Source organism: Hemitrygon akajei, chromosome 13, assembly GCF_048418815.1.
Source record: "Hemitrygon akajei chromosome 13, sHemAka1.3, whole genome shotgun sequence".
Taxonomy (NCBI): Eukaryota; Metazoa; Chordata; class Chondrichthyes; order Myliobatiformes; family Dasyatidae; genus Hemitrygon; species Hemitrygon akajei.
Genome location: NC_133136.1, coordinates 24145637 through 24289815, shown reverse-complemented (window position 1 = coordinate 24289815; position 144179 = coordinate 24145637). Strand labels below are relative to the sequence as shown.

General features: G+C 40.7%; 3 protein-coding genes across 7 annotated transcripts; 2 read left to right on the top strand and 1 right to left on the bottom strand.

The window, feature by feature from the left end:
* Positions 1 to 25252: 25252 nt before the first annotated feature.
* On the bottom strand, positions 25253 to 87618 carry galt (galactose-1-phosphate uridylyltransferase). Of its 4 annotated transcripts, none has more exons than XM_073064249.1 (12): positions 87473 to 87618; positions 86626 to 86724; positions 74133 to 74302; positions 73088 to 73163; positions 70171 to 70219; positions 64327 to 64456; positions 62319 to 62375; positions 51723 to 51845; positions 36553 to 36685; positions 34258 to 34341; positions 28842 to 28996; positions 25253 to 25432 (listed from the first exon to the last, which is right to left on the bottom strand). In XM_073064249.1, the coding sequence occupies exons 2-12, from the start codon at positions 86666 to 86668 to the stop codon at positions 25373 to 25375; spliced, it is 1080 nt and encodes a 359-aa protein (XP_072920350.1). In that variant the 5' UTR covers positions 86669 to 86724; positions 87473 to 87618; the 3' UTR covers positions 25253 to 25372. The 4 variants fall into 4 exon arrangements, with proteins under 4 accessions (XP_072920350.1, XP_072920351.1, XP_072920352.1 ...); XM_073064250.1 differs by lacking the exon at positions 87473 to 87618 and adding an exon at positions 86834 to 86930 and having other exon boundaries at positions 86626 to 86725; XM_073064251.1 differs by lacking the exon at positions 87473 to 87618 and adding an exon at positions 75834 to 75985 and having other exon boundaries at positions 86626 to 86879.
* An 82-nt stretch (positions 87619 to 87700) lies between these two features.
* sigmar1 (sigma non-opioid intracellular receptor 1) lies at positions 87701 to 105241 on the top strand. The gene is made up of 4 exons (XM_073064252.1): positions 87701 to 87917; positions 92279 to 92479; positions 97276 to 97368; positions 99899 to 105241. The coding sequence occupies exons 1-4, from the start codon at positions 87779 to 87781 to the stop codon at positions 100126 to 100128; spliced, it is 663 nt and encodes a 220-aa protein (XP_072920353.1). The 5' UTR covers positions 87701 to 87778; the 3' UTR covers positions 100129 to 105241.
* Positions 105242 to 107265: 2024 nt separating this feature from the next.
* On the top strand, positions 107266 to 137693 carry LOC140737695 (E3 ubiquitin-protein ligase TRIM39-like). Of its 2 annotated transcripts, XM_073064247.1 has the most exons (7): positions 107266 to 107481; positions 120780 to 120875; positions 121872 to 122105; positions 124213 to 124235; positions 130354 to 130469; positions 131406 to 131549; positions 137208 to 137693. In XM_073064247.1, exons 1-7 carry the CDS (start codon positions 107305 to 107307, stop codon positions 137495 to 137497), a joined length of 1080 nt encoding a protein of 359 aa, XP_072920348.1. In that variant the 5' UTR covers positions 107266 to 107304; the 3' UTR covers positions 137498 to 137693. The 2 variants fall into 2 exon arrangements, with proteins under 2 accessions (XP_072920348.1, XP_072920347.1); XM_073064246.1 differs by lacking the exon at positions 137208 to 137693 and having other exon boundaries at positions 131406 to 132092.
* The last annotated feature ends 6486 nt before the right edge of the window (positions 137694 to 144179 follow it).

The window sequence follows — 144179 nt, the reverse complement described above, 5'->3', positions numbered from 1 at the left end:
GATTTTCAGAAGGCCTTTAACAAGGTGCCACACATGAGGCAGCTTAATGAGATAAGGACCAGATAGAAGATTGCCTGACTTGGCAGGAAGCAAAGAGTGGGAATAAAGGAACTCTTTCCTGTTGGCTACCGTTGAGCAATGGTGTTCTTCAGGGGTTGGTGTTGGGACTACTTCTTTTCACTTTATATGTCAATGATTAGGATGACGGATTTAAAGTTCTGTGGCCAGATTTGCAGATGATACATAGATAGTTGGAGGGGCAGGGTTGGGGAGCCTGCAGATAGACTTGGACAGATTGGGAGAATGGGCAAAGAAGTGACAGATATAGGGAATGTATGGTCATGCACTTTAGTAGAAGGATTAAAGACGTAGACTATTCTCCAAATGGGGAGAAAATTCAGAAATCAGAGGTGCAAAGGGACTTTGAAGTCCTTGGGCAGAATTTCCTAAAGGTCAACTTGTAGGTTTAGTTGGTGGTAAGAAAGGCAAATGCAATGTTAGCATTCATTTCAAGAGGACTAGACTATAAAAGGAGCAATGTAATGCTGAGGCTTTATAAGGCATTGTCCAGACTGCACTTGGAATATTGTGAACAGTTTTGGGCCCCTTACTAAAAAAAAAGATGTGCTGGCTTTGAAGAGGTTTCTGAGGTGGTTTAGGAGAATGACCCAGGAATTGAAGTGTTAACATCTCAGGAGAATTTGATAGTTCTGGTCCTATACTTGCTGGGATTTAGAAGATGGAGGGGAGGGATCTCATTGATATTTATTGTATATTGAAAGGTTCAAACAGGGTGGATATGGACGGGATATTTTGGGGCACTCACAGATGCAACAGCCACACCATCACAAATCACTGGCAAAATTTCTTGTCCTGTTCATCTTTTCAATGACCAGAAAACACTGTTGATGATAAAGAGTACTAAAATCTGCAAGTCCACCTCACTAGCAAGCAGAATAATGAAGGTGCTGCACAGTTACGGACAAATGCAGGGAGCAGTCCCTTGCTCTGCACCATAGTCTACCACAGCTATTCGGAGAAGTGTTCATAGGAAGCGGCGTGCGTGAATGCAGAAGCGTAGTAAGTGTGCTGGTGTTTGAGTGAGTCTTAAAGCTGTTTCCTGCAGGCCCATGCTTCTGATGACTCTAATCGCTGAGGTTCAGTCGCTAGAGTATAAATTGGATTACCTGCACCTGCATCTGAACCATCGGGAGATGAGGTACTGCTGCAAACGCATGCTGACAGAAACATGGCTCCAGGACACCATTCCAGAGTCAGCCATCCAGCTAGAAGGCCAAATCTCCTTTTGACCTGACAGAAATGCTGCTGTGTTTCTACATCAATAAGAACTGAAATGTGAACACCTTGGTAGTTGCAACCACTACTCATCACAAATTTTTTAATGGCGAAGTGAGGTCCTTCTACTGACCAAGGAAGTTCACAGCCATTGTAATTATTGCTGTTTACATCCCTCCCTGTAATCATGCAGGGGAAATGTTTAAGAAGTTCTACACCTGCAACCTCGAGCCACTAACCTCAAAGATGTCCTCATTGTTGTTGGTGACTTAAATCATGCCAACTTAAAAAGGTCCTGCAAAAGTTAAAACATATTACATAGAACATAGAAATCTCTGGCACATTACAGGCCCTTCAGCACACAATGTTGTACCAACCATATAACCTACTCCAGAAACTACCTAGTATTACCCTACCACATAGCCCTCTATTTTTCTAAGCTCCATGTACCTATCTAAAAGTCTCTTAAAAGATCCTATCGTATCTGCCTCCACCACCATTGCCGGCAGCCCATTCCACAAACCCAATACTCTCTGGGTGAAAAACTTACCCCTGACACCCCCCTGTACCTACTTCCAAGCACCTTAAAACTATGCCCCCTCATGTTAGCCATTTCAGCCCTGGGGAAAAGCCTCTGACTATCCACATGATCAATGCCTCTCATCATCTTATACACCTCTATCAGGTCACCTCTCATCTTCTGTCACTCCAAGGAGAAAAGGCCAAGTTCACTCAACCTATTCTCATAAGACACACACTCCAATCCAGGCAACATCCTTGTAAGTCTCCTCTGCACCCTTTCTATAGTATCCACATCCTTCCTGTAGTGAGGTGACTGGAACTGAACACAGTACATACTCCAAGTGGGATTTGACTAAGGGCTTATATATCTGTAATATTACCTGACGGCTCTTGAACTCAATCCCATGGTTGATGAATGCCAACTCACCAAACACATTCTTAACAACATTGTCAAACTGCACAGCAGCTTTGAGTGTCCTATGGACATGGACTTCAAGATATCTTTGATTCTCCACATTGCCAAGAGTCTTACCATTAATATTATATTCTGCCTTCAAATTTGACCTAACAAAAATGAACCACTTCACACTTACCTGGGATGAACTCCATCTGCCACTTCTCAGCCTAGTTCTGCATCCTATTGATGTCCCACTGTAACCTCTGACAGGCCTCCACACTATCCACAACACCCCCAACCTTTGTGTCATCAGCAAATTTACTAACCCATCCCTCCACTTCCTCATCCAGGTCATTTATAACCACTGGTCACTGCCCTCACTGCAGAATATGAACCATCTACAACCACCCTTTGCCTTCTGTGTGCAAGCCAGTTCTGGATCCACAAAGCAATGTCTCCTTGGATCCCATGCCTCCTTACTTTCTGAATGAGCCTTGCATAGGAGAACCTTATCAAATGCCTCACTGAAATCCATATACTCTACATCCACTGCTCTACCTTCATCAGTGTGTTTTGTTACATCCTCAAAGAATTCAATCAGGCTCATAAGGCACGACCTGCCCGTGACAAAGCTGTGTCCTTTGGTATTAGACATTACAACCCTGGGAAAAAGATACTGTCTACCAATTCTATCTGTGCCTCTTGTAGTCTTTGTGGTGAACTACATATACCTGTCTGGACACGCCCCCCTGCTGACTGCTCCTGTGGCTCCTCCCACAGACCCCTGTATAAAGGCGATTGGAGGCACTGCTCCTCCCTCAGTCTCTAGGATGTTGTGTGATGGTCTCTTGCTGCTGACAGTGCTTTCTTCCAGCTAATAAAAGCCTATCTCTCACCTCACGTCGCCGAGAGTTATTGATGGTGCATCAGTCTTACAGTATAAACCCTTGATTTTATAAACCACTTCAAGGTCATCTCTCAGCCTCCTTTAATCAAGAGAAAATAGTTCCAGCCTAACCAGTCTCTTCTTATACCTCCAATCCAAGTAACATATTGTACTTGTGAATCTTTTCTGCACTTTCTCTAGTTTAATCATGTTCTTCCCACAGTGTGGCAATCAGAACTGCACACAATAGTTTAAGTTTCACCTAGTTTGGTGGCTTAACAGCCTTCTTAATGGGCATTTCCATAGGTCAGCTTTTGTTATGAATTGTTATTTTTATAAACTCTATCGTATTTTTTATTTTCCTGTAAATGGCTGCAAGGAAATGAATCTCAAGGTAGAATATGGTGACATATATGTACTTTGATAATAAATTTACTCTGAACTTTGAATTTCTGGTGTCATTTGACTTTTGAATTTGGCATATACACGGTCTCTAGCTTGCAATTACATTCACTGAATGCTATTTGTCATAAACATTTCTCTGTTTTAATTCTTCTTTCCATCGCCATCCAGTGGGAGGTCTAGTTAGCCTACCCTTCATCTCCTCCGATGGAAATATATTTGGTCTATACCCAAACAAATCCACCTTGAAAGTCCATTATTTCTCACGTAGAGTTTTCCTGGGCAATATTTTTTCCATCCACTGTTCTCTGCGATTCTAAAAACAAATTGCTGACTGCCTTCCAATTGGATGCTCTCAGTATTGGTATTTTTGTTGCACCTTTCTATAATGACATCACAGCTAATTGCTCTTTGATTGATATTACCCAGATGTTCTTCTGCTGAGAAGCGTTTACTTTTCTTTTTCGTTCTCCAGAAAAAGACTCAGTGCTACATCATTTTTAATGGGCTAAAAATACTGTATTTCAACAAAATTGCTCTGTGTTCGCTTTGGGGGTTATTCACCCTCCCCTGCACTTTCTAATTTAAAAAATTAATTTCACTGTTCTCTTTGTTAATTGTTAACTCATCTAAAAGTTAATAGATCAGAATCCAAGCAACACACACAAAATGCTGGAGGAGCTCAGCAGGCCAGGCAGCATCTATGGAAAAGAGTAAACAGTTGATCTGAGTCTGGCCTCGTTGCGGCAGTAGAGGTGGCCGTGGACTGACATCTAGGAATGGGAATGGGGCCATGGCCTCCTGTAATGCCATGATGAGGTCACACTCAGGGTTGGAGCAGCAACACTTTCTGTTTGGATAGCATCCAACCTGGTGGCATAAACATTGATTTCTCAAACTTCCAGTAATTGCCCACCCTTAACCATTCCCATTCCCGTTTCCCTCTCTCACCTTTTCTATTTATTACCCATCACCTCCTTCTCCCAGTTTCCCTTTCTTCCATGGCCTTCTATCGTTTCCTATGAGATTTCCCTTTCTTTAGCCCTTTATCTCGTTCACCAACTGACATCCCAGCTCCTTACTTCACACCTTCTCCTCGCCCGGTTTCACCTATCACCTACCACCTCGTACTTCTTCTCTCCTCCCACCACCTTCTTGCCCTAACTTCTCATCTTTTTTCCCAGTCCTGATGAAGGGTCTCGGCCTGAAACATCGACTGTTTACTCTTTTCCATAGATGCTGCCTAGCCTGTTGAGTTCCTCCAGCATCCTGTGTGTTGGATTTCCAGCATCTGCAGATTTTCTCTTCTTTGTGCTAGATCCGAATCAGAATTAGGTTTATTATCATCGACATACAGAAACATAGAGATCTACAGCATGCTACTGGCCTTTCAGCCTACAATGTTGTGCCAACCATGTAACCCACTCGAGAAACTGCCTAGTATTTTCCTGCCGCATAGCCCTCTATTTTACTAGGCTCCCTGTATCTATCTAAGGGTCTCTTAAAAGACCCTATTATACCCTATTTCATGCACCCACCACTCTCTGTGAAAAACTTACCTCCGACATCTCCCTTGCACCTACTTCCAAGCACATTAAAATTATGCCCCCTCATGTTAGCCATTTCAGCCCTGGGAAAAAGCCTCTGGCTATCCACATGATCAGTGCCTCTCATCATCTTATACACCTCTATCAGGTCACCTCTCACTCTCCGTCGCTCCAAAGAGCAGTGGTCCCCAACCACCGGGCCGCGGACTGGCACCGGGCCGCAAAGCATGTGCTACCGGGCTGCGAGGAAACAATATGATTTGTCGATATGAAACGATATGAGTCAGCTGCACCTTTTCTCATTCCTTGTCACACCCACTGTTGAACTTGAACGCATGCAAGGTCATCTGTAGCCTAACTGCAGTGATACCTTCGCGCCAGGGATCACCGGTTGGCCTCGGGTAACCAGCCGCCTCACGTGGCCAGTGGGAAGTGCCATTGATAATGGCCTGGAGCGCGGATAGATGGGCGTCGCCTGTAAACCTGTTTAGCACACCGAATGTTCGTGGGGAACCCGGTGCTAAAATATTCGCAGCTGACTTAATTCGGGCTCAGGGTTTCATAAGTAGCAGAACAGCTACCTCACTGCGATCTACTGAAAGTCATCCCTCGAGCCAAACTTTCATCGGCCGATAGATCCTACCTACCTACAGGGGGGGGGGGGGGGGGGGCAGGCGCGTGGCCTGTCACACTCCTCGCTTGGTCACTCACTCACTCTCTCCAGACTGCGACCCCTGCAGCCCAGGCACAGGGACCTCCAGCCCTTAACTGTCCTCTCAACCTACCCACAACCAGCCACACCTGGTCAAGGCATCTGGCAGCGGGCGGGCGGTAAGCTAGAGTTTGGGCCCGGAGGCTGTCTGGTGAGGCAATGAAGCCCTCAAAACTGCTTCGGTACCTTGAGTCCAAACACCCTGCACTTAAAGACAAACCCGTTGAGTTTTTTGAGCTGAAAAAACGTGAGCAAGCAGGACAGAAGCAAGTGCTTAGAGCCACGTAAACTAAATTGCGGAATAGACTGGACATAAGGAACCTCCTTCAAGTATCGCTGTATTCCACTCGTGTTTAACACCTCCCCACCCCCCCCATCAGCCAGTTTGCAAGAATATTATCAATATTAAACCGGTCCGCGGTGCAAAAAGGTTGGTGACCCTGCCAAAGAGAAAAGGACAAGATCACTCAACCTATTCTCATAAGGCATGCTCTCCAATCCAGGCAACATCCTTGTAAGTCTCTTCTGCACTCTCTCTATAGTATCCACATTCTTCCTGTAATGAGGTGACTGGAACTGAACACAGTACTCCAAGTGGGGTCTAACTAAGGTCTTATATAGCTGTAACATTACCTCATGGCTCTTGAACTGAATCCCACAGTTGATGACGGCTATCACACCATACACCTTTTTAACATCACTGGCAACCTGTCAACCATATTCCTAAAATGTTGAGTGTTTGTCTTCAGGCTCCTGTACCTCCTCCCTGATGGTGGCAATGAGAAAAGGGCATGTCCTAGATGGTGAGGGTCGTTAATGATGGATGACACCTTCTTGATGCATTGTCTACCAAAGATAGCCTCGATGTTGGGGAGGCTATTGCCAATGATGGAGCGGGCTGACTTTACAACCCTCTGCAGCTTTTTCCAATCCTGTGCCTCCATAAGAGTCAGACTTCAGTGACATACCAAATTACTTCAAACTCCTAAATAAAGTATAGCTGCTACAAGATCCAATAGAAGTGTAAAGAAGTTTAAACTCTATAGGTCTAAAACAAGAAGAGAAATGGTCCTGCAACCACGAAAATGCATCACCCTCACACTAATTTTCTCCCCTGGACTCAGTGATTCACACCACAGGAACTGCTCATCAAATAAATGGTTTTTCATATCATATTCAAACATTAAAGGATTATTGGGCAGCGGGAGCGTCGCAATCATGTTTAACTTGTTCTACTTGGAAGGGAGGTTTGGAAAATAGACAGCAATCAACCAAGCCCCTCCCTGACCCAGGGGTGCTGAGCTCAATTGTGCTGGATCACTCAGCACCCCGGGTGAGGTTAACCAACTCAACATAGAATGAAGATTGAACCAGGGGACTTTCCTAGTTGGTATGGCCCAGATCCACCTTGGCCAGTGAACTGGCCTGCTGAACCACTCAAGGAACATGACCAAAACAAATAAAATCTCAAGTAACATTTTGGCCATTCTGATGGGTTCTCAGACTTAGAACATTAAATTGCTTTGCAGGAGAAGACTTCATGGAGACTTATTCCTGGAGAAAAGTCAACTATGTAATTAATCCTGCTGTTTTTTGCTGTTATTACAATCCTATCAAAGTTCTTTACTAGAAACTTATTTTCTTGTGCATGTTAAGTTGCTATGCTTCTTTGCTAGGAAACAGCTTTTCCTCTGACAATGCCGCCTGGAAGATGAAGTTCAGATTTTTTTTCCTGACAAACAATCGGAAAGTTCAGGGCTGAGCGTTTCCAAGTATCTGAGATGCATTCTTAGCTAGTCACCAACGTAAACTCATATGTTTATTCCCTTAAGTTAAAGTTACCAGCAATATTGAAATCAAAAGCTTTACAGTGTGTTGAAGCTTGAACTGGATGCTGCACTGTTTTAATACTTACTGGATTCGGGACAGACTTTCAGTGCTACGTTGTTGCTTTGTGACTATTTGCATTGAAAAAGCGCACCACCCTATCAAAATACATTTCTTCTTGGAGTGCTTAGCATTCACTCAGCAGACTCGATGAAAGTTAAAGAGTTGTATGAGGAGTTCACATATTTTGCATTGTTTCATCTGTTCATACTTGTAGATGTGGCAGTCAGCTTTCAGATCCTGGTAGATATTTAAGCAGACTTCACTCAAAGTAAACAGAATGCATTGAAACTGAGACCATAAGACATAGGAGTAGAATTAGGCCATTTGTCCCATTGAGTTTTCTCCGCTATTTCATCATGGCTGATCCATTTCCCTCTCAACCTCATTTTCCTGCCTCCTGCCTTCTCCCCATAACTTTTCACACCTTGAGTAATCACAAACCTATCAACCTCCACCTTAAATAACCCCATTGACTTGATGTCCACAGCCGCCTATGGCAACAAATTTCACAGATTCACCACCTTCTGGCTAAAGAAATTCCTCTTCATCTCTGCTCTAAAAGGACACCCCTCTATTCTGAGGTTGCACATCCTCTGTCCTAGACTCCTCCACCATTGAAAACATCCTTTCCGCATCCCCTCTATTTAGGCCTTTCAGATTTAATAGGTTTTAATGAGATCCTCTCTCATTCTTCTACATTTCACTGAGTACAGGCCCAGAGACATCAATTGCTCCTTATACAATAAGCCTTTCATTCCCAGAATCATTCCTGTGAATTTCCTCTGAAACATTTCCAATGTTAACACATCTTTTAAATAAGGGGCCCAAAATTCTCACAATACTCCAAGTGAGGCCTCATCAGTGCTTTATAAAGCCTCAACATTACATCCTTGGTTTTATATTCTAGTCAATAAGACCATAAGACATAGAAGCAAGATTAGGCTATTTGATCTGTCAAGTCTGCTCTACCACTCAATCATGGCTGAACTTTTTTCCCCTCCTCAGCCTTCTCCCTGTAGTCTTTGATGCTATGTCCAATCCAGAATCTACCAAGCTCTGCCTTAAATACATCCAGCGGCCTGGTCTCCGCAGGTGTGTGTGGGAGCAAGTTCCACACATTCACCATCCTCTGCCCAAAGATATTTCCCAAGTCTCTGTTTTAAATGGACGTCCCTCTATCCTGAGGCTATGCCTTCTTGTCCTTGACTCCCCCACTATGGGAAACATCATTTCCACATCAACTCTGTCTAGACTTTCCAACATGCGAAAGGTTTCAATGAGATCCCCCCCCCCCATCTTTCTAAATTCCAGCAAATACAGACCCAGAGCTATCAAATGTTCCTCATATGATAATCCTTCCATTCTCAGAATCATCCTTGTGAACCTCTTCTGAACCCTCTCCAATGGCAGCACATCTTTTCTGAGATGAGGAGCCCAAACTGTTCACAGTACTCAAGGTGAGGCCTCACCAGTGCCTTATAAAGCCTCAGCATCACATCCGTGCTTGAACTCTCAAACTTCCCATGTTTCACATCCAGTGTGTACTGTAACTGACTACAAACCATAAGCTTTCCTGATTTTAATAATATAGTGTCTTCAGTGTTAATTCAAAGTGTATCAAAGGGTGAACAATAACTGCAATGTTGTACTAATAACTAGTGTTAAAACTTGATGCAAAGGGGAGCCATTTTATCACAAACCTGATTATATTCGTTATCTGAAAATTTTTAAATAATATGAATGGTAGTTTCAGATATAAATTTATAGATTTCAAAATAGAATTGTTCTTAACCTTATTGGCATACAATCCTAGTATTGTCTACGGCCTGTGCTGAATTTACAGCAGCTCAGTTGATCACAGAATTTTCATTACAGGAAAAGAAACAGTTAGCCCATTGCAACTACATTATCTTTAAAAAAAAATATGTGCAGCTTCACTGAGCAACAGATTAGTTTAGCTGGGCATTTGATTACTAATTTAATTGGTTCTGCATAATATTGTAGGCCTGTGCTGGTTCGATGTTCTAGTCTGTGCTGACTGTTATTCCCAATGACCCACACCTGGACCATAGCTCTTCGTAACCGTCCCATTTATGTATCTACCCAAACTTCACTTAAGTGTTGCAATTGAACCAGCATCTACCATTTCTTCTGGCAACATGTTCCACATTCATACCAACCTCTGAATGAAGACATTCCCCCTCAAATCCCTCTTAAGTAATTCACATTTTACCCTAAGCTTATGGCCTCTAATTCTAGTCTCACCCAACCTGGGGGGGTGGTGGGTGGTGGGGGGGGGGGGGGGGGAAGAGCCTGCATATCTATAACCTTCATAAATTTGTATACCTCCATAAGATCTTCCCTCAGTCTTCTATGTTCTAGGGAATAAAGTCCTAACCTATTCAACCTTTCCCTATAATTCAGGTCCTGAAATCCCAGTGATATCCTTGTAAATTTTATATAAAGCATCTGCCTTTAGTCAGCAATCCCATAAATACCTCACCCACAGAGATATTTCTACAGAAATACCTTTTAAAATTATTTATTAAACCAGCTTCCACATTTCAGATCTGACAGCTCTCTATTTGAAAACATCTACTCCTATTTAGGCCTTTTACTGTGATACAATTTATCCCATCTTTCCTTTCTTGCCCTTTAAAAGTGAACATAAATCTTCCTGGAATCACCTTTCAAACTGCTTACAACAAGGCATAATATTGACAGTCTAAATTAAATCACATATAATCAATGCACGCAAAACATACAAAAAGCTTTGTAATGATGTGGTTATGCTATAAAACTACAACCAATACAAATTAGGATGCCTTCAGCTTTCTATCAAGTGAAATCTCCCAATGATTAACATCATGTCCCCTGTAAGTCTTTACATGGTGTGTGAGAGAGGTGGGCATAGCAGTTTATGTCCTGTTTTTTCTTGGCTGTCCAACTGCTACAGATAACTTACTTTAAAAATAAACCTTTTAACAACACTGTAAGAGACCATTCAGCCCATCATTCCATGCTAGCACACAAGGGAGAAATTGCATTTGTCCCACTTCCATATTTCCATGTATGGGCCACAATGTATTCTTTCTCACACATGCCCAGGGCTATGATAAATTACTTCTTCATCTTGGTTAATGACTTTATTTCTTATTGCCATTAACCAAGAAAAAGCGGTAATTTAATGCAGGCAATTAACTTACCAGGACAAATGTGAGAGGAAACCAGAGTGCCCAAACAACGTCCATAGAGTCACAGAAGGAATGTGCTCACTCCAAACAAGACAGTACTCAATGTCAGCAGCAGAAATATCTGTGTCACCCAGTATCAGCATCATCTCACTCCTGCAAAAATTCTGGGATCATAAAAACAAGTTAAGGTACTCTAAAATTTCTATAAAGGCTATATTCAAAATTATACACAACAAAGGTAAAGATTTATTTGTCATGTGTACTTTGAATGGGTGGCGGGGTGGAGATGCAAAGGAGGTGTAAAGTGCTCCTTCCCTCCACGAGACTGCAGGTCACCCTTAGACAAGCACCTGCTTAGCCTCCAATCAGGGTCACGTGAAGCCAGGGGAGCAGGTGCAGGAAGGTCGTATGAACAGCTGGTGCATATCACAAGTCCTGGTTATGTGACTACTGACGCCAGGCAGACGAACTCCAAAGAGTATTGACAATGCCTGGGTTCACCCGTCTAGTAAAGGTGCTGACCTGAAGGAGGCAATGGCAAACCACTTCCGTAGAAAAGTTGCCAAGAATCAACATGATCACCAAGATTGTCCACGTTATACGACACGGCACATAATAATGATGATGATAATGTACATTGAAACATACAGTGAAATGAGTCATTTGTGTCCAATCAAATCACAAGGTTTATGCTGGTGGCAGCCCATAAATGTTGCTATGCTTCCAGCACCAACATAGCACACTTATAACTTACCAACTCTAACCCAAATGAATTTGGAGTGTGGGAGGAAACCAGAGCACCCAGAGGAAATCGACGTGGTCATGGGGAGTACGTACAATGGCAGAAATGGAACCCTGATCTTACAGCAGGCACTGTAAAGTGTTATGTTAACTGCTGTGCTATGTACCACTCTACAAAGTTCATCAAACCACATTCTTGTTTTTCTTTTAATGAAATGTTAAAATCTGTCAGGACTCAAATATTTGTTATTGCAGTGAATTCACTAGTCACCATTCATACTTCTTTGGAAGTTGTTTCTTTCAGTTAATTCCACATTGAACCAACATTCTGCCACCAAAAGGCTCTGGTCACCCACTTCCTTCTTCTTTCAGAGATCTTACCATCTGTGGGCACTTGTCCATACAGCAAGCATTACTTCCATGGGAGTGACTTAACGTGAAGTTTTTAACAAAGTCAAAAAATTTATTAACCCTTTTAAAGACCATAAGAGATAGAGCAGAAATAGACCATTCAGCTCATCATTCTGCTCCACCATTCTATCATGGCTGATTCATTATCCCTTTCAACCCCATTCTACTGCCTCTCCCCATAATCTTTGAAACACTTACTAATGAAGAACCAACTGATCAACCTTCATTTTCAATATACCCAATGACTTGTCCTCTACAGTCATCAGTGACAATGAATTCCACAGATTCCTCATCCCCGTCTAAAGAAATTCTTCCTCATCTTTGATCTAAAGGCATCTTTGTATTTGGAGACTATGCCCCCACTATAGGAAACATCCTCTCCACATCCACTCCATCTTGGCCTTTCATTCTTTGATAGATTCTAAACTCCAGCGAGTACATGCACAGAGTCATCAAATGCTCTTCATTTATGGGATCATTTTCATGAACGTCCTCTGGACCCACTTTAATGCCAACACATTCTTTGTTAGTTAAGAGGCAAAAATACTGCTCACAATACTCCATGTGCAATCTAATCAGAGCCTTATAAAGTATCAGCATTACATCCTTGCTTTTATATTCTAGTCCTCTCGAAACGATATTAAGATAGAGTGGGTAGCCAGGGCCTCTTCCCCGGGTCACCACTGCTCAGTACAAGAGGACATGGCTTTAAGGTAAGGGGTGGGAAGTTCAAGGGGGATATTAGAAGAGGGTTTTTTACTCAGAGAGTGGTAGGTGCGTGGAATGCACTGCCTGAGTCAGTGGTGGAGGCAGATACATTAGTGAAATTTTAGAGACTACTAGACAGGTATATGGAGGAATTTAAGGTGGGGGGGGGGAATATGGGAGGCAGGGTTTAAGGGTCGGCACCACATTGTGGACCGAAGGGCCTATACTGTGCTGTACTATTCTATGTTCTATGAATGCTAACTCTGCATCTATCAGCAAAGCAGCACTTTCTCCCTCTCATTTGCACTTAATTGCCCTCCCAAAACAGCTACATCTGCTCTCTAACAAAGATTTCTTTCAGTGATGCTTTCCATTGACAATATCTCTATGATATGTTGTGAGATTTAAACAAAGTAAACTGAACATATTTTGATTAATAATAGTACCCAAAACCAAACAAAGCAATATCATCTGTACTCTTATGGAACGATAACACAATGAAAAGTACTTTCCTCAAAAATCAGTTGGTTAGTGCATGAGTTAACCATGGCTTTTTTCCCAATTTGGTCTCTTCACAATTTCCCAAGGAAAATAATCAGCTGAAAAGCAGTATTTCCCTCCTATATTAATGTTCTCCATCAAGGCGCATTAAATTCAACACTATAATATCAAGATTAACACTCACAAAGTACTGGAGGAACTCAGCAGGGGAAGCAGCATCCATAGAAATGAATAAATAGTCCATGCATTGGGCTGAGACCTTTCATCAGGACTGTACCATCAATTCAATCACTGTTATGTTTATTGTCTTTAGCAGTGCTCTTGCTGGCTTTTCTCTTTAAATAACTGTAGAGTAAAATTCATTGAAGAAACATTCAAACTGCGCCTTTAATGAATAACTTAGCAAAACTTAGGTTAATTTTTGCCTCTCGTCTTCAATCAGGGAATAAAACAAAACAAACAAGAAGGAACACTGGAACACTTTCCACCCAGCAAACACCCTTCTCTAAAAGCTCCCTTCTGGACAGTGCTATAGGGCTTTTAAAACAAAAACTTCATGCCATCTTAAAAGTCTTAAAAATTCCTTCCTCCAGCAGTTAATCTGATCAACCATCCTATTTAGACCCCCACCCCCTCTATCAATTACCCCTGTCACTGCACTGCAAACACTTTAAACCATTTTTATAATGCTGTTTACATTGTAAATATATCCTGGTATTTATGTATTTAAGAACATTTTATTCCATATCATACTTTAATCTCTTCTTTATTTTATATAATTCTTTATCATTGTTGACAGCTGTTTTTTTTTTATTACGTGGTGTGCTCCGATCAACACCCCATTGCAAATAGGCTTTTTCCACAGAATTTGGGAAAAACTAGAACTAAAGGTCATGGGTTAAGGGTAAAAGGTGAAACATTTAGGGGGAGCACAAGGAGGAACCTCTTCACTCAGAGGATGGTGAGAGTGTGGAACAAACTGCCAGTAGAAGTTTGAATGTGGGTTCAATTTCAACTTTTAAGAGAAGCTTAGATATGCATATGGATGGGAGTGGTATGGAGAACTATGTTCCAGGTGCAAGTCGATGGAACTAGGCAGAATAGTTTGGCACAGACTAGACGGGCTGAAGGGCCTCTTTCTGTGTTGCAGCACCCTATGACTCCATGACAGAAAGCAAAACACATATTTGTAACAAAATGAGAAATTCAAATACATAACTTATATTGAAATTCAAATAATAATCTAATTATCTAGGTTGGCTAGAATTTGGCCACTTTGGATTTGACTATTTCTATGCCAAATGGCTCTTTGTACATATTTAGTGTCACTTTACTTACAGAGCAAACTGTGGCCTATGCCAAAAGAATTTCAAGTATGTTTAAGATACAGGATTATTTAATGTCATTTCCAGTACACAAGTGTAAAGGAGAACAAAATAATTGTTTCTCTGGATCCAATGCAACACAATAAAAAAACACAGTAAGGTAAAGAACATAATCAATATAGATACATAGGTTGCTTATATACATAGATTGATTGTATGTCTATAAAGTGATGTTAGGTATGGGAGTGTCTGTATCTAAGGTGACAGAGAGGAAATGATAAAGTAATCGTTGTGGGAGGGTGGAGGTGTTGGTCAGCCTTACTACTTGGGGAAAGTAATTGTTTTTGAGTCTGGTGGTCCTGGTGCGGGTGCTGTGTAGCCTCCTCTCTGATGTGACTGGGACAAACAGTCCATGAGCAGGGTAACACATACAAAATGCTGGTGGAACGCAGCAGGCCAGGCAGCATCTATAGGGAGAAGCACTGTTGATGTTGCATGAGTTTCCAGCATCTGCAGATTTCCTCGTGTTTGCATGAGCAGGGTAGGTGGGATTCTTTATAATCTTGTTGGCCTTTCTCTGATACCTTTCTGTATATACAGTATGTCCTTGATGGCCGGTAGGCTGGATCCAGAGATGTGTTGGGCAGGTTTGACTACCTGTTGTAGAGCCTTCCTGTCTGCTGCAGTGCAGTTTCCGAGAGATTCTGCAGACTCTGCAAATCCAGAGTAACACACACAAAATGCTGGGGGATCTCAGCAGGTCAGGTAGCATCCATGAAACTGAACAGCCGATGTTTCAGAATGAGACCCTTCTCATTCCGAAACAGGGGAAGATGCCAGATTAAAAAGGCACATGCTAAGGGGAAGGAGCAGAGTTAGAAGGTGATAGGTGAAGAGCAAGGGGGAAATGAATTGGTTTTTTTTTGCGGAAGTTGAAATAAACATTCATGCCATCGTGTTGAGGTCACCCTGATGAAATATAAGGTGTTGCTCCTCTATCCCGAGGGTGGCCTGATCGTGGCACATAGACCGACATGTCGGAATGGGAATGAGAATCGGAATTAAAATGTTTGGCCACTGGGACGTTCTTTTTTTGGTAGATGGAGCAGAGCTGCTCGACTTTCCATGCCTTGCAGTGATGCATCATGTTAGGATGCTCTCTACTGCGCAGCTGTTGAAGGCCATATTGATGTCCATAACACAGCTCCCTTAAAAGTAGATGGTGAGCTTGGTGAGCATTGTTGAGCTTTCTTGATGTATTCTGGCACCACGAGAGGTTGTGTGGGATGTGCACCCCCAGCAGTTTCCACCGCTGTGCCATCGAGGGGTGTGAATAGTGAGAGTTCCCCTGAAGTCAATATCCATCTCCTTTGTCCTGTTGACATTGAGGAAGGATTATTTGCCTGTTCATAGTTGGGAGTTATTGAAAATTTTACTTTGATTTTAATGCATCAACGACTTGCTCAGTTTTCCTCGATTTTCACTGTATTTTTGAGGTAACTGTGCAATTTAATTCTCCCTCTGAGCCTATCAGAGAAAAACATTCAGGAAATTTTGTATCCAGTCATTGGCAATGAAGTGGTGAGAGTGTGTCAAAGTCCTGTTCTTAGATTTATGTGAAAATCCTAAGTAAGCTGGAGAAAGCACTTCTCTAAACAATACTGCGCCAAATTTCAACAAAATGCCATAATTTATAACATTGGAATCTAAGATTAGAATTTACTTTAATCTTGATTCAGAAAATCAAATTCAAATGTATCAGTTAGGAGTTGATTGATCACCTAGGAGAAGAGCCAGAGTAAATCACAGCACTTTGAAAACAGTAGCACAGATAAATCAAGTTAAGTGACATCAAACTTAGATAAATTGCAGACTGTGGGAGGAAAGAAAAGGTAAGTAAAAAAAAAAAGACTAGTTCTTGGTAAAAATATTGTCAATAAAATGCCATGCATTATAAAGATGAACTTTGTCACAGGTACATTGAAACATTAAAATACACAGTGAGATGTGTTGTTTTCATCAACAGCCAACACAGTCCAAGGATGTGCTGGGGACCGCCTGCAAGTATCACCATATTTCCAGGGCCAATGTTGCGTGCCCACTACTTACTAAATTATGTGTCTGTGGAATGTAGCAAGAAACCAGAGCACCTGGAGGAAACCCACGTGGCCATGGGGATCCGCAAGAATTGAACCCCAATCGCTGATTGCCGGCACTGTGGAGCATTGCACTAATGCTACAAAGTGTGCTGCCTTTGTATCCTCTATCCGCGCAAGAAGCAGAGAAAGCATCTTACGAGCAAACTCAAAGCTTCAACGGAACAGAAGCAATCTTCATAAGGAAAACAATCTTGGTAGCATCAATAAAAATAGAAAAGGTTTGCATGGAAAAAGAAGAAAGATTGCAGATTGGATGACTGCAAGTAAACATATATGGAGAATCAATTGAGCAGTTTCTTTTATAATTAGTAAGATCTGCAAAAGAACATTCTTGATAAATGCTTTAGTGATAAAGCAGCACTTGCAAGGCTGAGGTTAAATACAATATGATTCACTCAGCTTCAGTTCCACACTGAATTTTATTTTATACAGAATTGTCCCAAAGAGCATGCAATGCATCCAACTGTACATGGTCTCTGCATGGCTATTTAATGGCTGAGACTTAATTCAGTTATAAATTCATGGTCACAGTTTTTAATGTGTAGGACCTGCTGATGCAATAGCTTCATGCAGCAATGGAGTATTAGTTTATGGATCGATACAAATGATTCTTAGGATATTCACATTATAAGGAATTAAACAACAGCTGTGTCATCAGTGAATTTACAGATGATATTTGAGTTGTGCCTCAAATAATGTTATTTTTTTGTAAAATAATATAACAGCAAAGTATTTGAATTTCATCTTTTAACTTTCCGAAATGCTAGTGAATACTATTGGCAGAAACTGGACTACACTGCTTGGCACAACTGGTTGCTAAGGAAACAATAAGCTGAATCAAGATTCTCCAGCTGGCATTGTTGCACCATGTCTATCTTAACAGAGATTAGTTATTTAGCAATATTAATGCAGATGAATCACTTGTTTCATCATGAAATGGTGTGAACCCAGAGTGGGAGAGAGCGTTAAGGATTGAAAATATTTACATTTCTTATTTTTCCAGCCCATCAACAGCTTGCATGGTTTGATCAGATCAAGAGTAACATTGTAAAGAATGTCTGGTAAGAAGTTCCAATTGGTAAAGCTTCTAGCTTCAGATTGGCTAATAGCTAAGTTGTCAGACAACCTTTCAAGACGGGTTTAACTGATTTCCACCATAAAGTTCAAAATGAAAGTCAAAATAAATTTATTTATTGAAGTATGTATATGTCACCATATGCTACCTTGAGATTCATTTTCCTGCAGGCATTCATAGTAAAACAAAAAAAAAACAAAACACGATAGAATCAATGAAAAACGATACACAAAGACTGGCAAGCAGCCAATGTGCAAAAGACAAACTGTGAAAATATGGATGGATAGTGGGAGTCTGGATGGCTATGGTCCATGTGCAGATCAATGGGACTAGGCATCTTAAATCAGTCAGCATGGGCTAGTTGGGCCAAATGGTCTGTTTCTGTGCTGTACTGTCCTACATCTCTAAATAAATAATACTGAGAGCCTGTGTTGTAGAGTCCTTGAAAGTGAGTCCACAGATTATGGAATCAGATCTGAGGTGAGGTGAGTGAAGTTATCCACGTTGGTTAAAGAAGCTGATGGTTGAAGAGTAATAACTTCCTGAACAAGGTGGACTGGGATCATACTCAGCGTATAGCTGTCTGGAGGTGAACAAGAGTCAATATAAGAAAAATGGGGAATCTGTTAAAGATGTGATACGTACTTAAGAGCACTCCTTCTGAAATAACTGTTCTGCCAGATACTGTGGTCCAGTTTTGGAGTGTCGATTTAAAACATTATACAGGAAGTAGTTAAAACACACAAAGATATTAGAAAATGGAAAGTGAGTTAAAAGATGAGTTTCATTTATTTTGCTATTACGTAGCAAATCACTGTGATCTCCTAAGACTAGGAGATCCAATTTGAGTACAATAGCCAGAACCATTTTGTAAATCTATGTCAATACAAGTATTGCAAATGTAAAGCCATTAATGTGGGAAGATTTCTGTCTAGATTGTGACAATATATCTACTGAGATGGAACTAATTATAGGTCAATTAAGGTTTTTCTCTGATTATCTTCAATTAGTTTGCTAGTGATTATAGGGTCTATTTTGGCTTTGAAGGTGCATTGTTAATTAAATTGATTGAACTTACTTTAATTAGAATTTTGGCACAAGTTGGGGGTGGTAATGTTGGTGGTTAGACTCAATTAAATAAATTGCAACTACAGTGGCTTCCAGTCAATTGGGACACATCAGGACCAGAACATTTTGATCAAATTAAGTGGCTGCCTCAATTAGCCAAAGTTCCATAGAAATAGTTAAAAAGGAATAAAAAAGACAAATTACCATTTAACTGAGTAACAAATTATGTATTACAGAATTATGAAATACAGAACTATTTAGAATGCTACAAATACTGCAACAATACTATAAAACTGTTTATTATTCCCTAATATTTATTAAGGGAAGAATTCATCCAGTGTACACTGCCGTGTTCTTTTAATTGTAAATGAACAAAATCAGTGCAGACATCTATTGCAGATATTGGACTGATTTTATACAATGCTTCGGATGATTGCATCCTCCAGCTCTTCATTTGCATTGTACCATTCAAGATGATTGGCGATACCTTCAAATTCTTCGTAGTTCCTAACACAAACTAGTGAAATCATTTCATTTTTATTCCAGGCCATTTCTGGCATCTCCAAACCTGAATGCTTGAAAATAAATGATTGCCAATGGCCCAATTGATTGGAATCTACTGTATTTGGAAACCCAACTGCAACTGAATATATTACATCTCATATTAGCTTTATTATATATTAGAGAAAGACGTGTATTTGGCTTACTGGCTAAAAATGGTTCTCTCTCAATATTTTTACAGGGTATATGCATCACGACTGGAAGGACTGATTTTATTTTATTTAGGGGTACAGCACAGAAACAGGCCCTCTGGCCCAGCGACGTCCAACTACACCCATCTGACCAATTTACCTACTATCCCATACACCTTTGCAATGTGGGAGGTAACCCACCAGGTTACAGGAAAGTCGTAGAATCTCCTTACAAACAGTGGAAGAGATGTACCCAGGTCGCTGGCACTGTAATTAGGCTAACTGCTACGCAATTGTGCTGCCCCACAAATATTTCTCAGAAGCAGAATACTGCAGACGCACACTGAGTCAGTTAAAAAGTCTGTCTGTTTACTCTTTTGTCCCTTGAGGCCAGGAGAGCATTAAATGCAGAATCACAAAAGCTGTGAAAGAACCAATCAATTGTCCTTCTCTGCTCTTCCTCCACAGCACTCCAATTATTTTTACTTTCCATTATATATCCAATTGCTTATTGAAAGTTGGTAGTAAATCTGCTTCCACCACCCCTTCAGGCAGAGCATTTCAAAAACACAGCTCACCTAAAGTTTAACTCCTAGTTATAATTCTTATATCTGCACTGCATTTTAAGAGACAGTGGAAATAATGTTCACAGAAGCGAGTTAGGAAACACTGTAAGATCTTGTTTGAAATGCTGGGCTGATGTAAGAGTATTTAAAGTTAAAGTGTACAAAGTACAAGGACATGTTTCCAGGAACATATTATGTTGTTTTAGTAACAATATACGTCTTCATTTGAAATAAAAGAATAGCAGTTACTAGAATTCTGAAATAAAATGCTCGGAACATTGTACTCAGAAGGCCAGGCAGCGCTTATGAAGAGAGAAATCAAGCTAACATTTCTGATCACTGGCCTTTCATCAGAACATTAAGCACATAATCTAATGAAGAATTACTTACCTTAAAACATTAGGTCTGTTTCTATCTCCATGGTTACTCTGCCTCACTGTTGAGTATTTCTAGCATGTTGTTTTTGTGTTTTCATTTGATCACTTCATACACTCTGACCATTTTACCTCTAAAATTTTACCTCACTGTTCCTTCAACCTATTTCTCCCTAGAATAGAAGAAACAGCATAGCCAAAGAGAGGAAGATAAGAGACAGGTCCACAAGGGCTGCTCTTGCCCTACTACTTCATTGAAAACCTCAAAACAAGCAAAAGTCCATCTCAGTTCTTCAGTCCTACATGGAATACTACTTTACAAGACCGTGTCAGGGAAAACTTCTAGAGAATCCATAATTTCCAGTTACCTACTCCAATTTGCTAATAGAGTCATAGAGCACTATAGCACAGAAACAGGCCATTTGGCCCATCTATTCTGTGCTATTTGTTCTTCTGCTTAGTCCCATCTACCTGCACCTGAACCACAGCTACAGAGTAGTAGAGCACTTCAGCATAGAAACAGGCTTTTTGGCCCATCTAGTTTGTGCTGAGCTGTTACTCTGCCTCATCCTATCAACCCACACAGGAGCATGGGTCTCCATACCTCTCTCATCCATGTGCCAATTCAATATGTTACAATTGAACCCATATCTACCACAACACTACCATGGGCACCATGGCAGTGTAGTGGTTAGTGCAACGGTATTATAGTTTGGGATGTCAGAGAATGGAGTTCAATCGCACAGTCCTCAGTAAGAATCTGTATGCTGTCCCCATGGTATGCAAAGGTTTACTCCAGTTTCCTCCCACAGTTCAAAGACTAGCTAGTAGGTTAATTGGTCACATAAAATTGTCCCATGATTAGGCTAGGGTTAATCAGGGGTTGCAGTACACCGCTGCTTGAAGGGTTGGAAGGGCCTGTTCTGTGCTGTATCACTAATAAATAAATAAGACCATAAGATACAGCAGCAGAATTAGGCCATTCAGCCCATCAAGTATGCTCTGCCACTCCATCATGGCTGATTAATTATCCCTCTCAATCCCATACTCCTGTCTTCTCCCCATAACCTGTAACTCCCTAGCTAATCAAGAGCCTATCGACCTCCGTTTTAAATACACCCAATGACTTGGCCTGTACAGCCGTTTGTGGCAACGAATTCCCCACATTCACTACTCTCTGGCTAAAGAAATTCCACCTAATCTCTGTTCTAAAAGGATGATCCCCTACCCCGAAGCTGTGCCCTCCAGTCCAAAACTCCCTCGCTATAGGAAACAGTCTCTCCACATCCACTCTATCTAGGCCTTTCAATATTCAATTGATCTTCTAAACTCCAGCAAGTATGTGCCTACAGCCATCAAACGTTCCTTCTATGTTAACCCTATCATTCCTTGAACCAATTTCATGAAACTCCTCAGGACCCTCTCCAATGCCAACACATCCTTTCAATAGGCCCAAAACTGCTCACAATACTCCAAGTATGGTCTGACCAATACCTTACGTTACATCCTAATACCTAATCATTACATAATTGCTTTTATATTCCAATCGTCTTGAAGTGAATGCTAAAATTGTATTTGCATTCCTTACCATCGACTCAATCTTTAGGGAAACCTGCACAATTTACATCTTTCATTTTTGAATTTTCTCCCCATTTAGAAAATAGTCATAAATTAATTGGTCCTTACAGTCCAATTATTCCTTCTACCAAAGTACATAACTTCCCTGCACTATATTCTACCTGCCACTTATTTGCCCATTTCACACTCACAACATATTCTGGGTGAAAAGGAACCCCTCAGATTTTGCTTAAATATTTCATTTTTCACCCTAAACCTATGACCTAGTTCTAGTCTCACCCAGCTTGATGGGAGAAAGTACTGCAAGCATTCACTCTATCTATACCTCTCACAATTTTGTGTACCTCTATAAGATCTCCCATCATTCTCCTGTGCTCCAGTCAGTAAAATCCTTACCTAATCAATCCTTCCTCATAACCCAAGTCCTGAAAGCCTGGCAACATTTTTGCCAATTTTCACTGCACTCTTTTGAATTTATTGATATCTTTCCCATAGGCAGGTGATCAGAAATGTACACAATACCCCAAATTCAGCCTCATCAATATCTTGTAAGACGTCAGCATAACATCCCAACTCCTGTACTAAATGCCCTGATTTATGAAGGTATTGGTATTGGCTTAATATTATCACATATACCAAGATAGAGTGCAAAGTTTACTTTGCATACTGTTTATACAGATCAAATCATGACACAGTTCATGGAGCTAGGATAAGATAAGGCAATATTAATGCAGAATAAAGTATAAAAGTTACCAAATAAAGTGCAGTGCTGTGCCCAAAGCTCTCTTTGTGATCCTGTCTACCTGTGATGGAATGATGAATTTACCTCAGCCATGATAGAATGGCAGAGCAGACTCGAAGGGCTGAATGGCCTATATCTGTTTCTACGTTTTATTCGTCTTCTGATACTACTTTCAAGGAAAATCTGAATATAACTTAAATCCGGGTTTGCAATCAGAACTGCGTATCACTCATTCACTGCCTCTGCACTTGCACCAGCCCAGTAATTCTGAAAGTTTGTAAGAGATGAAGAGAGATTGAGCTTTCTTTATTTCAAAATCTTAAAAGTATTAATTCCTGGTAAGGAAAGACCATGACGACAAATTACATGCAGATACTTGGAAATAGCCAGTTGTCAATTCCTACCTCTGTTTTCCTTTTTGGACAGGAAAGAGCTAGAATGATGATCACATGTAGATATTTTTTTTTTTTTAAAATACAAATATTGATGGTGAGGATGGACTTAACTCATACTTGTTAAACTGCCAATTTGAATAAGAGGGAAGTTCTTTAACTTGGCAGCAAGCAGTACTTGTGAATGGACACGCTGTTCCTGCCCTGTGAACATAAATCCCATATTTTGCCTTTCCATTAATAAAACCACACAAAACCGCACACACCACAGCTGAATGATGCCCAATCATTGAACTTAAAATAAGCTTTTCAGATCAGTGATTTGGTCACCATAAGTAAATTTCAGGAACCCACTAACTGCAGCAAGCTTCTCTGATCCATTGCTGTATTCACTTGCATTCCAGAAGTTGACTTTCATAAATTTACCAGAACCATTTTCCCTTCACAGGCTGCTAAACTGAATCACAAATTGCCCTGTACTCTCTCAATCACATGTCGATGAAGTTGATCCATCGGACTTCTGCTGAAGTCAAACTGATAGGAGACAATGTTTTTATTCAATCATGCTTTGAACAGAGCCCATCTAGAATGGACACAACATAGAACGCAGAATAGACACATTTCTCTTTGGAGCAAAAGGGGATGAGAGATGACTCGATAGTGATAGATAGTGAAGATAAGAGGCATAGGTAGAGTGGATAGACAGAGATCTTTTCCCAGGGCTCATACAAGAGAGCATAATTTTCAGGTGATTGGAGGGAAGTATAGAGGAATTTCTTTAGCCAGAGGGTGGTGAATCCTGTGGAATTCATTGCCTCAAACGGCTGTGAAGGCCAAGCCATCAGGTACATTTGAAGCAAAGGTTGATAAGGGCTTCAATTAGTAAGGTTGTCAAAGGCTACAGGGAGAAAATAGAATGAAGATGAGAGGGATAATAAATGAGCCATGATAGACTGACATAGCAGACTTGATGGGCCAAATGACCTAATTCTGCTGTTAAGTTTTATGGTCTTATGGTATTTACTTATGCAGAGAGTGGTGGGTGTGTCTAATGCCCCGCCAGAGGTGTTGATAGAGGATACTGCATTAGGGGCAGTAAGAGTCTCCTGGATAGGGATCAGGACATAAGAAAAATGGAGCGTTATCTAGGAGGGAAAAGTTAGAGTAATGGATAAACACGAGAAAGAGAAAAGAAATATAGCCCAAGTCCCTGAGTGGCATGACGGTAGATTGACGGTAAGCTGCCCTGGTTCATCTTGCATCTTCCACTCAGCAAACGTTGCAGAGCAGCACTGAACCAGCACCCCAGAGCAGCACCGAGCAGAAACTGGAGGCGATCACCGACGAGGGGGGCCAGTACGGATCCCAGCGCACCGACACAGGCCTCTGCTCTCTCCCTCATCGCCTCCGGAGTTTTCAGCCCTGGACAACAGCAACAGGTGACCCTGTGGTAAGAGCCTAGTCCTCGCCACAACCAAGGCAACATAGGTCCCCTGCTGTTGGTCTTTCCACAGAACCAATGAACCAGACTTGCAGTATCCTACATTAACAATATCCAACAGCATCTTGCAATCATGATAAAAAAAAGTCCAAGACAATCATTCACATTGTGCAACATCTCAGCACTATGTTTTGTAACAAGTCCAGGCCACACAGAACAATGGTACACAGTAAGTCCAGCTGCACTGTCATCCAGCAACTAGCTGATGGATTAGTCATGCAGTACTTGATGTTCTTAGTATCTAGCAGTGACCTGTGATCATAAGAAAGACATACAGGATGAACAAATCCAAAGCAACTCACACAAAATGCTGGAAGAACCTAGCAGGTAAGGCAGTACCTATGGAAAGGAATAAACAGTTACTAACGTTTCAGACTGAGCCCCTTTTCCAGGACTGGAAAGGAAGGGGGAAGACAACAGAATAAAAAGGTGGGGAGAGGGGAAGAAAAATAGCTAGGATAGCGAGGAGAATAGGTAGTGTGATGGCAGGGGTCAAATGTACCTCTGTTGGACCCAGAGTGGCCACTGCGCTGCCATCTTACTGGAATACATCCATCTATGCTCAAGCAATAGCTGGGAAAATTGTGCTTTATTTTAAAGATTAACGATAAACATTTCCAAAAAGTTTAATGCCATAATCATGAGGCGCTGTGTCTTTTGAAGTTTATTTTGTTCATTCGCAAGGTCCTTTCTTTATTCTCTCCGCATCAACTTGTAATGAGCTTCTGGTAGGTTCCGCAGTCGTTCAGCAGCCTGGAGGTAAGAGGATAATTTAGTCACAGGAGCCAACAGAGGAATTAATGTAGCAATTTAATTCCAGTACGATTTCGCCCTTGACAGGAGCGTAACAAGGAAGTACAAGTTCCATTCCCTTCTCCAGCAGTAAACATCCAGGACAGATTTTGTTAGGATGGCTGATCAATATAATTATGTAACCTCTGCAAACCTACAGCCGATCTACTTAGGCAAGTAGATCACGCAGGAAAAAACAGTCGAGGCCACATGCAGCATTAGCTGTGGCAATACAACACGCATTTCAAAATGATTTTAAAGTTGGAAAAAGGCCAGCAATGTCATGAAGGATGTCACCTACCCTGCTTATGGACTAGTCGTCTCTCTCCCATCAGGGAAGAGGCTCAGCAGCTTCCACACACACCAGTATTACTAGACTCAAAAACAGTTACTACCCCCAAACCATCAGGTTGATCAACACCTCCAGCCACCAACCCACCCCACCACCACTACATACACATCACCTGGCATACATGATCGATCTATGTACAGTATGTATATGACAGTTACTTGTACGCTGTGTTTTATAAGATTGCTTTTATATTTACATTTATTGTGTATTTTTATTAAGTTCTTTATGCTTATGTTTTTTTGCTGCATCTGATCTATATTAACAATCATTTTTTCTCCTTTAAACTTGCATATTGAAGAATGACAATAAACTTGAAACTTGAGATGTTGAATTTTGAATCATACTGTGACTCTCCTTTCTGTGTCTGAAACTTTTTCTTACCCATGATGCAATTTAATTGAACAGACCTGAGTATTGCTGATCAGCCTTTTATATGAAAGTTTGTCAAGTGCCTTCTAAGAAACCATACTAACGACATCAGCTGCATTCATTTCATCAATCTTTAGTGTTACCTCATCAAATATGTTAGTCTTACACAATTTACCCCCCAAAAAATTGCTATTTTCCTTTATACTCAATTTGATCTAAATTTATCCCTCTCAACTAATTCTACCCTGTGTTTAGGCAATATTTCATACTTTATAATAGCTTGTTACATAAGAAAAATCCTCCTTTTGTTGTCCTTTACACTCGTGTACTGAAGACTGACAATAAACAATCTTGAATCTTGAAAATCCACCAGATTTTGGCATTCAGAATAGAGAAAAGCTCCATGCAGGCTCTCTACTCATTGTTGCCATCAGGAAGGAGGTCCAGGAGCCTCAGCACCCATACTACCAGGTTCAGGAACCCCTCAACCATCAGGCTCTTGAACCAGTGGGGATAACTTCACTCAATATTACTCGCCCTATCATTGAACTGCTCCCACAGCCTATGAACTCACTTTCAAGGACTCGTCATCTCATGTTCTCAATACTTATTGCTTTTAAATTATTTTTTTTCTTTTGCATTTTTACAGTACAGTCTTTTGCACACTGGTTGTCCATCCTGTTGGGTGCAGTCTTTGGTTGATTCTATTATGTTTCTTGGATTTACTGAGTATGTCTGCAAGAAAATGAACTTCAGGGTTGTATATAGTGACACATAAGTAATTAAATAATAAATTTACTTTGAATTCTGCACTTTGAAACACCCTTCCCGATGTAATATCATCTGCTAAATTTGCATCAATTTGCCTTGTGCATAAGGGTCCAGGTAGTTGATTTAGAAACTGTAATTGCCCTTTGTAGTTTAACATCTTATTTAATTAAATGCAGAAAATGAGGGAAGAACTCAGCAGGTCAGGCAGAATCTGAAGGCAAAAAGGTGTTAGCATTTCAGATGCTACCTGACCTGCTGAGTATTTCTAAAGAAACAGAGATGCTGGAATCTGAAGCCACAAACAACCTGCTGGTGGAACTCAGCAGGCTGAGCAACATCTGTTTGTGAGAAGGAACTGTGGACATGATAGGGTGAAATCCAAGATCAGTACTTCTAGAACTTTTGAAAAAATATTTCCGTTTTACTTTGGATGTTCAGCATCTACAGGTTTTTACTTTTAGATAATTGCTTCCTCTACTTCCATTAAAATTCTGATAACATTCTCCTAAAATTCCAGTTTGTGGTATTTACAATTCCAACTAACTTATTATCGTTTTTACCTCAGATTCAACTCAAATATCTGCAGCTTCATACTGGACAGAACTTTGCTAACGTTGTTTGAAGTTTAGGTACAGCAGATTATGTTACCTACTATTTGGGATTTTACTTACAAGGACATCCTTTCAGAACAGAGATGAAGAGGGGTTTCTTTATCCAGGGGTTGGTGAATCTGTGGAATTCATTGCCACAGACAGCTGTGGAGGCCAATTCATTGGGTATACTGTGGCGACCCACTTTCTGCGCAGGCGAACCGGCTCACAAATAGCCAGCGCGCAGGGGGAGACTTTGGTAATGCACCTCTGACGTCATTTCTGCCTGGAGAGGGTGGGCGCTAGGGATTAAATGCCAGTGCTGCGAAGTTTGAATAAACTAGTTTCGAAACGACTTACCGACTTGCGTGTCGTCTCTAGCTCTGTATGTAGTACATCGCTACAATACAGTATTTAAAGTACAGAGTGATAGGTTCTTGATTAGTAAGGACGTTAAGGGTTATGGGAAGAAGGCAGGAAAATGAGATTGAGGGGGATAATAAATCAGCCATAACAGACTGGCAGAGGAGCCTCAATGGGCTGATTAGCCTAATTTTGCCCCTGCGTCTTATAAAAATAAAGGACATTGGCATGGTAGAACTCTTTCACCCATACGCATGTTTCTGTTAACAAGACTACTAACATAAAGAAACCCATTTACTCCTGAGAATCAATCCCATTACTTTAAATGCGACTGAAAGAAGATGCGTGGATTTACAGTTCCTATCTGTGTTTCCAATTTATCCAGTGAGACCTTTAAAACAATCACTTCCTTTAAACTCTTTTCCTCCCTTTGAGCACTGCCCTTGTTTTTGAGCCTTTATATGCTTTTAAATTACTAGTTTTACTTTTAATTCTAGTTCTTAACTCAAAATAAAATCATGTCAGCTGACTGGGGAGTGGGTAGAGGTCAAGATTTTAATCCAGTGGTAATGGACTAACATTTTTATATAAAATGGTGAGAGACATGAAGGGAATGCTGGAAGAATGTGATGTTTCCATGGACACATGATGTTTCCATGGGCCTGCCTCCTTTTCTCTTCTTGGTTGCAGAAGGAAGAATTTCTTAAAGGATTCTTACTTGGCTGCTTTGGATCTTCCAAATGGTGTTCAAGGTGGTGTCAGGGCTAGTGATCGGGACCACTGCTTAATATTGCAAGAATTCCCAACCTTATGTTCATGGAACTCTTGCTTAATGGTATTGGTCCATGGCATAAAAAAGGTTTGGAAGCCTTGTAAGAGTTACCAATGGTTCAGTGCATATGCTTTGATGTGATATCATCCTCACCTGTTCGGGCGTGAGATCTCTTTGGGCCTGAGCAAGCATCTCATACCCAACCATGAATTTCTTAATTGTTGCAGAACGTAACAGTGGTGGGTAGTAGTGTGCGTGAAGCTGCCAGTGACGGTTGTCATTGAAAGACAGCTGCCCTGTGGGGGCTCCTGTTAAAACACAATTATTCTGTTAGAATGTAACAATGGCCAATCATATCCCGCAAAATCTGATAAGAAAGGGGTCCATGGATCCCAGGTTAGAAACCCCTGAAGTAAACACTTTAGTGTCCCACGATCATCAAGATTAGTGACATGAGGGCAAAAACTAATGTAATATTGCATTTCTTTCACCTTGTTGAAATGACTGATTTCTGGTAATGCAATGAGGTTAATTTTACAAGTTCAAGCATGCTAACAATTACGAGATAAAATGCTTCCAATAAATCAATGACTAGCTGGAGTCATAATTAAATTCTATCTGTACTTTAACTTTGCCTCATACATTCTGCTTTTGCTTAAGTTTCAGAAGATTGGCCTATGTCATTTCAACATTCTGAACATCAATTTGTAGACAGAAAGCAATTACCGTAGATGTCGGATTATAAGCCGCTACTTTTTTCCCACATTTTGAACAGCTTTGAACACTGCGGCCTTTACTACGGTGCGGCTAATGCATGATTTTTTTTCATGCCGCCAAAAACATTTTGCCTCGTAACAGTAGACCAATAAAATTGATGAGTAGTTCACAGAGGTCCAATGAAATTGTACGATAAATCAAGCGCACTTTCACAATTAAATTATTGTAAATCAGTCATTTGTACTCACCCTCATCAACATGGAAAACACTCGAAGAAAAGCATTGTGCTGCCTTTATGGCAGTTATTTAGTTTATAATATTTTCGCTTAGTAATTCATTTGTTAGTATTTTCTAAGTTAGAAGTGTTTTAACTATATTTGTTTTCTGTACTACATCCCGGGATGCTATGACGTCACACCCGGTTTCGCCGCGTCTTGTGGGAAATATACCGGTTTGCGATAAACGGGAAGGCGGGGGGCGAGTGGCGGAGCCAAAACGCTGCTTTTAAGTTAAAGGCGATCAATAACTTTTCCTGGTAGGCTGCAGTATATATATTTTTTACCAGTCGTTAGGAGATATTGGAATGTTGTTCAGTAAAAAAGTATACGCAACGTATATTTAAAAGTAGCCGCGTTACAGGCACGGTTCGAAAAAAAGCATTTGCAATATGTATTTGTTTATGTTACCATATGGATTTAATTAAAAGTTAAAAAATCCTCACGTGTAATATCTTTCTGTGTAAATATCTCATATTACAACGTGGGACACCTGCGGCCGAAAATCCGGTGCGGCCTAAAATCCGGTGCGGCTTGTACAAGTACAAAATTGATTTTATTTCTAAAATTAGAGCCAGCGGCTTTTAATCAGGTGCGCTCTGTAGTGCGAAATCTACGGTAATGAATAACTACCACAGTAAGAACCATTTAAAGGTGTACACAGGAGCACAACAACTAGCAGAGTGGGTTTCTTTTTTAAGTCAGTGAGTACTGAAGTTCTTAGTGGCAGAAGTTATTCCAACTTATGGCAGTCAGTTTGTTCTTGATCTATAATCGAAGCAATTCACCTCTCCTGGCCCTCAGTTACAAACTACACCCCAATTTAAACTTGGGATGGATAGAGAAACAGATCTGAAAGTGACTTTCAGGGTGACATCCACACTATCCTCATAGAGCACAACAGCAAAGAAACTTATCAAAGAAACAGCAAAGTTCAGCTTATCAAGTTCATGCCGAAACATTATTCTGCCTCGCCCCATCGACCTGCACCTGGACTATAGTCTTCATACCTCTCAATATCCATGGACTTAAATGTTGTCATCCAACCAGCATCCACCAGTTCCACTGGCAGTTCATTTCCCTTTCACACTGCTCTCTGAGTGAAGGAATGCCCCTTTAAGTTCCCCTTAAACATTTCATCTTACGCTCCTAACCCATGACCTCTAGTTCTAGTTTCATACAACCTCAGTGCGAAAAGTCTTAAATATTCCATCTTACGCCCCTAACCTATAAGCTTTAGTCCTAAGTTCACACAACTTCAGTGCAAAAAGCCTGCTTGCATTTACCTCCTCACAATTTTGACCAAGTCTCCCTTCATTCTTCTACTGTCCATGGAATAAAGTCCTGAACTGTTCAACCTTTCCCTATAACTCAGGTCCTCAAGTCCTGGCAACATCCTTGTAAAATTTCTCTGCACTTTTTCCAATCTTATTGTTATCTATCCTGTAGGTAGGTGACCATCTTAGCTTTCAAGCCTCATTACATCTCTGCAAACAGATCTTCATCTGAAATGGCAGGAATAATGAGGAGGGACAAGTGGCTGTCAATTGTTCTGAAGCTATTAATGGAGAGAATGAAGCATTTCTTTTTGATATAAATACACAAAGGTTGTGGACAAAGCAGTCCACTTCATCAACACCAACTACCCCATCCACACCCAAATAAAGGTAGGGCAAGGAATTCCAGGATTCATACCTAGCAATAATGAAGGATTGGCTTTTGAATGAGGATGGCACGACTTGTTGAGTACTCCAGTGCTCCGATTGCCTTTGTCATTCCTGGTGGTAGAGATCAAAGGCTTTGGAGGCGGTATCCAAAAAGCATGAGTAACTGCAGTGCTTTTTGTGGATGGTGCACACCGCCGTCGCCGTGCAGTGCTGGGGCAGGGAATGAATTTGTTTCTGGCAGGAGATGGGTGTTGATGAGGTAGACTACTTATATACTTATGGTGTGTCAATCCATGGCCTCGTTTTGTGCCAAAATTGGCAACACTCAGGTAGGAGGAGCAACATCTTATATTCCATCTGGGTAGCCGCCAACCTGATGGCATGAATATTGATTTCTCCTTCTTGTGAATAATCTCCACTCCCCACTTACTCTATTCCCCTTTCCAACCTTTCACTCCTTCTCAACTGCCTACTTCTTTCCCCACATCCCCTCCTCCTTCCCTTTCTCCTATTGTCCACTTTCTTCTTTCTTCTCCAGCCCTTGACCTTTCCCACCCACCTGGCTTCACCTATCACCTTCAAGCTAGCCTGCCCCCATCTTTTTATCCTGGCAGCTTCCCCCTTTCTTCCTAGTCCTGAAGATGGATCTCAGCCCGAAACATCAACTGTTTACTCTTTTCCATGGATGCTGCCTGACCTGCTGAGTTCCTCCAGCTTTTGTGTGTGTGTTGCTTATGATCTCCAGTTTCACTCCTCTAGTCAAGTGCAGGGTATTCTATAACCTACTGATTCTTGCCTCATAGATGATGGAAAGGCTTTGGAAGCAGTTACTTGCTCGGGATATCGGGCCTATAAGCTGCCTTTGTAGCCACTGTTTTCTCGGTTGAGATTTTTAAAATATAATTATAGAGTGGTACAGCCCTGTGTCCTTCCACATCTATGCTAATCGATGCTAATCCCATTTACCTCCATAGGGGCCACCTCAATACCCCTAGGATGTTGTTGATAGAGGACTCAACAATAGAAATGCCATTGAATATCAAGGACAGACAGTTGGAGATGCTCTAATCTCTTACATATGTTGAATGCTACTTGCCATTTCTTGGTCCATGCCCAGATATAGCCCAGATCTTGCTGCAATTGAACAATGTGCAGCCACTTCCCATCTCCTGATGGAGTGAAGCCCACTGATGAGGCAGCTCGGCCTTGGCCTCTGCCCTGAGGAACTCTGCAGAGAAATCCCACAACTGGCGTGATTGACCTTCATCAACCATTGCCAGTTTCAAAGCAGTCACTCGCCTCTCACTTCTGGAATTTGGTGGAAGAAGTCACCAAGATTATCCCTCACTCACAGGTAGGTCTGTCAGCATTTAGCCAACCTGGTCTTTAGTGATGCAAATTCATTGCATAAGTCAGACCATGTTTGGAGTGGTGTGAACAGTTTTGAGCTCCTTATCCAGGAAAGGATGTGCTGGGATGGAGAGGGTCCAGAAGGTTCACAGGAATGATCCTGGGAATGAAAGGGCTTCATATGAGGTGTGTTTAATGTCTCTGGGCCTGTACTTGCTGGAGTTTAGAAGAATAAGGGAAAGCTACTGAATAATGTGAAAAGCCTATGTATATAGTGTGGATGTTTCCTGTCGTGGGAGAGTCTAGGGCCAGAAGGTTCAGCCTCAGAATAGAAGGATGTCCCTTTAGAAAAGAAATGAGGAGGAATTTCATCAGCCAGCGGGTGGTGAATCTATGGAATTCATTACCAGAGGGACAGCCATAGAGGCCAAGGCTTTGGATATTTTAGAGCAGACGGTGATAGGTTCATCATCTGAAATGGTGTCAAGGGTTATGGGAGAAGCCATTAGAATGGGGTTAAGAGGGAAAATCTATCTGCCACGTTCAAATGGCTCGATGAGTTGAATGGTCGAATCATGTTGCTATGTCTTATGGCACATGGAAGCAAATGAGGCCCTGCTAACTTTGGACCCAGTCAGAGATGGTTTCCCTGATATACAATGACACAACACTATTTATGTAACCCATCTAGAAATGTGCCAGGATTGCTACAGAGTTAACAAACCCCATCCTGCTTGATGTAAGCATTTCGCCATTTGGCCAAAACCCAGATTTATAAACAGATGGTGGGCAACTGTACAATGCGACAAGGACTTAATTCCTATTTAACCCTTTGCATGCTCCCATTTTGTTAGGGGAAAGGTGATAAGACTGAGGATTCAATGGAAAATTGCATTCATGAAAAGAAAATTAATCTTTCAGATAAACCATAATAGTTATGGTGTAATTTAATAGTCATTGGCCAAATCAACTTTCGAATCTTATAATAAATTATAAAGAGAAATACTTATTTAAACAGTCTCTGATTGACTGTACTAATTGAAGAGAAAATTATGTTATTGGAATGAAAATCACCTTATCCATTTTCATTTCCAAATTGAAGCACTTATCCAAAATTAACTATCAGACATTGAATGGTCTTCATGTTTCACCAGCCAACAGCAGAGGAAAAGTAATTCAGGCCTAGAACTAACATCTGCAATGCATCTAAAAGTATTAAATCTAAAATAATGACTGAAAACCAACTCCAAATTGTGAATACCAGTTAAAGCTTACTTCATTAAAATCATTTTCCCCATTCTCTTCTCAATAGTTGTGTAACCTTAGATCAATACATTAAGATTCCCTTCTTATCTAATGAAAATCAGACCTATCAATTTACTTGTGAGATATTCCAGAAGATGGTCTGGCTTAGATTAGAAAACGGACATCTTTATACGTACTTGGATCACAAATTTCATTAGGTAATGTAGTACTTGAGGCACCTAACTCAGCGTAAACAGTAACATGATAGTAGTCTGCTTTCACACATTGTTCACTGCAAAATTTAGTTGACCTTACCATGCCATCCCATAGAGTAAGGAAAAGAGACCTCAAATAGATTGTCATACTTAGTCAGGAGTCTTTTCATAATAGAAGCAAGACCTAAAATGTAGAACCAAATGAAATAAATTAGTTCCAGTAATACTGGTCTTTTAGAAACCTCTGAACACATACCACACCAGCATCGAATCCAGCAACACACTGCACATTGGGTGTTCGTCAGTCTTCTTTATGTCTAGGGTTTCATTGATTTTATTGTATTTCTTTGTTCTACTGTGAATGCCCACAAGAAAATTAATTTCAAGATAGTATACGTTTAGATATACATACTTTGAGAATAATTTTACTTTTAACTTTGAACATATGAACTTTAAAATGTTCCTCATTTTAAAAAATCCCTCATTCCTCACTTCCTCTTCTACTTGAAACTTCCTTCAACACTTTAAAATCACTACATGTCCCTGAATTTAGTCACATCATTAATGACTCCCGTGACTTCACTGCCTAAGTCCCCTCTGCCATCCGATTCCTAAATGGACGTTGAACCCATGAACACTACCTCACTTTTTAAATATATATTATTTCTGTTTCTGCACGATTTTTAATCTATTCAATAACATATACTGGAATTGATTTACTTATTCATACATTTTTGCTCCTATATTGTGTATTGCATTGAACTGCTGCTGCTAAGTTAACAAATTTCACATCACATGCCGGTGATAATAAACTTGATTCTGAAGCCCTGCAGTCTGGCAATTCTGGCCGAAATCGCTTCACCTTTCTGTCATCTTTGAAACATACATCAATACCATTCTCCCTGACTTCATAATAAATCATTTGTGGAATGTTGTTAGATTTTATTTGATAATGTTCCAGTGTGCAAGTTGACACCACTTTGGTAGGCTGGATCTCGAACAGCAAGATGGAGTACAGGAAGGAGATAAAGAGCCTACTGGCATGGTGTCAAGACCACAACTTTTCCATCAATGTCAGCAAAACCTGACTTCAGAAAGCATCAAAGAGTATGCGGCTATCTATGTATCAATAGTGCTGAGTGGAGTTGTTTGAGAGCTTCACGTTCCTAGATGTAGTTATCACCATAAGCCTGGCTTGGTCCAACCACATATACACAATGACCAAGAAAGTGCCTCTTTTGCCTCGGAAAGCTAAGGAAATTTTACACGTCCCTGCTACATGCACGATAGGAAGCATCCTATCTGGATGTTCGGTATGGCAATACTCTTGGCAAGACCAAAAGAACTGCAGACTTGTGGACACAGCCCAGTCTATCATGAATACTTGCCTTCCTTCTACTGACCCACCTACACCTCCTACCTCTTGGAAAAGCAGGCAATGTAATCAAAGGCAGCCCCCCCGCCCTAACAATGGTCTCCATCATGCAGATAATACAAAAGCTTGAAAACACGTAATAAACACAAAATGCTGGAGGTCAGGCAGCAGCAATGGAGAAGTATAAACAGTCGATACTTAAAAACACCAACCATCAGGCTCAAGGACAGCTTCAATCCTGCTATTTTAATAGTCTTGAACAGACCAGACCTCCTGTACAATAAAGATGAGTGCAGTCCTTGTACCTCATTTGTCTATTAGCACTGCACTTTCTCTGTAATACTATATTGAGCATTCTGTTATTGCTTTTCCCTTTGCTCTACCTCAATATACTAATGTTTGGAATGATCGATCACTGCATCACAGTAAATGTGACAACAATGAAGCATTTATCCATTGCCAAAGTTTTGTGTTCAAAGCTCTTTTTAAATGCAAGATTTCCAGCATCTGCAGAGTCTCTTGTGTTTGTGCTTGCTAAAGCAGAAAATGAACTGTTTATAATAATCTGTGATGATACTGCAATATTTTAAATTAAGGTATTCACTTTCTTCTTGATAAATATGATATGTAGAATCGGGTTTAGTATCACTGACACGTATGGAGAAATTTATCTGTTTATGACAGCAGTAAAGTGCAATACATAAAAAACAAACTATAAATTACAACAAGAAATATATATAAAAAATCATATTAAATAAATTGTGCAAATTGAGGGCAAGGGATTCAGAACAGTATTTCATAAACTGATTTTGCTTGCTCCCCATTTTACAGAGAAGTAATGAATTGTTTGTGCTTCTATTTTCTTTACTTTTAACATCTAATTAAAGAAAGAAATTTTAGCAGACAGGAAGCCCATACATGGATGATAGCCTGCTTTAAATTCTTTCTACTCACAATTAAGCATAGTTAAAAGTTGTGGCATTTTATATGTATCACATACAATAAAAGAAGATATCTTACTCTCCCTTTCTTTATCAGACAAGTCCTGTAAACGGAGTATATGTCTTTTTGGAAGAAGTAGTGTCTGAAAAGGCCATGTTGCCCAATATGGCACGATGACCAACCACTCTTCATTTTCAACCACAATTCGTTCCTTCAAAAACAAACAAAAAAAAAATGCCATTAGAGGCATTTTACAGCATTCAAATGTTTAAGCCTTTAGTAGCTCTTCATAGCTGAACAACATTCATTAGGAATACAAAAATGGTAGAATTACTATATTAGCTGCAAAGACAACTAGGATATTTTTATGCAGCTGGAAATGGAAAGCAATTGCAAAAGACCCAGGTAGGAGATTTTAAGTAGATTCTCAACTTAAAACATTTACCGTAGCTTATGTTTCCTATAGTGGGTGAGTCTAGGACCATGGGGCACAGTCTCAGAAAACAAGGATGTCCCTTTAGAACAAAGATAAGAAGAAGTTTCTTTAGCTACAGGGTGGTGAATCCGTGGAATGTGTTGCCACCGACGGCTGTGAAGGCCAAATCATTGGGTATATTTAAAGTGAAGGTTAATAAGTTCTTGATTAGTTGGGGTGTCAAAGGTTATGGAGAGAAAGCAGGAGAGTGGGGTTGAGAGGGATAATAAATCAGCCATGATGGAATGGTGGAGCAGACTCAATGAGCTGAATGCCCTAATTCTGCTCCTATGTCTTATGGTCTTTTGGTAATTGCATCCATGTGAGTTTTCTGAGTTTCACTTCTTATTCCATTGACCTTTCTACGATCCACTTAATGGCCCAGATTTTACAGTAGTACTGATGGTAACACTAACCAGGTGTTCGCCATCCTTAATCTGTCAAGCTGATGGCAACATTGGAACTTCTGTGTTCAAGTACAGAAATGCTGAAGCTGCTCTAAGCAGTTTGTCTTTAGGATATATTTTGCTATTAAAACCAACATGGAATTCAATGAGGGACCATCAACCTGGCCTAATGGCCCAGTACTCATAGATGCAACTGAACCTAGGATACTGCACTAAGTACAAGGAGACAACCAGAGTATTTTTATACACCTGAAGATGGAAAACAACTGCAAAAGATTTAGGTAGGATACTTTAAATATATTTTTAATTTTAAAAAGCTTTCTATAGTTGATTAATTTATAAAGGCCTCTAATTTTTTTGTCAAACCTTACTTTTGAAATCTGACTTTAAAATATCTTAAATTAACAAGTCATTAACATGTTTAAATGATTTTCTTGGCTTTAAAGACATTAAAATATTTTTAAGAGTTCAAATGTTATTTAAAAGACTTATCCTGATGTTGCCGATGGGATTAGGCTTGACCACAACAAAAGTCACTTTTAAGTCTACAGAATGGAGTCACATCTACAGGCTGCTGTGGGAGAATTCCCCAATGCTTTAAAACATAGAACATTACAGCACAGTACAAGCCCTTCAGCCTGTGATGTTGTGCCCACCTTTTAAACTATTCCAAGATCAATCTAACCCTTCCCTCCCACGTAGCCCTCTATTTTCTTTTCATCATTGTGCTTAAGAGTCTCTTAAATGTCCCTAATGTATTGGCCTCTAGTAGACTGTTTCATGCACTTACAGCTCTCTGTGTAAATAACCCACCTCACATCACAGCTATTCTTTCCTGCAATCACCCTAAAATTATGTGTCCTGGTATTAACCATTGCCACCTTGGGAAAAAATGCCGACAGTCCACTTGATCTATACCTCTGATCAGCTTATACACCTCTATCAAGTCACCCTCCATCCTCCTTCGCTCCAAAGAGAAAAGCCCCAGCTTGCTCAACCATTCGTGATAAGACCGGCTCTCTAATCCAGACAGTTTACTCTGGCAGGTGAAGCAGGGAGTAGAACCTCTGCCTCACAGCCCGGGTTCAATCCAGTCTGCGTGAAATTCGTACATTCCCCCCGTGACCAAATGGTTGCTCCAGTTTCCTCCCACAGCCCAAAGATGCGCTGGCCAGTAAACTAATAGACAAATGTGAACTGCCCCAGCTATGTGGTTAAATTGCAGAATCCGGGGTGAACACAAAAAGAGTAGGATTATGATGGGATGGTTGATGGCCAGCATGGGCTCGAGGGCTGAAGGGCCTGCTCCTGTGCTCTGTCTCACTATGATTGTGATTGTTACCATGGTCAGCCCCGGGGCGCCACTGTACGTTTAATACAGCTGGATTAAACGTAGGGAGCGTGGCATCAGATTAATAGCAAGCAGTATGAAACCAAATTCCAGAGATCTCCCTGCAGCATTGAAATTAATCAGATTCAACATTGAAGTTTATTTATCATTTCTACACTACAACATAGAGTGAAATGCGTTGTTTGTGTAAACAACCAGCACAACCCTGGGGTCAGCTCGCCAGTATCCCACACATTCTGGTGCCAACACAATGCTACACAGAACACAACAAGCGACTCCCTTGTCTATTCGTCCCTCCCCACTGATCCCCCTCTTAGCACTTAACCTTGCAAGTGGAACAAGTGCTACACCTGCGCCTACGCCTCCTCCCTCACTACCATTCAGGGCCCTAAACAGTCCTTTCCGGTGAGGCGACACTTCACCCGTGTGTCTGTTGGGGTCATTTACTGTGTCCGGTGCTGCCGGTGTGGCCTCCTGTATATCAGTGAGTCCTGACGTAGATTTGGAGACCGCTTTGCCGAGCATCTACTCTCCGTCCGCCAGAACAAGCGGGATCTCCCAATGGCCAGTGGCCACCTATTTTAATTCCACTTCCCATTCCCATTCGATATGTCCATCCATGTCCTCCTCTACTGTGTGATGAGGCCATAATCAGGTTGGAGGAACAACACCTTATATTCCATTTGGGTAGCCTCCAACCTGATGGCATGAACATTGAGTTCTCAAGCTTCTGATAATGCCCCCTGCTCCCCACCCCCCTTCAACATTTCCCATCCCCTTTTCCCTCTCTCACCTTAACTCCTTGCCCACCCATCGCCTCCCTCTGGCACTCCACCCCTCCTTTTTCTTTCTTCCATGTCCTTCTGTCTCTTTCACCAATCAACTTCCCAGCTCTTTACTTCATCCCTCCCCTCCAGGAATCACCTATCACCTGGTGTTTCTCCCCTCCCCTCCCCCTCCCCTTTAAATCTACTCCTCACCTTTTTCCTCCAGTCCTGATAAAGGGTTTCGGCCTAAAACGTCGACCATACTTTTTACCATAGATTTTGCCTGGCCTCTGAGTTCCTCCAGCATTTTGTGTGCGTTGCAGGCAATTAAACAACAACAGCTAAAAGGCCCCGCTCCTCTCTCCCACCCATCACATTCACAATCATCTAACCCCAAGACAGGCCACTTTCTTCAGCCTCAAGCCTCCATCAGATGTGGGCTCTGACATGATGGAAACTTAACTAATTCAATGCTTCAGCCAATTCATTGTGACTTGGCGAACTTTGGTGAAGTAGCCCTTGTGGGAAATTCAGAGGCATCAAATGCATAAATGATATAAGCACAAACTCATTATTTGTCTACTTCTTATACTGTATATATAGCATATGTACTGTATATAAGTTAAGATGCATTCTGCATTGAGTTGGAGTTCACAGTTAAGCAGGGAGCAGTGCTGTGTATTTAATAGATCAGTAATACTTGAGTAATATTATAAATATGTTGCTTGATTAAGCATTCTTTGTTGTTTAAATAATTCATTATGGTTATATGTATAAAGTACTTGGTTTCCTTAAGGGAAAATCTTGCCTGACAAATCAGTTAGAATCCCTTGAGGAAAAAACAAGCAGGATAGCCAAGGAAGACTCGGTGGATGTTGTATACTTTGATTTTCAGAAGGCCTTTGACAAGGTGCCGCACATGAGGCTGATTAACAAGATAAAAGCCTATGGTATAACAGGAAAGATACTAACATGTATAGAGCATTGGTTGATTGGCAGGGGGCGAAGACTGGAAATAAGGGGAGTCTTCTAGTTGGTCTAGTTGGAGTTTATGAACATTGATTTTTCAGACTTCCAGTAATGCCTCTCCCCTTCACCATTTCCCATCCCCCTGCCCTTCTCTCATGTTATCTCCTTGCCCGCCCATCGCCTCCCTCTGGTTCTCCTCTCCCACTTTTTCTTCTTTCTTCCATGGCCTTCTGTCTCTTTCACCAATCAACTTCCGAGCTCTTTGCTTCATCCCTCCCCCTCCAAGTTTCACCTATCGCCTGGCATTTCTCTCTGCCCTCCCCCCACCTTTCAAATCTACTCCTCACTATACCCTCCAGTCCTGCCGAAGGGTTTTGGCCCGAAACGTCGACTGTACTTTTTTCCATAGATGCTGCCTGACCTACTGAGTTCCTCCAGCATTTTGTGCGTGTTGCTTTGTTCCTGTCTCTTATGGTCTTACAGTATCCTTTGACAAGGAGATACAAGGGACTGAAGATGCTGGAATATAGAGCAAGCAAATGGCAGAAGGAATTCAGCAGGTTAAACAGCATCTGAAGAGGCAAGGAAACAGCTGAAGTTTCAGGTTGAGTACCTGTATCAGGGCTGAGAATGTAAAGGGGCCTGAAATAATGACTGTTTATAACCCTGCACAGATACTGCCCAACGTGCTGAGCTCCTCCAGCATTTTGAGTGGGATGGGTGAGAAAGGGGCTGTCAAACACCAGGTGGATCCAGGTGAGGAGGGATTAATCTCATGTATAAACCGCTGAATTTCATTTACTGTAACGTGGTCAAAAGTATTGTGTAAATTCACAGCACATGCATGTGGAGATTCTATTAAATTGCAAGCTTCAGAGGTATCACAACAAATCTCCACCAGATACTGACCATTTACAATAGCGTATCAAAGCGGCAGTGCCTGGGTCCAAGAGCAAGGAATGATATGTTGTTTGGCCAATTTAAGCGATGGGCCAGATTGAAAAGGTCCACGTGTTGGAGCTGGAGAAGAGGGACGGGCTGGTGTTCAGCTCGCTGCTTGCTAGGTTTACTCATCTCTGCGCCGAACTTAAGACTGTGGCCTACAACTAACAGGCTCCTGGACCGACTGCAGTGATGGACTGGCTTCGTGGCTGTGGACTCACTTTCATGAACTTCAGTTCTGAATGTTATTTACTTGCCTTTTTTGTTTGCAAAATTTCTTTTTTTTTTCTGCACAATGAATATTTGACGGTCTTTCTCAATGGGTTCCATTGGGGTTCTTTGCTTTGTGGATCCCTATAAGGAGATGAATCTCAAGGTTGTATATAGTATACATACTTCAATAATAAATGTACTTTAAACTTTTTCAACTTTGAAAAGCAATGACTGCAATTTGATTTAAAAGTTTGCCAATTAAGTATGATAATAAGAAGGGAAGAAATAGTTTATCATCCTTAAAAAGACCACGAAGGATGCAAACAAGTCACATTAAGATTGTGGGACAAGGGCCTGTGCTGTGCTGTAATGTTCTATGTTCAAACAAGCATCTTATGCTCCTGCTGGTAACAAATCTGTCATCGTATGGTTGTGAACCAGTTGGCATGAAGCTCTGGTGTTTGGAGTTCAGTTCCGGCGCCATCTGTTAAGGAGTTTGAATGTTTTCCTCATGACCGCGTGGGCTTCCTCTGGGTGCACCAGCTTCCCGGAACTCCCCTCCCCCAAAGACATACAGGTAGTAGAAGTTAATTGATCATTGTAAATTGTCCCGTGATTAGGCTGGGGTTAAATAGGTGGCTTGCTAGGCAGGACAGCTTGTTGGACTGGAATGGCCTGGTCCATACTGTATCTCTAAATAGATAGATAGATGAATGAATAAATAAATAAATACATACATAAATAAATAAATAAGAAAGAAATGGTAGATGTCGGCGGTCCTCTTTCAACCAAAGCTGCTTACAATGGTTTCCGCAGTCTAAAATCAAGGGGCTCAGTAAGATAAAGAGATCAAAAGCAGAAACAGACTGTAGGCATTGATTGTCAAATATGGTATTTTCCAGCATCTTGGAGTCAAAAAGATCACAAGTTTCAACTTGTAATGGTTTTTATTATGCATTTCAATGTTCATCTGTTTAGTAGCTTCTGATCATTTAAAGACCACTATACACTTCATTGAAATGGAATAGTTTTCTGTGGGTTTCTGAGGCGGACTTTACTCTTGTCTGTGTTCATTGAGATGAGGGGTCGCAGTGCAAGCAGTCAGAATATTCACTCACGTACTTTGTGAGTGGCCAAAGTCAGAGACAAACACACTCAGATTAAGTACATCTGAACCTGAAATGTCCACAGTTCCTTTCCCCCTACCGATGCTGCTCGACTAAACTCAAGTTCCCCCAGCAGACTATTTTGTCATTACCACAGATTGGGCATTTCACATCAGAATAAGGTTTATTGTCACAGACAGATGTCACAAAATTTGTTGTTTTGCGGCAGTAGTGCAGTGTAAGTTGTAAAAACATTACTATGCTACAAAGGAAATAGATATTAAGATAGACAGATAGGTAGATTCACTCATTAACAGAACTAAATAGGATTATCGAGGTAGTGTTAATGGTTTCACGGACCATTCAGCGATTTGTGCGGTTTGTTCTGCATTTTCACAAGACAGGTGTGGCACTCTCTTTACATCACCTGTTCTCCACTGCACGCCACCACTCACAGGAGAAAATGAATTCACCACCCAAACATCCTTAAGCCCTCTGAGAAATATTTCCAAAAGAATCAAAATGAAAAGAAAAATTGCTGGAAATGCAGGTATGGTCCATCAGCATCTATCATTACCTGCACTTAACCAATCTGATTCATGTCAACGCGCATTACTGTGACTTACACACTTAATTGCTTACTGAAATATGACTGTCATGAAGCCAATTGAAACTTTTCATCACTGGGTCCCACCTACAATATCTTTCAGTTGTTGAACAATTGAACTACAGAGATTCAGTGAAACAAATAATTTTAAAGTTGCTCACAATCTGCTAACACTGAACAACAGCTAGTTTCTCACACTGCATGGTAAAACTTTAATTACGTAGAAAAATTTTGCTCAATCTTAATTGGACAATGTTCTTCTCTACAAAGCTACTGGCATGGATATTAAGTACGCATCCCTCCCACTTTACAACAAGAAACAGCACAGTTAGGATAAAATCTCACATACCAAATGCTGGAAGTATCAGCACATCAAGCAGCACCTACAGAGGGGAATAAACAATCGCCATTTTGGGCAGAGACCCTTCATCAAGCTTGGACTGTTTATTCCCTGCTGTTGCTCCAGCACTTTGTGTGTGTTTCTCAAGATTTCCAGCATCTGCAGAATCTCCTGTGTTTATGATAAAATGCACATCGTTCATGACTGGGGAGACTTGGCATCGTAGTAATTACCACAGGATCAGTAATCCAGAGACACAGAGAGTAAATTTGAATGCAATAAAAATGACCCATGAAACCATGTCGATTGTTGTAAAACCCATCTGGTTCACTAACGTCCTTTAGGGGAGGATTCCTGCCACCCTTACCTGGTCTGGCCTACGTGTGAATCCAGACCCACAGCAATGTGGTTGACTCTTAAATCCCCTCTGAAATGGCCTAGCAAGCCATTCAATTGTATCCAACTGCTAAAAAGAAAATAATAAGGAATGAACCCAGACGGACAACCCGACATCGACCTAGGCACCGGAAACAACAACTGCAAAACCGGCCTTGTCGACCCTGCAAAGTCCTTCTTACTAACATTTGGGGATTTGTGCCAAGGTTGGGAGAGATATTTCACAGACCAGTCAAAGAAACAGCCTGACATAGTTGTACTGACAGAATCGTAACTTACAGTTAACATTCCGGACTCCACCATCACTGTTCCTGGGCTGGACTGTCTCACCAGCAGGTGATGGCACAGTGGCATACAGTAGAGAGGGAGTTGCCCTGGAAACTCTCAACATCAACTCTGGACCCAGTGAAGTCTCATGGCACCAGGTTAAACAGCGGCAAGGAAATCTCCTGTTGATTACCACATACCCTCCTCCCTCAGCTGATGAATCAGTACTTCTCCATGCTGAGCAGCACTTGGAGGAGGCACTGAGGGTGGCAAGGGCACCGAATGTACTCTGGGTGGGGGACTTCAATGTCCATCACCAAGATTGGCTCAGTAGCACCACCACAGACCAAGCTGATTGGGTCCTACTGGACATAGCTACTTGACCGGGACTACAGCAGGTGGTGAGGGAATCAACAAGAGGGAAAAACACACTCAACCTCACTCTCACCAGCATTTTGTGTATATTGCTCAAGATTTCCAGTGTCTGCAAAATCTCCTGTGTTTATAGCCAATGAACACTACACCAGCCTGGCTGCCGTGGAAGCATCTGTCCATGACAGCATTGGTAGAAGTGACCACCGGACAGTACTTGTGGAGACTAAATCCCGTCTCCAGATCGAAGAAAAGTTGTGTGGCACTACCACAGTCCTAAATGGGATAGACTTTGAATATATCTAGTAGCCCAACTCTGGACATCTATGAAATGCTGTGGGCCATCAGCAGCAGCAGCATTGTACTCAACTACAACTACAATCTGTAACCTCATGGCCCAGCATATCCCCCACTCTAACGTTACCACCAGGCCAGGGGATCAACACCGGTTCAATGAAGAGTGCAGGAGGACATGCCGAGAACACCACCAGGCATACCTCAACATGAGGCATTACCTGGTGAAGCCGCAATACAGGACTACTTGCATGCCGAACACCATAAGCAGTGAGTAGCAGACAGAGCTAAGTGGGCCCACAACCGACGGATCAGATCCAAGCTCTGTAGTCCTGCCACATCCAGCCGTGAATGGTGGTGGACAATCGAACAACTCACTGGAGGAGGAGGCTCCACAAATATCCCCATCCTCAGTGATAGAGGAGCCCAGCACACCTGTGCAAAGGATGAGGCTCAGGCATTTGCAACAATCTTCAGTCAGAAGGGCCGAGTAGATGATCCGGCTCAGACTCCTTCAGAAGTCCCCAGCATCCCAGATATCAGTATGTAGCCAATCTGACTCACTCCACGTGATATCAAGAAATGGTTGAAAGCACTGGATACTGCAAAGGCTACGGGCCCAGACAAAATCCCAGCAATAATCCTGAACTAGCCAAGCTGTTCCAGTACCGCTACAACACTGGCACCTACCCGGCAATGTGGAAAATTGCCTAGGTATGTCCTGTAGACAAGAAACAGGACAAGAACAACCCAGCCAATTACCGGCCTATCAGCCTACTCGCAATCATCGGCAAAGTAATGGAAGGGGTCATCAACAGTGCTATCGTGCAGCACGTGCTCAGCAATAACCTGCTTACAGATGCCCAGTTTGGATTCTGTCAATGGATGAGTGCAGCTCCATCAACACTCAGGAAGCTTGACACCAGCCAGTACAAGGCAGCCCACTTGATTGGCACCCCTTCCACAAACATCCAATCCCTCCACCATCGACGACCAGTGTGTACTATCTACAAGGTGCACTGCAACAACACACCAAGGTTCCTGAGGCAGCACCTTCCAGACCCACGGCCACTACCATCTAGAAGGACGAGAACAGCAGATACCTGGGAACACCACCACTTGGAAATCCCCCTCCAAGTCACTTGACTTGGAAACATATTGCCCTTCCTTCATTGTCGCTGGGTAAAAATCATGAAATTCCCTCTCTAACAGCATTGTGGGTGTGCCTACACCTCAGGGACAGCAGCTCATCACCAGCTTCTCAAGGCAATGGTGCAATTAGGCATGGGCAATAAGTGCCGGCTTAGCTGGCGATGCCTGCATCCCATAAATGAAAAAAAATATTCTCATGCCTGGTGAAAAAGCAAATGAAGAAAACCTTGGATTCAATCAGTAACACAGAACATTGAAGAGTACAACACAGTACAGGCCCTTTACCTTACAATGTGGTACCAACCTTTTAACCTATTCTAAGATCAATCTAATGCTGCACTCCCACATAGCCCTCCATTGTCTTTTCAGCCACCTGCCTAAGAGTCTCTTAAATATCCCTAATATATCTCACTCTGCCACCAACCTGTCTTTCACACATCCATCCGTGAGTAAAATACCTAGCTCTGGTATCCCCCTATACTTCCCTTCAATCACTTTCAAATTGTGCCTTCCCACGTTAGCCATTTCTCCCCTAGGAAAAATGCACCAGCTATCCACTCTATCAATGCCTCTTATCATCTTACACACTTCAATCAAGTCACCTTTCATCCTCATTCACTCCAAAAAGAAAAGACATAGTTCACTCAACATTTCCTCATAAGACATGCTCTCTAATCCAAGTAGCATCCTGGTAAATCTCCTCTGCACCCTCTCGAAAGTTTCCACATCCTTCCTCATTGAGGCGACCAGAACAGAACATAATACTCCAAGTGTGGTCTAACCAGAGGTTTATAGAGCAGCAATACCTCCTTTGACTGCGAGAAGCTGAAGGCACGCATTCCATCAGTAAGCCTTTAGAGGATTTTGTTTCCAAGGGAAAAGCGTTCTTGCATTTCAGCAGCAAAGTCAAACAATGAGCAAGGTTACAAGGCACCCAATTACAGACATAATCTGTCCGTTCCACTTTGTTAGCTGTTTCTGACTGAGCACAGAACTATAATGGGTCTGCACTTTGGGAACTAAGTCTGGATTTCATATCACAGATTAAAGAGCACACCATAATTAGTGAGTAAATCAGACAGCAATTTATAGAGAGGAAGTGATACCCCATCCTAAGTTACTAGACAGTTTATATTGCTCTGACCTTGCAAAAATAAAAAGGCACCATTAATCTTGCCACAAGTTTCAACATATTGACTCTTTATTGACTCATTTATGTGTTCAGATTCAGGTTCAATTATTTATCACGTCCATGGAAATATACAGTACAGTGAAGTGTGTTGTTTGTGTTAAGATCAAACACACCTAAAGATGTGCGGTGCAGCCTGCAAGTGTCACAGCACATTTCAGCGCCAATGTAGCATGACCACAATATTCAGCAGAATGCAGAATACGACACTCAACAAAACAACAAGCCACCTTTCCTCTCTTTCACACAGCCACACACATGTTCAGTCCTCCAAGCCCAAGATGGACCTTCAGGCCTCCAGCCTGCTGCCACAGGGCTTCGACTTTCAGACATCCAATCACTCTTTGGGCTTCGATCTTCAATATTGACCACTGGACTAGCCATTGATGGAACACGGAACTCCAGGCTTGAACCCGGATTGCTGGTGCTGTAGTAGCGTTAGGCTAACCACTGCACTACCATACCAATATAAATTGTCTCAATATTTCTGAATGATGATTATCTTGGAAAAGAAGGGTGCACTAGAGAAGGCCATTTGTTAACTACACAAACAAATTGCTGGAAGAAGCAGAATCAAATTTATTGTCACTAACATACTGTATGTTGTGAATTTTGTCATTTTGCAGCAGAATCACAGTGCAAAACATAAAATATACTCTAAGTTATAAAAAGATATATATATATAAAGCTGTTCCAAAAACATTAAGTGCACATCAATCCTTCATCAGGACTGGTGAAGGGGGTCGGTCCAAAACCTAGACCGCTAGACGCTGCCTGACCTGCTGAGCTCGCCCAGCACTTTGTGCATGTTGCTCTGGATTTACAGCATCAGCAAACTCTTTTCTGTTTATGATTTGCATTCATGAACCAATACATGCATTCATAATTCAGTTTTCTTTGATAGACTGTAACCTTGCTATAAGCTCAACTTTCTACCTGAAATTCTGGAGCACATTTCTTTAAGGAAATAAAATACCCTGTTGGTGAAATGTTACTTTGCTTTTCTCCAGTCAACTGACGATATCAGGGTAAATGAGTCCTCTATATGGGAGGGCTACGATCCAGTGCGGGTCAATGGGTCCAGACAGACAGACATACTTTATTGATCCCGAGGGAAATTGGGTTTCATTACAGTCGCACCAACCAAGAATAGTGTAGAAATATAGCAATATAAAACTATAAATAATTAAATAATAAGTATATTATGCCAAGTGGAAATAAGTCCAAGACCAGCCTATTGGCTCAGGGTGTCTGACACTCCGTAAAGGAGGAGTTGTAAAGTTTGATGGCCAGAGGCAGGAATGACTTCCTATGACGCTCAGTGTTACATCTCGGTGGAATGAGTCTTTGGCTGAAAATACTCCTGTGCCTAACCAGTACATTATGGAGTGGACGGGAGACATTGTCCAAGATGGCATGCAACTTGGACAGCATCCTCTTTTCAGACAACACCGTCAGAGAGTCCAGTTCCACCCCCACAACATCACTGGCATTACGAATGAGTTTGTTGATTCTGTTGGTGTCTGCTACCCTCAGCCTGCTGCCCCAGCACACAACAGCAAACATGATAGTACTGGCCACCACAGACTCGTAGAACATCCTCAGCATCGTCCGGCAGATGTTAAAGGACCTCAGTCTCCTCAGGAAGTAGAGACGGCTCTGACCCTTCTTGTAGACAGCCTCAGTGTTCTTTGACCAGTCCAGTTTATTGTCCATTCGTATCCCCAGGTATTTGTAATCCTCCACCATGTCCACACTGACCCCTTGGATGGAAACAGGGGTCACCGGTGCCTTAGCCCTCCTCAGGTCCACCACCAGCTCCTTCGACTTTTTCACATTAAGCTGCAGATGATTCTGCTCACACCATGTGACAAAGTTTCCCACCATAGCCCTGTACTCCGCCTCATCTCCCTTGCTGATGCATCCAACAATGCAGAGTCATCAGGAAACTTCTGAAGATGGCAAGACTCTGTGCAGTAGTTGAAGTCCGAGGTGTAGATGGTGAAGAGAAAGGGAGACAGGACAGTCCCCTGTGGAGCCCCAGTGCTGCTGACCACTCTGACACACAGTGTTGCAAGCGCACGTACTGTGGTCTGCCAGTCAGGTAATCAATAATCCATGACACCAGGGAAGCATCCACCTGCATCACTGTCAGCTTCTCACCCAGCAGAGCAGGGCAGATTGTGGTAAACACACTGGAGAAGTCAAAAAACACAGAAGACAGAATAACAGTTTGGCAAGAACTAGATAGGCTGAAGAGCTTGTTTCTGTGCTGTAATGCTCCATGACTCTATACTTTGTACACTTTTCATATTGTCCATTAAAACTGGACTACTGTCATGACCAATGTGTGTTGAGCCATCCACCATGTTATCATAACAACGTTATTTCTGCTGTGAAAATTGAGCTAAATGAGTGGATCAGATGAACACATTACATCGTTGCCAGCTGGTTTAGAGAGAAAAACCATTATCCAATTAGAGAAGTAATCAGTCCATTCTAATTAGTACTTGATTCCTGACTGAGCACAGGCCAGTTTCCAACAGGCACTTTGGGTGCTAAATCTGGACTTCACATCAGTGAATAGCTAGGTTATGATGAAGTGAGAAGTTAATTAGTTTATCAATGTAGCCATAGTATAGAAGCAATTTCTTGTTATAAAAAGCAGATAGTATCTGATATTCACATACACATAACCCAAAATAAGTCAGTAACACTCAAAAGCTGACAGGCAATAAAGAAACACTGCCTCAGAATTAACTCTTTATCTGCCTGTACCATAAGACCATATGAGCAGATTGAGGACATTCGGCCCATTGAGTCTGCTCTGCCATTCAATCATGGCTGATTTATTTTCTCTCTCAGCCCAATGCTCCTGCCATCTCCCCATCAATTTTGGCACCTTTACTAATCAAGAACGTATCAACCTCCGCTTTAAATATACACAAAGGCTTGGCTTGCACAGCCATCTGTGGCAATGAATTCCACAGATTCACCACACCCTGGCTAAAGAAATTCCTCCTTACTTCTGTTCTAAAGGGATGTCCTTCTATTTTGAGGCTGTGCCCTCTGGTCCCCTCCCCCACAGTTAGAACCATCCACTCCACATCCACTCTATCCTTTCGATTCTCAGCCCAGTGCAAGACATAAAAATGACTCTAAGTTACAAAAAAGTCATGCAAAAGAATAATGAGGTTGTATTCATGCTGCTATAAACACAGGAGATTTTGCAGACACTGGAAATCTTGAGCAACATGCACAAAATGAGGGCCTGAAACATTGACTGTTCATACCCCTCCATGGATGGTGCCTGACCTGTTGAATTCCTGTAAGTGTTTATGGGCCATTGAAAAGAGCGGAAGAAGCTGTTCTTAAAATGCTGAGTGTGGGTCTTCAGGCTCCTGTACCTCCTCTGTGATGGTAATAAAAAGAAGAGGGCCCCCACCTTATTTATGTAGATACAGCTCTGTGCAAAAGTCCAAGGCACTTTAACATAACACACCCAATAATCACTAGTGCAGCCAGTTGGTTCTAGGAGTCATATAATCAGTTAAATGGAGACCATGGTGTGCAGTCAAGGTGCTTCAATACATACAACACGCTGGAGGAACTCAGCAGGACGGGCAGCATCCGTGGAAATGAACAGTCAACGTTTCGGGGAAGGGAGAGAGGAGGGAACAGAAAACACCAGAGAGACATTCTATAACGACCAAAAGACCAATTGTTTGGAATCAAGTGACCTTGCATGGTATCTCAGGGCTGGGTGTGTCTGTACCTGTGCCACCCCTTCCACCGCTCCTTCTCTGCCATCTGTCCCATACCCCCCCCTCACCCACGCAGCACTCTACCCTCACCACTCCCAACATCTTTTAATCCTGCCAGATTTACCAACTCGCTCTCTGCTCCACGTTGATAAATATAGTACTGTGCAAAATCCTTAGGAACCCTAACTATATAGCTACATATATATATATTATACAAATATCTAAGACTTTTGGACAGTATTGTAAATATAATATACTGATAATATATAGATAACTAAGCATTCAGTATTTTTGTACTTTACTGAAGGATTGCTGTACTAAGCAGAAATAGAAAGCAAAACAATCAAAAGGCCTGTTTCAGATGGTTACAGCATCTTGTGCTTTGGTCGGCACACACACATGCTGAGAAGGAACAGCTGAGGTAAATTGTGACGTGTCTGCAAACACTAATAGCCAAGTGAGCACAGTTAAATCAGAACATAATGCCCATTTTCAAGGGATGAAAGCTTGTATTTATCTGGACCCTTACTCATTCTGTGCTATCACAGGGCAAATTCCTTTGGACTTATCATGAAGAAAAAGTTAACATTTATTTCATGAACAAACATCAAATCCAAGAAAGAAATGTGAAACAGACCTTCTTTTGAGACTCTAACTTTGCATACTCCACTAGCATTGGCGCTCCATGGCTGTTGAAATAGTCTCGTTGTGTCCGATCAGCTAATCTCGGTTCATTAGGAAGAAAGCTACTAGCCCACACCTAAATGATATAAAACAAAACACCCTTGAGAATAGGACACTAATAAAGTTTAAATAAGAAACTTCATAGTAAATCTGTCAATTTCAGATACAGTTGAAGACAAAAAATGCTGGAGGAACTCAGCAAGTCAGGCAGCATCTGTGGAGAGGAATAAAGAGTCAACGTTTTGGGCTAAGACCCCAGCACACTGTATGCGTTACTCTAGATTTTCAGCATCTGCAGAACCTTGTGTTTAAAATTTTACACCACAGATCTCGGCCCAAGTGTTGGCTGTTTATTCATTACCACAGATGCTGCCTGATCGCTGAGTTGCTCCCGCATTTTGTGTGTGTTATTCTGGATTTCCAGCATCTGCAGAATCTCTTGTGTTTTATGATTAGCCACTTTGTTCTTTGCTTCTGCATTGAGCAGAAAGAGAACGAGCCAGTCAGATGCCCACTTTCCGGCTGCTGGGCCATGGAATTGCAAAATACTGCACTGCACACTGAATACCCATTTAAGTGGTTTTTAAATGTGCCGAGATCTTTTTGGCTTTGCCACTCTTTCAGGTATTGAGATTCAAACCTCAAGATCTCTTAGTTGAGAATTGTTTCTCAAGTCTCCAGTAATCCATCAACCACACGCTTTAAATCTATGCCACTAATTAGTGAGGTCCTCCACTGGCTAGAGTCAACCATGGATGTTGTGACCTTGCTAGCTACATGATATGCAAGCTGGAGAAATACAACATGGAGAGCAAGCTATTGCCCAAAGCAGCAGGCTCCCCCTTTCCACGCAGTTGATAAATCCAAAGGAAGGGTAGAGACCAATGCAGTTTGGCACCAGCGGCATAGCTGGAGCTGTCAGTCAGCTTGGAACTCAACGTTGGGCTGCCTCAGGGACTCCAGCTCCAGATTTTTCCCTCAGGTTTACTCCCAAAGCCTTCCCCATGAGTTGGTATAGCCTCAAGGCAGCAGGTGGTTTGAGATCAGAGTTTTCCTTCTCCTAGATGAGATGCCAACCACTACTGAGGAGCCACATCTCCCCTGATTATTAATCTCACTGTAAGTGAATGGGTTAGTTTATAGTGAAGAGGTTTGAAGACCAAAAATACCCAAGTAGCATAATGGAGACATCTTGACCGTAAATAAAAACTAGGCAATGAGAAAGCACCAAAAGTGTTTCCATTCGCATACTAGAGTAGACCTTGATTATGCTACATTGGGGGGGGGGGGGTCACTGTAACACAACAGCTGATAAAACACTATTACAGTGCCTGCAACCCAGGTTCAATTCTACTGCAGTCTGTAAGGGGATTGCACGTTTTCCCCAAGGCTTCCTATAGGCGCTCTGATTTCCTCTCACATTCCAAAGACGTATAGGATGGGAGGTTAATTGTTCATATGGGTATAATTGGGTCGTGCGAGCTCATTGGACCAGAAGAGTCTTTTTCTGATGGCCTGAATGTGTTCAGACTCTGGCTGGTGATGGGGAATTTACTTTGTGGATAGTCACAATCAGATTTTGGTCATTGGAGATCAATACTTTGCTGCCTCCCTCTTACCACATAGATATGCTGGCAGAGCTTGCACCACCCTCCCAATGAAGAAACTTCCCCGCAGGATCCCCTTAAATATTTCACCTTTCACTCTTAATCTATGACCTCTAGTTCGACTCTCACCAAAACTCAGTGGAAAAAGGCTGTTTGCATTTACCCTACCTATGCCCTCATGATTTTGTATGTCTCCATTAAAACTCCCCTCATTTTCTTAAGCTTCATGGATTAAAGTCCAAACCTAGTGAACCTTTCCCTAACAACTTCGGACCTCCAATCCCAGCAACATCCTTGCAAATTTTAGGCACTCTTCCAATCTTATTGATATCTTTCCTCTAGGTAGGTGAGCAGGACATTTGGTTGCCCTTCCTTGGGAAGAAGCATGACAGATTAGCCCGCATTTCCTGCCCTTTGGTAAATGAGAAGGTAACATTAAACTGTCTTTACAAATCACAATCCTTCAAAGTCAGGTACAAAACATGGTTGGGTAGGAGTTCCCAGGTTTGGACCCAGTGATGACAAAGGAAACAGATAGTGTCAATGATCATAAGCATTCAATTCCCACCACTGCCAGAGTACTAAGGAGTTTGTATATTCTCCCTGTGACCACGTGTGTTTCCTCCAGATGCTCCAGTTTTCTCACACATTCCAAAGATGTACAGTTGAGGATTAGTCAGTTGTGGCCACGATGGTGAAGGAACACTGCAGGCTGCCCCCAGCACATCCTTTGACAGTGTGGGTCACTGACGCAAAGCAACACAGTTTACTGTTTCGATGTATACGTGAGAAACCAAGCATACCTCTGTCTTTGTTAAGATCAGGATTAGCTTTGTCACATTACAAAGATAAAGATCTGTGTTCTTTATCACATGTATACCAAAACTTACAGTGAAATCTGTCATTTTTGTCAAATCAAATCAGTGAGGATTGTGCTGGGCAACCTGCAACAAACATATAATGCCCACAGCTTACTAACCTTAACCTGTGTGATTTTGAAATGGTGGAGGAAACTGGGACACCCAGAGGAAACCCATGAGGTCACGAGGAGAACGTGCAAACTCCTTACAGACAGTGGTGGGAATCGAACCCTGATCTTACACCTCGCTATTGCCCTAACTGCAATGCTACTGTGCCATTCAATTTTATAAACGGCATTGTGAAGCCTTGGAGATGATGAAAATACTTCATAGTATCAGCGAATGAGTCACTAATCCTCTGACATGTTTTGGTTCGCCCAGATGAGGTTCTAGTCAGCTGGGTAATGCACTGATTTATAAAAGCAAGTTGAAGTTTATCCTTGTTGGAGATTCTGCATTCCTTGTACTTTTATACTGCAAATGTTACTTGCCAATTATTAGTCCGTATCTGGGACTGGTTTTGTTTATTAAGGAACTGTGAACGGAATTGAACATTGTACAATCAGCAGAAGACAACCCTTACGATGGGGAAAAAATGGCTAAGCAGCTGTGGAAGGGTACATGTTGGAAGGCTCAGAGTGGACATAGAGAAGATGTTCCTACTGGGGAGAATCTAGGACCAGATGGCACAGCCTCAGAATAGAAAGAAGTCCCTCTACAACAGAGATGAAGAGGAATTTATTTAGCCAGAGGGTAGTGAATCTGTGGAATTCATTGTCACACACAGCTGTGGAGGCCAAATCATTGGGTATATTTAAAGCAGAGGTTGATAGGTTCTCGATTAGTAAGGGTGTCAAAGGTTACGGGGAGAAGGTAGGAGATTGGTGATGAGAGGGGTAATAAATCAGCCACGATGAACTGGCAGAGCAGACTCAATGGGTCAAATGGCCTAATTTTCCTCCCATGTTTTATGATCTTAAACGTTTTAAAGGTAGGGTAAGATGACAAATGATTTAAAAAAACTGAAGACTTCAATAAGTTTAGAAGATCACTTTTAAGAAATGCATTAGAAAAACAAAATCCTTTATTAAATTTATCCTTCTCGTATTTTCTTTACATATTAGATCATGGTTAGGGCCCTTTGATGAATTCAGTGTCTGCTCTGTACCATCTCTTCTAGGAAACATAACACTAACCAAAAGAAAGTTACACGTGGAACTGTTAAATTAAATTAGAGTCTTTGAAGTAAGTAATTTCCCCATCTATGATGATATCCAGGTGCTCTTGAAGTCTGTGCTGACATGAAGATATCCAGGTGGATCACACATCCATCCAAACAGGAGGGGGCCTGGGTTTTATTTGAGAAGACAGAGTGCGTGCCACTTCACATTCCAGCAACCAAGTTACCTGAGCAGAACTAGTGAATTATCACTGTTTCTTGTATGGACTGAACGTATGCATTCTTGCAGTGAATGATTGGAACTTATCGATTGAGGATTTAAAAAAAAATTTCTGTCTATGTAGGAACAAATTAAGTTTCTTGTATTAACTTTACTTCCAAGAGGACCATAGCCTTGTCACAGGGTTTGGAGGCTTGCAAGTCTCAATGACACAGAGAACTATTTTGGCTGGAATTTGGGCCTTATGCTTTGACTCTTGGTAGGATCACCCATGCCAAACAAGTCAAAGGGTAGAGGACAGACTAAGAGTGATCCACTGGTCCTCCAGGTTCAATGGCCCAGCTCAGGGCTAAAAACCCTGAATGGTCAAAAAAAAGTTATGGAAACAACAATGAAACTTCATTGCTGCCCTAAATGCAACGGTGTAACAGGCAGATGGGTGGTTGGTATTAACTTTAATGAGGCTGGCATTATGGACTACTCGACATACTAAACAGTTCTGATGCAGGGCCTTGCAGAAAGTGCTGACTGTTTATTCCGCTCCATAGATGCTGCCGGATCTGCTGAGCTCCTCCGGCATTTTTTAAGTGTAACCTAACAGAAGCCATCCGAATATCATATTAAAAATGCCTAGCTGCCTGGCAGTTTTATGGAGTACAGTCTGTATAGATAAGTCTTAATTTCTTCCAGTTAACCACTGTTAAGGCTGCTACTGTTATAGTTTGCATATGATACAGAATCCACACGTCTATTTTTTCACCCTCTTTTGCAACCTGTCAACTGAAGCAGATTTTTGCAGTTTCAGCATCCCATATAATGTGACCTTCAGCACTGTATCCTATCAGTCAAAAGACCGCTGCTCCCAACTCTGTAACACTATCCATTGTCAGTTTACCTCAGCCCATTAACTGCTGAACCCATCATTCTTGCACTTGCTAACTGGAGATTACATTACACCCATGCTCCTGTTGCCTTCCATCGCCCTCTACAGTCTATCCAAAGTAATGCATGTTCAGAGCATCACCATCCTGGAATAATTGACACCCAGTTTTACTCTCAAAACAATCTCATCTGTGTGACTCACCAAAGCCCAAAGTTTCATACTGCTGACTCATATCCAATCCTTCAGGACTAGCTGTATCTCCACAAGACCATAAGACAGAGGAACAGATTTAGGCCACTTAGCTCATCGCATCTGCTCTGCTATTTGATCGTGGCTGATATATGGATGATCCTCTGACAGGATCTTCAGCTACATCAGGCTAATTTTTCATGATTGGCTCAAGATCCATCTCCTCCATATCTCTAAATCAATAAGTATTTGTCTCTATTTAAGGTTATAGTTAAAAGCAAGGTCAATGTTGTAAAACCATTCATAATTAAAAGAGAAAATGATGGAGACAGTCAGCAAGTGAGGCAGTGTCCATGGAAAAAGATGTCAGGATTGGGAAAGAGGGAAAATAAGTTATCCTTTATTTTCTGAAAGGGCCGGGAGGACTAGCTAGAACAAAGGGATACCTCTGATAGGGTGAGACCACAAGACCAGAAATTACCTTCTACTGATCCCAAATCTATTCTTGATTTGTTAGCATTCTGCCACAGTACTTTTTATACTCTCAGAATATGCTACATGAAATGGGTTTTCTTTTTCTGAGTGTGTGTTTGTTTTTAATTCATTTGGTTCTAATTCAGTTTGCCTAATGGTGAGTGTGTTGAGCATACCATTGCCACTTGCGCTGCCACAGAACTACAAGTTCACAGGATGACCCTCCTGTGAGCACAGCTACCAAACACAGGAATTCCACATTGCAATGCACCCTGCAATTATAAATACAAGGAAGATCCAAAGAACTGCTTTTACATACAGCAGATTCTGGTTGATTGGGACACATTGGGACTAGTACATGTTGGCCCAATTAAGTGGCTGCCACAATTAGCCAAAGTTTCATGGAACTAGTTAAAAAATGTATAAAAAAAGACAAATTACTGTTTAACTCAATAACAACCTATTTTTAAATGAAATACAAAGCAAATTAGAACACTACCAATGCTACTACAGCACTATAAAACTGTATTAGCTCCCAATAGTTATCGACATTGTAATTTATCCAGTGAACGTTGCTGTGTTCTTTTGATCAACTGTAAAAGAAAACCAGTGTAGACACTCAGTCCAAGTAATAAACTGTCTTCATACAATGCTTTCAATAATTGCATCCTCCAAATCTTCATTTTCACTGTAGCATTCAAGATGATTTTCGATACTTTCAAATTCCTTGTAGTTCCTAACATGTTGAAGTAGTAAAATCAGTTAATTTTCACTCCCAGTTAATTTCTGGTATCTCTAAAACCGAATGCTTGAAGCCACAGTGAGCAAAACAGTTCTCAATTATCCCATTGCTTATTTCTTACCAACTATCAGTGACAAAAATCACTATATTTTGAACACAAACACATGCAACTGACACTATTTAAAAGCTGTTTGTTCTAAACACAGAGTAGAGCCTAATGACCACATAATTGAACATGACTGATGCTAGTTAGAAACTGTTCGGCAAGTCTTCCGTCTCAATTAAGCGGCATCGTGTCCCAAATAAATGAAGGGAATCCTGGCTATCTTCTCAATTAGTTTTTGTCTCTTTAAGAGTAGTCCAAAATAAGCAATTGCTCCAACTAAACGATGGCACAATTAACTGGAATCCGGCGTATATAGAAAGCTCATATGCTCCCTCTAGTGTGCAAATCAATTATTGCATGTAAAACACAAAAGACACACCTTTAACTTATTAAATTGGTAAATTGGTTTATTATTGTCATATGTACTGAGGTACAGACAAAAGCTTGTCTTGCACACTGTTCATACAGATCAATTTATTACACAGTGCATTTCTGTAGAACAATCACAGAGCAGAATAAAGTGTTAGTCACAGAGGAAGCGCAACGCAGGTAAACAATAAGTGCAAGGTCATAACACAGTGGATTCTGAGGCTGAGACCATTTTATCATACGAAAAAACTGTTCAGATGCTTTATAACAGTGGGGTAGAAACAGTTCTTGATCCTGCTGTTAGGTGCTTTCACGCTTTTGCATCTTCTGCCCGACGGAAAGGGGGAGAGGAGAGAATGTTTAGGGTGGGTGGGACCTTTGATTTTGCCGACTGCTTTACCAAGACAAGAAGGGTAGACACAGTCCATGAAGGGGAGGCCTCTTTCCATTATGTGCTGCAGCTCCCTGCAGTTTCTTGCAGTCTTGGGCAGAGCAGTTGCCATACAAATCTGCAACGCATCCCGATAGGATGCTTTCTATGGTGCATCGATCAAAATTAACAAGAATCGATGGGAACATGCCAGATTTCTTTAGCACCCTGAGAAAGTAGAAACATTAGCAAGCTTTCTTGGTCGTGGCATCAACATGGTTGGAACAGTACAGGCTATTGATAATGTTCACAGCTCCCTTCATGAGGGCAATGATCCGCTCTTTTGTTTTATTGATACTACGGGAGAGATTGACATCATGACACCATGCCATTAGGCTCTCTATCTCTTTGCTGTACTTCAACCTATCGTTATTTGAGATAAGGTCCACTATGCTGGGATCATAGTCCACTGTGGAGCTATCTCTGCACAAAGAAAGTGTAGAAGCCTACCAATTATCACCTGTTCTTTGCCACAATATTGATAGGATATCAAACAACTAAACTTCCAGAATAAATTGCACCACCAAATAATATTTGAAAACAGTCATTTTCCTTTAATTTGTTGCAAACTCTGTCTATTTATTTAGAGGTACAACTCAGAACAGTCCCTTCGGGTCCAGCAAACAGCATGACCCAGCAAACCATGTACTTAACCCTAGCCTAATCACAGGACACTTCTAAACGACCAATTAACATACACGTTTGGAATACGGTGGAAAATGAAGCACCAGGAGGAAGCTCACGCGTTCATGGGGAAGATCTACAGACTCTTAATAGACGGCAGTAGAATTGCACTCTGGGCTCGAGTTGCAGTAACATCATGCTAACCGCCAACTACCATGGTGCCCAGGCAAGTGATTTGAATTGAACATTGTTTTGCACAATTATTTGTTTCTGTGATGTTGAAAGAAATGCTTGGTTTCTTGTGCAAGTAACCATTCAACATCAAAATGCCCAAGTTGAAAGGCGGGGACAGGTTTACACTCCAGATCTCACTATTTACCTCATCGTGATCCTGCATTTCATTGCTTATCTACATTGCATGCCCTCTGTGGCTTTTAAACTTTATTCTCTGCATTATTATTATTTTACCTTGTTCTACCTCAACGCACTCCTGCATGAACAGTGTGCAAGACAAGCTTTTCGCTGTATCTCAGTACATATGACAATAATAAACCAATACCAATATCAATTTCAGCCCAAACTTGTTGTTTTTTTAAAAATCTACTCCAACATCTTGATCATTCAAATACTTATTTTTTTCAATTATAAAAAAAGACATTTACCTTAAAGCAGGAATTCCCAACCTTTTTCTGCCATGTTCTCCCACCATTAATTGAGGGGGTCCATGGAGCCTAGGTTGGGTATCCCCACCTTAAAGAATAGCCCATTGTTGTTTTCCAGTTCTGATTGCCTTTTTACAAGTGCGATGAAACACACCATCAGCCCTGCCAAAGAACTGGACGCCTGTCTGCCCATCAACAGTGGCTTTGTACTACCACCTGGTGTTTAACCAATGAACTACAAAAATAGTACTCGGAAAAATCCTCATACTGTAACCCAGAAATTTTTGGAGAAATAGCAATAGTTATCCGTGAAACTGATGTTTCGCTCATGTAAATGCAGTGTATATCTGCTGCTCTCTTGTGCATTTACTGCAAGTTTCCAGGGACAAATTCCTCTTTGCATTTCATAGAATCACAGAAATTAAGAAAGGGAAAAAAAACTGGTCATTAATTGCCTCTCGAAACTTTAAAAACTCAAAGTATGCTGAATCAACTCTTATCTTAAAATTTCAGCAGGCAGTATAAAATTATAATTCAAAAAATTAGCTTGCTTATATTAAGAATTCAAAAGGTTGTCTATATTTTGCACTCTGTAACAATACTGAGCTATTCCAAGTCAGGTACTGGTTAAGCACAGGGCCACAGTCTCTACGATTTCTATAATGGCCCAGTGATTAAGATGGTGCCTAGTTTAGATCAGCAAGTTCTTTTCTACTGCAAATTCCCCAAATTATTCCATCTCATCTACAACACCACATTCACTTCCAATGCCTCAGAATTATTGTCTGCATCAAATGAAATCAGTGAGGATTGTTCTGGGCAGCTCACAAGTGCCAACAGGTTTTTGGTGTCAACATAGAATGCTCACAAATTACTAACCCTAACAGTATGCCTTTGGAATGTGGGAAGAAACCAGAGCACCCGGAGGACTCCCACACTGTTATAGGGAGACCACACAAAGAGCGGCAGGAATTGAACCCTGATCTACGGCCTCCCCCTGTGGGCTCGGTCTACACTTCTCACTGCCTCAGTAAAGCAGTCAGCATAATCAAAGACCCTACCCACACCATTCTCTCTTCTCCCCTCTCCAACTGGGCAGAAAATATAAAAACCTCAAAGCACTTACCACCAGGCCAGGGGAAGTGTTTATAGCCCAAGGTGGCAGTCTACAGTGTTTAAAGACCCTTGAATGGACCTCTTAAATGATAAAATGGACTCTTGGCTCCATAATCTATCGTGTTATGACCTTTCACTTTATCACTTACCTGCACTGTACTTTTATGGTAGCCTTTACACTTTATTCTGTGTTTTGTTATTGTTTTACCTTATTCTAGCTCAATGCACTGTGTAATGCTCTGATCTGTATGAACAGTATGCAAGACAAACTTTTCACTGTATCTTGGTACACACGACAATAATAAACCAAAACCAGACCTGGTGCAGTTTTACCGTGATTGGGTACATTTGTTCCAATCCAGCAGCCGAATCCCCACACAAAAAAAAACCACATCACACACACAAAATCCCGGAGAAACTCAGCAGATCAGGCAGCATCTATGCAGAGGAATAAATATTCAGTGTTCTGGGCCAAAACCTTTAATCAGGACTGGTAGGAAGGGTAAGAAGCCAGAATGAGGTGAGAAACCACTTGCTTTTGAAAGAAAAACAGATTTCAGACAAAAGCTCTCCACACTTAAGTGGAATGGTAGACATTTTTCTTCTAATAACAGGTGGATTTTGGGTGGTGGGGTGGAGGGACGTCTTTACTAAAGGACGCGCAAGGTGCTCCTTCCTTCTTTTAGCCTGCAGGTCACTCTCGGGCAAGGTGTAGCACATGTTTAGCCCCCCCCCGCTCAGAGTCACGTGAAACCATGGGAGTAGAAGGTGGTTGGTCATATGAGCAACTGGTGCATATCACATGTCCTGGCTATGTGACCACTGATGCCAGGCTGACAATCTCTGAGGAGTATCGATAATGGCTGGGGACACCCATCTTGTAAAGACACTGGCCAGAAGGAGGTAATGGCAAACCTCTTCTGCAGAAAAAATTTACCAACAACAATCATTGTTGTTCTATGATCAGCCACGTCACATGACATGGCACATAATGGTGATGAACACGAAGATTAGAACAGTATTACCTCACTTCCTGTTTATAATAAACGGTGCATTTCCCTGTGCACCCCAAGTGCAACATTCTCACCTGACAGTGTGGATGTGGGTTCGAACATCCCATCATAGCACCTTTATTTTCAAAGATCTGAAATAAAAGAGTAAACCAAGCCTGTGAAAAACTGTGATAACAAACTGTTTACCGTTCTTTCACAAACTGCATACAAAATGAATAAAATTCTTTTTAGCTAGATTACACTTCAAATAATCCACACTCACTCGTTTCGTATTTTGCAAGGGAAGAAAACTAGCTGCTGCTAAAATAATCTGCAGACAGGCTTCAAATGTTTATGAAATGTTTCCTGCAGTCTCAATGCAAAACTCAATCACTAGCCAAGTATGTATTGAAAACTGACTGATACAATTAACTGCTTTTAAGAAGCTTTGAATTTCCCAGACCAGGTGTCATTCTAAAAGCCCTCAGCGCAGAAGGGTTTGAGATTCAATGTTTTCGTAATGATTCTATAGTCATAGAACACTCAGCACAGAAACAGGCACCTTGGAATAATTCCAGTAATGAGAGGGTTAAAGTATGACATCTCTGAGCCTGAACTCGCTGGAGTTTGGAAAAATGAGCAGGTATCTCTTTGAAACTTGTGAATATTGATACGCCTAGATAGAGTGGATGTGGAGAGGAGGTTTCCAATAGTGATGGAATCTAGAACCAGCGGGCACAGCTTTAGAACAGAGGGACATCCATTTAGAACAAAGATAAGGAGGAATTTCTTTAGCCAGAAAGTGGTGAATCTGCGGAATTCATTGACAGAGACGGCTGTGGAGGCCAAGATATTGGGTCTATTTAAAGCGGAGGTTGATAGGTTCTTGATTATTCAGGGTGTCAAAGGTAATCAGGAGAAGGCAGGAAAATGGAGTTGAATGGGATAACAAATTAGTCATGAGAATGGCAGAGCAGACCTGATGAACCAAATAGCCTAAATCTTATAGTCCAAAACAAATTGTCTGCCAATCCCAATGCAAACATAAACCACTTTCGGCAACATATTACAACACTCCCTTCAGGGATGACTGTTACACAGCATCAATACCAGGGTCACAAGACTCAGAAACTGTTTCTTTCCCCAAGCCATCAGGCTGATCAACCTGATAAACCCACCCCACCACCACTACCTACACATCACCTAATGTCACTTTATGTACATACAATCAGTCTATGAGTTTTACAGCTAGAGACTTGTACATTGTGTTTTATAGGATTGCTTTTATGTTTATAATTAAAAGAGAATATTTATTCCTCTCCATAGATGCTGCCTGACTTGTTGAGTTTTGTCAGCATTCTGTATTCTGGATTTCCAGCATCTGCAAAATCTCTTTCGAGTTTCTGGATGTATTACTGATGTTGATAATGACTCAGCTCTGCAAACATTAAACTAATTCCTTTATTTTTAAAGAATGAAAGGATTTTTAACATATCAAACTATTCCAATTGCTTCAAAGGAGCGTGATCTAACATTGGGATACAAAGGGATATTAAGATAAGTGAGAAGCAGTTAATCAAAGATGCATCTTAATGGAAATGATGGACCTATGTAAAGGATTTTCAGAGCCCGATGAAGAAGTATTGTGATTCAAAGTGCAAGTTAGGGATCAGGAAAGCACTTTATACCTACACTGTCACAGTCACTGTGTTTTCATCAACCCTGCTCCTGCCTAGAAGAGATCCCCCTTGCCAAGAGTCACTTTGCCTCTTTATTGTTCCCTAAAATCCTGCACCCAGTGTCACTTTATGTATGTACAATCAGTCTATATATACAAGCTAATCTTATGTATACATGTCTATGCTCAACAGTTGCTTGTACATTGTGTTTTATAGGATAGCTTTTATATTTATTGTGTAGTTTTAATACTTATTGTGTTTTTTTTATGCTGCATGGGATCCAGGGTAGCAATCATTTCATTCTCCTTTTCACTTGTGTACTGAGGAATGGCAGCAAGCAATCTTGAATCACAAGAGGAACATTTATAGGAATAAAGCACAACATTGCCTAGAAGACATACCAATGGTTTTCGAAGTTTATTACCTGCACCCACTGATACACTGGCCCCAGTTCCTCCATAAGCTCCGCCCATTTGTCAATCACGGTTCTAATTTCTGAAACGGACATTAGTGGCAAGGTGATGTCAGAGTGAGGATGGAAGCACATGACCTTGCTGAAAGAAAAGAAACAAAAAAAATACCATCACTGTAACGTTGGTCACTTCATTCATTTCAAACATGTATTGCGATAATTTATTAATGTAACACATGGAGAAGGTCTAGAGGAGGTTCACGACAATGATCCAGGGAATGAAAGGGTTAATGTATGAGAACTGTTTGATTTCTCTGGGCCTGTACTCACTGGGAATTAGAAGAATGAGGGAGGAACTTAATGATACCCAGCAAATATTGAAAGGTCTAGATAGAGTGGGAAAGATGTTTCTTATAATGGGGGAGTCTAGGACCAGAGGGAGCAGACTCAGAATACAAGGACATTCCCTTAGAGCAGATATGAAGAGGAAGTTCTTTACCCGAAGGGTGATGAATCTGTGGAATTCATTGTTATAGATGGCTGTGGAGGCCAAGTCATTGGGTATATTTAAGGTGGAGATTGATTCTTAAGGGTGTCAAAGGTTATGGGGAGAAGGCAGGAGAACAGGGTTCAGAAGGATAATGATTCAGCTATGATGGAGTGACAGAGTAGACTCCGTGGATCTAATTCTGATCCTATGACTGATGGTCTCACAGGTAGAGGCTGCCATCTGCAGATACAGAGGCACCTTAGAAAGCATCCCATCTGCATGCATCATGGCAACTGCCCTGCACGTAACCACAAGAAACTGCAGTAAGTTGTGGACACAGCTCAACACACCATGGACTCCAGCAACCTCTCTGGATTCTGTCTACACTTCCTGCTGCATCAGTAAGTTACTCAACACTACCAGAGACCCCGTCCACTCTGGACATTCTCTCTTCTCCCCTCTTCCACTGGGCAGAAGGTACAAGAGCCTGAAAGCGTGTACCATCAAGCTCAAGGACAACCTGTTATAAAACTATTATACAGTTCCCTAGTATGGTAAGACCTCACCATCTACATCATTATGACTTTGCGCCTTCTTGTCTAACTGCTCTGCACTTTCTCTGCAGCTGTTGTACTTTTATTCTGCATTATATTTAGTTTTTATTGAATCTTTATAATAGAAGCCCACAAGGTCATGGGCAGAACATACAAACTCCTTACAGACAGTGTCACAATGGAACCTGAGTTGCTAACATAATAAATGTATTATGCTAATGGCTATGCTACCATGTTTTTTTTTACCTTGTTCTATCTCAATGCAAGCCTGCAAGATAAGCTTTTCATTGTATCTCATTACATGTGACAATAATAAACCAATACCAATTCCATCCGTACTTCTAAATCTAAATAAGGACAGGAAATTCACACAAGCATGCATGAAATTGAAAAGGCGATTGCACAAATGAATGCTTCTAGCACAGAGATTTTCCCATCAGAATTGAATATAGAGAACTATAATTTCATAAGGATTTCACACAAGTTGCCACAAGTTTCATTGTTTCATTCTATGCATCCGAATCATTTGTTAAGTCACTAACTGTGATTCCAGCCCTAATTGCAAGAACCACCATCAAATGCTACCAAATGTTTAACATAGACGTGTAGGCTTATGGAGGGCAATGGTCCAATCAGAATCAGAATCAGGTTTATTATCACCAGCTTGTGTTGTGAAATTTGATAACTTAGCAGCTGCCGTTGAACTTGGAAATCTTGTAAATCTTGTAACAAACTTGGAAATCTTGTAAACTTTGACCAGTAAATCTTGTACGCCTTACTTTTAAGGTAGCTTATTATTTATTCTTTCTTACTTCTCTTCTAATATTTGTATAACTGTGCACTTGTACTGCTACTGTGACACTGTAGTTTCCTTTGGGATCAATAAGTATCTATCAATCAATGCAATACATGATCATATAGAAAGATGAAAAAAAGTAAATCATTTGCAGTAAGTATTTATGTATATTGAATTGATTTTAAATAGTGCAAAAACAGAAATAATATATATATTTTTAAAAAAGTGAGTAAGTGTTCATGGGTTCAATGTCCATTTAGGAATCGGATGGCAGAGGGGAAGACGCTGTTCCTGAATCACTAAGTGTGTGTTTTCAGGCTTCTCCTTCCTTCCTGATGGTAACAATGAGAAGAGGGCATGCCCTGGGTGATGGGGGTCCTTAATAATGGAGGCTGCCTTTCTGAGGCACTGCGCCTTAAAAGGATCTTGGATACTAGTACCCATGATTGATAGAGCTGACTAATTTTATGACTTACTGTAGCTTCTTTCGATCCAGTGCAGTAGTCACCCCACCTCCCCATAACAGACAGTGATGCAGCCTGTTAGAATGCTCTCCATAACACAGCTACAGAAGCATGAGTTTTTTGGTTAACAAACCAAATCTCTTCAAACTCCTAATGAAATATAGCCACCGTCTTGCCTTCTTTATAGCTTCATCAGTATGTTGGGACCAGGTGAGATCCTCAGAGATATTGACACCCTGGAACTTGAAATTGCTCACTCTCTCCACTCATAATCCCTCAATGAGGATTGGTTCGTGTTCCCTTGTCTTGCTCTTCTTGAGATACACAATCAGCTCTTTGGTCCTACTGACATTGAAAGGTTGTTGCTGCGACACCACTCAACTAGCTGGTATATCTTGCTCCTGTACACACTCTCATCTCCATCTGAGATTCTACCAACAATGGTTGTATCATCAGCAAATTTATAGATGACATTTGAGCTGTACCTAGCCACACAGTCATGGGTATAGAGAAAGTAGAACAGTTGGTAATCAATCCATGTACAATTACCAACTGACACCTCTGTTGCCAAAATGGATTCACACCTATGAACACTGTGGGACAATAATATTAATATTAGGAGGGACAAAAAATTTCTACAAGGTTAATTTTATTTGTCACGTACATCGAAATATCGAACAATACAGTGAAATGCGTCATTTTGGGTCAATGACCAGCACAGTCTGAGCATGTGCTGGGGGAAGACCGTCAGTGTTACCTACCACACTGCCAACGAATCGTGATCACAAGGAGGATGTACAAATTCCTTTCGGATAATGGCAGGAATTGAACCAGGGTCACTGGCAATGTAAAGTGTTACGCAATGTAAAGTGACCATGCTGTCCCTTGGAGATTCATGGGTCATTCACAGCAGGGGTTCCCAACCTTTATTATTTCATGGACCAATACCATTAAGCAAGGTGTCTGTGGACCCCAGGTTGGGAACCCCTGATTTAGAGTGAAGCTGACTGAATTGAGCAAAGCTGAAGACTGGTTTTGGTCTTCTGGTATGATTGGATGAACGTTGTACTTGTTGCAGTCATGAAGACCCGTATCCCAACTCCTTATTTTGTAAAACCAATGTAGCATGTCAGGGATGCAAGGGGAGTTCTCTGCAATTCCAGCGAGACTAATGAAAGCATTACATTCAACAGATAACACTTCAGGATTATGAGTCATCCTGATATTTCAATCAGATGCATTGATACAATGCATTTTGTCTTTTTTTAAAAAATGGGATGGGGTAGGAGATGGGATTATGCTGATTGAAAGATAGGGAACCAAAACAGGAAGATCATAAATATAGTGGATGCCAGTTAATTGGGCTATCAGTTAGTTGGAGCAGCCGCTTACTTGGGAGACAACTCTTAAAGTACAAAAACTAATCGAGAAAATAACTAGGGCCCCAATACCGCTTAAATGGGGCAAGAGACTAGCTGAACAGTTTCTAATTAGCGAGAGACACGTGCACTTGTGTGGCCATTGTACTCTACACTGGGCATGGAGGAAACACACTTTAAAAGCGTTGGCTGTGTGCACTTACGTTCAAAAAGCAGTGATTTTGTCACTGATAGTTGGCGATAAATAAGCTCTAAGACAATTCCTAACTGTTTCTGCTCACTGTGGTTTCTAGCATTCAGGCTTGGAGATGCAATAAACAGCCGGGAGTGAAAATAAAATAATTTCAGTACTTCAACAAGTTTAGAACTATGAAAGATTTGAAGGTATTAACAATCATCTGGATGTTACAATGAAAAAGAAGATTTGGAGGACGCAGGTGTCAATAGCATAGCACAAAGGTGTCTATTATCTGGTGTCCATTATCTGCACAAGGTGTCTGTTGTTGAATTTTGTTCTTTTATAGTAAATCAAAGGTAATGCCCTGGTTCATATTTTTTTACTGTTATGCTGTTCTATCGATAACAATCAAGAACTAATGCACAGTTTTATAGTACTGTAGTAGTATTGATAATATCCTAATTTGGTTTGCATTTCAATATATAATTTGTTACTGAGTTAAACGGTACTTTTTAAAAAAATACCTTTTCAATATTTCCATGAAACTTTGGCTAATTGGGGCAGTTGCATAATCGGCCAAAATGTACTGGTCCATATGTGTCCCAGTTAACCATATTGGGAAAGGCTGTACAGGTCACTGTAGTTCTAGAGTCATCTAGCATGCAAACAGACCTTCAACCCAGCACACCTTTGGGAAGTGGGGGGAAGTGGGAGGAAGCCGGAGCAACTGGAGGAAACCCAGGCAGTTACAGAGACAATCTGCACACTCCACACATACAGCTCTGGAGGTGAGGTTAGAACCCGAGTTGCTGGGGGTACGAGACAGCAGCTCCACTAAATGTTCCAACTGTATCACCCTCCCACACCCCCCTAAATTGTCTCTTAAAAATGTCCAAAATTAACAAAAGAGTTCTTTAAAATAATGCAGACATCGGATAAGTTAATCAGATATTACCTCATACGGGAAAAACTATAACTAATCCTGAATACATCCAAGGAAAGTGATTAAGAAGGTTTGCCATTCGGAGTGGAACTTGCTGCTATGAAAGTATAAACGCAAATAAAATGGATGCATTTAAAAGAAAAATAGCGAAATGCATGATGGAGAATAGAAGGATATGTTCATAGATAAGGTAAGAGCAGAAAGAGAGTCATGTGGAGCAACAACACAGGCTTTGGGTCAAATGGTCTCCCTTAGTATAGTTAATCCTATAAAACATAATGCAATGGGAAAGAAGCAAGTCTGAAAAGAGTATTTAATTCACGTTAGGGATATTGATTTTCATTAGAGAATAACTGATAATAATATAGTTAAATGACAAAATAGATCTGCACGTGGAATATTCTCTCAAATTTATCTGCCAGCTTTTTTCGTCCACAAGATGCATCGAAGGACCAACACCTCATATTCCATCTGGATAGCCTCCAACCTGATGTGCTTTTATTTTTTGCCTCTCCCCCCTCCCCCCCATTTTCTATTCCCCATTCTGGCATCCGTCTCACCCTTTCTCTTTCTTTTCCCCACCTACCCATCAACTCCCTCTGGTTCCACTCCTCTACCCACTCACCCTTACCTCTCATTTGTTTCACCTACAACCTGCCAGTTTGTAATCCTTCCCCTCCTCCCACCTTCTTGTCCTGGCTTCTGTACAATTTCCTTTCCAGTCCTGATGAAGGATCTCGGCCCAAAACATCGACTATTTATCCCCCTCTATAGACGTTGCCTGACTGGCTGAATTCCTCCAGCATGCTGTTGTGTTGCTGAAGATTTCCAGCATCTGTGGAATTGTATTTATGTACTGAGGGATCCTTTTTAGTTTATATCATGGTGCTATTCCATTTTTCATAATATGAAATGCGATCATCTACAGTATTATATACAAATAAAATCACTTATCACAATAAAAATACAGATTTTACTGTAAATTCAGAACAATGCAGCTTTGTAGATTCTCAATACATTCATGCTACATATATTCACAAATAAATAGTTACCAAGTTCCCTGGGCAGCTTTCGTTTGAAACAACGGATGTTCACTGACACCTGTGGGTTTAAGAGGTATAGTATTTTTAACACACAATCCAAGGGAAGCAATTTTACTAACTACTTAGATCACTTTTATAAAGGTTGCTCTGACAAAAATATACTAAGTCAAGAGTTCACATTTTCCCATTTTTTTGTTTTCTTGGTTTAAAGTCCGACCTTCCAGGGAGGGGGAAATTACAAACCCCAAAATGTGTGTTAGTTTAGTATGGTACTAGACTGTTAACCCAACTACAGAATTACGTGATAAAACAAACTGTACAGACGTGCATCTGTATCCACCAGAATAAGCTGGTTCTAAATTGAGCAGTTGTATTTAGATCCTATTGCTCAGAATGATGCTCAGTCTTATTCAAACATAATAACATCATCACTGGAGTCCCACATTTAAAACAATATATTCAAACAGTTTACAAAAAAATGTTGCTGAAAGAAAATGTTTCAAATCAATGCTGGCATTCACGCTACTGGAATCCAAGAAGTACAACTGGCCAAAACCAGTAATGCTTTGAGTAAATATTTAACACCAGTTATTGCATGTAGCACTGATTTTTATCTATTTATTTAGCGGTACAGCGCAGAACAAGCCCTTCTGACTCATTGACCACACAGCAACCCAACTAGCCTAGTCGCAGGACAATTTACAACAACCAATTAACCTACTAAGCAATACATCTCTGGATTGTGAGTGGAAACCCACATGTTCATGGGGAAGACGTACAGACTCCTCACAGATGGTGCCGGTATTGAACTCTAAGCTCCGAGGCCCCAAGCTCTAATAGCGTCATGCTAACCGCTACACTACTGTGGCACCTGGTTACAGACCAATGTTGCATTAATATTACCACCTGTCACTGAACACAAGCAATCCATTTCAGAGTATGACATTTGGCTCACTGCACTTGCTCCATCACTCAATAAGATCACAGATGTTGTTTGACCTCAGTGCTACTTGCCTGAATTGGCCCCATATCCCTCAATCTCTATTTTGGAAATATTCTTGTTACTGAACCTCTACAACACCCCTCTGTAGAGAAATTTGAAGTTTCACTACAGTCCAGGTGACAACATTTCTTCTTGTCCTGATGAAGAATCTCAGCCTGAAACATCACTGTGTACTCTTCCCCATAGATGCTGCCTGAGAGGCTGAGTTCCTCCAGAATTTCGTGTGTGTTCATTTTGTCTGGCCTAAATGGCAAAGCTCTGATTTACGGACTGTGACACCAACTCCTCATATTTGTTCATCTCCTCTATCTGTTTTTCTTATCTGTTGGATTCGTCCCCTATCCTTCTAGTTTTTCTTTCTCTTCCTTCCCACTTATCTTAACATCTCAATAACTCCATTTTTCCTTGCCTTCTGTCCCTTTAATTTGGTTTTGGTTCAGCAGTACTGACATTGCCTTGAATCAGGAAGCTGTGGAACACCTAACCTAAGCTGACACTGTGTTGCAGCAATAAACAGAACATCCAAGTTGTTACTTAATCTTCTTCGGTTAATTCATGGTCCAACTGCTCCTTCGACTAAATGTCATTGACCTTACAGTGTAATGTAAAGAACTGGAGGAAACACTAAAGATTACAGATTCACTTTACTGGTCGTGTGTCCATCAAAACATACAATGAAATGCATTGCTTGTGTCAATGATCAACACAACCAAGGACGTGCTGGGCTCAGCCCACAAGCGCTACCATTTTTCCAGCGCTGACGTAGCATGCTCACAGCTCTCTAACCTTCACCTGCATGCCTTTGGAAGATGTAGCAGGATATTAAGAAACCCAGAGGAAACCCATGTGGTCATGGGGAGATCATACAAGGTCCTTACAGACAGCTGCAGGAACTGGTGATCGCTAGTGCCATAAAGCATTTTAGTCAATACTTAAGCCATAACTAATGCTCCAGAATGAATCTGGATCACATAGAATTTGGTTGGGGAACTTTCTCCAAGAGACTACTTATTACAATCCAGAGGGTAGGAGATCACACAATTGCAAATGCTTTCTTTCTTTTCATGTCTGTTTCTTTCCCTAGAACTAAATCCAAATCTGTAGCTCTGCAAAACTGGATTCATCTATAATAGATCACGAAAGACTGAGATTGTCAAGGAAAGCAGCTGAAATAATAGTAATGGAAGAAGCTCAAATCAATATGTAGATAATCCAACAATACGAGGGGCCATGCTGGTATTGGGATTGCCACCTGACTGATCCAATGGTTGACTTGAGAAGACTGAGTTTTCTCCTACCTCCTTCACTTTGAATATCTAATTGCATTGGCATTCAGAGAACTTCTTGCAAAGGATAAAGAACAGAGCTGGCAGAGAGAGTGACCTGGATTAGAAAGTAGGATGGCAGATAAAACAGCTTTGTAGCTGCACCTGGGATGGTATGATTCCTTAGCAGCTGTCAGTCTGCAATTAGAATCAGAATCAGGTTTAATATCATGGATAAATGTCATGAAATTTGTTGTTTTGAGGTGGCAGGACAGTGCAATACATAAAAAATACTATAATTTACAATAAGAAAGATAAATATAGAATTTAACCAGTAGTGGAAAAAGAGCAAAAAGAGTGAACTAGTGTTCAGGGGTTGGTTCAATGTCAGTTCAAAAATCTGATGGCAGAGGGGAAAAAGCTGCTCCTGAAATAGTGAGTGTGTCTCTTCATGCTTCTGTACCTGCTCTCTGATGGCAGCAATGAGAAGAAAACAGTACTAAGTTTATGGTTCTATTGGGAAAGATAGCATCTACTTAACAACATAAAAGAAAGAATTCCAAACCAAAAAATACAAGGGACGTAAACTACAGCAAAGCTAATATTTGTGAATGAGAGTAGTTTATCCATGCTATTGGATTACACAAGTTCTAAGTACCTGGGTCTGGAGCATCTGGTTGAAGACTCGGGAAGTCATTGTCAAAAACGAAAGTGCTTTTATACATTGGGTTCACCTTTGGAAAATGAAACAACAAAATCTTTACACGAACCAGGACATGGTTTCATTATCAACTTTATAATGCACTCATATTTTAGAAAGAAAATGCAAAACTATCAATTGATATGATAGATATAATGGAGAGAATACAACAAAATATTTGATAATTAGTTAGTTTAATTTCTGTAGCCACTCCACGTTTTTAAGCATAATTAAATAGGAGCTAATTTTTTGGTGGTGTGTTTTCAAGCCAATTGAGCGATCTGGTGCCCTGTTGTTTCCGAGTGTTCAGTGATCAGCGTGGCCTCGATGAGGGCTCCTGCCCGATCTCACTGACTGAAGTGTCAAGGAAGACTGAAATCATTGAGGCGAGAGTGGAAAGCGAGGGGGTGTTCAACGCCATCCAACAGCCTCTTGCCTGCTGCTGCTGGAGGAAGGTGTCTGCCTGTGGGTGACAGACGGACTCTCTCCCACTCACATGCTGCTCCTGGAAGAAGGTAGCAGGTTCGAATGGTCTCTCTCTCCCCTTTGATTCTGTTGGAGGATGGTGCCAGAATCCCGGGTATTGGACAAGGTTTAATTGACATGATTTGTGGATTAGACTCTGTTGTTTTTTGTTGCTATTTTGGGTGATTTTGATGGGGTAGCCTATGGAAAATGAACAACACATCGCTAAGTTTAAGTTGAACTAGAACTGAAATGCCTGGACTCCTTTCGACGTTGTGTTTCATATTCTGTGTTTCTGCAATTTGTTTTTCTTTTTGCACTTGGAACGGGTTACGCTTTTCTTTGAATGGGTTCCATTGATTCGCGGCTGTCTGTGGGAAGTTAAGTCTCAAGGGTTGTATACTGCACATGTACTTCGATAATAAATGTACTTTTAATCTTTGAACAAAAGTACAAATTGATCTGAGATTTAGCCTAAATGACTTCCATCACACTCATTTAAAGGTCGTGCATCAGCCATTACAAATCCATGCATTACCTCTCCATTTGCCCTCGTTGCTCCAGGGCACAGAGGGTTAGTTGGATCATGACGTGCAACGTTCACCTCTGCTGGTTTCTCAACCTGCCCTTTCCATGGCCGCTTCATCCGGTGTGCGGAGACCAGGACCCACTCATCACGGAGAGGGTTGTAGCGGATATGCTGATGTTCTGGTTTCAGAATAAAAATTAAAGCAGTTGTGAGAATAGCAACAACCAAACTCATCGAAAATTAAAACCTTAACTGATAGTCAACAAAAATATAATCTGAATAGTATTATTCCCGTCTTTTTGTTGCAAGTTTCTAAACAATGTATTTAATTCTTGCTCTTGACATTTTCAACCTTTTTACCCCAACTGTTTTATCTCTTGTGCTACATGCAAGGTCAGAGGAAACCTGGAAACTCTTGACTCTCAGGAGTTATTTTTTAACTCTGCTGGACTTTTCTACTTCAGTACCTAAACTTCAGACTCCTTTTCTTTGGTTTCATTTCTAAAATTAATTTCAACTTTTCACATTTAGCTGTAGACTTTCCTACTTTAACTGTCTCCTTGTCCCTCAGATCTTCCTTTAAAGGACACCAGCTATAATAACAGCACGACTGGATCAACTTCACTGTAGCCCACTAAGTATTTCCTGGACTTACGGAATTAGAAGAAGAATGAAAATTCTGATTTGATCAATAATTACCTCATAATGATAGTTAATAATCATTGCATAATAAACAAATGTTCAAAGACACTACATTGCAACATTATCAAGCAAACTAAGACAGAAAATGCTGGAAATACTCATTAAGACAATCAAGAGAGAAACAGGTTATCGGCACGAAACTTTGAACTGTTTTCCACACCAAGGCTTTTGCTCTGAATACAGTAGATTCTGTAATTAGGCCATTAAGACATTGGAGAAAAATTAGGCCACTTGGCCCATCGAGTCTGCTCTGCCATTCCATCATGACTGATTTATTATCCCTCTCAGCCCCAGTCTCCTGCCTTATCTCCGTAACCTAGTAGTCGCCAACCCGTCCATCACTATCGACTCGTCGATTTTTGAGACTTTCCCAGTAGATCTCGAAAAAAAACCAAATACACAAATACTGTTGAGAGATTGTTTCTAGGTTGCGGGGTTTTTTTAGTTCCGTTCTTTCTGCGCAATGTGCATGTGTGCAGCTCCCCCCCCCCACCCCCCGCACTACACCGTGTACTTCAGTGGTCCCCAACCACCGGGCCGCGAGGATATGATTTGTCGATCTGAAACAATATGAGTCAGCTGCACCTTTCCTCATTGCCTGTCTGTTGAATACACACAGGTCATTACCCACACGAGGTTGTCAGTCGCCTAAATGCAGTGACACCCTCGCACCAGGGATCACTGGTTGGCCTCGCGCGGCCAGCAGGAAGTGCCGATGCTACTGGCCTGGAGCGCAGACAGATGGGTGCCACCTCTAAACCTGTTTAGCACACTGAATTTTCATGGGGAACCCAGTGATAAAATATTGGCAGAAGACCTAATTCGGGCTCAGGGTTATGTAGGTAGCAGAGCAGCTACCTCGCTGTGGTCTACTGAAACAAACTTTTGTCGGCCGATAGATCCTTCAAGGGGGGACGGGTGCGTGTCCTGTCGCACTCCACGCCCAGTCGGTCGCTCCCTCCAGAATGCAACTGCCGCGGCCCCGGCACGAGGACCTCTGGCCCTTACCTTGTCCTCGCATCCCACCGATGACCAGCCGCACCTGACCATGGCGTCTGGCGGCGGGCAGGCAAAAGGCTGGAGTTCGGGCCCGGAGGCTGTCTAATGAGGCAATGAAGCCCTCAAAACTGCTTCGGTACCTTGAGTCCAAGCACCCTGCACTTAAAGACAAACCCGTTGAGTTTTCTCAGCAGAAAAAACATGAACAAGCAGGACAGAAGCTAAGTGCAGAGAGCCACATAAACTAAATTGCAGAATAGACTGGACATAAGGAACCCCCTTCGAGTATCGCTGTATTCCGGTCGTGATTAACACCCCCCTTCCCTGTCAGGCGGTCCGCAAGAATATTGTCAAATTTAAACCAAAAAAAAGGGAGTGATCCCTGGGGTACGTACATTAATTCTACTTCCGGGTCGTGGGGTTTTACTTCCAGTCTTTTCTGCATGGTGCGCATGTGTGTGACTAACCAATTTAGGGTCGATCTTACCTTTCACTAAGGCCAAGGTATGGGATCTTGGGCTTAAAAAGATTGGTAGCCACTACCGTAACCTTTGATGCCCTGACCAATCAAGAACCTCTGCTTCAAATATACTCAGTGAGTTAGCCTCCAGAGTTATCCGTGGCATTGAATTCCACAGATTCACCACCATCTGGCTAAAGAAATCCTCCCTTCATTTCAGTTCTAAATAGACATCCCTTATTCTGAGGCTCATGCACTATAGAAACCATCTTCTCCACATCTACTCTGTCTAGGCCTTTCAGTATTGAACAGGTTTCAGTAAGATCCCTCTTCATTCTTCTAAACTCCAGAGAGTGCGCCCTTAGAGCCAGCAAATACTCCTCATATATTAATCCTTTTATTCCTGGAATCATTCCTGTGAACCTCCTCTGGACCATCTTCTGAAAAGAAGCCAATCTGGATAGGCACCTTTCTTCCCATTCCTACATTGTGATCTAATTTGTTCTATACTTCTTTTAAATACACAATTTGTTACTCAGTTAAACGTAGTTAATTTTTTAAAAACTATTTCCATGAAACTTTGGCTATCTGGGTTAAAATATACTGGTCCCAATTATCTGGAATCCAGATATTCGTGATTTCCAGCACCTGTTGTACTTTGGTTTTGGATTCTTGAACAAAATCTGACATTGAAATACTTACAGGGATATTAAAGAAGTCAGGCAAAACCTTCAGGAGGTACACAAAATTGAACACTTTTGGAAAGGAATTTCAAAGCTTAAGATAACTAAGTAACACGTTAGAATCTGAGTGCATGGTCAAATAGGGTGTCAAGATTGGGATTTGGCTTCAAACAGAGGCCATGGGGAGACTAGGTTAGCAAACCTAGTTTGTGGCTTTGGTTTTCCAAATAAAATGGATGGAAGGATTTTGGATCAAGCAAACAGCTTAGAGGTGGTGGATGGATAAAGAGAAGCTGCAGTAAACATTGAGTTCTGTTCATTTAGACTGTAAGTATTTAGCAGGCATGCACACTTTCCCTGTTATGTGCGCGTGTGCTGGAGGAAAAAGGGATGAAAAGGTGGCTGCCCTTATGTATTGAACTGATATGCTGAAAGTACAGTTATTTAAAGAAAAGGAAAATGTGTCTTTGTTGTTTGGGTATTAACAGTGGTAGTAGAGGATGGTTTCCAATTACAGGATCCCACTGGCATTCGACAAGAGCAAGCCTTATGAAAGCTGGAAAAATGAAATTGGAATATGGACCCGTGTTGCGGAACTGGAGAAGAAGAAGCAAGTCTTGGCTGGTGCATTTTCGCTTTCAGAAAAAGCACGAGAGTCCGCAATGGGAATTGCAGTGGAAAACTTGAACAAAGATGACGGTATGAATAGGCTAATATATACAGGTAACACTTTTTTTGAAGGAAGAAAAGGATCGGATGAATGAGGCATATTCAGACTTTGACAAAATATGCAGAGAATTTTTAAAATATTTCTGATTATGTTACTGATTTTGAACAAAAGTACAGTCGCAGCGTAAACACAAAATGGAACTTCCTGACGCTGTATTAGCTTTTAAATTGCTGGATACTGCATGGATAGACATAAAGGACAAAGAGATAGTGTTAACTGTATGTACAAAACCTACATTTGTATCTATGAAATTGGCACTGAAGAGGAATTTTGGAGAAATAGCTGCTAAGACAACAGTCGGAATTAGTTTGAATCAGGAAATGGCATTCTACACTGAGCAATATAGCAAGCCTAGATCCCAGAGTGACCAGGCAAGGTACTATTGCCTGGCATAAGTCTAATAAACAAATCCGGTAGGAGATCAAAATGTGCAGTGTGTCAAAAGTATTTACCACTGGTCAAGAAACTGTCCATATAGAACCGAACAAGTTAGGCTAACTGATGAAAATAACAAATCTGAAGACATAGAAGAGTGCCATATCACATTGTTTGTGAAGGAATCACTTACTAATGTAGAGACATCTGAGGCAGAAAGTTTGATGATAGAACCTCTAGGATCTGCTGTTAATGGTACAGCATGCAAATGCACGGTTTGTGGAGAAAAATTACTTCAAAGCTATGTAAGTGAACTAAACCAGAATGAAGTGCAGAAACTGGTGAACAGATACATTCAGCTATAAAACATTCAAATTTGGAGATGGAAAGATTGTACATTCCACCAAAAAGAGTGAAAATTCCCACAAAAATAGGGCAGACAGAATGTTACATTGAAACGGAGGTGGTACCAATGAATATTCCATTACTTGAGTAAAACTTCCCTAAAGAAAGCAGGAGCAGTACTGGATATGCAGAATGACCAAACAACAATGTTCCAACAGCCAGTGTCTCTCGAGCTCACCAGCTCTGGACATTACTGTGTGAACATTCTAGGTTAAAGACATTACTGAGAATCAATGTGAAAATGAAGTATTAACTGTCACACAAAACATGACCATTGATGAGAAATTCAAAGTGTTTCTCAAACTTCACAAACAGTTCAATTGCTAGACTTCAGAAACTGCTCAGGAGTTGAGGAAACAAAGCTGCAGATTATTTTTCCATTCTAACGCAGATAATTGACAGCTGTGAGACATGCCAAAAGTTTGGAAAGCCCAAGCCCATCACTGTGGTTGATCTGCTTCTACAATGAAACAGTAGCTATAGACCTACATGAACTGGAGCAATAAGCGTGGCATCTCCACATCATTGATGAGTTCACAGAGATAATATAAGTTCCTGGATAAGTGTGGGTGGCCCACCACGGAGAGTATTCAATGACAATGGTGGTCAGTCCAATTATGGTGAATTCAAAGATGTGGCAGAAAACATTAACATTGAAACAAAGACAACAGTGGCAGACAGCCTTTGGAGTAATGCACTTCTGGGGCAACACACTGAAATAACAGAAACGTAGAAAACCTACAGCACAATACAGGCCCTTCAACCTACAAAGCTGTGCCGAACATGTCCTTACCTTAGAAATTACCTAGGGTTACCCATAGCCCTCTATTTTTCTGAGCTCCATGTACCTGTCCAGGAGTCTCTTAAAAGACCCTATTATATCCGTCTCCACCACCGTCACCGGCAGCCCATTCCATGCACTCGCCACTCTCTGCGTAAAAAACTTAACCCTAACATCTCCTCTGTACCTACTTCCAAGCACCTTAAAACTGTGCCCTCTCGAGCTAGCCACTTCAGCCCTGGGGAAAAGCCTCTGACTATCCACACGATCAATGCCTCTCATCATCTTATACACCTCTGTCAGGTCACCTCTCATCCTCTGTCGCTCCAAGGAACAAAGGCCGAGTTCACTCAACCTATTCTCATAGGGCATGCTCCCCAATCCTTAAGGACTCGGACCCCAAGATCCCTCTGATCCTCCACACTGCCAAGAATCTTACCATTAATACTATATTCTGTCATCATATTTGACCTACCAAAATGAACCACCTCACACTTATCTGGTTTGAACTCCATCTGCCACTTCTCAGCCCAGTTTTGCATCCTATCAATGTCCGGCTGTAAGACAACTGTCCACACTATCCTCACTCCTGCAGCAAATACTCCCATAAAAAAAGACCAACACACTGACCGCATTCCTAATTGATTGCTGGCTTTCAGTGACTTGTGTTGTAGTATACATAGGTCCCCTGGAACATCAATATTTCTGCATCTCTCATCAGCTAGACAAGTGGAATATTTTTGTTTTATACAGCAAAGTGGGTGCCCTCACATTTTCCACATTACAGGCAGTCCCTGGGTTACGTACGAGTTCCGTTCCTGAGTCCGTCTTTAAGTCGGATTTGTATGTAAGTCGGAACAAGTACAACCGGTATTATTTAGCGTCAGTTAGTCAAACGTTTGTCTTAGTATATATTTTACCTTTCTATGCATATAAAACACTTAAACGTATGTATTCCAATAATTAAAACACTGCATTGCTAGTAATAATTGTAGCTTTCATCGGGGCAGGGCCTTTCACAGGCTCCATTATTCTCACTTTATCTATTATCCTTTAAAATTGTTCAGATCGTTGACCAACTGTAGCTTAATGCTTTCCCAATGACGTTTCACCTCTTTCCAAACGCTTTATTATTTCCACTTTATTTTCAATCACGATTGCTTCCCGTCAACGGAACAGAAACACTGCAGGCAGCGGGTCCCGACCTGCGCCGGCTCCCAAGGTCCACTGGGTCCTAAGGACCACCGCACTGAATTCCCCGGGTCCTAAACTGCACCGCACTGAGACAGGCTAAATGGGACAAGTGGGGGCTGTGCTGGGTTTGGGTATTTGATCCTCCACAATATTCCGCGTGGGAATTTAAACTGGAGGTGGCAGCGTTTTTTTTACGAGGTTGAGTTGTGAGCTCGACATCAAACCAGCACGGATGTTATGAGAGTCACTGGATCAACATCAACCCGGCACGGGAGCGGTCTGTCACCAAATCCAACTCGGGAACCTCCGTTCTCCAGCCCGGCGCTGAACTCACTGCGCCACCAGCCGACAGGAATGGGCGGGGGGGGGGGGGGTCAGGGTGAATCTTACTAAGAAAAATTTAAGCCAAATACAAAGTTAAACACTCGACACAGTGTCAATGGCAATGACTTAAAATGGCGGACAGCTCCGTGATACGACTTAAAATGGTGGACGGCGTTCTCCTTCCTCGGTTTCTATGTACAAATTGTCCGTAAGTCAGACATTCGTAACTCGGGGACCACCTGTACTTTTCATTTGTCTTCTTCTCACCACTCACTTAGCTTGTCTATAATGGTCTAGAAGCCTCCTTATGTGCTCCTCCTTAATCCACCCTAGTCTTGTATCATCAGCAAACCTGGAGGGACGACATTTGGTCACCTCAGCCAAATTATTGAGATGGACCATGAAAACCTTGCACCCCAACCTTTGACAAACAAGAGAAAATCTGCAGATTTCCAAGCAACACACATGATATGCTGGAGGAACTCAGCAGATGGGGTAACATCTATGGAAAAGAGCACAGTCGACAATTCAGGTCAGTCCTGCTGAAGGGTCTTGGCCTGAAACTTCAACTGTCCTCCTTTCCATTGATGCTGCCTGGCCTGCTGAGTTCCTCCAGCACTTTGTGTGTGTTGTCCCAAGCTTTGATCCCGGTGGCACCCTACCAACCATTGCCTGGCAATCTGAGAAAGACTCAATTCTTCTCACTCATTCTACTGTTAACGAATTCTCATCTCATGCCAGGGTATTTCTCTTAAGTCCATGCGATTTAAAGGAGACGCAAGAAACTGCAGATGCTGGGTGCAGGATTCAACCCGAAACATCAAAAATTCCATTCTCTCCTACAGCTACACCTCAGCTCTATGCAAATTCTGGCCAAGATTTACATAATTAAGCAAAAAAAAAGTGATGCATTTCATAAAGGAACCAATTCAAACAGCAAACCCAGCAACAGGAATCAGCTGGTGTGTTCATCCAGGTCAGAGCTTGTGAGCTCACTAGAAACTTGAACATTAAAAAAAAATCCAAGCTTCTACAGTTCACTCAGGTGGTCATAAAACTCTGCTGGTATCATTTGGAGAAAAATCAAACACATTATCCACAGAATCCTTGGCCAATAATTGTGATCGCTCAATCTTGACTTTTAAACACTATTATCTGGTTATTTTCCTAATGCTATTTGGATATAAATTGGCAGTTACATTTCCAGTATTACCATAGAGACAGTACTCTACTGAAATATGCTTATTGATATTATTTCTATATGCTGTATTTCCTCGGTTTTCTCGGTGCCATTTGATGATATTTTTTGCCTCGGGAGGGAAGTTGGATACTTTTCCCTGGGTGGGTTGGTTCTACGGTTTTTCTTTGTTCTGTCGCTGTGTGGAAGACAAATTTCAAGGCTGTATACTACTTATTAACTTAGATAATGCATGTACTTTGAACTTTGAACTTCAAAACTGAAAAATACTATAAGTGCAGTAAAGCCATTGAAATGGTCTGAAACAAAAAGAAAAGTACCTGCTGGAAACAAGCAGTAAAATTGAATCTTACAATCCCATTCATGTTGGCTTTTGATCATCATCCTCATTCAGTATGTGCCGTGTCATATGGCGTAGGCAATCATGGTCCCGTGACCATGACTGTACCTGGCAAATTTTCACACAAGTGGCTTGCCATTGCTTTCTTCTGGCCAGTGTCTTTACAAGACAAGTGACCCCAGCCATTATCAAAACTCTTCAGATTGTCTGCCTGGTGTCAGTGGTTGCATAATGAGGACTTGTAATATACACCAGCTACTCATATGACCATCCGTCAAGTGACCCTGATCGGGGGGCTAAACAGGTTCTGCACCTTGCTCAAGGGTGACCTGCAGGCTAGCGGAGGAAAGGAGCACCTTACACCTCCTTTGGTAGGTGTGTATCTCCACCCACCATCCCATGTTTTTCCATATAAAATGTAAGTGGATTGGCAAGGACTGATAAAATGGCAGTGAGGAGCTCGCCTCGCTCCGGGAGAGTGCAGGTGTCAAATGAAACACAGGATTGGGAGTTTCTGGGAGAGGCCAGATTCTCCCAAAAGCAGTGAAGCTGCTTATTGACAGTTCTGTTTAAAATAAAAAGGGAACCTGGTATTGCCAGCATTTATTGTCCATCCTTAAATGTCCTGAAGTAAGTGGCTCACTAGGCCTTTCCTGACTTTATCACATTGGTGAGTCTGAAGTCCTGTACCAGGTGAAGATGGCAGATTTCCTTCTCTGAAGGTCGTTGGTGAAGCAGATGCATTTTTTTTATAACACAGTAGCTCTATTTTTTTTACCAAATTCCAGGTGAAACACTGATTTTTAAATTCCACAACTGCTATAGCTGGATTTGAACTTTGTACGCCGAGATTGTTAGCTTGGATCTCTGCTCTGCGATGTTTACTCTGCTCTCCACAACCCTGAGGCTCAGGCTGTGGCCTGCCCCAGCTGCTCCGAGCTTGTGTTTGCAAGCTTCGCGACAATTTGCCCCGCTGTGTGAATAACTGAGGCTGAAGCTGTGGCCCTGATCCAGCTGCTCTGGGCTTCATGTCTACGGACTTACATTCATTCCAATTGCTGTTGCTTGCTTTTAGTGTTAGCATGATTTGCATTTTTCTCTTTCAGCACACTGAGTGATAGTTTGCCCTTTTTTAAAAAAGGGTTTTTTCCGGTTTCTTGTTTTGTGATGGCCTATAAACAGACAGATCTCAAGGTTGTAAAATTTATATATACTTTGATAATAAAAGTACTTTGAACTTTGGTAACTTAACTGCCAGGCCAACTCTAAGCATGTTGGGTCCCAACGGTCCGTTAGGCTTTGGACAAAGGAACCCTCTGAGTTATTGGATGTAATATCTCTTTCTGTCCCACAGTAGCAGTGAGATCATAATCACAAGAGAATCTGCACTGGAGGAACTTGGCAGGTTGGGCAGCATCTAAAAAGAGGAATAAACAGTCAATGCTTCGGGCTGAGGCCCTTCCTCAGGGCTGGAAAGGAAGCGGTAAGAAGCTAGGATGTGTGGGGGGAGAGGGGAATGAGTACAAGGTGGCATGTGGTAAAGTGAAGCCAGGTTATGGGAAAGATGGCTAGTTGGGGGAGGGGTAGTAAAGTGAGAAGCCGGCAGTAGAAGAATGAATCTGATAGGAGAGAGTAGACCATGGGAGAAAGGGAAGGAAGTGGGCACCAGAAGGAGGTGATAGGCTGGTGAGGAGAAGGGAAGGGTTGAGAAGGAGCTAGAAGGGGAACTGAAAAAGAGTGAAAGGGGAGGGAGCAGAAATTAAAGGAAATTAAAAAAAAATCAATCATAAACAAGAGAAAATCTGCAGATGCTGGAAATCCAATCAATACACATAAATTGCTGGAGGAACTCAGTAGGCCAGGCACCATTTACAGAAAAAAGTACAGTCAACATCTCAGCTCGAAACATCGACTATACTCCTTTCCTTAGATGCTGCCTGGCCTGCTGAGTTTCTCCAGTATTTTGTGTGAGTTGGTTTAAAAATCAATGTTCATGCCATCAGGTTGGTGGGAATTCAGATGGAAAATGAGGTACTGGCCCCTCTGTACATCAATGTTCTTTTCAGACTGGCTTCTTTCCCACTGCATTGTGTTTTATAGAATTAACTGTACTAGAGGAGACTATTTGACAGAATAGGAAGTGTTGCACCTCCAACCCAAGAATGGTCTCATCACGGCAGTAGAGCCAGTAGAGACATGTCGGAATGGGATTGAGTAGAAGTGAGTGCCAAGTTTCACGTGATAAAGTTAGAGAACAGTCTTGACTGGATAGGCAGTGATAACATCATCCATGGGCAGTGCCCTGCCACTGCGTAAAGTGGACCGTGCAAATGAGGCAGTCTCACCCAGGAGAGAACGAAGAGGCCAATGGCCAGAACAAGGACAGGGTAGAATTGAAAATACAGAAAGCTGGGAGCAGAAAGGAGGATGGCATTTAGGGGAGAAGATAGAGGGGAAAGGATGCCTGGAGAAAATGATACAGGACTGTGAAAAACAGTGTGGAAAAGAACAAGCACATAGGTTCAGAAGACTTCTGCATGTACAAATACGCACACTGTCACTCTGGTGCCAGACATATTATACCTAAAATTTGTCTATTTTTAGGCAACACACTCACAATGCTGGAGGAACTCAGCAATTCAGGCAGCATCTATGGAAAAGAATCAGTAGTGGACATCTTGGGCCAAGACCGTTCACCCAGACGGTCTTGGCCCAAAAGGGCAGTTGTTTATTCCCTTCCATAGATAATGCCTGACTTGCTCAGTTCCTCCATCATTTTGTGCGCATTGCTGACAATTTCCAGCATCTGCAGAATCTCTTGAGTGCATGTCAATTCTAAAACCACATTCTTATTTTCATGGCCCAGAGATTCCCAATTCTGTTCTTGCTTATCCACAGTCTGCAGATTTTCATTCCAGTTTCCCACTTAAGTCCTAAACACAATTACCTACAACAGTTAACTGCTAAAAAGAACTGTAAGTTCTAATAACTGAATATTCCAATGACATCACTAGAACTTTGTAGCAGAGGCTTGGCCCAACAGCAGAGGAGATGATGTAGCAGTAAGCAATAACTTTAATAATAGACCGCAAAATAACAAGGCACTAGGGACCACAAAATAAAAGAGAACAGAAACTAAACACAACAGGCAACAAGGCAATCTTTAGGCAGGGAATGTGAATCACAAACATGAGAAATTCTACAGCTGCTGGAAATCCAAGGCAACACACACAAAATGCTGGAGGAACTCAGCAGGCGAGGAAGCATGTATTGAGAGGAATAAACAGTCAATGCCTCAAGCCAAGACACTTCTTCACAACTAAAATGGAAGAAGGAAGACGCCAGAATAAAAAGATAGAAGGAAGGGAAGGAGGCTAGCTAGAAGGTGATAAATGAAGTAAAATAGGTGGGAAAGGTAAATGACTGGAGAAGAAGGAATCTTTTTTGCTGGTGGGGGAGATGCTATTTTGCTCGTGGGGGAGGGAGGGGGTCATCTTATTCTTATCTGTGATTTAGTGTTTTATTAGTTTTTCTTTTTAAATAAAAACTCAACCAGTAAAAGTTGTGTGGTAAGAGAATTAGAACTTTTTCGGACAGGAACCAACCAATAAAGTCCTAAGTTTATCTAATTCAGAGTTAACTAATGATAACAAGAATATTAACCAATAATGAACAAAGCATAGATGCACATAAAGGAAACCTCAATATCATTCTCTGATGTTCACAGAATGCATTTGCTGAATCTGTCTCGCCACCGAAATGCATTCATAAACCTCAAGTTTCTTGGTTGATTTGAATCGTCAAATCATACACGTAAAGTATTCCATCCGTCTAAGCTGCAGAGTTAATGGGAGATAAATGCGCATTTTAACATCCAAACGTAAAGCCCTGTCACTTTAAACTTTATTAACCATAGATATTTTTCATCCTTGATTCAATCTTCTTATTTAGCATGAATTTCACCTGTTTTACCTCGTACTTCTGTCCCAATCCTTACCCCGTTTCATTATGTTAAAAAAAACCTCTTTCGACCCCAAGTTTTCCTTCGCTTCAAAATTCAATGTGTACGTTTAGTAACGTGTCCAGCAAAACGTATACATTGGGATTTTGAAGGGTGGCGTACACAGTGGCCAAAGGAAGATTATGATCCAATAAACAGAAACACACTTCAGCTAGAATAGAATTAGATTAAATGGCATCTAACACAAGACAAGCAGCCACTAAATGAATCGAACAGGCAGTGATGTTTCAGCATTAATTAGACCAACTTCAACGTTTCTAGTAAAATTAGTAAATCTTTGTGTGAATTACCACTGGGATCGAAAGTCAGCTTTGCAGGGACCTGTGGCTCCATACTGGAGAGCTTCGTTCACTCCCTTCCACCAGCCAGTCCTCGGTTCCACAGCAAGGCTAAAGGCGACACACAGCTTTACTTTCACCGCTTTACTTTTAACATCTTATTTTAATTGCAGAAAACACATGTCATCATTTATAAAACAATGCGACTAAATTAATCTCCCGCTTTTGCTATTTGGATTCCGCAGTTCCAGGATTTCTGCTCGTCTTCTATTAGCCAACCATAATCAAACCCTAGGTCTTCATTGAATGTTCCTGATTTAGCTCTAATTTCATCCACTTTTCTTCGAGTTTCTTTTCTTCAGCAACGTAGGGTATAAATATCAGGAAAGTAAGCTTTTCTTTGCAGCAACATTGCAAATATTAAATTTTAAATTAATTTAAATCAACAAATGGTTGATTTACACGATAAATAAAATAAACATAACTACAGTGCGTTCTTTACTGAAAATCCCATCTAGATGCATCGTAGTATGGAAATCCACCCAGCCCAGATATTCTCCCTTTCCCCTCATCCACTGGTCAGAAGATACAAAAGCCTGAAAGCATACCTCAAGGCCAGCCTCTCCCCCACTGATTTGACCATTGAACGGTTCCCTTGTATGAAAATGAACTCTTGGCCTTACAATCTACCTCATTATGATCTCGACCTTATTGTCCACCTGCACTTCACTTTCTAAGTGTACTTTATTTACCTGTACTTTATGCATTGTTATTATCTTACTTTGTACTCCCTCAATGCGCTATTGTAACAAATTGATCTGTATGAACAGTGTGATTCTGCAATCATTTACGGTTTTACCTTGGTCCTCCTCAGCTCGTTGTATATTGATTTGATCTGTATGAACAGAATCCAGGATCTCGTACATGTGACAATAATAAACCAATTTCAAATCCGACCTACTTTCAGTCGGCCTGCAGCGGGCTTCACGAATCTGCTCGCTACGTCACAACTCTGGGCTGATTGGTGATTCCACGGCCGGTTACGCCGATAGGCGGATCGAGCTATCCGTCAAGGAGGAGGGTGGCTGGGGATTGGCGCTTGACGGCGGGCCGTTATCAGCCGCCGGGGTCGGGAGCGGCGCATCAGCGGGAAGGCGACGCAGCCATGAAGCGCGCGTTGTGCCGGGCCGCCGCCTTGGTGACGGTGCTGGGCCTCGGGATATGGGCGATCGGCGCCTGGATGGGCAGCAAGCAGCACGTGTTCGATGGGCAGGAGCTTTCGCGCCTGGCGCGGCAGTACGCAGGTGAGTGGCCGACCCGGCTGCCGCACCCGCCTGTGTCCGATGTGAGCGCGGGTACCACAGCATTGTAAAGCCGCTGGGAGCGCCCTGTCTGCTCGCATCGTTCTGTAAGAGCCGGGGCTCCCAACCTGGGGCCCATGCTTAATAGTATTGGAAAAGATTGGCAACCCTTGCTATAAAGGATTGTAAAAACTGCCGAGATGATCACTGGGGTCCCCCTCTTCCATAAGTGTTGTACAGTATACGAAGTGTCTTGTCCATTGCTGAAGATCCCTACCCACCCATCGCACAATCTCTGACCCACTACCGTCGGGAAGGAGATAAAGGGGTATCAGGACAGACTGGCTTCTTCCCTCAGGCTGTGAGACTAATGAATATCCAGCCACAACCGAGATCTCGTCACTAGGATAGCCAGCTGTTCACGATTTACCTGTGTTGTGCACTACATGCACTTTACATTTTAACACAGGAGCAAAGAGGTCCTTCTGCAGTTGTACTGGTGAGACCACACCTGGAGTATTGTGTGCAGTTTCGGTCTCAAAATTTGAGGAAGGACATTCTTGCTATTGAGGGAGTGCAGCGTAGGTTCACGAGGTTGATTCACAGGATGGCGGGACTGTCATATGTTGAAAGATTGGAGCGACTGGGCTTGTATACACTGGAATTTAGAAGGATGAGAGGGGATCTGATTGAAGCATATAAGATTATTAAGGGATTGGACACGCTAGAGGCAGGAAACATGTTCCCGATGTTTGGGGGGGGGGGGGGTCCAGAACCAGAGGCCACAGTTTAAGAATAAGGGGTAGGCCATTTAGAACGGAGTTGAGGAAAAACCTTTTCACCCAGAGAGTTGTGGATCTGTGGAATGCTCTGCCTCAGAAGGCAGTGGAGGCCAATTCTCTAGATGCTTTCAAGAAAGAGTTAAGAGCTCTTATTGCATCCTAGCCGTCTGGGTACACAAGCCTGGGCAGTACGATTATGGAGAGTAAGCTGTAACCTGTGTAGCAAGCTTCCCCCTCTCCACGTATCTGACAAATCTAAAGGAACAGCAGAGACTGATACAGTTTGGTTCCAGAGATGTTGCAGGAGTTGCCAGTTGGCATTGGACTCAATGTTGGACTGCCTTAGGGACTCCAGCTCCAGAAGCCTTCCCCATGAGTGGGTAAAAACGCAAGGCAGTGGGGGTTCAAGATCAGAGTTTTCTTTCCTCTAGGTGGGCAGCAACCATGGCTAACGAGCACCATCTGCCCGAAGCGACTGGTTTTAAGGCATTAGTCACCCACCTTTGCCTCTTACTGGAGTTTAGAAGAATGAGGGGATTATGGACACTTGTAATGTTGAAAAGTTTGGATAGAGTGGACTCCCAATTGTGGGGGAGTCTAGAAATCCCTTTAGAACGGAGGTGAGGAGGAATTTCTTTAGCCAGAGGGTGATAAATCAGTGGCATTCATTGCCACTGACATCCAAGTCTTTAGGGATATTTAAAGTGGAAATTTAAAGGTTCTTGAGTTGTAAGGGTGTGAAAAATTACAAGGAGAGGCAAGAGAATGGGGTAGGGATTGATAATGAATCAGCCATGATGGAATGGTGGAGCATACTTGATGGTTTAAATCGTACATGCACCTGATAGTTCCTCGCTCCAGGACCCAGATCCTGGCGCAGCGACTTGCTTGGGTTGCACAGGCTGATGCTGTTCTCAATCTCACCAAATCGGCTCGGCACTTGGAGTGATCCAACCTCCCACCTGGGTTAGGTGGATGGCCATTGAAACTCTTCTGCATCAGCTCCCCTCCAAACTGCTCACTCCAACTCCATCTCTGGTACCAACTCTGTCTGCAATCCTGCCTTAGACACGTTGCCCCTCAGCTTTGTGAAACACCCGCATTGTCCAGCCTTTAAATCAGCTTCACCTTCGCTTGATTCTTGTACGATTTAAGCGCCGGTCCAGATGGTCAGGAAGCGCGAGGCTATGAACTGCTCCAGCGGCTGTCATCTCTTGAGTTTTGGCCCTGCTAATATGAAGAACTGAGATTGAGGACTAGGCCTGTTGGGCCTGCTCCGGGAGTAGATCTAAGGACTCCATCTGGTTTGGAATGCTGTCATTTGTTCCAGTTGCTTTTCATCCTCGCTGTTCCTGGTTTGTAGGAAGAGAAAGTGAAATAGTGATGAAATTAATCCATAAAGCTGAGATAAAGTGTTGGTTCTGTAAGTTTGCGGTTGGGTTGTGATTGCAGAGTGAGGTGGAGAGTTAAAGTGGGAGGCGACCAGGTACTCTGGATTGAATTCAAGGTGCTCTACAAAATAATCACCCTGTTTGTGCCTGGTTTCTCCAATGCAAAGGAACCCATATTTGTGAACACTGAAGGCAGTACAACGTATTGGAAGTGCAAATTAACCCTTACTGCACTGCAAAGATTATTTGACTTACTGGAGCTTGGATAACCTCATTTCATTTCAATCAAAGTTGCCACTAAATTTTTGCTCAATTTAGTTAAAACCTGAGTTAGAGATGTGGAGGGGGCAAAGACCAGGAAACTCTGTGCTAGCTTTAGTTTAAGAAACAACAATGAAGCTACATTTCCAACAGGGAGTTGCAGACAAAAAACCTGAAATCTGCCTGAGGCAGGGTTATTGTACCTGATGACAATCAATTTTCTGATCAGTCTCGGACTTCCTATTTCTATCTGTGTTACCCAAGGTAGGTTCTTTAATCTGGTTAAGGAATGACAAAATTGGTGCCATATTATGTAGGTGGTCTACAAAACCACCTGGTGGTTTACCTGGTTCACAACAGCCTGCTGTATAAAAGCCACTCAAGTCCCTGGACAAGAATGGAGTATTTACTCTGAACCAATGTTTAGCAGTGAAGCAATAGAATAAGTGTGTAGGGCCTCCTAGCTCCTGGTTCAATTCTGACCTTAAGTGCTGTCTGTGTGGCATTAGGTTTGTGACTGCGTGGGATTTTCCTTTTTCTTCCCCCCCCCCCCCCCCCCCAATCTTCCAAAGATGGGCTGGCAACTTAATTCTCAACGGTAATTTTCCCCTTGATTGCAAAAGAAACAAAAAAAGAGAATTTATAGACGTGAAGAGAAGAGGAACAGGATTAGTGTGACTGTTCTGCCAGAGTCCATATGAACACTTAAATTTAATGTTAATGTATCCTGTGTCACAGTATATGAATTAATATAACTGAAGAATCTCGAGTGGGCAGTTAAAGATTCAGTAAGGAGTATTGTTTCAAATGCAACCTTAAAGAAAAGTTTGGATAGGTAGGTGGTTGAGGCGGATATGGAGAGCAATGGTCCAGGGTGGTGTTACGAGCCCGCAGGTTTCATTTACTGTGGACTGTTGCTTTAAGCGCCTGAGTAAGGCAGGACTATTACATCAGTCACAGGCTGTCGCAGTCTGTGCAGATTAAAATAGAGGGAGAGAGAGAGAGAGACTGGGGAAACCAGTAGCTTCAGCTTGTCGCAGCTGAGGCTTGCAACTCTCTTAAGCCCACGGGTGGGTTGATCATTGGCACATGGTGCACAACGATGTGGGACTGTCACTTCGTATAATCCATAGGAGTGAATTTTGGGATATCTTGTGGGGTCCACTTGTGTAGCCCTTGCCTGGGTATGCTGTTTGGTAACCACTGGAAGATGATATTCCTGTGACAGGTCACTTTTGCTGATAATTCGTATGTGGATTTGGAATGACATGACGGACAAGATCTATGGCGACTGTTAACTTGTTTCCAATGTGGAGCCTGTGGAATACTTTGTACTTGCCTTCTCTCTCCATTACAACGTGAATTACAATTATCTCTTTCCCATCATTATGTGGATGAGTGAACTTCCCTGCTTTACCATTTCAAGACTCTTAAGTCTTGTTCCCCCAAGCTCAGTATAGTTTAAGAGTTATATTTACACACACATATACACATAACACTGTTAACTTTTGCTTATCTTGGTTAAGTTACTATATTATACATAGATACTAATAAAGATAGTGGTTTTAACATTAAAACCAGACTCCATGTGTAATCTATTGCTATTGTTTCATTTCTAAAATGTTGCAGTTTGTTACAGTGGGGAGATGGGACTAACCAGATAAACACGTTGGCATGGACTAGGTGAACTGAAGGATCCGTTTCTGAGCTGTGGTGTTTAACAACTATAGTGTGACCATCTACTGCACATAAACACATTGCAAATAAGCAGCACATTATCACTTCTCTATCCATGTATGTATTCACTGTATAGCAATAATATGTTAAGTGATATTTTGTGAAATTGCTGTGATGTGATGAATTCCTTTACTGAATAAAATTTGCTTTGCAATAACACAATTCACAGTGATTTAAAATGGTTTTGTTTCAGGTCTCAATCATGAGCAGGCATTCACCAAGATTGTGGTTGAACTGAGAAAAATGTATCCTGGTCATATACTTCCAGATGAGGACCTGAAGTGGATCTTTGTGAATGCTGGTGGCTGGATGGGTTCCATGTGTCTCCTGCATGCATCCTTAACTGAATATGTGCTTCTTTTTGGAACAGCAGTAGACACTGGAGGACATTCGGGTATGATATACTTGCTAATTACATTATGTAAAACTTTTAAAATGTTTCCATATATAACGTCAATAGGAAATCAGTATTAGATTTATAGTTTACTCTTCCGTTGTGCATTATTTTATTAGACATAGAAATTGATATTTGTATTTAAAACAGTAAAACTAATGGGGGGTATACTTGAGCTAGAGTAAAACAATAGAAGAAATAAAGGTGTGTGCATAAACTGAGAGTGCAAAATTTACAAATATTCTATTTCTGTCGCGTTCAAATTCTACTTGGAGGAAAATAATGAATTGCCTTTAGGATGAATCATTGAAACAAGACTATTGTACTTTTGTAAATGTAAAACTTCCTTGGTCTTCTTCCTTCACCATTGCTTTCCAAATGCTGTCATTTTTCACATAATTTAGAGTTTTCCAAAGTTGGGAATCAGTCTTGGAACATTTATTTGTACCGGTTGAGCACCCCTTATCCAAAATGTTTGGGGCTGGAAGTGTTTTAGATTTTTTTGGATTTTGGAATACTATGTAATGAGAAAGCTTGGGGATGGGTCCCAAGTCCAAACATTAAGTCTATTTACATTGCATGTATATCTTGTACATATACCCTAAGGTAGTTTTTTTATAATATTTTTTTAATAGTGCATGGAACAATAACATGTACATTTGAATGATCAGAAAGGTAAGCTATCACTACCTCAGCCACCCAGGTGAACAGTCAGTAGCTTTTTGGCATCACCGTCATTAACAACTCTGGAGTTTATGAGCTATCAGTAAGCAGTTTTTGTCTTGCAGTAGTTCATCACATGTACTAATGTACTCATCATATATACTAATACAGCAGTTTCCACATGTTAGGTTTTCATCAACAATTATCTTGGCAAACTTGCCAATGAATTTCTCTGCTGTTTGTGAATAGCAGACACTTTAACACCACAAGCATTTAAAAAAAATGAATATTGTGCCTTAAATTTCTGCAACCAGTCATCTGACTGTTCACAGCTTCCTTCAATTTTCAGTTTACTGTAACTATATGCTATAATTATGTGGTTTTGTCAGTGTGAGTCTTGGTTTGTCCTTTTTTTATTTTGTGATATCACTCCGGAGGAACATTGTATCATTTTTTTAATGCATGTATGCATTTCTAAATGACAATAAATGAGGACTGAGTGTCCTCATAATCTAATCTAGAACTTTGCTTTTATCATGCTCAGCATGTAGCTAAGCAGCATATGCTCAGTGCACAATGGAGAACTTCACTTCATGTAGTGTTTTTATTTTTCATTAAGTGCTGTTCATTACTTTCAGCATAGAACTTTCAACAGTTTGTCCTGTTCCAACACCATACTCCTGTCAGATACTTCACTCTTAAATCACTGTCAAAGTTTACAATTTGACTTTCTGTTCACTATTTCCTTTTTCACTATTACACCTAGGGGTAATTGTAGGCCTTTTTGACATTTTCAACAGTATCATGGCACAGAGCAGGGAATAAGCACAAGATTCACTGTGAGTAAACACGAAGGTCTGGCTTTGACAACTGCTGAGGACAAATTGGCGCCAACAGGGCCCACTTATGTGAAGTCACTTCTCAGAAAGGTCTGTGGAACACGGGGACCTATGCATCGCCTGGCTACTTTCTCAGTGCCTTGTGGAATTCTCCATTTGTGGCATCATGTCAGTTCTCAAAAAAAGAAGTTTAGACTTTGGAGGTTTTCAGATTTTTGATTTTTCAGATGAGGGATGCTCAACCTGTATTAGATTACATTCACCCTCTAATGGAGGTGGAATTTTGCTCAAATAGGGAAGATGTATAGTTTTTTTTTGTTTTATATTTTTCTTGCCTCTCAAATGTAATACTTGCCACACCTTGAGCATGGAATTAAGATTTGCCAGAGATCATGATTAAATACCTCAGTACTCTGGAATGCCAAGAATATCCAAGTTATGTCAACTAATTTGCTTTTAATAGTGGTCTTAAGTTTTCCCTCACATTTTCCTGAAGGAAACCTCTCGTGGAAAGCATGTTTCATGCCTAAGAGGTGCCACCACTTTGCATTTTGTCTTTTTCAGTTTATGTAAACCTTGATTAAATCTCCTTTCACTATCCCTGATAAAATCATCCACTACTCTAGGAGCAATTTAAAAAGCATGGCTGTTTTTTCTATGTTAAACTGGTCCCTACCACCTAACTTCAATACACACCACTTTGTCAACTTCATCTACACAAGTTGTTCCAAAAGTGGGTGCTATTACTCCCACTGGGGGCAGTTGGAGCTTCTAAGAGGGCAATAAAGATAAGTGGGGTGGTAGGGGTGCCCTTGGTAGCAGGAGAGGGCAGCTGAGGGATTCAGGCTTAAATTGAGCAATGAATTACTTGGACGAATTTAATCCTTGGTGCCTCCATAATTGATTATAACCACTCATGTCTTGCTAACATGCTATTAGACTTTTCTCAAAGCACATTGTAGTTGTTGAAAAACAATGTGATACTTACTAGCATATCATAATAAATCTGGACTGAATAAATTGTGTTGATTCTTGGCCTGGCCCACACATTTATGCTGTTCACTATGGTAGTGCAGTGTTAGTATGTACGATTCCCATACTTTTATCGTGCATTGACACAATTCCTGTGTAGTTTTCAATGGGGTAAAGCTCAGAATTTGCCCTTTTGAAGTGGTCTTGATCTAATTTTTCTAGCCCAAGACCCAGCTGAGATATCACTTTATTTACCTTTGGGCAAAGAGTGATGTTTTGCCTGAGCTATGATGATGTCATAACTTCCCTCTTTATGATTGAAGTTGGATTTAAGCAGTAGGCACTAGATTGATTGTGGTTGTTAATCCAGAATGAAGTGGCAGAAGCAACCAAACGAAAAAGGAGTGTAGTCGGTGTAATGTGGAATATCTGAAGTATGGTTTATACCACCTCCAAGCAAACCAACAGCAGCCAATGTGCCTGTTGTGTGAAAATGTTTTTTCAAATGAGACAATGAAGCTGCCTAGGCTCCTTGAACATTTGAAGAGAATACACTTTGATAAACTAAAGAAGAATTTAGCTTACTCTCAGTTACTTCCTGAAAACTCTCAAGTGGAAAACACTTCTTGTTTACCAGCACTTTACAACGGAACAGTGATGGTTTTGCATATTTCATATACCATTTCATTGCTAAATCTGGAAAGCCCCTTACAATTGCAGAAGGATTGCTTCTGCTAGCAGTAAGGGAGATTCTAAGTAATGTTTTGCATAAGTCACTGAACAAATAATTAGTGATTCCATTCAACGCAAACTCTGTTCAAGGAAGAATAGATGAAATGTCTGAGAATGTAAAGGACACATGTGGAATGTACTTGGGTCAACAGAATTTGCTCCACATTTGGATGAATCAACTCATCCAAATATATATTCTTGTTTGTTTAAATAATTCATTACAAGTTATGTGTATAAAAACATGAACTGCATACATCAACACATTACCACGTGATATGTGTGTGCCTAGCTTAAAGTAAGCACAAAGTTAAACTCATATTTTGGACTACCATATCTTCCTTTGAATTAGTTTAATGTTTTAAAGTTACAAAACACAGTATTGGTGAAGAGGTATTTAAAAAATGAACCGAGAGGGCTATTGACCAGTTGAAGCACAATGAAACATACAAGTTTTTAAAAAAAGCGCGGTGCATGGCTGGCTACATTGTAAAGAATGAAAAGTTTGATTGTACAGTGTACTGATGCCTTTGAATGGAAAAGCCTACAAAAGTATTAGTTACAGCCCAGTCCTTCACAAGCAAAGCTCTCCCCACCATTGAGCACATCTGCAAGGAGCACAGTTGTAGGAAAGCAGCATCCACCATCAAGGATCCCCACCATCCAGGCCATGCTGTCTTGCTGTTGCCATTAAGAAACAGCTACAGGAATCTTAGATCCTACACCTCCAGGTTTAGGAACTGTTATTACCCCTCAATCATCAAGCTCCTGAATCAGTGGATAACTTCACTTCCCCCACTGCTGAACTGATTCCACAACCTATTGACTCACTTTCAAAGTCTACAACTTGTGTTTTTAATATTTATTATTTATTGTATTATTATGTTTTTCTTTTTTGTATTTACCTAATTTCTTTTGCACATTAGTTATTTGTCTGTCTTTGGTTGTGTGCAGTTTTTCATTTATTCAATTGTTTCTTTGTATTTGCTGTGAATATCACAAGAAAATAAACTTCAAGGTAGTATATAGTGGCGTATATGTACTTTGGTAATAAAATTTACTTTGAACTTTGAAGCTATTTGTTCGTTTGTTATGTGCCATGTCATATGATGTGGTCGATCATGGTCTTGGCAGTGATTGTTCTTGGCTAATTTTTCTCCAGAAGTGGTTTGCCATTGCGTCCTTCTGGCCAGTGGCTTTACAATTTTGATTACCCCAACCATTATCAATACTCTTCAGAGATTGCCTGCCTGGCATCAGTGGTTGCACAACCAGGACTGCTGCCATGTTTTCACATGACCCTGATTGAGGAGGGCTATGCAAGTACTACACCTTGCCCAAGGGTTACCTTCAGGCTAGTACAGGGAAGGCATTCCCTACTCCTTCTTTGGTAGAGATGTATCTCCACTGCATCACTCCACTGAAGTTATTATATATACTTACTGCTTTAGAATAATGCATAGAAAATGTCTTTATATAAAAGATATTTAAAATTTTGCTCTTTTTTGCATTTCTAAATGGGTCGAGCTTGCCATTCGTTGCAAGCATAGATAATATTGTGAATTTTTAAATTATTTTGACTTAACGTTCTAGGACGATATTGGGCTGAAGTGTCTGACACGATTATTTCAGGAACTTTTCAACAATGGAAAGAAGGAACAACCAAAAGTGAAATATTTTACCCAGGTTAGTTTGTATACTTTCTTTTGTAGATATTGATAAATGTGGAATCCCACCTTTTATTCTCTGTATGACATTTGTTTTATTTACTAGCATGAACATATTCCTACAAGTTTCTACCTGTGCTCTATCACCATTGTCGGTGCCGTGCTGAGATAATAGATTAACCTGAATTTAATGTAGTAGCGTTGAGGTCAAGACAGACTAAATTGTAGACTATCATTTAAGCGTTACTATTCTATAATTACTTTTGATTGTGATAAATTAAAAAAGAAAATTATAGGGGTGTCTGGTCTCCAGGGACTGCTGAGGAGGAGGGTACGTGTTCAAGGAATGGGTGTGCTAATCAGAAGATTGGATATTGTGATTTTAAAGGCGTACTGATCACTGTCATATTGATTTTAATTGATCAAGAATTGTATGTTACAGAAGTGGGTCATTTTGTGCATGGTTCTGCACATTGCAGAAAGCTGTCCAGTTAGTAGTCAAACACAATTCCTTCTCACCTACTTGCATGGTACTACCTGCCTGCCATCTTGCATCCCTCCTCATTCCATCATCCACCTTTGAATCCTTTCTTACCACTCCTTTTCTCTCATATTGACCATCATGCCTCTCCACTCTGTCCTGATGCAGGGTTTTAACCCAGGTGGTCAACAATTCCTTTCCTCCCATAAGTGTTGCTTTTGGTCCACACCCCCCCCCCCCCCCCATATGTGTTAATCTCATCTCCCCCATCTTCTAGCACTTGACTCATTGCATTCTCTTTCTAGCCAAATCAAGTATTGTTCTCAACCTGGGATCCATGGACCCTTGGTTAATGGTAGGGGTACATGGCATAAAAAAAGGTTGGGAACCCCTGGTCTAGAGACTTAAAAGCTGTCAGCAACTCTACTTCTACTACTCTCTTCAGCAGTGTATTCCATTATCACATCAACCTAATCATGGCTGATGAGTACTTGGATTACATTGTCCATTAATGGTACAACATTCATAGTCCTCTTGTGTCACTTATATAAGCCGCAAAGAATTGGAGTGGGTGGGGGGGGGGAAGTATCTTAAAGAAGGCAAAGCAGCGGCTATATTTCATTAGGAGCTTGAAGATATTTGGTTTGTCACCTAAAATGCTCAAACTTCTACAGATGTACCATGGAGAGCACTAACAGGCTGTATCACCATATGGTACGGGGTTGCGGGGGGGATGCTAGTATACAGGATTGAAAGAAGCTAGACAAACTGGCAAAATTTGTCAGCTCCATAGTGGGTACTATCCTGTAATATCCCAAGACATCTTCAAGGAGCGGTGCCTCAGAAAGCAAAAGTCTGTTATCATTATTAAAGATCCCCAGCGCCCAGGACATGCCCTCTTCTCATTTTTACTGTTGGGAAGGACGTACAGAAACTCTCAGACATTCAGGAATAGCTTCTCCTCCTCCTCTCCAAATCATTTCTAAATGGACATTGAACACACTTTTTTTATTATTTGTGTTTTCGCACTATTTTAAATTTAACTATTCAATATACATATATATGCTTACAGTAATTTACTTATTTATCATGTATTGCATTGTACTGCTGCTGCTAAGTTAATAGATTTCACAACATATGCTGGTGATATTAAATCTAATTCTGTATTGTTTTCAAAGATATCTAAAGTTTTTCACAAGTTTGTTTCACTCAGCACTGCATAACAGAGATAATCACTTACCAACAAGCTGGCTCCTTAACGCAGAACTGATATATTTTTTCTTCGTACCCTAGAACTGAGTTCATGTGACTATATCACAATATGCTGATGGAGTAATTCACATGAAACTAATGTTTTAACTGAATTAAAATAAAATGGTAAGATTGTTCTTGAAGTCTGCAGGATTATTGATAAAATCCCGCAGACTTCTGCAGGATGAGTAAGCCATTTATCATCCTCATTGTGTACTGCCAGCCAAGATATCTGTTTTAAATATGATGCAAATTATTCACAGCCTGGCCACTTCCAAGATTTCAGTGTCTATTTATTAAATTATAGCTCATTTATAGCAAAAATCTGAAACAGTTAATTCCAGACTGGACAACCTATTTATACCAGGCACTAATAATCATGTGGATGAGTTTAAATGTCAGCATGAAAACTTACTTTAATTATAAAATTCTATTTGAGATGAGCAACCTAGAAGCTGTTTTTATTAAAAGGCTTGTCCTCTTTACATCATGAACTTGGCTTTCATGTGATTCCAGTTGTTCAACTGCTTGTGCAGATACCATCCTGTACACACAAAAACAGTAGCCATTGCCGCCACCTCAGGACAATTGGAGTCCTGAGAAGGTGGCATTGCAGAAAAATGCAAGTCAAAGTATACCTGTTAATTGTTCACGTGCCATGAATAATCTAGAGTCTCAGCAGCAATTAACTGTTGTAAAGGTTTCTTTGTTTTGAATGAAGGATCATCTGAATTCCAATTGTTTGAGTGCTTGGTTTACGGACTAGTTTGGGTTTTTTTAAAAAAAACAACTCATGAAGTATAATTTGTTCCCACAGGTGACACGATAGTCCATTCTGTTGGCGAAGCCACAGCTGTCCGCTGGAGTGCGGGGACTTGGATGGTAGAATATGGCCGAGGCTTTATTCCATCTATGTTGGGGTTTGCACTATCAGATACAATCTTCAGCACACTGGATTTTGTTACTCTCTATTATACATTATCAGTCTACATAAAAGCACTCATTCTAGAAGCCAATACATACCTCATTGGAGCTGGCATCTTTTGAAGCTCAGTGAAGACTTATTTGTAATTTTAAACATTACACGTGTCTGTTTGATGTCAATTTACATTACTTAATGGGGCTGAAAATTGTATCCATGCCATCAGTCCTGAAAACTTTACATTTGTATAATGCAAGTTTTGCAAACACCAACTTTTTTCTTTACTGAAGATCATCACTTCAAGTACTTTTGAAAAAACAAAACTTCACTTTTGAGTTTTTGCATAATATTTCTTGTTGGGCACAGTCAATTTAAACATTAATGATTGATTAAATCTATTGGAATCACCTTGGAAGGTAAATTGAGAAATCAGGACTTTGAACATGATTATTGTCCCTCTTCAAATTACCATGTTTTAGTATGATATTACTTTGATCTGAACCTGTTGGTTGAAGACCACGTTCTTACTTTTATGAATCTAATTTTTGAATCAGATATGCACACATGTATAACCAGACTGGTAATGCAGCCTAATTAGTTAAAATTGGTGTGCAAATGGACCTTGTACAACTTCATTGTGTTCATCATTATTTCTGATCCTGAAAGTCCAATTTTTGATGCACATGTACATCAAAATGGTGTGATGTATAATGAGAATCACTTTGAATATATAATCGCTAAAAGTCAGGTGTAATTTGACTGCAGGCAACCTGGAAGACTTTTTTTTTGAATTTTGGGAATTGTGCAAATAGGCATTTTTCTTATTCACTTTCTACTGGCAGCCAGTGACATCCCAGATTAGTAATCTGATGTTCACTGGGTGACTATCTCTATCGTCTCCTCAAGTCTTAATCAAGGCTGCTGTATTGGTTGATGTTTATGGCTGAATTGCTGGTTCAGTCAACTTGTCAGTTTGGTCAGCAAAAGTCATGAGAATGTGCCTCTTAAGCACGTCATCCTTGCATCTGCTGCTGCTACTGGTTCTAGACAGCCCGGCCACTTGCTTAGTTATGTTTGCATCAGAGAGGAAGAATTGTATTTCTCACTGAATGCTGGTAAAAAAGGAACATAAAAATCATGCAAACATTAAATAAAAACAGAAAATGCTGGAAGTAATCAGCAAATCAAAAATTACATGTGGAATGGAAAAACGAGAAAGGATATGTGGAATGTTTCAAATCAGAGCCTTCATCATAACATTCCTAAAAAGGGCCTCTGATCTGAAACTAAGTCTCCTTCACAGCTTTATGTTGGGTATTTCCAGCATTTTTTTTTGAATTCCAGATTTCCAGCATCTGCAGTTTGGATTTTCATTTACAGGAAAGATCCAGCTTTGGTCATGGTGCTAATGATTGTATTTCACTTAATTTAAAATTTACTTCTAATTTTCTTTGTGGATTTGTTTTCTGCCAGCAGTAAAAGGGTGAAAATATTGTTCCTTGTGTAGAGGATGTACATCTGTTAATTTATCTTCAATTGAGGATATCTGTTAGTACTACCAAAAACAATAGCAATTATTTTTACACTTGGCCTGTGGAAAAGCTGGAATGATCATATTTTCATCCCTGGTGGTCCAATGTTGCTTTTAAATTGCACTATTAGATGTACCATATCACATGTATTCTTTGCATAAAGTTGAAAAACCATCCTGTGGAGCTGCCCATTGTTCCGCAGTTTTAAAGAATTTCATACAATTACCATAAATTTTACTTAGTTTTTGACTTGATTTGAGGAGATTGGGAGTTGGAAAGCCTTTTTTATAACTAGATTTAAAATCTTAGAATAAAATCCTTTTTTTAAAAGATTGCCTCCATGATTATACATCTGTTTGATTTACTACACAACTATTGGTTGTGTTTGAAAGGGTTCACTGATAAAAGTGTAAATGGAGAATCAGATTTCCCAAATGTGTCCTTTACTTCATGCTTTTTAAGTAAAAGGAGTGTGTCTTGCAGAGGAGATCCTTTTCACGGAATACTACATTTTACATTTCCTTTTTGTTTTGAATTTTTTTTTAGTCTTTGAAGGAAACCACCAACATATACAAAATGCACCGTGTTGTTTTTTTTAAAAAAAACACACTTCCTTGCAGTACAATATATCTAGTGAGCTCCTATCAAGATTTGGAATGTGTTTAATGATCCATGTATTTTGAAGCAAAGTACTCTTTTTGATGGTGTAGATTCTGGCTATTAATTCAACATATATGAATCTAGATGCACCTTTTAAAAGCTAGCTAAGCATAGCCAGTTGTTTTTTGATCCTTGTGTTATTGTAACCAGCTACTGATAAATCTGCCTTGGTTAAATGGGTAGATGGGAAAAACGTTTATCAAAAAGAGAAATAAGTTGTATTAAGTGGTTTATGTGTTTAAATTCACCTTATGGAAATCTGCAAAACTTCCGTCTAAGATGTGTTACTTCTGGTTTAGAGTCAGTGAAAAGAATAATATAATTTTGTTTGTGGAAGTAGAAAATAAGTATGATTATAGATTTTGTTTTAAGTTGGATGTCTCAGTTTTGGAGATGTGCGTGCACGTGCACAATCTACATCTGGTTAGCAAAGTGACTTAAACTGTACAAATTAACTGTAAAAGTAGTTACGACTACCTTTTACTGAAATCAAAAGCTATTCTCAGAAATATAAGGAAGTTATTATTAGGCTCGACCTCACCAGGTTTTTGGTCAGGCTCAAAGGCTTCTGCTTATCGTTACTCATCTTGAAAGAGGTATTATCCCAATATTAAATTGTCTCTGTTCCAATAAGCACTTGATTCAGTTTTATATTTCTTCTAATTTGTTTCGCATTAATGCTAATTTCAGTTGCTCTTTTGACAGAGGTTCCATTTTGAAGTTGTGCAGGATTGGTACATGCATTAGTGTCTGATCAAGAAACCAACTCTCATTCTGAGATCTGGCGAGATACTGTTGTAGAAGCTTCCTCTGTATGCTCGAATGTTCAGTACTGCATAATGCTACTGCAACTCCAATGACTGTATTGAAGCTAATGGAACTGAATTTTGGAAGGAGTACCTAACGATTTTATTTACCACATGCAACTAGGAGCAAAGTTGTATATGTGTACATCCTTTGCTTTACTCTATTTGGACACCGATTCTGATTTTACCCTGAACCAGTTGAGAATCATTGGCTCATTAGCTGGTAGGGGTAGGAGTTTGGTCTAGAGGTGACTGGCAGTTAAATTTACAACTATTCCCAGCATTTGGGATTGATAAATAGTTGCAGAAAGAACAGGATGAGGGATGGAAGGAAGCTTGGAATGGATTTTAAGTTGTTATTACATCTCTTTGCCTCTGGTCCTTAATCTGGTTCCTGGCAAATTCGGTCATTGGCGAAATCATCGCAACTCCCCTGGCCCTGTCTGATTAAGGAGAATGCCAGTTTTGTATGTTACAGTCAGACAGATGAGGGTGAGAAAAGAGGAGGCAAGGTTTCTTGTCCACTATCATTGGTGTGGAGTTAAAGCAAAAACATTTTCTTTCCTGCTAGTAAATAACTCGCTGAATTAAATGATCAGTTGTTAACTGACTGATATTGTTGTTACTAATGACAGTCAGACTTCATGGTCTGAACTAAAGTGATGCTCCCAAGATCATGGAAAACTTTGAGTGGTGCAGTAGGGGTGTTTAAATCGAGGAATTTCAATGTTAAATATGTAACTTCAACTAAGTGATTACTTTGAGGTGGTAGTGATGGGTTTCTTGGACCTTTTCTGTTGTTTTATAATATGGTGGCTGATGTGTTCTTGGCCTTGATACCAACTTTACTCTTTTCTCTCTCCATGAGCCCTAGTTCAAAAGCTGGTAAATATAATCAGGTGATGCAGGATTTTGCTTTGGTCTTGTTTATTAATACAGGTAATGGGAGAAGGTATATATTTTTTTCTTGATATCTTTATTACTGCAAGTATTTTTATTGTTCTTCATTAAATATTAGAGGACAAATTAAGTTTAAAGAAAATATTTTTATTCTATTGCCAGTCATTAAGTCATTTCAGTGAAATCTCCAAATTCTGGATTACAGCCATTTTACAGGACCATAGTTTCATAGATCATGGTGGGATAATGGCTCTTTAAGTTCCAATAAGTAAGAGGCCTTTGAATCTGACAAAAACAAAATCAAGTTTTTTTAAAAAATGGGAAGGTCAACAGGCTAGTACTAATTTTCATTTCTAGATAGCTTTTTACAGAATCAATGTAATATTGGAAAAACATTAAATTGCTATATTTTCCTTTGTCCCCTAGTCATTGATGAATATTAAAATTTGTATGCTGAGTTTTGCATTCTTAAATTACAAGCTACGGTTAAATTGTACAGAATAACTAAATCGTGAAGATGGAAACCAATGGAAGTTCTAAAACAACTAATTATTTTCCATTTATTTAAGTAAGAATCATGGTGATAATTCTACCAGGAATAGCTACAAAATAATTTATTCATGGAAAAAATAATATTTTGGAACATTTTTTTGTACTGCAGCTGTAAATTTGCCTTGGTTTGCGTCTTGAGTATCTTCAAATACAGTTTAATATTGTGCATTTGAATGTGGACACTGAAACAGACTGGCACGTTGCTGCAGAACTTAAAAGACATAGATGTCAGATTATAATGAATTGGACCTTCAGGAATTCTACATTGATCTTCCATTTAGCATTCCATTTAGATTTTTAAAAGATATAGTTTTCAAAGTTAAATTATTCTGCTTTTTAAAATGGCATTAAGGAATTCAGTACCATGAGGTTATGCAATCTGCTTTGAATGAGTTTGCAACTAAATAAGTTGTCATTCCTAAAGTTAATCCAGAGCCCAATAATGTTATGTTTTTAAATTTTCCATGTGGAAATGTTTGTAAAGAATGCAAAAATGAAAAGTTTACATGATACAAGAATAACATTCTTTAAGTTAATTGAATTAGCTTTAATGAACCCAAAATGCTGTGGTTTGAAGCTTTAATGATGTTCTCCATAAAAGAAAATTAACTGTGCTGAGAAAGTGTTTTGTCAATGATTTATGGAAGTATCACCAAGGGCCTTATGAAATATAAAGTATATCCTAGTCTATTTGAAAGTGTCACAGATTAGTAAACTGTAAACCATTTGTCTTGCAAAATTAAACAATTTGTGTATTTTGTGGGAATGAAAATAAAAATATAAAAAGATCTGCTTCAAGTAGTTCATTCCTTTTCTTTGATTTTTTTGTCTTAGCTGAAGCAATGTTTGTAGAATAAAGTCTTGATTGAACCACTGACCAGAAGCTTACCTATTTCAGTACTGCTTTCATTTTAGTTAGCATGCACCAACTTAAAGCTGCTGATCAATTGGTACCATCTTCCATACGTGACAATGCTACACTAGATCGTTAGCTGCGAGACCTGATTGTTAGAAGGATTTAATACATAGACTTAACCCATTTCATTGAAATGTTTCCACACCAGTGGACTAACTTTCAGGTACTCATGTTCTCTTTAGTTATTGTTATTATTCATATTCACATTTGCACACTGTTGTCTTTTGCACTCTAGTTGAATGTCCTAGTTGGGTGGCCTTACATTTATTCTGTTATAGTTACTAGTCTATAAATTGACTATGGCTACAAGAAAATGAATGGGGGGGGGGGGGTATATGATGGCTTGTACTTTGATAATAAAATTTACTTTGAACTTTGGCCTAGAGTAAGTAAGTTTGAAATTGTGGAAGATTGAAGTTGATAGCTGACTATTTAGTGAGGTTATTAATGGGTATGAAACTAAGGCAGGTAGGTAAAGCTTAGAGGCTGGGTAGTGATGATACAATAAAATTGCAGAACAGATACCAGGAAGTATGGCTTTATCCTGTCACCATAAACTCTTAAAATTACCTTGCCTTAAATTGATCTCAATAATATTCAACAAAGAAATGCTCAAGAAACAATTTATTAAACAAATAATCTGCAGTAGGAGCTCAGTGTAGCGAGCAACATTGGTCCGAGGGTGGAGAGTTGTTTCAGCTCCGATCCCTAAATAGTTCCGACCCGAAACGTAAATTCCTTTCTTCGCAGATGCTGCTTGACTTATTGAGCTGACCCAGTAAACTAGTGCTCCAGACTCTTGCACCTATAGTCTTGTGTCTCCAAACAATTTAGCCAGTCAACTTTTGAAGTGAAGATAATTTGCGGCAGTACCATTTGGTTAGGAGGGAGACAGTGGAGGCCTCGGAGCTATAGGATACATGATGCCTTCTATATTGTTAAATTAAGAAGCGACAACTGAAGCATTCGAACAGCCAGTTAGGCCTTGATTGTAGTCGTTGAGTTTAAACAACATCTGGCTGTCCGCCTGCTCACTTGTACATGATATAAATGATTTGTTTGCTTTCTCACGTTTGTTTTACAACTCTCAACTCAAAATTCTTAATTCTCTAGCCCTAAAACTCCGAACAAAATGCTCAGATAACAGAGAAAGGTACAGGAACCTGAAGATCCACACTCAACGATTTCAGGAGCAGCTTCTTCCCTCTGTGTCGTCAGATTTCCGAAAGGTCCCTGAAAATTGCAACGTCGTTCTTTTCCCGTTTGCGCTATTTATTTTGTAATTCATAGTGATTTTATGTCTTTGTACTGCACTACTGCCGCAAGACAGCGTGCCGTATAAGACAATGATAATGACCCTGATTTTGATTATACAGATGCTGCCTTAAGACATCGATGTTACTATAATTGAAGAAAATCAAAGCACTGGACGAATTCAGTGGGGGTGAGGCAGAAAAGGACAGTGGGCGTCTCGGGTCAAGACCCTTCATTAGGACTGCCTAACCCACTGAGTTGGTCCAGCACTTCCTGCAGATTTCGGTATCGGCAGGCTCGTGTCTAACCGAACAACCCAGTTATTTTGACTGGTGGTTAATTTAATGTTTGAGAAGAATCAAGCTTATTCACTAAGTGCAGCTGTATTGAAAGATGATTAGATAATCTGCCGTTTGGGAACAGAAAAATGATATCTCATAGATTGAGGGGGGAAGTTTGGACAGATTTCACCTCGATATCATTCATTAACTGTTTTTCTAGCGTCTCATGTTGATTTCTGGTTGGTTGGCTCTGCTGTCAATTAAATAATACGGCGGGACTTTCCTAAGAAGCAGACCACTTCCGCATTGAGGCGCCGAAGGAGTGACTTCTCCCCCCCCCCCCCCCCCCCCCCAAGAAAGGGAACTGGCAAGTGGTTGCGGTTGTCGACCGAGGAGAAGGATGGAGGCGAGTGCCAGTGCGGCCACATTGGAAGCGGGGAGGTGCGCCGAGCATAGTAAGAAGCTGGCGTACTTCTGCAAACAGGAGAAGCTGAGAGTTTGCAGCAAGTGTGCGATCCTGGGATCGCACCAAGGGCACCCCGTGGTTCCAGTGGCAGAGGCATTAAGTGAGCTGAAGGTATGGAGCGCCTTGAGTTTATTCTGCGCTTTAATCGCGTTGAAGTACAATGAATGAATGGCGTTGAAAGTGGGATTTATGTGACAGTGACATTAAATTCCGCCCTGGTGACAGAATTCACCAGGAAAAGGCACTCTGCAGAAAGTAGATGAGCCCAGGGCATGAATCTGGATCAACACCTGGATTTATGATATTGTAGCCATTAATGAGACTTGGTTGCAGGAGGGGCAGGATTGGCAGCTGAGTATCCCGGGGTTCTGTTGATTTAGACGTGTTAGAGCTGGAGGGATTGAAGGAGGAGGGGTGGCATTACTAGTCAGGGATAATGTCACGGCAGTGCTCCGTCAAGACAGGATAACACCTCTGGTGAGGCATTATGGGTGGGACTGAGCAATAAGAAAGGTATGTCCACGTTAATGGGGCTATATTGCAGACCACCAACAATCCGAGGGATTTAGAGGAATAAATTTGCAGAGTTGCCATAAGGTTATAACAATAGGTGATTTTAACTTTCCACATTCTGTATTGACTAGGACTCCCATAGTGTGAAAGGACTAAATGGGATAGAGTTTGTCAAATGCGTTCACGAAAGTTTCCTTAATCAGTACATAGAAGTTCCAAGGTAAGAGTGTGCAATAATTTGCTATTTGGGACTGAGACAGGGCAGATGTAAATTTGGGTAGGGGAACGCTTTGCATCTAGTGATCACAATGCTGTTAGTTTCAAAATATGCAAAAGAAAAAGGTCTAGTCCGCCAGTAGAGATTCTAAATTGGAGATAGGCCAATTTTGATGGTATCAGAAATGACCTGGCAAGTGTGAATTAGGTTGAGTTGCTTTCTGGCAAAGGTGTACTTAGTAAGTGAAAGGCCTTCAAAAGAGAAATTTGGAGAGTACAATTTTGCCAGCCAGATTAAAAAGTAACAATTACAAGTGTAGGGAATCTTGGTTTTCAAGGGACATTGAGACCCTGGTTAAGAAAAAAAGAAATGCATAGCAGGCATAGGCAGTAGGAACAAATGAGATGCTTATGGAGTGCAAGAAGTGCATGAAAACATTTAAAAAAAAGAAATCAGAAGAGCTCAAGGCATGACGTTGCCCCTGCAGATAAGGTGAAAGAGAATCCTAAGAGATTCTACAGATATGTTAAGAACAAAAGAATTGCAAGGGACAAAATTGGTCCTCCGGAAGATCAGAATTGGAATCCATGTGTGCAGCCAAAACAGATAGGGGATGTCTTAAAAATATTTTTTTCCATCTTTATTTACTCTGAGTTCATAGAAGTGAGGCAAAGCAGCATCAACTTCATAGACCCCATACAGATTACAGAGGAGGAGGTGTTTGCAGTCATGAGGCAAATCAGGGTGGCTAAATCCCCAGAGCCTGACAAGGCGGTCCCTCAATTTGACGGGAGGCCGAGGCCTTAGCAGAGATAATTAATCTTTCTTCGCAACAGGAGAAGTACCAGAAGATTGGAGGTTAGATAATGTTATTCCACTGATTAAGAAAGGCTATAAACATAAACCAGGAAATTATAGCTCTGTAGAATCTGACATCAGTTTTGGGAAAGTTAAGGGATCGGGTGTTTAAGTATTTGGATAGACATGGACTGATTAAGGATAGTCAGCATGGTTTCGTGCATGGTAGGTCATGTCTAACTGATCTCAGAGGTTTTTTTTGAGTAAGTTACCAGGAAAATGGATGAAGGCAAGACAATGAATGTTGTCTGCATGGATTTCAGCAAGGCATTTGATAGGGCACCGCATGGGAGGTTGGTCAAGAAGATTCAGTCGCTCAGCATTCAAGATGAGTTAGTAAACTGGATTAGCTGTTGGCTTTATGAGAGAAGCTAGAGAGTGATAGTAGATGGTTGCCTCGCTGACTGGAGGCCTGTGACTCATGGAGCGCTGCAGGGATCGGTGCTGGGTCCATTGTTGTTTGTCATCTATATCAACAATGTGAATGATAATGTGGTTAACTAGATCAGCACATTTGCAGATGATATAAAGATTGGGAATGTAGTGGTCAGTGAGGAAGGCTATTATAGCTTGCAGAGGGATCTGGATCATCTGGGAAAATGGGTTGAAAAAGTGGCAGATAGAATTTAATGTAGAGAAATGTGAGGTGTTACACTTCAATAGGACTAACCAAGGTGGGTCTTACACAGTGAACCATAGGACACTGAGGAGTGTTATTAAACAAAGGAATCTGGGAATACAGGTCCATAATTCGTTGAAAGTGGCGTCACAGATAGATAGGATTATAAAGAAAGCTTTTGACACATGGACCTTCAGAAATCAAAGTATTGAGAACAGAAGAATGGATGAAGTTATGTTGAAGTTGTATAAGATGTTGGTAAGGCCTAATTTGGAGTATTGTGTGCAGTTTTGGTCAACTACTTACAAGAAAGCTGTAAATAAGGTTGAAAGAATACCAAGAAAATTTACAGTCATGTTGCTGGATCTGGAGGACCTGAGTTATAAGGAAAGATTGAATCATTTAGGACTTTATTCCTTAGGACGTAGAAGATTGAGAGGAGATTTGATAGTTTTCAAAATTATGAGGGGTATAGATAGGGTATATGAAAGCAGGCTTTTTCCACTGATGTTGAGTGGGACTACAGCCAGAGGTTATGCATTTAGGGTGAAAGGTGAAAAGTTTAATGGGAAACAACAGAAAAACTGCAGATGTGGAAATCTGAGCAAAATGCTGGAGGAACTATGGGGGAAAAAGTACAGTCTACGTTTCAGGCCAAAATCCTTTGGCAGGACTAAGTTTAGGGGGATGTGAGGGGAAACCTCTTCACTCAGAGAGTTGTGAGAGTGTGGAATGAGTTGCCAGCATGTGGCACATGCAAGCTCGATTTCAACATTTAGGCGAAGACAGGATAGGTACATTGATGGTAGAGATATGGAGGGCTTTGATCGTGGGAATAGGCAGCTTAAATAGTTTCAGCATGGATCAGCAGGGCTGTACTTTTCTATGACTATGATTCCAAAGGTGTAGACTATGTGAAAGAAAAATAATTATCTTTCTTTCAGTAGGTTCTTTTCCCCTTTCCTTCTGCTCTTTAGTTTTTCATTCTCCCATTTATTTTTAAAGTACAGTCTGGAAAATGGAGAGGCATTTGATTTTGCACTCAACAGCAATTATGTGCCAATTTTAATGAGGGTGTCTGTACAGAAATTCTCATGATTTTTTTCAAAGAGCACTTCTTGCATATTCGTGGTGTAGGAAGAGCGAGATGTACCTGAGAACCCAGGGGCACCGGAGACGTGACTATGTTAAACATCACAGCAAATGGGGAAAAAAAAATTACATCTGCTTGCGAAAAGTTCTCAACGACATTCCAACATAGCTTGTAAGGGGCAAGAACATTGGTGCTGCACACTTACCAAGCAATGACCATTAGCAAGAAGGGAGTGTCTCGCACCTATCCCTGATGTTTCCATCAGAGTCATTAAGTATCAATGTGCTGAGGGGTCACTACTGTCAATAAACTCAGCTAGAAACATTTTTAAAAATACGGGACCAGTCCTGGAAATATCGTGGACACGAGCACGTCACAGGCTGACTATGCTATGGCAAGTGATTCTCTTTGTGACCTTTGTACCATCTGCAAGAAGTGGAAAGGAATATTGACTTTTTGTCTAAATAAGCACAAATCCAACAGTAATATAAAGGAACTCCATCCAAGGCAAAGCAGCCCATTAACTCTCACTGTCATCTCCCTTCACCACTGGCAACCTGTGCCATCTATAAAATATTATCACAGTTATAACCCTGGTTACTCTGACAGTACCTCCCAAATCTCTGATCTCTACCACCAAAAAGGTTCAGGGCATCAGGTGCACAGAAGCAATACCACGTGCAGCTTCCCCTCCAAGTCATGCACCATCCTGACTTGGAAGTTTGTAGAAGTTGTTTCACTAGCGCTGGATCTACATGCTGGAACTCCTTACATAGCACAGTCTGGCGCATATTCATCTGAAGGTCCAGAGTAATTCAAGGCAATGGTCTGGCCACATCACACTTGGAATATTGTGAGCAGTTTTGGAGTTTTGGACTCCATTTCTGAGAAAGGATGTACTGCCATTGGAGAGGGTCCAGAGGAGGTTTATGAGAATGATCTGGGAATGCTTGAGGAGCACTTGATGATTTTTGACCTGTACTCATCGGAGTTTAGAATAATGAGAGGTGCAATCTCATTGAAACCTACTGAATATTGAAAGAGTGGACGTGGAGAGAATGTTTCCAATTGTGTGAGTCCGGGACCAGGGGGATATCATCTCACAATAGAAGGATGTCCCTTTGGAACAGAGATGAAGTGTTACTTTCCTAAGCCAGAAGATGGTGAGATTGTAGAATCTATTGCCACAGATGGCGATGGAGACCAAGTCATTGGGTTTATTTAAAGTGGAGGTTGATAAGTTCTTGATTAGCAAGTGTGTCAAAGGTTATGGAGAGAAAGCAGGATAATGCAGTTGAGAGGTAAATAAATCAGCCACCATTGATTGGTAGAGCAGGCTCATTGGGTCAAGCGGCCTGATTACATTCTTAAGGGCTAAGAAAGCAGCTCTTTGGTGGCAGGTAATGTAGAGCTTTATTCCAGTTTGATTCCCGCTGCGGTCTTTAAGGAGTTTCTCCGTTCTCCCATGACTGCATGGGTTTCTTCCTGTGCTTCAGTTTCCTCCCACGTTCTAAAGATGTACGGTTTAGGGTTAGTAAGTTAGGGGCATACCATGTTGATACCAGAACTGTCGTGATACTTGCAGGCTGCTCCTTGGAGTATGTTGGTTGTTGACACAACGTATTTCGCTGTATGTTTCAATGTTTTATGAACACGTGGCAAATAAAGCTTTTTTTAAAATCTTTTCATTGCCACCTCAGGGACAATTTGGACAATAATTGGTGGCTCTGCCAGTGATGTGCAGATTGCAAAAAAGTGTTTTTTAAAGATTGATCTAATTGGTGATTACCTCACTGTAATTCGTGCTGTCTGCCATGGGAAAAAAACAGCCTCCAAATCAGAAGTGGTTCTTCTCCTGTAGCAGACAACAGGAAGACCCATACAGCACAGCAACAGGCTATTTCAATGATTTTTTTCCCCGTTCTTTGTCCAAATCCACCCTCCTTACAATGAGCAAAGTGCTGCTTCCTGAATCTGTCTAGAGGTACCGTAGGCATGATCTTCACCATGCCTTAAACTCTACAACCACCTCTTCTTGTGCCCATTGGGTGTGGGCTGTCTGCACCTGACCTGCTAAGGTTTTGGGAGATATTGTCTCTGGAGCACTACAATCAGACTGCCCAAGAAGCTCCCATGATGACATTGAGCAAGCAAGAACAGGATACTGATCCAGCAAAGATTTAAGAATGTATCTAGTCATTAGCATGCACTTAGTAGCCACTTTATTCGGTACACTTGCATACCTCATTAATGCAAATATCTAATCAGCCAATTATGTGGCAGCAATTCAATACATAAAGAATGCAGACAATGTCAAGAGATTCAGTTGTTGTTCTGACCAAACTTCAGAATGGGGTAGAAATATGATCTAAGTGAATTTGATTGTGAAATGATTGTTGGTGCCAGACAGTGTTTTGAGTATCTCTGAAAGTGCTAATCTGCTGAGATTTTCACAGAGCAGTCCCTATAGAGTTTATGGAATGGTGAGATAAACAAAAAAACATCCAGTGAGTGGCAGTTCTGTAGACTAGAGCTTTGATCAGCAACCAATCCGGACATTGGAAGTTTGGAGAAGAGCAGAGTCCATTGCCCGAGGCTAAAAGGCAGGAGTGGGTGGCTGCAGCATAATAGAGCTTTGACCTGCAGCCAGTCAGCATTTGGGATTGATTAGCAGGGGCAAGCACAGCGGCCATCGCCGGAGTAGACTTAAGTCAGAGTGGTGATCTTAAGGCTTTAGCTCTTCAAGGCTTCGGGGAAGAGAAGCTTCACTCAGAGAAAGAAAAGCAAGCTTTTCCTCCATCTCTTCTTTATATCTGCTCAGTTAGGTTAGTAGACATGCCAGGCAAGATAGTGAAATGCTCCTCTTGCGGGATGTGGGAAGGCAGGGAGACCTCCAGTGTTCCTGACGAATACAACTGCAAGAAGTGCATCCAGCTGCAGCTCCTGAAAATCCACATTAAGGAGTTGGAGCTGAAATTGGATGAACTGTGGGTCAATTGGGAGGCTTAAGGGGTGATAGATAAGATATATGGAGAGGTAGTTACAGCTTAGGTGCAGGACACAGGAAACTGGATGACAGTCAGGAAGGGGAAAGGGGTTAAGGATCCAGTGCAGAATACTCTTGTGGCCATTCCCCTCAACAACAGGTATAACACTTCGGATGTTGATGGGGAGTGGTTGGGGTTGGGGGCGCGGGTGAGGAATGACCTAACAGAGGAAAGTCACGGTGGTTTTGTCTCTGGCACTCACTCTGCCTCTGCGACTCAGAGAGAAAGGAGGCAGAAGAGGCATGCCGTGGCGTTAGGGCATTTGCTAGTTAGGGGAATGGACAGGAGGTTCTGTGGGCGACAGCGAGATTCCTGGATGGTATGTTACCTCCCGGGTGTCCGGGATATCTCAGATCAAGTTTTCAGCATTCTTAAATGGGAGGATGAATAGCCAGAAGTCATGGTCCATGTAAGTACCAATGAGACGGGTAGGTCGAGTGATGAGGTTCTGTATAGGAAGTTAGGTGCTAAGTTAAAGGGCAGGACCTCCAGGGTTGTGATCTCAGGATTGCTGCCCGTGCCATGTGCTAGTGAGGCTAGAACTAAGAAGGTTATGCAGTTTAATACGTGGCAAAGGAGTTAGTGTAGGAGGGAAGGCATAAGATTTTTGGATCATTGGGCTTTCTTCCAGGGAAGGTGGGACCTGTACAGAAAGGATTGTTTGCACCTAAATTGGAGGGGAAGTAATATCCTAGTGGGAATATTTGTTAATGTTGCAGGGTGGGATTTAAACTAGAGTTGCAGGGGGGTGGGAAGCAGAGTGCCAGAACAGTTAGAGGAGAGGTTGTGGTAGCAGATGTTGTTAAGAACTCAGACTAAGTCAGGAACAAAAAGGTTGAGCATGGTGTGACTAGTGTCCTGAGCTGTAGGAAGTATCCTAGGAAAGGTGGATAATAGTGCTGAAGATGAGGTAGGATGTTTGCAAACAGAGACAATGTGTAGAGAGGAATGGCTGTAGATACAGCAAAATTGCAGATTTAGTTGCAACTTAAAAGGCAGACGAAATTGAAAAGGCTGAATACGGGACTGAATACAGTATCTGAATGCACACAGTATACGGAATAAGGTAGATGAACTTGCAGCACAGTTGCAGATTGTCAGGTATGATATTGTAGGCATCACTGAATCATAGCTGAAAGACTATAGCTGGGAGCTTAATGTCCAAGGAGACACATTGCATCAAAAGCATAGGCAGGAAGGCAAAGGGGTCAGTATTGCTCTGTTGTTTAAAAAATTAAATCAAATCATTAGCAAGAGGTGACATGTGGTTGGATGGCGCTGAATTATTGTGGATAGAGCTAAGAAATTGTAAAGGTTAAAAACTCTATGATGGGAGTTGTATACAAATCCCAAAACAGTAGTAAGGATGTAGCCCACAAATAACAGGAGATTGAAAATGCATGCCAAAGGGCAATGTTACAATAGTGCTACATACCCCATGGGTATCTTGTGACTGACTTATGACCATGATGTAATTGAGTATCTTGTGAGCATGATCCAATTGTTTTGTGATGGTGGGGTGAGGGAATTTTCCCGCCTATGTGAGGTCACATGATGTAATTTTCCCGCCGGTGTGAGGTCCTGTGATGGCATGTTCCAATAGGTATATAAGGGGAAACCCCTGTTGTGACGCAGGTTATTTCATTAGTTAGTTTTGCTGCGTATTCATCTCAGGACGCAGTTTCATTTTAAAGTGGAGTTTTTACTTTCTATTGTAAGGTGCAAAACTGTTGTGCTGGCAGTTTTGCCATTCGCTGCCAGTTCTTGTTTGGTGCACCTTGGTTTTACCTCTACAGTCTAGTATTGGAGAGTAAAGACTTTACCAAAGTTCGGGAACCCAAAGGATTGAGTAAAGTTGGTGTCGTTCGGTGGTTCTGTAAAGGATCAACTTTATTGAATCTTCATTCAGGAATAGTGGCCTGCATCTGAGATAACCCCTGCAAGATCAGGAAGGTTTGTGCAGTGTTCACCCTCCAGCAAAAAGGTCAGTTCCTTTAAGCCGTTTTATTTCCTACATCATGAATCCTTTGGACAAGGCACCTCTTGACTGTGATTGGCAGATTCATCATTTTCTTCGGAGGAATTGTTGTTGCAGTAAAGTCTCTCCTTACTGACTGTATAAATCTCTTGGACATTCGAATTTACCACTTTAAGAACTATTCCAGAGTTTGACTGTTTATAGAATTGCCACATAGCAGTTAACTTCCGGTAAAGTTAATCGTTTGTTTACTTTTCACTTTTGTTGAGCAATGTTTAATAAATGTTGATGTTTGTTTATAAAACCTGACTCAATTCTATATTCATTGTTGCCGACCATACAACAATAATCATGGGGGGGATTTCAATATGCAGATAGATTGGGAAAATCAGGTTGGTGCTAGATTACAGGAGGGAGAATTTCTAGAGTGCCTACGTGATGGGTTTTTAGAACAGCTCGTTGTTGAACCCACTAGTGGATCAGCTATTCTGGATTGATTAGAGAACTTAAGGTAAAAGAACCCTTAGGGGAAAGTGATCGGAATATGATCGGGTTCACCCTGAAATTCGAGGAGAACGTAATCAGATATATCAGTATTATAGTAAAGTAAAGGGAAATAGAACCATGAGAAAGGATTTGGCCAGAATTGATTGGTAAAGAACACTGGCAGGGTTGACAAGCAGAGCAGCAATGGCTGTAATTTCCAGAAGCAATTTGGATGGCACAGTATATATATATATATCCCAAAGAGGAAGAAAGGAAAGATGACACAACCATGACCGACAAGAGAGGTCAAAGCCAACATTAATGTCAAAGAGAGGGCATATAATAGAGCAAAAATTAGTGGAAAGCTAGAGGATTGGGAAGTTTTAAAAAACCAACAGAAGGCAACTTTAAAAAAAAAAGTCATTAAGAAGGTAAAGATGGAATATGAAAGTAAGCTAGCCAATAATATTGAAGAAGGTACCAAAAGTTGCTTCAGATACCTAAATGTAAAAGAGAAGCAAGAGAGGATATCAGACCACTGGAAAATGATGCTGCAGAGGAAGTAATGGAGACAACGAAATAGCAAACAAACTGGATAATTATTTTGCATCAGTCTTCACTGTGGAAGTTCCAGCTGTCTAGGAGCACTATTACCAGGGAAGGAGTTACTGTTACCAGAGAAAAGGTTCTTGGGGAAACTGAAAGGTCTGAAGGTGGGTAAGTCACCTGGACTAGATGGTGTACACCTCAGGGTTCTGAAAGAGGTAGCTGAAGAAATCATGGAGGCAATAGTAACGCTCTTTTAAGAATCACTAGATTCTGGAATGGTTCTGGAAGACTGGAAAATTGCAAATGTATCTCCACTCTTCAAGAAGGGAGAAAGGAAACTATAGGCCAGTTATTCTGGCCTCAATGGTTGGGAGGATGTTGGAGTTGATTATTCCGGATGAGGTCTCCGGGTACTTGGAGGCACATGATGAAATAGGCTGTAGTCAGCATGGTTTCCTCAAGGGAAAATATTGCCTAACAAATCTGTTGGAATTCAGGATAGGCAAAAGAGAATCAGTTGGTGTTGTGTTCTTGGATTTTCAGAAGGCTTTTGACAAGGTGCCAGACATGAGGCTGCTTGACAAGCTACAAGTCCATGGTGTTACAGAACGATTCTAGCATGGATAAAGCAGTGGCTGATTTGCGGGAGACAAAGAGTAGGAATAAAGGGAGCCTTTTCTGACTGGTGTTCCAATGAGTCTGTGTTAGGGCTGATTTTTATTACGTTATATGTTATTGATTTTGATGATGGAATTGATGGCTTTGTTACAAAGTTTGCAGATGATATGAAGATAGCTAGAGGAGCAGGTAGTTTTGAGGAAGTAGAGAGGAAGGCAAATGCAATGTTAGTATTCATTTCAAGAAGACTAGGATATAAAAGCAAGGATGTAATGTTGAGGCTTTATAAGGCACTGGTGAGGCCTCACTTGGAGACAGGTTTGGGCGTCGTATCTTTGAAAGGATTTGATAAAATTGGAGAGGGTTCAAAGGAGGTTCACAAAAATGATTCATGGATTGAATGACTTGTCATAGGAAGAGCATTTGATGACCCTGGGCCTGTGTTCACTAGAATTCAGAAGAATGACCTCATTGAAACCTATCAAATAGTGAAAGGCCTTGATAGGGTTGATGTGGGGAGGATGTTTCCTATGGTGGGGAAGTCTAAGACCAGAGGACACAGCCTTAGAATAGAGGGGCGCCTGAATAGAGATGAGGAATTTCTTTAGCCAGCAAGTGGTGAATCTGTGGAATTCTCTGCCACAGGGAGCTCTGAAGGCCAAGTATGTATACTTAAGGCAGAGGTTTATAGAGACTTAATATTTTCACTCTTAAACTGCAGGGTGAATTCTGTCAGATTATGATCACTGGCTCCTAAGGGTTCCTTTACCTTAATCTCCCTGAGCAAATCTTGTTCATTACACAACATCCAATTGAGAATAGCTGATCCCATAGTGTCTCAACCACAAGCTGCTCTATAAAGTCATCATCTACAAATTCCCTCTCTTAGGATCCAGCACCACCATGACTATTGTAAAATTGCCATTTTTGCATGCCTTTTCTAATTCCAGTTTTAATTTATATCTCATATCCTGGCTACTGTTCGGAGGCCTGTATGTAATTCCTATCAGAATCCTTTTAATCTGGCATTTTTTTTAGCTTTACCCAAGTGGTTCTACATCTTTCAATCCTAGTTCTAAGGATTCAATATCATTTTTTACCAACAGAGCCACTCCACCCCTTCCACCTACCTGCCTGTACTTTTCATACAATATGTATCCTTGGATTCCAACTATGATATTCTTTTAGCCACAACTCAGTGATGCCCACAACATCATAACTGGCATTTTCTAACTATGCTTCAAGGTCATCTACCTCAGTGTTTTCAACCTTTTTTAACCCATTTCTCCCCCCCCCCCCAAAGCACTTTCATACTTGCCAATGCTCCCCTAAAGGGCCTTCATTCTTGTCAATGCCCTTCTTAAATACAGCAATCTTTTCAGCATCCCATAGTGTAAAACCCATATACTAACATGAGAAAAATGATCTGCTTTAAAATTTTTATTTCTCTTTAAATATAGCTTATACAGTACCTTTGCGCTGTACAGCAGTTTCAATATCAATGTGATCCCTGACCTTATGGTTTTTAGCAAGAGTTGAAATATCTGATTCAAGTTGTGATAGCAAAAGTCTTAGTCCCCATATGTAACAATGTCCAGGTGGTTTCTGTTTTTTGTGAATATGAAGTTCATTGCACTGAAGCCGCTTTCAGCAAGGTAGGACGATGGAAATGGAATGAAGAGCAGTTTGTCTCTTTTCCGAACACCATGAAAATTCGTATGACAGTGTAGCCACATATTTGAAAAGCATTTTTGTCTTTTCATCATTCTGAATTCAGAATCAGGTTTATTATCCTTCTTTCAAGCTCTCGTCCTGTTCTTCCACCTTACAAAGAAATGGGTTAATTACCCAATCTGAAATTTACGGATCGTTCAAATCCTTGAATCGATTCTGAAAATCCTTCTTCAGTGACTGCAAGCAGTACTCTTGCAAATCACCATCTGTAAAAGGCTTCATTAAACAGTACAGTATTACTAGTAAGACACATGGGGTGTCACTAATCTGACAGGAGTGGAATAAGACCATACTCCAGGTATGTAACACTGTATTGATGCACTTTCTGTAGATTCTGTTTCCTAGCAGGATTAGAATTCAAGGGTTCACCACCTTCAGGCAGCTTGAGATCGAATTGTGCGTATTTATCCATCATTAACCAGGCTAAATTGAAATAAAAAATTAACACAAACTGGGAATGTTGATGACGGCAGTGAGTTGACACAAATGGAATGATGGTGGCAGCACGCAAAGGAACGGCGAGGGGAAGATGAAGACGATTACAACAGCGAAACTTACTTTGACAAGGATTCAGATTGGAATCTGAATGTTAGTCAGGATAGAGCTGGTGTTCAGCAAGCTACCTTCATACTATTCCAGTTAGCACAATTAGTTACAAGATCCAGTTAGATCTCATAAGGTCTCATCATCCCCAAAGATGGTTCTTGACCGCACAGCTGAAGCTGAAGTCGTTTTGAACACCTCGAGAAATCCTCGGGATCGGCAGATTCACTGATCAGCTCTCTTTCACCATTTGGGTCCAGCCTGTGCTAAATTGCATGAGCTCATTCCATACCGTGAGTCAAGGGGAATGGTTGGACACTGTGGTTGCTAGTTTTTGAGTTCCCAATAATGTCTGTTTAGTTGGTAAGGTCAGATGAGATTGCCGAGTTTCAGACATGTATCGACGAGTGCACTCCGCTTCCAAAGCTATGGTTCTTCCTGAGTTCCAGTGTTTCATCTCTTTTTTTTTGGAAGAGCCTGCTCTACTAATGATTGGTCAGGTCTCGTGCCTCAAATTAGGGTGTTCCTTACCACCCCTCCCAAAAATCTTTAATGCCCTCAGACGACTTCTATTTCCCCTAGCATCCCCTTTGGACACACTTCACGCTTTGGAAACACTGATCTACTTGATTCCATAAACTCTGTGCATTCAACTGCAACACCGTCAGTCCTGTTTTCATCACCCTTTTCAGTTTTGCCCCCATGTTGCACTTCAACTCATCCCACTGACTCTAATTTTACCCTATCATCTGCCTGTCCTTACTCAGAGTCTCACTACACATTACATCTACTTATATACCACATCACTCTGGTTCCTGTCCCCCTGCCAAATTAGTTTAATTAATTAGTATCATACTGCTTAAAGACACAACAGACCATTTCTACTCAAGGCACCTCAAGTGGTTCCAGTTCCAATGCAGATTACACGTAGGTGCCTTAAGCGATTGGCCATTTTTCTCTGGAATTTTAACCTTGCATGTTGTGGAACGAGTTCAGATAACACTGCCCAGTCTGGATTTAAGTCTTTTTAGTTCTTTGACTCAAGACGATGCCACAATGAGACCTGGCCTTTCTTTCTGTTACTGTCTCTGACACTTTCTGGATATTCACCTTTTTCAACAACAATTTCATTGTTTTTTTTAATTAATACTCAGGATTTGCTGTCTGTGTGTTCAGAAGAGTTGGAATCCAAATGTTTGAAGCAAAACTTGAGATTGGAAGAGATTGACCGAAGTGTGACCAAAACCAAGGTAAGGAATTCTATAAGAATAGATTCTCTTCCCATCCTCTCCTGAGTAGGACAGCCACTGGGTGTGCAGACCACACTCCTATCTAATGTGTGGTTCAAATTTCATGTTGACCCCAGAAATTGAGACTGTAAGTGCTTAACAATCCCTCATTTTTTTCTCTGCAGAAGTAACTTAAGAGTGATCAGGAATAGAATTCAAAATCAGGGTTTATTATCACTAGCATATATCATGACATTAGTTTTGCTGCAGCAGGACAGTGCAAAGAAAAATTACTATAAGTTACAAAAATATATAAATAGTGAAATTGAATTAATTTGTTCTTGGACACTTCAGAAATCCAGTGGCTGAAGGGAAGAAGGTATTCCTAAAATGTGGAGTGAGTCTTCAGGCTCTTGTACCACCTCCACAATGGTAATAACAAAAATATAACAAGTCTGGGATAGTGAAGGTCTTTACTGATGGATGCCTTGATATACCAGCTCCAGAAGATGTCCATATGGTGAGATAAGGTTGCGACTGATGGTGCTGGCTGAGCCTACAACTCTCTGAAGCCTCTTGTGATCCTGTGTATTGGAGCCTCCACACCAGACAATGATATAACCAGTGCAAATGCTTTCCATCATACATGTTTAGGAATTAGTGACGGTCTTTGGTGACGCACCAAGTTGCCTCAAGCTCCTAATGAGGTAGAATTGCCGGCTTGATCCCACTTTCCTATTATTTAGAAGCAGCTAAGGCACTAAACACACGTTCCTTGCCCCAGCTGAGATCAGCTATATCAGCAGAAGTTAGGGATTGAATATATGATCTTACTGGTCCATGCAGATCAGTGCCAGGACAAACATAAGAATTAGTCACAGTTACATCAGGGTAAGAGGACTTAACATTATGACTGGGGCAATAGAGAGGCTGTAAGGATATCAGACTGATTGGTAGAATTGAACCTCTGTGACACAGATTGAGCATAAACTGGAGATTTTTCCTTTTTTTTTCCAGGAAGAAGCTGATGCGCTCCAGCACCAGGTGGAAGATGATTTTGACACTTTGAGGCGTTTCCTGGATGCAGAGGAGAAGGCTCTGAAGGAGCAGATATCTGCTGAGGCACAGGGGGTCTTGCAAGAACTGAGCAAGTTGAGGATGGAATGTTTGCAGAAAGTGGGAGGTCTGTCTGGGCTGGCTAAGCCTCTCCACTCAGCAATGCAGATTGACAACCTGAGTGAAATTTTGAAGGTGTTTATTTTTTGTGGGCCTGAGTAAATAATGCAAATTTATTTCTGCCTCTTCAATTTAGTCATTTTTTTAAAAAACGCAGACAGGTGCAAATGTAGTGGGGCCAGAGGTGGTGATAGAGGCAGATACTTTAGGGGCATTTAAGAAAATCTTGGATAGGCACATGAATGAAAGAAAAATGGAAGGCCCTGTAGAAGGGGAAGGTTAGATTGATCTTGGAGTTAAACGACCAGCCCCAACGTTATGGGCCAGAAGGTCTGTAATATGTTGTACTGTTATGTTCTATGAAGAAAATTAACATGATATTTGGAGATCTTTTCTGTGTCTTTTTGTCTTCATGTTTAGTCAGGCGGTGCTTTTGCAATGGGAATATATCAACAGCACCATTGAAGGCAAAATCTGATTGATTCCTCAGAAGGAAGGCTCAGGTGAATGTGTTAAAGGCAAATTGTATTTAGCATTAGAGAGTGCCAATAGAGGAAATCCTGTTAATGCAGGTATTGGAAGTTCTATCCAAACAGCAATTGATAGATGCCTTTTGGAACTTCAACATCTACAAGTTTGTAGTCTATGGATTGAAGGAGCCTATAGCAGCATGGATGGAACACTGCCTGAGTAAGGTTAAAAGATTGACACAACATCATGGGCTATACTGTGCTGTACTGTTCTATGTGTAACTGGAAACAGATCAATAGGAAAAAGCTTGTTTTCCAGACTGGAGAGCTGTGTACAGCAGAGTTCCCAAGGCTCAGTAATATATAATGACTTATTCTTGGAAGTAGAGGGCATAATGTCCAAATTTATTAAGTTCAAATCTTTGGTGTTGGGCAATCAGTGTTCTGAGAAATTTTCACAACATCCTGCTTATTCACCACAATTCTACCATTTTCACTGGTTAATAACCATACATTCCCTTCCAAAGAGTGCTGTGGATGGACTATGGCCAGTTGGAGTTCTGTGGTTCAATAGACCGTAAGACATAGGATCAGAATTAGGTCATCCAGCCCACTGAGTCTGCTCCTCTATTCCATCATGGCTGATTTATTATCTGTCTCAACTCCATTCTCCTGTCTTCTCCCACAACCTTTGACACCCTTATTAAGAATGTGTCAATCTCTGTTTTAAATATACCTAATGACTTGTCCTCTACAGCTGTCTGTAGCAATGAATTACACAGACTTACCACCTTCTGGCTAAAGAAATTCCTTCTCATCTCTGTTCTAAAGGGACATCCTTCTATTCTGAGGCTGTGCCTTCTGGTCCTAGACTCCCACACTAGAGGAAATATTTTCTCCACATTCACTCTTCCTAAGCCTTTCAATATTCAATAGGTTTCAATGAGATCTAAGATTCAAAGTGCATTTATTATCGAAGAATGTAAAAATTATACAACATTGAGGTTTGTTTGCTTACTGGTAGCAGCAAACAAAGAACCTAATTTTTAAAAAATAGACCAACCTCCAGTGCCTAGGGAGAAACAGGGAAAAAGATCAAAACAAATGCAAACAATAAAAGCAAGCAACAACAGCAGCAGCATTCCAAATCAAATTGAGTCCTTGGATCCAAATTCCCAGAGCAACTTGGAGTCAGTTTGCCCCATCATTCTTCTAAACTGGAGTGAGCATAGGCCTAGAAACATCGAACACTCCTCATACCTTGACTGTTTTATTTCCAGATTAGTTCTTGTAAACCCCCTCTGGACCGTCTCCAATGCCAGCGCATCCTTTCTAAGAAAAGGGGCCCAAAATTGCTCACAATACTCCAAGTGTAATCTGACCAATGCACCTTAAAGCCTCAGCATTACATCCTTACTTTTATATTCTAGTGAATGCTATCTCTTTTCCACAAACATTTCTGAAATGAAGGGAAATGGACACTTTGTCTTCCATCGGTGAGATCTATTTGTTGTCGATTCAAGGCTAGGTCTGATCTGCTGAGGTACTCTAGTGTATATTGTACTAAATGTCCTTCCCATTTGGCAGTGTAAAGCTTCAGAGAGTTCCTCGTCCTAATGGTCTGTGGGGATGGGCAAGGTAGGTGGTGTGCTCACAAAGCTTTTAACATCTCATTCCTACTTCACTAAATGAATTATTTTTCTCTGTTTCAGGTGCTGGACATTTCCTCTGATGGGTGAGATTAAAATAAAACATCTGCATTTTGTTTTCTCTATTTCTGCAGATTTTGTGCCTCTTTGTGTTCATGTTCCCCTCTGCCTTTCCCATCGGGACTTCTTTTGTCAACTTGCCTATTTTCGTCTATATCTGACTTTTTCCTCATTCACTACTACTTTCTTTCTTTTCTTTTCTTTTCTTTTCTTTTCAAATCTTTTTATTAGTTTTTTTAAAAAAAAACAGAAGAAAAATATTGTTACAAGACATTTGAGAGTACATAATAGATTGATAAACATTCAAATATATATTGATCCATACATAGAATCTCTCAAACTCATATAATAATATAAATGATTAAGAGAAACCCCCCCCAAAACAAAAAAAAAAAAAACAACAACTAAATAGAAAAAAAAACTAACCAACATGGGCAATCGCATAATGTTATATATATACAGTAGTGCCTATGACTCCCAACCTCCATCCACACAATTCAGGATAGTGACAATAAGGTTCAGGATCAGACCGTTTAATTCATATGAAAATGCTGAATAAATGGTCTCCAAGTTTCCTCAAATTTAACTGAAGGATCGAAAACCACACTTCTAATTTTTTCTAAACTTAAACAGGAAATAGTTTGGGAAAACCACTGAAATACTGTTGGAGGATTGGCTTCTTTCCAATTCAGTAAAATGGATCTTCTAGCCATTAGTGTAATAAATGCAATCATTCGTTGGAATGAAGCGGATAAACACTTATTATCTATCATTGGTAGGCCAAAAATTGCAGTAAAAGGGTGTGGTTGGAGATTAATATTTAAAACTCTTGAAATAATATTAAAAATATCTTTCCAATAGTTTTGTAAGCAAGGACAGGACCAAAACATATGAGTCAACGAAGCTATATCAGAATGACATCTATCACAGGTTGGATTAACATACGAGTAAAATCGAGCAAGTTTATCTTTAGACATATGAGCTCTGTGTACGACCTTAAATTGTATTAGAGTATGTTTAGCACATATAGAGGATGAGTTTACCAATAATAAAATTTTTTCCCATTGCTCAGTAGAAATAGGGCAATGCAGTTCTTCCTGCCATTCCTTCTTAATTTTTTCAGATATATCTGGTTGTAGATTCATAATCATATTATAAATGATAGCAACAAGACCCTTTTGACAAGGATTAAGAGCTAAAATTCTTTCTGTAATGTCCAATGGACATTCTTTCGAAAAAGACTTTAGTTCATTATATAAAAAATTTCTAACTTGTAGATATCTAAAAAAATGGGTTTTAGATAAATTATATTTATTAGATAATTGTTCGAAGGACATAATGTTATCATCCAAAAACAGATCACGAAAACATGTTATACCTTTTGTTTTCCATAAATAAAAGGCTTGATCTATGGAAGATGGTCGAAAAAAGTAATTAGCTGTTATAGGACTTGACAGTATAAACTTATTCAAACCAAAAAATTTACGAAATTGAAACCAGATTCGTAATGTATACTTGACTATAGGATTAGTTATCTGTTTATTCATTTTAAATAACGAAAAGGGAAGTGAAGATCCTAAGATTGAAATCAATGAGAAATCTTGCACAGATTTACATTCCAAATTTACCCATTGTGGGCCAGCAACTGTAGTCGATTCTTGTGTCCAAAATATCAAATACCGTATATTAACTGCCCAATAGTAAAATCTTAAGTTTGGTAGAGCCAAACCGCCCTCCTTCTTAGGCTTCTGTAAATATTTTTTAGCTAACCTAGGATTTTTGTTCTGCCACAAATACGACGATATTTTAGAATCAACTGTATCAAAAAAAGATTTAGGAATAAAAATTGGTAATGCTTGAAATAGGTATAAAAATTTAGGTAGTATCATCATCTTAATGGCATTAATTCTACCTACCAAAGACATAGATAGTGGGGACCACCTATTAGCAAGTTGCTTAATTTGATCTATTAAAGGCAAAAAATTAGTTTTAAATAAATCTTTATGTTTTTTAGTAATTTTAATACCTAAATAGGTAAAATAGTCTGTAACAATTCTATATGGTACCCGATTATAAATTGGAGTATGCATATTTAATGGAAAAAGTTCACTCTTATTAAAATTCAATTTATACCCAAAGAAGTTACTAAATTGAGCAAGCAAAGAAGAAATAGCAGGAATAGATCTTTCAGGATCAGATATATATAATAACAAATCATCTGCATATAATGATACCTTATACATCGTCTCCCCGCGGGTAATACCTAAAATATTGGGTGATTCACGAATAGCTATAGCCAAGGGTTCCAAAGCAATGTCAAATAATAAAGGGCTTAAAGGACAACCTTGCCTTGTACCCCGAAATAGCTGAAAAAAAGGGGATCTTTGATTATTAGTGAAAACCGAAGCTAAAGGTTTCTGATATATTAATTTAATCCATGATATAAATTTTGAACTAAAATTAAAATGTTGCAAAGTATTAAATAAATATGACCATTCGACTCTATCAAATGCTTTTTCGGCATCTAAGGAGATGACACATTCTGGGATTTTAGATGAAGAAGTATAAGCAATATTAATTAATTTTCTAATATTAAAAGATGAATAACGATTTTTAATAAATCCAGTCTGATCCTCAGAAATAATCCGAGGCAATATATTTTCTAATCTAACAGCCAAGATTTTACTAAAAATCTTAAAATCCATATTCAGCAAAGATATAGGCCGATAAGATGCACATTCAGTGGGATCTTTATCTTTTTTAAGAATTAAAGAAATAGAAGCTTCATAAAAAGATTGTGGTAGTTTACCTATACTTAATGCATCTTTAAAAATTTTACAAAGCCAAGGAGAAAGTATAGAAGAAAAGGATTTAAAAAATTCTGCAGAAAAACCATCTGGGCCCGAAGCTTTACCCGAGTTCATTAAGAAAATGGCCTTTTCTATTTCAGACTCCGTAATAGGTGTATCCAAAAATACACTATCCTCAGCAGTTACTTTTGGAATATTCAATTTCCTTAAAAATTCACTCATTATAGAAGAGTCTTTAGTACATTCTGATTGATATAAAGAATTATAAAAATCTTGAAAGGCTGTATTTATCTCTTTGTGATCAATCGTCAGAGTACCATCTTGTTTACGAATCTTAGTAATTTGTCGCTTATCCGAAACAATTTTCAATTGGTTAGCTAGTAATTTACCAGACTTATCTCCATATGTATAAAATTGAGCTTTCGATTTAATTAACTGACTTTCAATCGAAGAGGTTAACAATAAACTATGCTCCATTTGAAGTTCCACCCTTTCTTTATAAAGTTCTTTACTAGGGGTCAATGCATAAATCTTATCAATTGCCTTAATTTTATCAACTAATGTTGATATTTTAGAGTTAGTTCGTTTCCTAACTCCGGCAGAATATGAAATAATCTGTCCACGAATATATGCCTTAAAAGTATCCCAGAGAGTTCCACTAGAGATGTCTGCTGTGGAATTTATTGAGAAAAACAAATCAATTTGCTGTTTAATAAAGTTAATAAAGTCAGAGTCCTGCAGTAAAACAGAATTAAACCTCCAACTTTTAGTACTAATATGTGAATCCGTCAGCTTAATAGATAACTTCAAAGGTGCATGATCAGATATAACAATAGAGTCGTATTTGCAATCCATGACATCTGTAAGGAAGTGCTGATCAATGAAAAAGTAGTCAATCCTTGAGTAATTATGATGCACATGGGAAAAGTATGAGAACTCTTTATCATTAGGGTGTAGAAAACGCCAGATTTCACAGATAGCTGAATCAATCATAAAAGAATTAATAAGAGAAGCCGATTTGTTCGGAAAAGTTTGAATGGGTTTGGATCTATCCATCAAAGGGTTTAAACAACAATTAAAATCCCCGCCCATTATCAATCTGTATTGATTCAAATTAGGAAAGGATGTAAATAAACATTTAAAAAATTCAGGACAGTCAGTATTTGGAGCATAAACATTAACTAAAACAACTTTTTGATTAAAAAGCAACCCAGTAATAAGCAAAAATCTACCTTGCGGGTCTGAAATTGTTTCATAATGTATAAAAGCAGTTGATGAGTCTATAAAAATAGAAACACCTCTCACTTTGGCTTGCGAATTTGAGTGATACTGTTGGCCCTTCCAAAACCTAAACAACCTCTGACTATCCACCTTCCTAACATGAGTCTCTTGTACAAAAATAACATTCGCATTCATTCTATGGAATACTTTGAATACTTTTTTCCGTTTAATCGGATGATTTAAACCATTAGTATTCCAAGAAACAAAGTTAATAGTCTTATCCATATTGACAATACATATTACAGTTAACATATAGGTTTAAAAGAAAAGTGAACTCATGAACTCGGAAGGGGGAAGTAAGTTCAAAGGGAAGCCGGAAGTCACAGCACCGCAGCCATTTTAGTAGTTTCATATAAGCCCATGAAGTAAAACTAAGCAAAAAGCAAGCAGAAAAAAGAAAAAAAAGAAAAATCTCCCTCCCACCACCCTCAAAACCCCAGGAAAAAAGCCAAACAGAGGCAAGCGAGCGATCTAATACTAAAATTACCCCCTTGTCTCAAGACGGCAACTCAGACGTAACAAAGTTAAAAAAAATACAAACAACCCACATTATAAAAAAAGGGTTGATATAGGAAAAATTAAAATATAAAATTAGTGTTATAAATGTATATTATCAAAAGGGTTAAAAAAATTAAAACAATAAATGAAGGTTTAACACTTTCGAACAGATCAAAACAGTTATAACGCTACAAACACTGGAGTCTGTCGGGAAGAAGAAACGCCATTTTATTCTTCCAAATCTTAATATTCAAATGCTAAAAATGTAAAAAAAGAGCGTATATCGATTAAAAAAAGGAAAAAAAAAATAACCCTAATAGGTCATCTTCAACATTAATCGGTTAGTAATATATAAAAATATGAAATCGGAATAAACCCGGTAGAAAAAAGAGAGCTTTAATCGTATATAAGAAATACATATGAACCGTATCAAAAAAGAACCCAAACGTCAATCTATAACAGATCCAAATCTATAGGCTAGATTACATTGATCAGCCCGATCAAATGTCATTGTTCCAGGAAATCTTGAGCATCCGCTGGCGATTTAAACAGCCGAAAAGATCCATCTTGAAGGGTGACTCTCAGGTGTGCTGGAAACAGCAACGCTTGCTTGTAGCCTTTCTGGTGAAAATTCGACATAACCGATCTGAAAGCCAGCCTAGCCCGTAGTACTTCGGGCTATAGTCCTCCAGAATGCGAAAATTAAAATTTTGATAGGTTATCATACCTTTTTTACGAGCCGCACGAATCAGTCGTTTTTTGATGTGAGGATAATGGATCCTGAGAATTATGTGCCGTGGTTTCAGACTTGAATCTGCCCGATATCTAGAGACTCTGTGAGCCCGATCGATTAATGGGGGGTTATCCAGGACTTCTTCGCCCAGGACATCCACTAGAAATTTGGAGAAGAAAACGGTCAGATCACCGCTTTCAAATTTTTCCGGGATTCCAATTAACCGAAGATTTTGTCTTCGAGAACGATTTTCCAAATCAGTAATTTTAGCTTTATAGCGATCCATCTGTTGGATCGTCGAAGTTTGCTCTTCTTGCATTTTTTCGATTATACGATCCTTCTTACGAGCAGCTTCTTCAAGAACCAAAATGCTTGCATGTTGTTCATTTGATTCCCGTGAAAGGGTCAGGAACTTTTCTTCGAGTGATCTCAAACGATTGTCATACTGTGCGAATCTTCCAAGTAATTTTTTCTCCAATTCATCAAATCTAGCGTCTATAAACTTCACAACAACTTCTAAAGTTAACGGTTCTTTCGTCTGTTTCGGTTCTTTTGCTCTAGACATTTCAGCGGGTTGAGAGTAATTCAAATAGTTTTTAAAAAAATTCTATATGTTTAGACCCCTTTAAAATAAGTTTAAGGGGTGTTTGTAGGTTAAAAAAAACGTAAAAGGTTTGGAGCAAAGCCTAGATGCGGTTTACTCCATGAGCGCCATCTTGAGACTCCATTCACTACTACTTGCCCCATTTCAAATACCTGCAATACTGTACTTCACTGTGGTTCTGTCCATGTCAACCTGACAGACTGTTTGTCTCATCACAGATCGAGCTGCTCGAGTGGAACTGTGAATGAGCCCATCGTCCGTTTTAAGAGTGAGAAATTTCTTGGCCCACTGCAGTACAAAGTATGGAAGAAGATGTTTCAAGTAATTCAGACAGGTGACAGAACTTTTTATGACCCCTCTTGCCCCTGGTGATCACATTGAATTAGCTGGAATGAGGTGCATGTAGAACTGATGAATACAGCTTCGATTTCAACATTTAAGAGAAATTTGGATACGTGCATGGATGGGAGGTCTATGATCAGGGTGCAAGTCAATAGGACAAAGCAAAATGATAGTTCAACACAAACCACGTGGGCCAAAGGACTTGTTTCTGAGCTGTAGTGTTTTTTGCCTTTATGATATATGACCTGGCAGCTCATTCCTGTAGGATCTCCAGGCCAGTGGTATAGTACCTCGAGAATAGTTTGATTGGAGGATATCTCAAGATGGTGAAGCACAGATTTCAAGCTCTGCCCAAGGTTAGATAGTAGTCACATGGGGAAAGCAGTCATCTGTTATCTCAAATTCCAATAGGTGAAATAAGCTGCTATGGGGGCACTTCTACAGAGTCCTGATGTTTCCTTGAGCAACACACGCAAAATGTTAGAGTGGTCAAGCAGCAGTTAGTTTTGGGCCGAGACCCTGCTGATTTCCTCCAGCACTGTTTATTTAATTTATTTATTTAGAAGTTGAGACATTTTATCTAATTATTTAGAGATGCAGCGCAGGCCCTTCTGGCCCATCTTGCTGTACCACCCAGCAACTCATCTATTTTAACCTTAACCCAGTCACAGAACAATTTACGACGACTAATCTACTAACTGGTACATCTTTGGAATGTGGGAGGAAACCCGAGCATCCAGAGGGAACACAAGCTTTAACAGCATCGCACTAACTGCTATGCTGCTATGGCACCCCATCCACGTGCATTTTGTCAGTGTTGCTCAAGATTTGTGTTATCTGCAGAATCTTTTGCTTCCCTAATGTTGGCTTTATGACCTCTCCTCCATGTTTGCCGATGTGATTTTTTTTTTGTTACATTTCCTTTCAGTGCCTGAAGACTTCACCTTTGATCCTTTGACCTCCCATCCTCACCTTGAAGTTTCTCCAAACCAGCGGACGGTGATAACTCGCCGTGAGGCATTGCCGGTGCCTTATGCAGATGGGAGATTCGACACCTGTCTATGCGTGCTCGGTAATGAGCCAATTTCTTCAGGAAAGCACTACTGGGAAGTGATTGTTAGAAATAAGACCAAGTGGGATCTTGGTGTTGCCTATAGTTCTGTACCCCGTCACGGGGATCTCATCTACAAGCCTAGTAGAGGCATCTGGTGTTTGACATTACGGTATGGCTCTTGGTATGAAGCCTGTGATGAGAATGACATTGAGCTTGAAATTCAGCACAAGCCAGGCCAAATTGGTATCTACGTGGACTATGAGGGTGGTGTGGTATTGTTTTTGGATGCCGAGACCATGCAAACACTACATGTTTTCAGAGCATGTTTCACAGAACAGCTTCTGCCTCTGTACAGCCCATGCATAGTGGAAGAGGGGGCTTCAACTGACCAGCAACTTACCATTTTCAGATTGTATTTGCATCACTAAGAGCAATGTTCAGTGTGTGTGTGTGTGTGTGTGTGCTGTCTGCGATCGCAACAGAGGGACCCACTGCTCATTGTTAATGAGTATCGACTGAATTTACAACTGAGAGAATAAAGCTCAGGTTTTGTGTTGTTAATCTTTGCCCATTTGTAAGATAATTTTCCTCTTGATTGAGACGAGATTAGCTTTATTTAAACTTTAATGGGAATTGTTAGATACAGAGAACTTGGATTTTAAAATTCTAAATTTTAAATCCATTGGAATGATACAGGTGAGATGTAGGGTCCCTAGACACTTCTGCTGGGCAGAGCTCTCTCCCAAGGTCCCCAGTTCAGTCTTTCTATCGAACCATTGACAAAACAATACCTCTCATAATGGAGAGCTGCCATGTGTCAAAGCAAGCTACGCACCAGGGAAATGAGTTGGAAGTGAGACGTTGGTGTAATCCATGTGGCATCCATTGAATGAGAATCACACCAGCTAACTGTCGAAGAAGTCATTCGCGATTACTTGTAGCACGTTATGGGGGCTTTTGTAGAGATTTATTTATTTACTTAGAGATACAGTGTGGAATAGGCCCTTCTGCCCCAATGAGCCACGCTAACCAGCAAGCCACCTAGTTAACCCTTTGCAATGACCAATTAACCTACCAACCGGTAGGTCTTTGGACTGTGGGGGGAAACCTGAACAGTCGGTGGAACCCCACGTGCTGACAGGAAGGACAGACAAAACTCTGACAGGCGGGGCCAGAATTGAACCCCAAACTCCTTGAGCAGCGTGCAATCCTTTCTGAAGCTCATGGCCTGCCAATGATAGCAGTGTGATAAATGCAACAAAGCAGCAGGACGTACTTGTCATACAAGGAGCTTTTGATGGCCCTGGGCCTATATTCACTGGAAATCAAAAGAATGAGGGGTGACCTCATTGAATCCTATCAAATGTTGAAAGGCCTCTATAGAGTGGATGGAAGAATCTAGGACTAAAGGACATAGCCTCAGAATAGAGGGGCATCCTTTTAGAATGGAGGTGAGGACGATGTTCTTTAGTCAGACAGTAGTGAATCTGTGGAATTCATTAGCGCAGATGGTTGTGGAGGCCAAGTCTTTATGTACATTTAAGGCAGAGGTTGATAGATTCTTGATTGGTCAGGGCATGGAGGGATACTGGGAGAAACCAGGAGATTGGGGCTAAGAGGGAAAAATGGATCAGCCATGATGAAATGGCAGAGCAGGCTCGCTGGGCCAAATGGCCTAATTCTGCTCTTATATGTTATGGTCTTTCTGTATGTTGTGCTTTGATTTTCCAATAGCGGGTATAGGCTGCACCCAAAACTTTCAGGTTATTTCAGTAAGGATAGAAACTGGAATCATGTGAACAGTGGTGTGAGGAGGAGCACATGAAATGTGAGAAACAAAGAGCTGCTAGTATGGTTAGTATTTGTCATTCCTGGTTCAATTCCCAATGGGGCATGAATTCACCCAGAAATGATCACTGCAATGAATCAAGTTGGGTTAAGACACTTTTGTATATGATGTGAAAATAAGGAATGGAAGCTAATGACCAAATTTCTATTCTATTGTTGTTTACACTCACAATAGGGTCTGCGACCAAGGAGGAATGGGTGGTTATGGATTCGGGATGTTAAATGTTTTTCATGCTCACAAGCCTCATGACCCAAAACTGAAGTTTGAAGTACAAATTCAAAAGAAACTGCAACATTCCCTCTCACTCATGAAAAATGACACATTTGACTTTGTTTAGCACTGCCAGTTTATTCCAGGTGACCCGAAGGATATGCATGAGAACATCGTGAATATTCAGACAACAGTTTTCATAACTGAGATTATCAATGAACTAAAGATTTTAGAGACAGGATTCCACAGCTGTGGCCAGCTAAGTGCAGAGAAAGGCTGTTTTAATAACTCATCTGTAACTCAGATGATATCACGGATATTGAGTCTGATCTTAAAAGCAATGAGGTGCACTTGAGCACAATGTGATTAATGAATGCAGCTCCAACTGAAGCTTTTATTTTCTGCAGTAATCAAAGAACAAATAGATAGTCAGCTAAATACATTTTCAGGTTGAATTTTATTAAAAGGTTATTTAGAGGATTGCGACAGAAATGGGTGTAAAATGAGCTACCTTCAGTGGAAAGCAACTAGGCGCCAGGTCCACAGTGGGTGCTGTCTCACCGGCTCTCCACTCAGCCTTGGACCGCCTGAGCAACACCAATACTGATGTCAGGCCGCTGTTTATAGATTACAGTTCAGCATTCAACACTATCATCCCTTAAGTACTAAGCTTGCTTCAAAACCTGGGCCTCTGTACCTCACTCTGCAACGGGATCATTGACTTCCTCATTGGGAGACCACAGTCGGTGCAGATCCTTGATGACGGCCAACATCGGCGCACCTCACGGATGAGTGCTTAGCCCACTGCTCTGCTCTCTCTACACCAATGATTCCCACTGTGGGCTAGGTCACTACACCTATGGGGGCGGTGGGAGTTTTTAAGGAGTTGGGGGTGCACTGGGTAGAAAGAAGGGGTAACTGAGGGATTACAGGCTTAATTTAAGCAATAAGTTACTTATCAGCATTTCCTCAGTGCCTCATAACTGATCACAGTCACATGATCACCTCATCTCTCTTTGACTTTGCTTGAAAATATGTAACTCTTCTCTTTGGCATAACATGAGAAGTCTGGACTGCAGAAATTGTTATTTCTGGACCCATCAGCACATTATTGCCATTCACTATTGTGGTATTAGCTAGTATGATTCTTCTACTTTAATCATGCAGTTCCTGTGAATTAGAGTATGGTGAAGATCAGAATCTGCTCTTTCAGATGGTCATGACTGCATTTCGCTAACCCATGGTCCAACCAAGATATTGCTGCCCCTCTTTAAGCAGTTAGGTTTTGCCTGAACTCTGACATCATAACTCCCCCTTATTGATTGCAGCATTTGAGGTGACACTTAAGCAAAAAGTGATTGACCATGGTGGGAAAATTCATAATGAAAATGGCAGAAGCAGACCAAATGAGAAGGAAGTGTGGAGTATCTGAAACATGGAATTATATCAGCACCAAGCAATCAATAGCTGCCAATGTGTCTGTTGTCTTATTTTTTTTCCAAGTAAGGCAGAGAAACCATCCGGGCTCCTTGAACCTTTGAAGAGAATACACTCTGATAAAGCAAGCAAGAGCTTGGCTTATTTTCAGTCACTTTATGAAAACTCTCAGCACTTAATAAAACAGTGATGGTTTGTGTGCTTCATACAACATTTCATTGCTGAATCTGGAAAGCCACTTGCATTGGAGATGAACTGATACTACCAGCAGAAATGGAGGGTCTGAGTACAATTTTGTATATGTCACCAGACCAAATGGAATGATTCAGCTCCGTGACATCTCTGTTCAAAGATGAATAAATGAAATGTCCAAGGAAGTTTAAGACATTGTGCAACATACTTGGGGCAACAGAATTTGCCCTGCAGTTAGATGAGTCAACTTTGCCAGGCAATAAGTCTTTGCTTTTTGATTATATTTGCTTCATAAAAGTGAAAGAAAGTGGTGTTATTTGCAAAGGGGCTAGAAATAGATACAAAGAATGAGATGATATTTTGTATTGTTAAACTATTTTCCAAAGAGGAGATCATACCACTTACCAACATTCTTGCTTGTCGAACAGATGGGCACCCACCTCCCCCCCCAATGGGGTTATTACTTTCTTGAAAAAAAGCTGTACTTAATGTACATATTTATCATCCACAATGTAATTCACAAACAACATCTTGTTGCAAAGAAACCTAAGTGATAGGTTACACAAATCATTATCATAGCGGTAAATAAAATCACATCCCATGCTCTCAATTCTCAACTATTTTGTGAGCTTTGTATTGAGAATAATGAACTGCCTGAACTCTTGCTGTTGCACAGGGATGGCTCTCAAAAGGAAACAGTTTTTATGTGCCTTCTGAAACTGATAGAAATATTTGAAGATGACTGTTTATTCAGTAATCAACTTTTTGTCAGAATTATTCATGTAGTCTAATGAAATCCATCTTCAATGGCAAGGAAATAATGTGAGTTTTATCAAAGTTATATCCGTCATCTCCACATTTTTGTCCAAGTTAATCCTAATTAAGTGGCTGTCACAACCTTTTCCAATTTCTGAGCCTCTCTGAGTGAAAGAGAATTGAAATAAATTGACTTTATTGCTTACATTCTATATATACATGAGTATATCTTTAGACGTCTCCGTCTAAATGTGCAATTTATTGTAATTTATAATAAATAGTATGTACAACAGGACAGTCAATATAATATAGAAATGCAATTGTATCAACGTGAATTGATCAGTCTGATGGCCTGGTGGAAGAAGCTGTCCCGGAGCCTGTAGATTTTGGCTTTTATGCTGCGGTACCGTTTCCTGGATGGTAGCAGCTGGAACAGTTTGTGATTGGGGTGACTCAGGTCCCCAATGATCCTTTGGGCCCTTTTTACACACCTGTCTTTGTAAATGTCCTGAATAGTGGGAAGTTCACATCTACAGATGTGCTGGGCTGTCTGCACCACTCTCTGCAGAGTCCTGCGATTGAGGGAAGTACTGTTCCCATACCAGGCAGTGGTTCAGCCAGTCAGGACCAGTTGTTCCCCTATAGAAAGTTCTTAAGATCTGGTGGCCCACACCAAACTTCTTCAACCATCTGAGGTGAAAGAGGCGCTTTTGCGCCTTTTTCACCGCACAGCCAGTATGTACAGACCTCGGTGATGTTTATGCCGAGGAACTTAAGGCTGTTCACCCTCTCAGCCCCAGATCCATTGATGTCAATCAGGGCTAGCCTGTCTCCATTCCTCCAGTAGTCCATAACCAGCTCCTTTGTTTTTGCGACATTGATGGAGAGGTTGTTTTCTTGACACTATGTCAGGGTGATGACTTCTTCTTCTCTGTAGGCTGCCTCATTATTATTTGTGATTAGGCCAATCAATGTAGTGTTGTCAGCAAATTTAATTAGCAGATTGGAGCTGTGGGTGGCGGCACAATCATGGGTGTACAGAGAATAAAGGAGGGTGCTTAGTGCACAGCCCTGAGGAGCATCTGTGTTGGGGGGCAGAGGGGAGGGAGCCCACTCTTATCACCTGCCGGCGATCTGACAGGAAGTCCAGGATCCAGCTACACAGGGCAGGGCGAAGGCCGAGGAAAGAATGCCAGACGATGATCTTCAAATATACTGTGCTCATGTTCCAGGTTGGGTAATAAATCCATTCCTGAATACTTGTAATGAGGAATTAACAGGAAGGATGGAGGAAGAACTAATCTCACTACGAAATGACTTAAGGCGGAAGCTGAGGTTCGAAAAATCATTTCGAGACTTTTGGATGCAGAAAGAAATCACGGCATACTATCCTGTATTGGTGGAAAAAAGGTCAAGGCATTCTTTATTGCCTTTCCAGCATCATAGTCAGTGGAGCACAGATTCAGTACAGTCAGCCAACTTCTTTCAAGGCAATGAATCAGACTGCGAATTACTGATCTGAAATTCCTTCTGAGTGATAGTCAGCCTGATGTTCCAAAGCTGATATCACTGCACCACATCCATCCATCTCATTGAAAAATGAAAAGCAATGAAGTGGTGAATAGTTGGACTGCTAATGTATACTCTAAACTTGTTGATGAAATTTGTTTTACTGTAATTAACCAAATTATTCGTAGCCTTAAATAAATCTGAATAAATGTTTCAATTACTTGTCACTGCTTTTAAGTTACAGTTCCTATTTTCTTTCATTGTATATAGTAAATCAAAATTCTTTAGTTTTATGGAATGGCAAGAAGGGCAGGGTGGGCGTCATTGTGGATGAAGTCTGTGAGCCAAGGGGCTGGTAACCCGAAAAAAGTTTGGGAATCACTGCTCTACACCCGTGATTTTGTGGCTAGACAATCACTTACAAATTCACCAATGACACAACTGTCAGCAGAAGTTCAGATGATGATGAGGAAGTGTACAGGAGTGAGAAAGATTGGTTGGTTGAGTGGTGTGGCAACAACAACCTTGCACTTAATGGCAGTCAGATCAAGGGACTGATTGTGGACGTCAGGAAGGGGAAGTCAAGAGAACACACACCCTTCCGCGTTGATGGATCAGCAGGAGGAAGGTGGAGCAGCTTCATGTTCCTGGGTGTCAACATCTCTGAAGATCTAGCTGGGCCCAGCAAATTAATACAATTATGAAGAAGGCACATCACTGACTAAATTTTATTAGGAATTTGAGAAGACTTGGTATGTCACCAAAGAATCAAGTAACTTTCTACAGTTGAGCAGTGGAGAGCATTCTAACTGGTTTTATCACCGTCTGGTATGGAGGGACCACTGCACAGGATCGGGAAAAGCTGCAGGAGTTGTAAAGTTACCCAGCTCCATCATGGACACTGGCTTCCCCACACTGGAGAACATCTTCAAATGGCAATGCCTAAGAAAGGTGGCATCTATCATTAGAACTCCCACAACCCAGGACACGATCTTTTCTCAATACTAGAGGTTGAGTACCCCTTATCCAAAATTGTTGGGGCTATAAATGTTTCACAGTTTGGAATACTGTATACAGTATAAGGAGATAGCTTGAGATTCCCATCGTTTTTGACTGTAAATTTATGTACTACTGGTAAGCAGACTTTGTCTTACACTTGTTCATCACACAACTGTACTTAACAGTACAAATTATTACATACCATTAATATAACAAAAATATAATGTGTGCAGGGTAACAAAACCAGCACAGAAGCATTGAGAGAATACCTGAATCAGCTGCTGAACAACAACAAACAGCGGCAGGCTTCCAGTCTCCATCCATGATGCTGTGTCCCTCACTCCTTGCCTGCTCTCCATCTCCCTCTGGTGCTCCCCTCCCACTTTCTTTCTCCCTAGGCCTCCCGTCCCATGATCCTCTCCCTTCTCCAGCTCTGTATCCCTTTTGCCAATCACCTTTCCAGCTCTTAGTTTCATCCATCCCCCTCCTGTCCTCTGCTATCATTTTGGATCACCCCCTCCCCCCCCCACTTTCAAATCTCTTACTATCTCTCCTTTCAGTTAGTCCTGACGAAGGGTCTCAGCCCGAAACGTCGACTGTACTTCTTCCTATAGATGCTGCCTGGCCTGCTGCGTTCCACCAGCATTTTGTGTGTGTTGTTTGAATTTCCAGCATCTGCAGATTTCCTCATGTTAATGAATTTCTCTGCGGCTTTATTGTCTACACATGCTTTAATTTTTTTAAATTTCAAAATCTTAAAAAATTTAATGTCATGCCTTTTCTTAAATTGGTGCAATCAGCCTTCCAGATATTCACAATTATCTACAGTTTTCAGTTTATCATGATAGATTATTTATTTATTGAGATATAGAGCGAAATAGGCCCTTCTGGGCCTTCAAGCCACGTCGCCTAGCAACCCCTTGATTTAATCCTAGCCTACAACTTACAATGACCAATTAGCCTACCAACCGGTATGTCTTTGGACTGTGGAAGAACAGGCAGTGACGGGAATTGAACCTGGATCACCTGCACTGTAAAGCATTGTGGTAACCACTGCTACTATGCCTTCACAAATACCTTCAATACTGAAATAATCATGATAGATCTTTGCTTGTTTCATGATCAATGTACCATTATGTGGTCTATGGTCTCTCGCCTAAGCTCTACAGCCTGCACTCTGAGGTCTTCTAGTTTGTATGTCTTCATTTTGGGAAGATGCATTTAGTTCATTGGAGTATTCAAGATTCAAAGATTCAAAGAGCATTTATTATAAAAGCATGTATAAACCCAAAAGAACACACAAAAAAAAAGACAAAAATAAAAGACCAAAACCCAATGTGCATAGAAAGGAAAACAAAAATACAAATCAGGCAAATAATTGAAGTGAACAGCAACATTCTGAACCAAATTGAGGCTTCAGGTCCAAACCCCAGAGCAACCTGGAGCAGACCCAGTTTGTTATATTAGCAGGCAAGGACCACAGCAGCGGGGGCAGTCTTCATAGCCTCAGCACAATGGAGAGAGGAGTGCCAATCGTGAACAGCGAGGAAAATCGTAAGGAGGAACTTTTTTTTAGCCTGAGAGTAGTAAATCTATGGAATGCTCTGCCACAGGCTGCTGTGGAGGCCAAGTCCATGGGTATATTCAAGGTGGAAGTTAATCATTTCCTGATCGGTCAGGGCATCAAGGGATATGGTGAGTAGGCAGGTGTATGAGTTTGACTGGGATCGAGGATCAGCTATGATGGAATGGCAGAGCAGCCTCAATGGGCTGAATGGCCTAATTCTGCTCCTTATGGCCTTATGGCTCTCGCTTCAGAAACATAGCATGCGGTCTTTTCAGTCTATCTATGCCAGTTTATAAATTGAACAAACTACAGGACAGCCAAAGGTTCTGGCCTTCTGGAGAGAGAAGTGAATGTCACAGAGTGCAAGTGTATTCCTGACTGTAACTCAATTGTGCCTCAATCTGCTATTTCCACTGACACAACAATTTCAACTTCTGTTTTAAATTTAAATTATGCTTCAGTTACGAGTTGTTTTCCGAATGCTTTCTTGTAAAATTCCATAACCTAAATGATCGCTCAGTGCATCATTAAGCCCATTACCAATCTGACAATGTTTGCCACGTAAACTGAAATGGACTCTCCTACTTTTTGATTCCACTTATGAAACCTAAAGCATTCCGCAATCAACAATGGTTTCAGTGTTAAATGTTCCTGCATTACTTGCAGCAAAGCTCATATCGGCTGGTTTAGTTTGAACAGTTAAACTTGGAAACAAACCGTATGCCTTGAAACCCAATGTATTCAGCAAAACTGGTACTCCTTTCTCATTGGATATTTTATTTGCTTTAATACATTGCTCAATCTGCTCTGAATATAATAGCCAGTTGTCTGTTGTGCAATCAAGCATGTCTATCTTTCCAATGTATCCAGCCATTTCTGCTTCCTTTTTAATTCTGATTATTATCACACAGTACTCATTGTTTATAAACCCATTCTCTGTCCTATTTTAAAAGACTCAATGTTCTCCCTCCCCCACCTGAAGAGACATGTGCTGCGCTGTTTCCTTTTACTCAAATTTCTCGCCACTCTTTTCTTTTAACATAAAAGTCTCGAATGCTTTAACAGGTGGACAGTCATCTCAGGATTGTTTTAAAAATACCTCAACACCACTGTTATGTTTTGTAACTCCAACACTTAAAACTAATTGAAAGGAAAAGATAAAAGTCCGCAATGTAACATGCTGTTTATTTTAAGGAAAGTGCGCACATATGACATGGTACCATCATGACACATGCCATTTACGTACGTTTTCACATAGTCCATAGATAATTATCCATACAAACAAGGTATGCTTAATTATATTTGCAATCAAATATTACTGAAATATTAAATAGATAAGTACAATGCAGGTATAAGACATTAATATACAGTAACTTGCAATGAAAATTAAGTAACTACGTAGGGCAAAAGAGGAATAATGAGGTAGTGTTCATGAGTCCATCGACTGCCCAGAGATCTGATGGCAGAGGGGAAGAAACTGTTCATAAAATGTTGAGTGTTTGTCTTTAGCCTCTTGTACCACCTCCCCAATGATAGTAACAAGGAGAGGGCATGTCCCAGATGGTGAGGGCCCTTCATGATTTACAGAATGCTCTGCTGTGATTCTGTCAGCACTTCCCAATCCCATGATATGTGCCACCAAGCAGCACAAGGGCTGTAAGTGTATTGGAACACCAGCTGTCTTATGAGGGGTGATTGACACGTTTGTGGCCTAAGGTAAAAGGAGTCAATTTTAGAAAACCTAGCACATTTATTTTTCAACATAGTCCCCTCCTACATTTACACACTTAGTCCAGCGGTTGTGGAGCATACGGATCCCTTATTTGTAGAAGTCGGCGTCTTGGACCTCCAGAAAGTGTCCACAGCAGGGGTGATTGATAAGTTTGTGGCCTAAGGTAGAGGAGATGAGTTATACAGCTCTCATTACATGCACGTGCAGAGCAACTCTTTGAGTGATTATGCAGAACGTTTGAAGTTAACAACTTTTGTGATATTTCTCTTCCCAATATTTTTATTAGTTTCTACATAGAAGAATACAGAGTACCAGAAAGTGTATATAAAAGGTCAAAAAAGATTTTAAAAAAACTACCAATTACATTATATCTGTTCATAATAACAATCACATTACCCCATATTCATATAAGTTAATCAATAGTTATATTGAACTATACTAATTTATTACAAAGAAAAAGAATCTAACCATACCAAGACCGAAGCTGTTCATTAAGGAGAAAAGGTAAAATACCTTCTCATATAATAAAAATTAATATTAGCCAACATCTCAGTTTAAACAATGAATTGAAGGTTTTGAAAGTAATTCAGAAAAGGTCCCCACAATGTTTAAAAGTCTTGACGAGATTGAACAACGAATCTTCTCTAAATCTAAATATGACATAACGTCGCATAACCATTGAGCATGAGTAGGAGGATAAACATCTTTCCATTTAAACAAAAGTGCCCTCCTAGCTATAAGAGAGCTAAAGGTCAAAATATGTAAATCAGATGCCTTCAATTTAATATCTTGTCCTGCAATGATATCAAATAGGGCCGTCAGATAGTTAGGCTTAAAATTGACTTTAAAAAGTAAGGAAAAATTTTGAAAAACTTACTTCCAATATTTTTCAAGATTCGGACAAGTCCAAAACATATGAATTACTGAAGCTTCTCCATTATTACATCTGTCACAGTAGGGGAATATATCCGAATAAAAACGAGATGGCTTATCCTTAGTCATATGAGCTGTATGTACCACCTTAATTTGTATGAGGGAATGACGAGCACATAGCGATGAAGTATTAACCAGTTTAAAAATTTCATTCCAAGTTTCCTCAGATATTGATGTCTGTAAATCTTGTTCACAGAGATTCTTAATTTTGTCTGAAGGAACATTTCTTGTCTCCAGTAACATACCATAAATATTAGATATTGAACCATTATGAAAAGGTGTCAAACTAAAAATTACATCTAATAAGTTCTTATCTGAGCTTATAGGGAATGTGCATAATTGAGATCTTAAGAACTCTCTGATCTGTAAAAATCTAAAAAAGTGAGTTTTGGGTAAACTATATTTAGCTGACAATTGCTCAAATGAAAAAAAAGGTTTCCTCCAACAAACAGATCCCAAAAACATTTAATACCCAACCTGTCCCATTCCTTAAAAACTAAATCAGTCATGGAGGGTTTAAAAAAATTAGAGTAAATGGAACTTGAAAGGGAAAATCTCAATAAACCGAAGTGTTTTCTAAATTGTATCCAGATCCTCAGAGTATGTTTAACTATTAAATTATCAGTTAGTTCACTTACAAATAAAGGAAGTGAGGATCCAAGAAGAGAAATAGAAAATTTATTAACAGAGTTAGCTTCTAAAGAAACCCATACTGGACAATCTACATGATTAATATAATATAGCCAAAATGTAAGATATCGTATATTAACTGCCCAGTAATAAAAACTAAAATTAGGTAATGCTAAACTTCCAGACTTTTTAGATTTTTGAAGATGAACTTTATTTAAATGAGGACGTTTATTTTTCCATATATAAGAGCATAAAATAGAATCAAGAGAGTCAAAAAAAGGTTTTAGGAATAAAAACAGGTAAAACCTGAAAAAAAGATATATAAATTTAGGTAGAATATTCATTTTAATAGAATTAATTCATCCAATCAACAATATTGAAAGAGGTGACCAATTTAATGATATCCTTTTTACATGATTCAATTAAGTAAGAAAGTTTTCTTTAAACAGATGTTTGTGATTCTTAGTAACTGTTACACACAAATAAGTAAATTGATTTCTAACAACTTTAAAAGGGAGATTAGTATTAATTGATACCAAATTATTTAAAGGAAATAATTCACTCTTATGTAGGTTCAATTTATATCCTGAAAACTGGCTAAAACGGGAGAGTAAAGAAAGTACGCAAGGTAACGAGGTCTCTATATTAGAGATAAACAGCAATGTATCATCAGTGTAAAGTGAAATTTTGTGAGTAATACCTCTCCTTAAAATACCACAGATATCATTAGATTCTCGAAAAGCAATGGCAAGAGGTTCTAAAGCAAGATCAAAGAGCAAAGGGCTCAACGGACAGCCTTGTCTAGTTCCGGGATGAAGTTTAAATGGTTTAGAA

Bases quoted from the DNA above. Each gene is read 5' to 3' on its own strand.
- galt (XM_073064248.1), bottom strand. From the start codon at position 86,079: ATGCATTTCGGTGGCGAGACAGATTCAGCAAATGCATTCTGTGAACAT. The intron at 62,376-64,326 runs GTAATAAACTTC...CTTTTATTTCAG, and splicing joins CAGTGTATCAGTGGGTGCAG to ATCTTTGAAAATAAAGGTGC. The intron at 36,686-51,722 runs GTCTGTTTCACA...TTGTTTTTGAAG, and splicing joins AGTTAGAGTCTCAAAAGAAG to GAACGAATTGTGGTTGAAAA.
- sigmar1 (XM_073064252.1), top strand. From the start codon at position 87,779: ATGAAGCGCGCGTTGTGCCGGGCCGCCGCCTTGGTGACGGTGCTGGGC. The intron at 92,480-97,275 runs GTATGATATACT...TTAACGTTCTAG, and splicing joins AGACACTGGAGGACATTCGG to GACGATATTGGGCTGAAGTG. The intron at 97,369-99,898 runs GTTAGTTTGTAT...TTGTTCCCACAG, and splicing joins AAGTGAAATATTTTACCCAG to GTGACACGATAGTCCATTCT.
- LOC140737695 (XM_073064246.1), top strand. From the start codon at position 107,305: ATGGAGGCGAGTGCCAGTGCGGCCACATTGGAAGCGGGGAGGTGCGCC. The intron at 120,876-121,871 runs GTAAGGAATTCT...TTTTTTTTCCAG, and splicing joins GAAGTGTGACCAAAACCAAG to GAAGAAGCTGATGCGCTCCA. The intron at 124,236-130,353 runs GTGAGATTAAAA...GTCTCATCACAG, and splicing joins CTGGACATTTCCTCTGATGG to ATCGAGCTGCTCGAGTGGAA.